General features: G+C 39.7%; 4 protein-coding genes across 7 annotated transcripts; 3 read left to right on the top strand and 1 right to left on the bottom strand.

The window, feature by feature from the left end:
* The first annotated feature begins 20,783 nt into the window (after positions 1-20,783).
* LOC133988301 (sodium-coupled neutral amino acid transporter 3-like) lies at positions 20,784-46,593 on the top strand. The gene is made up of 16 exons (XM_062427911.1): positions 20,784-20,970; positions 26,222-26,366; positions 26,471-26,540; positions 26,990-27,105; positions 28,089-28,162; positions 30,606-30,698; positions 30,858-30,939; positions 33,852-33,934; positions 34,168-34,226; positions 35,285-35,401; positions 35,624-35,703; positions 43,252-43,352; positions 43,456-43,580; positions 44,223-44,367; positions 45,532-45,635; positions 45,769-46,593. The coding sequence occupies exons 2-16, from the start codon at positions 26,302-26,304 to the stop codon at positions 45,871-45,873; spliced, it is 1,419 nt and encodes a 472-aa protein (XP_062283895.1). The 5' UTR covers positions 20,784-20,970; positions 26,222-26,301; the 3' UTR covers positions 45,874-46,593.
* Positions 46,594-50,862: 4,269 nt separating this feature from the next.
* LOC133987208 (uncharacterized) lies at positions 50,863-51,984 on the top strand. Its single transcript, XM_062426497.1, has one exon. The coding sequence runs from the start codon at positions 50,863-50,865 to the stop codon at positions 51,982-51,984; it is 1,122 nt and encodes a 373-aa protein (XP_062282481.1).
* A 15,620-nt stretch (positions 51,985-67,604) lies between these two features.
* On the bottom strand, positions 67,605-85,051 carry LOC133987829 (zinc finger protein PLAGL2-like). Its single transcript, XM_062427295.1, has 2 exons — positions 84,945-85,051; positions 67,605-69,335 (listed from the first exon to the last, which is right to left on the bottom strand). Exon 2 carries the CDS (start codon positions 68,901-68,903, stop codon positions 67,605-67,607), a length of 1,299 nt encoding a protein of 432 aa, XP_062283279.1. The 5' UTR covers positions 68,904-69,335; positions 84,945-85,051.
* A 1,132-nt stretch (positions 85,052-86,183) lies between these two features.
* Positions 86,184-127,952, top strand: asxl1 (ASXL transcriptional regulator 1). 4 transcript variants are annotated; one of them, XM_062427896.1, is made up of 11 exons: positions 86,184-86,515; positions 90,261-90,344; positions 99,005-99,124; positions 99,989-100,190; positions 105,248-105,417; positions 105,645-105,729; positions 107,255-107,421; positions 122,874-122,970; positions 123,357-123,462; positions 123,802-124,798; positions 124,936-127,952. In XM_062427896.1, exons 1-11 carry the CDS (start codon positions 86,459-86,461, stop codon positions 127,519-127,521), a joined length of 4,671 nt encoding a protein of 1,556 aa, XP_062283880.1. In that variant the 5' UTR covers positions 86,184-86,458; the 3' UTR covers positions 127,522-127,952. The 4 variants fall into 4 exon arrangements, with proteins under 4 accessions (XP_062283880.1, XP_062283883.1, XP_062283881.1 ...); XM_062427897.1 differs by lacking the exons at positions 86,184-86,515; positions 90,261-90,344 and adding an exon at positions 90,356-91,344 and having other exon boundaries at positions 99,007-99,124; XM_062427898.1 differs by lacking the exons at positions 86,184-86,515; positions 90,261-90,344; positions 99,005-99,124; positions 99,989-100,190; positions 105,248-105,417 and adding an exon at positions 105,432-105,540.
* The last annotated feature ends 14,082 nt before the right edge of the window (positions 127,953-142,034 follow it).

Here is a 142,034-nt window from a genome sequence, read left to right as displayed (position 1 = left end):
ATTCGTTATTGTTAATTAATTCTTGAGCTTGCTTACTTGTGTCTGAAAACGTGCTCATAAGGTGAGGGTGGAAAGAGGCATCCAATGTTTCCCCCTCTCTTCTTCTGCGTTGATATTAAGATGGCTCACCTTTTCTTCGACCTGAGCTAGAAAGGAGCCTTCGGGTTGCTGTTCACCTATTGCTTTAATTTTTCTTAATGTCTCCATGGTAACAGGAACCTAAATAGACCTTCTCATCACAGCCTTACCTCACCTCCAGTAATCATAATACCCTCTGCCTCTGATGTCATCAAATCAAACAACTTTCTGTAAAACCTCCAATCTGAGCATGGTGGAGCATAGATGTCACCACACCCTTTAGTTTCATCATATACCTTCGCTCTTTGTCCCCTGTCACAGATATTTTTTTAAATGAAATCTTCCCCGAAATTAAAATAGCCACCCCTCTCCGGTGTCCTGATTCGTAGGAGGCAGAAAATATTTGGTTGTAACCATTCCTCTTGTAAATATATGCTATAAATTGACAAATGCTAAAGTATCAGCTAATGGGATTAATTACTTTATTGTTTGTTTCATATGATAATGTGGTGCTATGTGTGACAATTTGAAAGCATTAAGTGTTTTGTGTAATATGAATGCACCCAAGATGACAGGGTAAAAGTACTGAAGACAGTTGACCTTTTGTAAGACATGGTTATCATGTTGCAGAAATAACCCTTAAAGACAGAACAGAACGTCTATCAATAATGAAGGTAAAGAAGATGTGAAACAAAAGGGGGGCTACCACTCTGTAGCCATAGATACAGGATGTCTTGTGATTCTGTAGTTTCAGAGATATGAACTATCACACTACACCGGACGTTGCTTAAGGGGGTCACATGGAAGTCACATATCCTGGAATGTGAGAAGGTGGAGGATGGAGTCAGATCAACAGCCAATAAGGAGAAGACAACACCTCTCACATTGCATAAACATTCTGTATTGTATATAAGACTGGGTCAGGGAAAGGATAGTCAGTCAGACTTCGTGAACTGACACACTCTGTTGTACGTCAGGGATAGGAAGATCTCGACTTCATTTACTGCTAAATAAAATAGCGCATTGAGACCGAATATCTTCTCCTATTGCTTTATTAAACAAACACGCAGACTCAATCACCCCAACCCCTTCTTTTTTCATCTTACTTATTATCTTGCTCCTTTTGGTTGGGATGAGTACAACGTTTATGTTATATGAGGCTACCTTAATGCAGTTTTTGATTGTCGTCATTTTTCTCCGTTCCTCCTGCCTTGTGTCTCTCTCCTATCCTCCCTTCCATATTTACCCCTTTTGCTACGGAAACAATAATGAACATTAAACAGCATGTAACAAAAGTTTAGCATAAATACCTTCCAACAAGATACTAAAGAACTTCCTTAGGTGAGGTCTGATTATTGACCTTCTCTGAGCTCTGATGTTCAGTCGGCTCTGGGGGATGTCCTCTGCTCCCGAGGGGCAGGGGGTCCTCGCTGCTAAAATCAGCATCATTCATAAGTCCACAACAGCTTTAAGTGCTTCCCCGACGTCCTTAACTTGTGAGGATATAAGCTTTTCAACCAAAACCCTTATAAATCGCTGCAGTCTTAACAAAAATAAAATCTCATGTTTCTCACCTCAGTTTTCCTAATAGGCTTAGGATATTTCCTGGAAACAGTCTAATCTTCACCTTAGAGTGCTGTGTTTCTCCCTCGTAAAACACCCAGAGTTTTGCTGGAAAAGGCGTCTGGAAGCATATCTTCTTATCTCTTAGTACCTTTTTCGCCTCCGTATATTCTTTGCGTTTTCTCCAGCGCATAATCATGGTCTAAAAACGCCTTTCTCCCTTTTTACAAGAAGCCCTTTTTCTGCCACGCTATCTTGAAAAGTTCTTCTTTACTCCGGAAACTTTGTAACTTCATCACAATGGATGTAGGCGTGGAATCCTTCGGACAAAAGTGATAATTGATTAAGCGTTTCCTTCCGCTCCTTCCTTCACCCCGTGGATCCGGACATTATCCCTTCTCGAGCGGCCCTCCAAGTCCGTCATTCTGGTCTGGACCTGCTTCTGCAGCTGCATGAGCTCCAACGTGGCTTCCTCCAGATTCTGGGTAGGCTCCTCTGTTTCCACGATCCGCTTTTCGGCGTCATCTATTCTGTTATTTGTCTTCCTGATATCGTCTTTGATTTCTTTCAGGTTTTCAAAGTTTTCCCGACGAAACTCTCGTATCTCTTGTAAGACTGTTTCCAGGTCTGCCATATTTTTAGCAGGTTGTTGTGTTTTTCTCCCTATTGGCTCGGTCGCGTTGCTAGCTTGGCTTTCACTCTATCACCTGTTGACTCTACTAGCTCTTCAGCTAGCTCCATAGACTCGCCTGCTAGCTTAGCTGGCTCGTTAACTTGTTCGAGGTTCAAACCCACGTTTTAGTCGATTTTTTCCTCTGGTCTTAATCATCGACCTTACTGCCACACTATCACATTTATCCTAGGGTGACCAGACGTCCCCGATTTCCGGGGACAGTCCCCGTTTTGAGTGACCTGTCCCCGGTCAAAGCTGTCCCCGAAAATGTCCCCGATTTTGACACTGAATGGGTGAAAAATGCGCGCAGACTCAAACATCAGTTATTACGGTAGCCATTTAACGCATCGCCAGAGAAGACGTCGTATGACGTACAGACGTTATCAGAACGTACGACCAGACGCAGCAGCGTCAACAACAACAATCTAGAGGCGGCAAAAAGGAAAGAAAAGAAGACCAGCGGTCATTAATGGTATGTTGTGTATGAACTTATTTATTTTGTGTGAATTGGCAGTAGATTTGGCTGTGTGTGTGTGTGTGTGTGTGTGCGTGAGTGAGAGAGAGAGAGAAGTGATGTAACGTTAAAATAAGTTGTTTATCTGAATTGAAGACCTAACGTAACTTTATAAAAGTCAGTGGACGTTAACATTATGACAATGTTTTCATATCTGTCATTAGTGACGCTGTAACGTTAACGTTAGCATGAGAATACCAGGTGATGACATTGTATGTGGCCCTGTTTTGGAAGAGGGGGAGGTGGAAGACTGCTTTGGTAACATATGATTTTCCTGTAGGCATAGGGACCTGAGGCTCTGTTAAAAATAATAAATGAATTAATAATAAATCATTGGTTGATAGTTGTGTGTGTTAGGCTAACTTCTGTATTTTGTGTCGGGCTGCGTGGGTAACGAATGACTGTAGTAGTTATACATGCAGACCATCTGAATAGCTGATGCCCTGAGTCATGTATAAAATTAATATACTCATATGATTTGACTTGGTAATTATTATTAATTACATCTTGATGATATTTACTAGCTACTGGTCTGGCAGCTGTCTTTGCACATGACACTTAACTTTGGAAGAGAGATGTTTTTTCTAAAGTATTCTACATTTGTGTTTTTGACACTGCTGCGCGCTACTGATACATGATATTTGTGGGTGCTGATATTTTGATTTATTAACCAGGTCCTTTTGTGTGAAAAAGTACTTGTCCCCATTTTTTATTTCATGATGATAATATTTAATGATTTTTCACCGCCGCATTGAAAATGTCCCCGATTTTCATTTCAGAAATCTGGTCACCTTAATTTATCCTCACTATCTCAAACTGATAGGTTCATAGGGCTGAGGTCAGGCCGGAAGGCTGAATGACTCTGATTCACAAACATATGCAAGGTAGTGAGAACAAAATGTCCTGTGCGCATGTCATGATTCCGGCGGTGATTTTGTGCACACACTTATTCTGTAACCTCAGAAAATAAGGTTAAATTGTTGAAATAGACTTATTACTTTTTTAGACAAATTTGAAGGGTGATTCAGCCCCTACAGTGATAGATGATTAAGTGTCTCATTTAAAGACTGTGTAAAGTGAATTCAGACATTGTCTAAACAATGTGTCTAAAAACATTAAAAAGGTCATAAATGTATTTCTAAAAAATGTGTAAAAAGCATTTCAACCATTTAGATTTGAATTGTGGAGCTAGGCTTCAAAAACTGTGTTTCAAAATTTCTGTGTTCAGAGTTTAATTGGCGGGACTGAAACACAGTAGTGATTGGCATAAACCCGCCCCTGCTGCTGTAGAGGTATAAATACATTCAGCGCACACTATTACTACTACGGTCTACAGTTAGCCGAGCTAGCCACCAAGCTTTTTTTTTTTCTTCCAAAACTTTATTTATACAAAGGTTTGTACAAGTTAAAGTTTCAACAATAAGAAGGAATGCTCGAGGTAACGTTACAGCAAACAACAAAAGGAAAAACAATAATAAATTCTAAATGCAAAAATGCTAAATAAATAAAAGGATAGAAAAAAAATTACAATCATTCACAAATGAAATTCATTACATAATGCTCTAGTTTTCAACGATTTACAGTTTGCGCAGTGTTTCAGTGTGTCCAGATATGATTTAAATAGGAAATGAACACAGATAGGTTGGGTTTCTGTTTTGAGAATTTGCTGGTATGTATATGGAATTTCACTAATAAAGAAATAAGATTGATAATAAACAATTTCTTTGTAGGCATGCCATTTTTAAAAAGACCAAATGAAATACATTCAATTGTCAGTTTGAAATTAATATTTAATTTTCTGTTTAAAAGAAGGTTGAGGTCACACCAAAAGGTTTGACTAGAGGAGCAATCCCAAAAAAGATGACTTAATGTTTCATCTGTATGGTGACAAAAGGAACAGAGAGGGTCAACATTTAACTTATACTTTACAATAACTGAACTAACTGGATAACATCTGTGTAATATTTTCAGAGACACTTCTCGCACCTTGCTAGCAGCTGAGATAGCGGCAGAAAGCTCTCAGACGTAGCGTCACTGTTTCGGGTAGAGTTGGTGACTTTGATTGACAGGTGACACTTGGCAGGGTTTCAGCGAACTCGGCGGGCACGCCCACAGCGTTTGGGAGCAGAGACAGAGGCTGATTTTTACACAACTTTGAAGCCTAATTTCATATATTTGGCAATTTTTAATCATTCAAATTTGGCAGGGTGGTTAACAACACACTTTTCTGTGGTATGTCAAACTCAGAACACATATTTATTCTTACTTTACACAGACTTTAAATGAAAGTATACCTCGTTTTTGAATTAATGCCTGTTGTCCTCCTGGGTCAAAACTGACCCGAGAACAATATCAATAACAATATCCAATAGCCACATATTCTCACTGTCTCACTGTTGACCTTTGATAGTCCATGACCTTTGCTGCTTGTAACAGTAATACAATAATTCTATAACTTGTATTCCACAAATGAATATAATGATAAATATGAATTCACAGAGCCATGATAACATTCCTGACATATCTCATTTTTTTATATAATTTTTTCACTGTAGTGCTACATTTACACACAGATGTTATTAGAGGCCTCTCCTCTGAGTCAGTCAAGTCTAAAATCCCTGACTCAATCTCTCTGTGTGTGTGTGTGTGTGTGTGTGACAGAGAGAGAGAGAGCAGTCCCTCGTGTTGATCCAGGTGAGAGGCTCTTGCTCTCTGTCACTAATCCTCTGAGTACTGCAGCTATTTATACATGCACTCAATGGATACTGTCTCACTGATGCCAACATGCTTGACATGTAAAGTGTTGTGGCCACTTGTATATTTTTCCCAAGTACAGTATATGCATAAAGCTGGAGTGCAGGAGCGAGAGTAGGAACTACACAACTACTGTTGTGGCTGTAAATTAAGTGAAGCTCATACAGTGTAGTTTCAGGAGCAGGACCACACCACAACTGCTCCGCCCCCGGCCATTCTTATAAATACCACCTAGACTTCTCCTCCCACTTCCACTCTTGCATTCTGCGCACCCCGCCATCCAACTCCAGCAATCACAACAGCCAAGCCTTAGCAGGGAAACCTGGCACCGGGATGCCAACGCCCCCTGCCACCCACTTCCAGCAACGACAACAGACAGCTTTAATTGCTGTATAGTGGCATCTGGCTCTAGCAGCCATGGCAGCCAGCATTAGACAGGGCTCCTGGCACTGGGATGCCAGGATCCCTTTTTTCACAGCTCCACTATTCCCTGTAGCTCATTTCACCCAGGGCATTGGCACCAGGATGCCAGGGTCCCCCAGTGCCACTCCCGCAACCACAGCAGACAGATGCAATGCCCACAGCTCCCTTCCATGGTGGGTGATCGTTCTCCACCAAATGGCCAGCCAAGATCATGCAGTTCTTGCTTGCAAACATTCTTGAAACATCTCAAACTGTTCATTAAGTGTTTACTCATCGAAGAACATTGCATCTCCGTAAATAAAAAGTATTGTATTTACCTGCTCTGTAGGAAAGTGTAATGAGATAACTTAAGTTGCGATTAGGTGATGTATAAATAAAATTGACACGTCTACTTAAAACAAACTACAACAAATCCATCCGTTTACTTCAAAGTTAAACTCCACTGAATTCTTTGGAGACCATCACAAACTATTTGCAGTTCCAGAAATCCCAGAGTTGATAATTGTCAGAACCTCTCTTCATCTCTGAATCTAGAGAAGTACCTAAAATCATTCCTGGCTCTACCAGCACTTTCACCACGTATCATCATCACATCATTTAGTTCTTAAATATCTTCAGATCTGCTCAGTCTTAATTGGAGATTTTTGGAGGTCCACACTGCCCAGGTGCTACAGCGGACTTCCTATAAGCCTCCCAAGCACATCTTGTTGTTGGTGTGGTCCTTGCTAGTGAAGTGAAGCTTTATACAGCATAGTTTCAGGTGCTGGACCACATCACGACTGCTCCGCCCCCGGCCATTCTTATAAATACGACCTAGACTTCTCCTCACCTTCCACTCGTCTATTCTATTCTATTATTATTTGAAGGTCAACAGCAACTGTAGTGTTTGACATTCTTTTAGACAAAGGATTTCATAGGTGTAAACCATTGCCCAATGGGGAAGCACCTCATCCTCATTTCCCAACATGACAATCACAGTATTTCCATTCCTACTTCCACATACAAATTGTGATATTTAAAATACGGTTTGTATAATTATACTTATAATAATTATACTACCCATCCTGTCGCAAAATAATGCTGAAAAACTAGTCTTCAGCACGTTTCTTTACTTCTAGACTGGACTATTGTAATTCATTACTATCAGGCTCTCCTAACAAGTCTCTAAAGACTCTCCAGCTGGTCCAGAATGCAGCTGCACTCTTTCTGACAAAAACTAGAAAGGGATTATTACTCCCATTTTGGCTTCACTGCATTCAATCAATCAATCAATCTTTATTTGTATAGCGCCAAATCACAACAAAGTCATCTCAAGGCACTTTACACATGGAGCAGGTCTAAACTGTACTCTTCAGGTTTAATTTGAAAGAGACCCAACATTCCCACATGAGCAGCACTTGGTGACAGTGGCAAGAAAAAACTCCCTTTAAACAGGAAGAAACCTCAGGCAGAACCAGGCTCAAAGTGGGCGACCATCTGCCTCGACCGGTTGGGGTAGAGAGGAGAGAGAGGAAGAATAGGAGAGAGAAGAAGAATAGGAGAGAGAGAAGAATAGGAGAGAGAAGCACATTGAAAATAAACATTGAAGCTAGAAGGTCCGGGACTGGAATCTGTCTTCCAGACGTCTACAGGCCCAGATTACCTGTGAAACGAGAAAGCACAGACAACTCCGGGGAAGAAGCTTAGGTTATTGAATGCATTAATAGTACATGAATGTTAATGGATATAGATGGATGGATAGAGAGAGAGAGAGAGAGAGAGGAGGAGAGAGGAGCTCAGTGCATCATGGGAGTGGGAGTCCCCCGGCAGTCTAAGCCTATAGCAGCATAAACTAGGAGCTGGTCCAGGACAAGCCTGGCCCTAGCCCTAACTATAAGCTTTATCAAAAAGGAAGGTTTTAGGCGGATGCAGCGGATGGGTGTGGACGTGTATTCGTGAGCTCTCGGTGGTCGGCCCCGATAGCTGCATTTATCCTGCTTAATACTCTCATAACTCAAGATTATATGCAAAAAACAGAAACTTTGAGCACTTGTGCATGGCAAGCTACAATCTTCGGCATAAAAAGCGTCATAAAGAGCGACAGGAAACTCCGACTTCAACTTCACTCCACCTGCACGCTGCACCCAAGATGGCAGACGGACAGGACGAAACTGAGAAACTCCTGAACAAACTTCTGGATGCTATTAAAGAAACCAAAGAGGACCTAACAGAACATATTGACAAGAAAACAAATGACATACAAGCTACATTAACGAAAATAGAGTCGTCACTCTCGACGTTGTCGGAAGAGGTCCAGGAAATGGAAACACGAGTGAGTGCTAACGAAGACGATATCAAAAATACCCGCGACAGTGTTAGCAAGATGGAGAAACTGATCGAGCATCTCAAAGGCAAAGCTGACGACCTAGAGAACCGCAGCAGAAGATCCAACATCAGGATCCTGAATGTACCTGAGCAGGCGGAAGGTCGCGATGCCGTAACATTTTTGGAAAGGTTAATACCGCAAGCCCTGGGCAGTGGCAACTTCTCCTCACCTGTTACCCTGGAAAGAGCGCAACGCGTCGGGAAGAAATCGGACAGACCGCGGCCTCTTATCGCCAAGTTTCTGAACTTCAGGGACAAAGAGAAGGTCCTCCGACTTGCCAGAAGCAAAGGAGAGGTGACATATGGGAATAGGAGGATATCATTCTATCCAGATTACAGCGCAGACCTGCAGCGCAGGAGAAACAAGTTCCTTGGTGTGAAAAAGATGCTGCGAGAGAAAGAAGTGGAGTACGCGCTGATATACCCAGCTCAGCTGCGCATTAAGCATCAGGAATCCATCAAGTTCTTCTCCACTCCATCCGAAGCATAACGTTTTCTGAAATAACTTCCGAGTGAGTAATACTAACTAATGTGACTGCTGTACACAGGCTAGCGTTATAGACATTTATGAGAAGGGTTATTATTAGAATAAGGACTCACGGTCAAGTTGAGAGAGTTGAGCGGCACAAAGAAAGACACTGCTATAAGATCATGCTGTGACATATTGCTCCTCTTCTCTTCAAATGTTCAAATAATTAGGACCAAGGTTGAGGATAAGCCTGCATTTGATCAATGATACATGGCCAATTGTTCTATTAACGGCCTATATGGTTACATTTATAACACTGTAACTTAAGAGACTTTGTCATGCAGGCTCAAAAACTTGATGTCATACATTGCACCCCAATGGTACAGACTGATTATATCTTATTTTAAAAACTTCTCTCAATCTTATCTTTAACATTTCTAAACGTATAATGTTATGAGTGGCCAGTTTTGATTTCAGCAGCTGCTGGGGCCACCACTGTGGTTTAAGAAAGTTACCTACCTAATGTGGTTCAGTTACAGGGGTTTTACTAGGCAGGTTTTTAGTTGAGAGTTTTGGGGTTATGTATGGTCTCTCACTAAAGTTAGAGCTTTTAATTACATAAATAATGTACATACTACTTTCTGGTCCAGGTTGAGTTTTATCATTTCATCCATGTTGATTGTCTATAACATTTATACTCAGAGTTTACACAATGGGTAAATTAACATGTATATCTTGGAATATTAAAGGGGTCAACTCACCAATTAAGAGAAAAAAAATGTTGACATACTTAAAGAGACAGAGGGTAGATATCGCCTTTATTCAAGAGAGCCAATTAACTGATGCCGAACATTTGAAATTGCGTAGGGACTGGGTGGGTAACGTTTTTTACTCCTCCTACTCCTCAAGAGCAAGAGGTGTTGCCCTGTTCATTAATAAAAGCCTTAACTTTAAATTAAATTCTGTTGAAAAAGACAAAAATGGGAGATTTTTACTTGTAGATTGCTTACTAAATAGGAACAGAATATTTTTGGTCAATATATATGGGCCTAACTACGATGACCCATTATTCTTCAACAATCTGATTATGAAACTGGCTACAATTGGGGGCCAGCTTATTCTGGGAGGAGACTTTAACTTGGTCTTAAATCCTTTACTGGACAGATCATTACCAAAAACAACCTACCTATCAAAATCAGCCACAACATTAAAACAAGGTATGAGAGACATAGGTTTAATTGATATATGGCGAAAACTTCCTCCAAAAGAGAGGGATTTTTCTTTTTTCTCAGAAGTTCATGAGACATACTCCAGAATTGACATGTTCCTGGTATCACAAGATATGATGTCCACAGTAATTGAATGCTCTTATTTAGCTGCGACCTTCTCGGATCATAATCCCATTATGCTCACCTGGATGATTAATACATCACAGCCCGCAACCCGTAGGTGGAGGTTCAAAAATTACATGTTAAAAGATCCCGAATTTATTTCATATATGACTACATATATAGAAATATTTCTTGAAGCCAATTCAAACTCCGCCTCGCATACTAATATTTGGGAAGCACTTAAAGCCTATATGAGAGGGCATATCCTATCATATAGTGCCCATAAGGTTAAAAAAATTAGAGAAACACTGACTAAGTTGGAAAATGATATTAAGAAATTGGAGCAGGAATACATCACCACCAAAAATGAAGAACATCTCAATGCCCTAACTAAAACAAGGATACTATATAATAATCTGTGCACCAACAAAGAGGAAGCCAATATGGCCAGGACCAGGTACTATTACTACGAATTTGGGAACAAAACAGGCAAACTCTTGGCCTGGTAAATTAAGAAGGAAGCATCTGATAAATGTATTGATTCAATATTATCAGAGGATGGTAGACACCTTGACGATTCAGCATCTATAAATGCAGAATTCAAACAATTTTATGAAGAATTATACAAAACTGAGCAGGACGGTGATAATAGTGGAGCGAGAAGGTTTATGGATGGTATAACTCTTCCCAAATTACAAGATGATGATAGAAAACTTCTTGATGCAGATATATCAGAGATGGAGGTACTCCAAGCTATTAACTCCTTACAAAATAACAAGACACCCGGGCCAGATGGCTTCACCATTGAGTATTTTAAGGCTTTTTCAAAAAAACCTATTAACCCCCCTCACGAACATGATTAAAGAAGCACTTGAAAATCAAAAATTGCCAGACTCATTGGAAACGGCGACGATCACACTGCTCCCAAAACCAGGCAAGGACAAACAGAAATGTGACTCATACCGACCCCTTAGCCTCTTAAACGCAGACTATAAGATATTATCCAAACTAATTGCTTGTAGACTGGAAGATGTTATACCAAAGATAATCCATGCTGACCAAACAGGGTTCGTAAAAAACAGGCATGGGGCAGATAATGTGCGGCGACTGCTCCACATACTGAGCACCACTCAAAAAGATGGAACTCCTATGCTAATAATATCTATGGATGCAAACAAAGCATTTGACAGGATCGAACCAAGCTTTCTATTTCGGACACTAGAGGCTATGGACTTTGGAGAGAAATTTAACCGGTATATTAAAACACTTTAATGCTCCCAAAGCCAACATTTTAACAAATGATGTCCTTTCTCACACTTTCTCCCTAACCAGAGGCTGCAGGCAAGGCTGTCCAAGCTCACCTCTGCTCTTTGCACTCGTGATAGAGCCATTAGCCGTCGCCATCCGAACCAATATGTCCATAACTGGAATTAAATTTGGCACAAGTGAACATAAACTTTCCTTATATGCGGATGATCTCATGTTATACATAACTGACCCACACACATCAGTACCCCCATTATTACAATGTCTAAAAGAATACAGTGCAGTTTCAGGGTATAAATTAAATTACACTAAAAGGAGATTCTACCACTAAATATACAGGATAGCAATATTAGAAGTCTCACTGACCCATTAAAATGGTGCAATAGTGGCTTTAAATATTTGGGTATACAAATTGGAAAATCCGACGGACATATATTTAAATATAACTATAAAAAACTGCTGGAGCAAACCAAACTTGACCTTCAGAGATGGAAGGATCTTCCACTGTCTCTCATAGGCAGGATTAATACCATCAAAATGAATATTCTGCCTAAGTTTATTTACATGTTTCAGTGTCTCCCTATAAAAATTCCCAAGAGTTTCTTTAAAGAACTTAACAGAATTATTACCCCTTTTTTGTGGCAAAAGAAGAACCCTAGGGTCAAACTCAGCTCTCTGCAGGCCCCATATTCAAGGGGAGGGCTTAACTTGCCAAATTTTAGGAGTTATTATCTCGCCTCTCAGTTCAGACCAATTTGGATTTGGCTGCACGCAGAGAAAAGTGAGGCCGGATGGGTATCAATAGAACAATATATGATGGGATCTGTACCTTTAAAATATGTCCCGTTTATAGGCAAAAAAAAATGTTTGGCCGCAGTCACAAGCAATCCTATAATACTGAACACATTTGCCGCTTGGCAAGAATCTCATACACTTCTGGATCTAAATATATCATTTCTAGGGAGGACCCCTTTGTGGGGTAACCCTAACCTCTCACCCCACATTGCTGACACAAGACTACTGAGATGGAAAGATAAAAAGATTCAAACGGTTGCTGATTTATACATTAATGATACATTTGCCAACTTCCAACAACTAAAAGAGAAATGTAACCCTCCTGAACATAGTTTTTTTTAATTCCTACAAGTTAGAGACTGGGTTAAAGGGAATACTAAAGAAATATTTCCGAATATTCCAAAAGAAACTTCTCTTGAAATCCACTTATGTGACTCAGGCAGAACGACTAAAGGACTAATATCCTCTATATATGCTATCATCAATGACAATTCGCCTGTTTATGATAAAATGTCTACAAGAGGGAAATGGGAAACGGACCTGGGCTGTATTTATGACCAAGAGGAATGGCGTCATCTATTGGAACAGGCACAGATTAGGTTGATCTCAACGAAACACAGACAAATTCAATTCAATATATTTCATAGGACATATTACACTCCTTACAGGCTACATAAGATTGCCAACAACATTTCGCCCAAGTGTCAAAGATGTAAAGTGACAGTGATCTCATACATATGCTCTGGAATTGCCCTGTGATAGAAGAATTTTGGAAACGTGTTATTGATTTAACCTCAAAGGTAATAGGAATTTAAATTGTGCAGGATCCTAAACTATGGATTCTGGGAGACACCAGCTTGATTAATGTGAACTACTATAAGAGGTACTTTATTTTACTGGCCAGTACTGCAGTGAAAAAATGTATTCTCATCAACTGGAAATCTGAAGACTCACCATCACTGAGACACTGGATAAATGAGCTTGTATCTTACTGCACACCTGAAAAGATATTGTATAATGTGAGAAAGAAACCTGCAACTTTTCGGGAAATTTGGGGCCCCTTTATCAACATTCTACCTTCTTTGGATTTAGTTGACCACGGTGATGTGACTTTTCCTGGACCGACTCCAACTTAACCCTCTGTAGTGCATGCAGTATCCTATCAGAATTCCCTCATTGATGTAATGTATGCAGAGGGGTGCGTGTACACAGATTGTGTAGGTATGTAAACGGAAGGAAACTGAGGACCATACAAGGGAGGAGGGTGGGGGGTGGGATGGGGAAAACTACTGTAAAATGTTTTGTTGTTTTGTTACTGTAATTGTTACAATACTTCCTATGCCTGGTATGTTTGTGGGTTTGTACAACTGGGTGAATGCCTGACTTACACCACTGTCATTGTTCTAGATACATGTATACCTGGTGATGTATCCTTGTTGTGTTTGGAACTATAGATCTTCTACTTACTGTCTGTTCTTTCTTTCATATTACTATTATTTATTTAATTTATCTTTTTTATTTTTTTATTTTTTTTAATTCTATTTATTCACTTGTTTTTATTTATTTATAGTCTTTTATTTATTTATGTGTGTATGTATATATATATATGAATATATTATTTGTTTTTGTTTTTATTTTAATGGAAGTTGATGGCATATATTCTTATAGATACGTGCTCTTTTTTTATTTATTTATTTATTATTTCTTTCTCCTTTTCCTTGGAAACGGACAGACTCGAAAAGCTGTTATTTTATTTTGTTTTGCACAAGCTGGAAGCGCTTGATGTTGTACACCACAAATATGCTGTAATAATGAATATCTGTTAATAAAACAAATCTTTAAAAAAAAAAAAAAAAAAGGAAGGTTTTAAGCCTACTCTTAAATGTAGAGAGGGTGTCTGCCCTCTGGACCGAATCTGGGAGATGGTTCCACAGGAGAGGAGCCTGATAACTGAAGGCTCTGCCTCCCATTCTACTTTTAGAGATACTAAGTACCACAAGTAGGCCTGCGTTCTGGGAGCGCAGTGTTCTGGTAGGTACATAAGGTACTATAAGCTCTTTAAGATATGATGGAGCCTGACCATTAAGAGCTTTAAAAGTGAAGGATTTTAAATTCTATTCTAGATTTTACAGGAAGCCAATGCAGTGAAGCTAAAATAGGAGTAATATGATCTCTCTTTCTAGTTTTTGTCAGAACGCGTGCAGCTGATAAAGCCTGATAATAATGAATTACAATAGTCCAGCCTAGAAGTAACAAATGCGTCGACTAGTTTTTCAGCATCATTTTGAGACAGAATGTGTCAGATTTTTGCAATATTACGCAGATGAAAAAGGCAATCCTTGAAATCCTGGTCAAATATAACTCCTAGGTTCCTTACAGTAGTGCTGGAGGCCAGAGTAATGCCATCCAGAGTAGTTATATCATTAGATAATGTGTTTCTAAGGTGTTTAGGGCCAAGCACAGTAACTTCGGGAATGTTGAGTCTCTTTAAAATTAAAACCTGAAGAGTACAGTTTAGAACCTGCTCTATGTGTAAAGTGCCTTGAGATGATTTTGTTGTGATTTGGTGCTTTACAAATAAAGATTGATTGATTGATAAAATGCTTTTATTGTATACTTTTCTCATATTTCCTCTAGCACAATTTTATTTTGAACACAATAAAATGATGTTACTTAATTCACTGTCAGTACATTTCAAGTATATTTGTTTTATTCTCAGAGTATATTGGTAAATTTGTAATTTTTTACAATACTGTATATTGGTAATTCACTATAAATTCAATGTCACTATACCTTTTTCACATTTACATAATTTTACTTTTGATGCTTTAAGTATATTTAAACAATATTGTATTATTTTGGTAGGTGAAAGTACAAAATTAATAATAATAATAAAAAATAACAATGATAATAGGTTACAGAAAAAATATGCTTTTCATGTATTTAAGCATGCTTGAGGTGCACTTTTCAATATATTGAGTACAACTTAAGTGATATTAATTAAACGCAACTTAAAGTACAGTAATTTTAAACATTTTAAAGGTACACTAAAGCATTTGAAGTATACTTTCAGAAAATATACTTAAGTATATTTTTTCAATTGTCAAAAAAACGGATAAACTTGTTGAAAATCTGATTGTGTTAGTTATTTAATTATAGAAATTTCAACTGTGAACCTAAATGAGAGGAAGCAGAATCACAGAGACAGTGAGTGCACTACCCACAATATTAGTCTGCTGGTGGGGTGGTGGGTGCAGTCAGTGCCTACTGATCTGCTCCTCAACATCTCCTTAAAATCCCCTTTATATAGAGCAATACAGTTGGTAACTCAAGATTCCACTTGTAGTGAAGTGAAGTCTTTCTTCAATGTAAGGTAACCAATAGTTGTTTCATGGTAATTACAAAATATCTGCACTGTAATTTGCAGACTGTAATCTAAAGTGTGGAGAAGATGAGTGAGTTGTATTATGGAAAAATGAAGATCCATTTTTGGATCTTGAACTACACCAGAGACTAAGGGCCCCATTTTAACGATCTATGGCGCATGGCGTGAAGCGCGTGGTGCAAGTGCCTTTGGGGCGTGTCCAAATCCACTTTTGCAAATTTAACCCAAAAAAAAAAGTTTTTTTTCTGGCATAGACGCCTTAATTTAGCAGTAGACAGACAGGAAACACAGGAGAGAGAGGGGGGTGCAACATGCAGCAAATGACCTTCCAACCGGGGTCGGCTGCCTACATGGCATGCGCTCTAACTGTTGAAAAGGCTGTCTAGGGCTGAGCAGAGAGTGGCTAACCATCAACCAGTAGAGGGCGCACTGTCGCTGTTCTGCCTGGCAACAAAGCCAGTCTGACCTTGTTTTGCTAGCAGTAAGAAAGAAGAGAGCTTTAGAGATTAGACTTGTTTTTAAGAGCTTTCAGTTGGGTTTTTTGATGTTTCAAGTCTAGTTTTTTTCAGTTCAAGAGGATTGTGTGCGTCCATTTGTACTGTAAGTAGGTTTCAGTTTGATATTGTGAAACATAATTAGTTTGAGTTAAAGTAGTACATAGAGAGTTAGTGTAGTAAATCTTTAAGCTAATATTTGTTAACTAATTACTCCTTTCGTTGTATTATGAGGATGTTTTACCTGATTATGGTCTTTTCTGTTATATATCGTTTTACATTCTAGAAACCACACACCTCCAAGTCTCTGTAAGAACCCCCACATCACAGCAGAAATAAAGAACTCTCTTTGCACTCCACAGTCTGGTTATTGAGACCCACCAGAGCCCTGACCGGACTCCCCACAGCGATCCATACTCTCTCACCACCCCGAAAATATTTTTCACTAACCACTCGACCACCTGCGCGCCGCCACTGTTGCTATTTTAACGGCAGAAAAACAGTCAATGCGCCAGGCGCGTGGTCTAAAAGGGTTGGACTTAAGTCCCCTCATTAATCAGGTGTTATTTGGGCGTAACACGCGGTAAACCAATCAGAGTGTTATCTCCCATTCCCTTTAAAAGCCAGGAGTGCTGTCACTTTGGCAGGTTGCTATAACGGCGCATTTGTGAAACAATGGGCCAGATGCAAGAATATGTTCGTATTTTTCTTCTTAAATCTGTCGTACTTTTTCCGTGAGGTGGAATTTACGAGTGAGCCACGTCGGATTCATCAAAGACTCGTATCACCAGGAAACAGTCGTAAATGAGCTTCGTAAACATGATGAATCCCAGCTGTTCTAAATGAACGAGCGTTCCCGAGAATAGTAAATTAACATGAATGACGCCCCCGAAATACCATATAAGGTCAGACGACCGGCAGGTTGTGGAGAAGCTCCATTCATGAAAATGGCACTAAAGACTAAGAATAAGAACTTTACGAGCTCTCAGACTGAGGTCCCGCTCTCAGAAATAGATCAACAGAAACACAGATTATTATTTAGTGTTAGTGGAATTAAAGGTCCTGAGAAAGACAAAGAATGAGGAAAAATGACCCGTGCTGTGAACACTGTCTCAGCTGTTGCACCGTCACAGAAATAAAAACAAAAATGACTGAACATGAATTATGTCATCAGCCAGGGAGTTAAACTATTACTTTGATAAGCAATATTTCAATTAAATGAATAAAAGTTATTAATAAATAGTCAGTTTATATTGTGGAAAAGTAACTGTGGACAAGTTGCTTTGTAGTTTCTGCCGCTAGTATTTATATTGTACGCTTGCATTATATCATAGTTTCAATTGTCAATTCAAATGACTGATATATCTACCTAACTTGTTAAATAGCCTACTTCTTTATACTAAATAGCCTAATAATTTTACAAACAGAGTAATGTCATCATGATTATGGATTCAGAAGTACAATTTAATGAACGGGATAGTATACACTTGCTCATTGCCTACATCCCCTGTAGTTCACACCCATTACTCAGGGGTCTCTAAAATACTGACAATATAATATACACTCAGCCTGCGGATCGACATTATTCATTTCTCTGTTAAGTGGTAGTCAGCATACAGTGATGTTAAAAAGAAAATCCAAGTCAGTTGATTCTGAAGCTCAACTGCTGATGTTACACCTGCTGCCGGACTGCTGTCAGCACAGACCTGCTAACACCCGGGATGACAACGCAGGGCAAGCCGGCAGAAGAAGTTGAAGATGAGGGTACCAGTTCAACAGCTTGACCTCTGTGTCTATGTGCTGATAAACTACAGTAGGTTAGTGATTATCATATCTTGCTTATAGTATATGATGTCAAACCCCTCCCCCGGAAAAATTGTAGTTCTCCCAAAAGACATGATATCGTTGGCACACTACCATTAGACAAGTAGACAGTAACAGTCGTTTTATTGCTTTGGAGGACTGCAGGTTGGTTGTGCGTGACAGGTACGACAGGTCTGCATCACTCGTAAATTTTGTTCGTACCTAAGAGAAAATCCAAAATACGAGGAAATTGGTGAATGTGTCAAATCCTCGTAAATCACTCGTACGCATGGTTTAAGAACGAATCTGTGCGTACGAGTGGTTCTTGCATCTGGCCCAATGTGTTTCAAGAATAAAACACGTTACTTTGGCTGAAAAGAAAGTTGTCTGACTAGCTGCTAACCTCACATTTAATTCATAAAAAGAAAATTATATAACCAGTCTGACGAGTGTAGAGGTGTGTGTGGTTATACTGCAGTAGCCTGGTGTCATCAGCTGATTTAATAAACAGTGAATGGCTGTGTGTAAGGCACTGTGCTCTGTGCAGCATCTCAGAGGCTGCAGACTTATCAACATATCAGTCCTACAGTATAAACAGCTGTGGATAACAGACACTGTAAGAATCACCCACGTTCATTAACAGATTGATACAGATTTCTTGATGTGACCAGGGCAGTTAAATACCCTGACAGCAAGTACAACAACGCCACCCTGGGACTTTCACCCAGAGAATACCCACTGTCACAGGTTCTTATAGTACAGAGAAAAGAGGAGCAGGGATGTGAATTTATAGTTTCAACCACTAAGTTTATTTATACAGATTTAATTTCAGACTCATGAATAATAAAATTTGGAACAGGTTAAAATCAAGGATTTATTACCAAAATATATTTATAATTCACTTAAATAGATGCCACACCAGGAAAACGATTACCAGTGCAAGAGGGAGGGGGGCTGTCAGGGAGGCCTACAGGAGTGAGAGGAAAGGGGGGGGGGGGGGGGTCACCACCAGTAGGTAAGGGAAGAAGAAGTCACACACTGCAAAACAAAAAGGCACAAGGTTAAAATACTCAGCAACTTAAGCACATAGAACCCAGACAGGGGAAAACCCTCCACCCAGTGACCCACCACCTATAAGCATATGACAGCCCACCTGCACTAACACTAAAAAGAGCCCTACTATCATTAACTCACAAGATTGGTTTATAAAAGAAAATAAATAAATCAGACCAGCTATCAAATGAACAATCTACACAGTAAAACCAGATTACCAAATACAATTAATACATTTGTAAATGGGCAAAAACAGCAGTAGCCAGAGGAACTAGGACATGGGAGCAGACATCATTGTCCAGTACCTGTTGTAAAGAAAACACATTATACAAAAGTATAGAGTGACATGTATACAATATATATTGATCCAAAAACACGTTTCAGTAATTACAATCTAAAGACCACTAAGAAGAATATTAAACTTAAAAAAAATTATTAAAAGTTTATCTCACTAGGATCTGGCACATACACACCACACTCCTCTAGTGGAGGGAGCAGCAACTACACCTGCACAGATGTGAGGGAGAACTTAATGCATGCGCCCACTAAATGACACACAAGCCAAAAACAATTCATACCTTAGTTTGACATCGGCATCCCTCAAACACACGTGGAGTCAGAACAGAGTGAGGCAATACCTACTACTGACTGCTCACAGCTACATTTAAGGACTGAGAAGTGATTAGCCTCACCTGCTGACAATCAATGATTGCAGGGTGTGGCTAAACTAGAGAAAGGAGGGAGCGCTACCCATCACAATCATAAAATCACTAATGGCGCTTTTCCACTATACAGTTCTAGTACCTACTCAACGTGGGCGGGGTCGTCATAGCACGGCTGTGCGAAACTGCCTGACTTCGTTTTATACGCGACACAAACACATAAACAATGGAGGACATGGAGGCAATGGTGTACTTGCTGCTTGATCTGTGCCTTTTTGTCACACACAAAGTAAGAGAAATGGGCTGAATCGCTTTAACATTGTTGCCAGTATTTAAAAATGTCAGGTTTGATTTGTGTGTGGGACGGCTCATGACTCTCCAGTGACGACACTCTCTGATCAATCAGTGGCCGGCAGTCTGTTGACATCACATTTAGTATCGTTTGTTCACTTGAATGTTCCTATTCAGCAGTGCCTTGCCTTGCATTCACATTCACACCAAAAAGAATCCAAAGTGCAATTATGAATTATTTTACATGTGGAAAATTGTTCCAAATGTTTTGTACACCATTAATCATACAATGATGGATTTCATGTCTTTAGGAACATTTTTAGACTGACCAAACCTCTACACACAGCAAATCAGCAGACACTCAGCTGAAACTGTGTTCCTGTCTGGAAACAGTACACCAAAATAGCTGTGGGAGTGTGTCCTGGACCATCTGTGGTTTCAAACAATGTGGTTCAGCTGCAGGACTCAGGTCACCTCAGACACTGAGGAGCGTTGGTTTATACATTTACCTTTCTGTGGAACTTGTCCACATTGATCTGATGCAGAGCTAGCTTTTTCCAGTTTGCTTCTAATCGAGGGCAGTCTCTTATGCAACCCTGTGCTGATCGCCATATTTCCACTGCTACCACAACTCACAAGGCAGAGAATGGGAAGAAAGTTGAAACATGGAAACAATTCAATTGGCCTAGTGTGTATGTGCAGACCCCATAGATGCGAAATGAACTCCTCATAGAGTAATCCATCATCAGAGCCCTGAGAGAAAGTCACAGTTAACTTGTTTTCTTTTTTTGGAAAGGAAGAGGAGTGCCTATAACCATGACATCACAAGAAATTTGAAACCATCATTTTCACAGCCCTCCCTGCTCACTGCCCATTCCCACATTTTCAACCCTCTCACCAAGCTCTCCCTGAGACGCCGTGTGCTTCTCTGCAGGGCTCCAAAAACAGGCCAATGTTGACATCTTCTAAGCCCAAACTACACATCTGATCCTAAGACTTCACCACACACGATCTCCTCTGCTTGAGAGAGTCAGCTGGGCCTGCTTCTGGAGGTAAGTCACTCCACTGGCTGAGTTGGAGCTACTGTAGTGCCACGTGGTTTTGCTACTTGAGGAGATCTGCTTGGGAAGAGTGAAGGGGCATGGAAGAAGAGCAGAGCTTTGTTGTGTTGAGTCAGTACTCTGAGGCTTTAATTTTGAAAGGTGTACTTGACTTATTAAACTAATTGTAGAACTGTGTTCAACAGTTCCTGTTCCTGTTCTTTTTATGCTTGGTAGTCCTTTTATTCTTTACTATAAACTTACTTGACAATAGTCCCTGATCAGATTATAAGATCTATAAGAAGGGCAATCTTCTAATATACTAACTTGTCAACGTTTGCTTGTTTTATTAATATGGGGGTGATTGTAACACAACAAGCATCTTTTTAAAATAAAGTACCTAGGGAAAGCCATATATTGGTGGAGGTCTGGTTTTCTTTCTAGTAGTGAAGCAAAGTGTATTCGCTTGTGCATAAAAGAAGTTTCAAAAAACTTGGCAGAATTGTACTTTTTTTTTGTGAATTGTGTAATTTTCACCCTTTTAATCCCAATTCACTCACAGGCATGCGCTATGTTTTTTATTGTGTCCACAAATTTTGAGGTCCCCCTCATATGTATTTTTCTCTATTATGTTTACTAATTTTACTATTTTATTTTTTTAATCTTTACTTTTGCATTTCAAGTGATAAATGGGGAGTCTAGTTGTGAAGGAAGGTTGCTAAATGTAACATTTTAAGATCTGATAAAAAAACATCACACCTCAAGCTCTGCTGACAGATTATGAGAGAATGTTTCATGTACTCATTTACTCATGACATGTTTGTGTATCTACGCCACTACACAGAAATCTACAGTAATACAATTCAGGAGAAATCCAAATAAGAAAAACAAAAGCAGACAGTTTTGCAGATGTAGAGGTAAATTTGAGCTGCCTACCACACTGTAGCCCTAAGAGGTTACTGAGCTGTACACAAAAACACTGAAACACATGAACAAGGGTGACAGTATTACATAAACTATAATGTACACATTCCATGCAAGAAAATAGGGCAGGGCCTCATTTAGGCACACATTGTACACTATATGTTCCCTCTTACCTAACTCTGTGGTTAGAATCAACTCATGTGTATACTGTCCATGTCAGGTGAAACCTGTATCTGTGATTTCTCTGCTGTGAAATAAGTCCCATAATAGGAAACAGGTCCAAGTTGTAGAAAAGGAGATTTTCATTTCTGTTTTGATTATAAAGCAGGTTTAAGTGCTATATAAATACTGTGAAAGTATCAAAATGCTCACTCCACAGAGAAATGCATACAGTCCATATTCAGAAACAATGCCTTTAAAATGAGTTGTTTAGACTTCCATCAAGTTGTGATGTCACAACTATACCCTCTTCACCTTATTCACCCAGAGCAGAGGAGAGACAGACAGTGGAGAAAACACTGCACAGTTGTTGGATGTCCTCAGCAGTGGCCAAAATAATTTATTTTTATAGATTTTACCCAGAGTCCTAGTTTACACACAGTAGTTACAGTAGGTTACAATTCATTACCTGTGGTTGGTCTGGGCATGCATCACTCATAAAACAGTCAGCTAAATCTGAAGAGAGGGGCACTGAGCCTGTTCCCAGTAGAGTTCTAATGAGAAATGAGATAAGATATTAAACTATATTGAGATTTTAAAAACATAAGGCATATCTTCTCATGGATATCAAGACTTCAAATAAAACACAGGAAAAGTGTAAAGTATGGGACCTTTAAAGACTTGCACTTAATTTCTGTACACCTGAAAGGTGTTTCAAAATTCTTTAGATAATGTAAAACAAAAAACAGTCTTTCAAATGAAACACATTTTTCTTAATTTCAGAAATGCAAAAGACACAAACCTGGCAAACAACACTGTGATAACAACACTTCAGGAAGCTGCACACAGTCACTGCAAAAAACATTTCTGTTTGTGTACAGATTAAACAAACATGATACAATGTGTTAATCAGTGAGCTTTAATCTTTGAATATTTCCAAATTGTTGAACTATTCTTTTAACCGGTATATCAGCTGACTCTACCCAATTCAGTTAATAAAATAACTTTAGTTTATGGGTCAATGACGTATAAGGATTTTCAACAACTCAATTTTAAATAATAAAAACCAGCATATCTAATGCAGTAGTTCAAACATTCAGAATGTTGTGTACCTGACAATTCATATTACAATTTGAAAGTGATTTTAGTGGGTTTTTCAAGATTAATTGGCACTGGCCTGAAAAAAAGTCATGTGGTGCGACCATGATTCATCTTGAAATATCTTATATAAATAAAAGATCATCATTTACAAAGATTTTTAAAAAAATGCAAATACTTTGTTTCCAAACACTTTATATTACTGAAAACTTGTAAAAAAAAATGTGAAGCGTGTTAAGTAAATTAATTTATTTCAAGATGAATCATGGTCGCACCACATGACTTTTTTTTAAGGCCAGTGCCAATTAATCTTGAAAAACCCATTAAAATCACTTCATTTCAAATGTATAATATGAATGTTCAGATACACAACATTCTGAATGTTTGAACTACTGCATTAGATATGCTTGTTTTTATTATTCTACAATTGAGTTGTTCTAAATCCTTATACGTCATTGACCCATATATGTCATCATCAGTAAGCTTTAAATGTAGATAAGGCAGTTCATGAAGTCTTCTTCAATCTTAAGAGCTGAACTCAGCTTAGTTGTGTTATATCAGCTGCAGAATTAAACCATGTATGGACATTTAAGATACATTACAAATTGTACAATTTCAAGTTTAAAAGATTTTCACAGACCATGTTGCACAAGTGATGTTTATAGATTTGACTCTCAATGACCCAGGCTACAACCAGAGTCTGTCATAAGTAGTTCTATTTACAATTGAAAATGTGTCTTTGGCCGGAAAACATTGGCAAGGAACTCTCGAGCCTGATTGGTGCACAGGATGGGTGGGTGTATCTGCATTATTGTAAGTCACATATTGTCAGGTGACAATACTACAGAAAACTGTCTGACTTTGACTTTAAATTCTCTCCCATTATTGTCTGTTTTCTGTTTAAAATTTCAATTTCATTTCAATTGAAAATGTAATATTGAATATTGTCCAACATATTTAAACACATTCAACTGATATGAGAAGGAGGTTCAAACAGATATTTGATCTTGTGGGTAATAGTCAAATGTGTAGTTTGACATACAATAAAAATGCATAATCTATTTAAGTTCAACCAAATCCAAACTGAAATGTAATCAGTTAAAAAAATTTAAGATTTAGATCTATGGTCGGGTTAAATAGTATTTTATATATTTAGTAATAACACAACCCCATGTTTTAAAATATTTTCCATGTGATGACTGTAACTACTACTGTACAAAATGTCAATGTCTGAGGAAACAGCTCAGTCATATTTTGAGCAGGGAGGTCATTCTCAGCTGTTATCATTCTGTCTGTCATTACTGAGGCCAACAGGGAGGAGATATCCACAACTGGAGCCGTCCAGACTTGGCTTCATTCCAGCCTCTTATCTGAAGAGCCACGTTGCCTTTCACAGGGCTTGTGAATATTTTGACCCACCAATACAGGACTCATTTCTTATATATTACACTAACAGATAAGGTTTGATTCTGTTATCCAATTCCATTGTTTTTATTAGCAAAGACCCATGTGCAAACTATTCAGGTGGTCATCAAAGTGACAACATTTTAATTCTGTGATTTTTTTTTGGGGGGGGGGCAACAACTTAACAGTTAACTTGCATGTTGTGAAAAATGAAAATATATACTTTTCTTTAATAAATATTGCATTTATCCCAAGTTCTTCTTCCTTCAAAGCCTTCAAAATGACTGACTGAGTTCCCCTATCCCCCCACCCCCATATTGTGTGATACATTTGTATTTTTAAAAAGCACAGAGAAAACAAGAAAACCGAAAACAATATGAAGTCATCAGGGACAAATTGATTGACAAAGGCATGAAACATTATGATAGAAAACAAAGCACATATAAAATATAACAATAAGCATGCTTCTGGGGTCTGCAGGTACTCCAGTCAGTAGGATTAATGTTTAAAAAAACAAAGTCAAAAGAATTAATCAATTACCAAAAAAGTTGGTGATTAATTTAATAGTGTGCAGCTTATCAATTAATTGTTGCAGGAACCCCAAGAGTAAAGCACCCTAGTGCTGCAGTAATCTTTGGGAACCACTTAATTATCATAAACACACAACAAACCTGGGGCTCCCTAAGACTCTGGTATTCCAGTTTGGTCTAATCCCAACCCTACTGCTGGCAGCACTGACACAGTAATACAAGCCAGTTATGCTTAAATGTTCAGGTCATTTTTAACAGTACAAACATAAGCAAGATGATACCAGTTCAAAGCTAACTTCAACTAAATATTGTCGTGTGTGACCTGAATTGTCTGTGGATAAATGCTGCAGTGTTTGTTGTGTTGCTTATGCTTCCGTTGATACATTCAGACTAAACAAACAGGCACATGGACGGAGGTGGGCCTCTGGTTCGGTGGACTTCGATGTGTACTTTGATACTGATGACATGGGACTTACCGTAGCTGCTGAACTCTCCTTGTGTAATTCACTTTTTCTCACTGTATGTAATAAATGAGCAGTTACAGGATAAGGAATCGATAGCTTGGCTTTTGAGATGGACCATGAAGCTGCTCAGATGCATCATTAAATTATCAATGTAACACTTAATCCAACTGTCTCTCCGTTTCTGCTTTTTGACAGATTGATAGTTTCTTCTTTCATTTGGCATTTGGCATAGCTCTGGCATTTTCTGTTAACCAGTAGCACCAATGTCAATATATTTTACAATCTGACATCTTCGTGATAGAGAAAATGGCCAACTTTAAGAAAACAACTCCCTCCTGAGTTGTTCTTTGTTTATTTTTGTTTGTTTGTTTATGTGGAGTTGTGGGGGATAAACTGTCATACAGATTGTTGGGATTTGTTATTTTGTGTTGTATAAATAAAGGACTTGACACTTTCCTGCTTAATAATTTAAGTATTGGTCAGTAGCATATTCATTAGGTGCAAAGATATCAATATTATAATATCTTTATTATTGTTGTTGTTGTTGTTTATTGTTGTTGTTATTATTATTATTATTATTATTATTATTATTATTATTATTATTATTATTATATGTGTACAGTCAACATAAAATTATTAAAATAAGCTATTTGAAATATTTGTGTTTTGTCTCCTCCTTTTCAGATCTGTCTCCATGCCTTTCTATTATTTTAAAATTGTTCATTTATCTGAGGATATAAGTCAGCCTGCTGCACCTATCAAGTATGGAACTGCAGAAGCTATCAAATGGTAATCACCAACATGAAGTTGATGCGCTGGTGGAGGGAGGGTATGTTTCTAATATATTTCCTAGTTTCTAAAATTGCTCTGAATTCATGCTTAATGAATTATGCTTATAAGTTCAATGTTTCTTTTGTTCTTGATGAATCATAGAATGCCACCAGAGGAAGAGAAGTTCCTGCCGCACAAGAGTGATGGGTCAAAGAGACCTGAGTTCACAGATGTGAGTATGAGAGAGGCAGAGGCCATGCAGCTTATTGTTCCAGTTTTTTTTTTTTTGGTCTTTCAGATAACGATTTCATGTGCTAGGGGACAATAGACATCTTAACAATCTACAACATCATCTGAACTAATTAATCAACCCTTTTATTATTTGGAATCCAGGGATGGTACACTCAAAGATCTGCTATATGTGTCTATCTCTCTAATTTGATGACTGTGAAATGCTTGCTTTTCGATGGAAAATAGAAATATAAGATTCACTCCCTTTCCCCACTCCAAAAAATGTCATACAGTCCCTAATGACTACCTAACATTAATTGAACTGAAAAATTATTTGTGAGACGAATGCCAAAAAGGTTAGGGTTAGTTATTACTGTTATTGTGTTCTTTAGATCATATATTATATATATTTATAAATTAGCTTATATCTTTTTTTCATGTCTCTTCCAGTTTGAGGGTAAAACCTCATTTGGGATGTCTGTCTTCAACCTGAGCAACGCTATAATGGGCAGCGGCATTCTGGGTCTGTCATATGCCATGTCAAACACAGGCGTTATCCTTTTCCTGTGAGTCCCAGAGCTTTACACACTTTGATACAGGGTGGACACACAAACACCCACACGCATGTTCTGTACCTCAGTGGTTCCCTGAAAGTGACAGACAGTACACAAACAGAAACATGAAGAGACAAGGTAAATATTACACAACACTTTGTTAGAAAAAAATAGTTGTGGCATACATAGTTATGACATATGAAGTTAACTAAATGATAAAAAGGAAATGTTATCAAATCTAAAAATACAATATCCAATGGTGGTGAAACCCAGCATCTGCAATCTTTAATACAAATGCTGAACACTAAAGCATTGCTTTTATTTAAAGTACTAGTAGTATGTTGTGCAAGCATAATAAGAAGATCATTATCCAATTATGATAGTTACACAGAGCACAATCTCAATTTGTTAGCCAGGTCAATATTTTCACATCATGATTTTGACCCCACAAACATTGTGATGTGATATATTTATCTCTGGATAAAACTAATTAATTCATTTGATATACAGTACTGTGCAGCTTTTAGGCTACACAAGCTTTAAAAAGAAATCAATTTTAAATAGTTTCAATTTGTATTTATTATTTAACTTCATACAAAGTTCTGTAACATTTGGGATTTTTTCCTTTTGCTTCAAAACAGCAATTTTTCACAGTACACAGTGTGATCTCATGTAGACTCAAGCCTAACATATCATGTGTGACAGCCAGCATCAGTTGAGTGCAATACAAAGACAGTTTATATGTATTGTTATTGAAGACATTGACAAAAGGAACTGCATTGCACAGACAGATAGTCCAACCTTTCTTTCACGATTACTGAATAGTGTTCTACTCTCATTCACAGGGTAGGTGTGAGGGGATGCTCCCTCCTTCTAATTATTTGAAAGAAAAGGCTAAATTATACTCAGAGTTTAGCAATACAGTACCGAAAATAATCAACATGTATAAGGTGATGTAAATGGTATTTCCTATCATTACTATTTGTGTTTTACAGGGTTCTGTTGACATGTATAGCCTGTCTGTCGTGTTACTCTGTCCATCTGCTGCTGCGCAGTGCTGGAGTTGTAGGTAAGGCTTCATTCAATTTTAAAAATATTGCTTTTTTTGTTTGTTTGTTAAAAAAGAGTTTTAGATAGAAGACTTTCACACTCATAGGAACATTTTCCCTGAAATACTATTAATTCAAGGAGAAGAAAGCCCTCATCCAGGAAGCCTCTCATGATAAATTGAAAACAACATTATTAAAGCAAAATGTAAATCCTTCATTTGTGTGTCTTGCCTATCAGTCACACGTACATTCTCTCCTATCATGTTCTTGAAAGCCATCAAAATGATTTTCTCTGTCAGTTAGCATTTTAGCATCAAACTCTCTGATGCCCCAATCCTTTTCTACAGTAGCCCTGCCCATTTCTTTCAACTCATTTTTATTTAGATTTAATGTGTCATTCCAATCACCGTTTTATCACTGGTGATATTTATGGTACCCATCATTGCATCCCATATTAGAAGGTTGGTCATCTTTCTCAGATAGACATGCTATACACTGGTACTTACTTATTCATGTACAAAGCACTTGTTGGTAAACTTCCTTTTTACAATTCATGACTTTTGATCAGATCAGGCAGTACTTACATTATACAATCATATGATTGGCTAACACTCCATGTACCCAAAGTCAACAATCATTTTGGAAAGACCCCTTTTTAATTCAATACTCCACATAAGTTGCCAACAATTGAGAAACAAGATTTTGAACCTTCCCATAACAAAGTGCAATTATTTTTTTAAGTGATGATGTGTATGTTCTCATTCTTTTTGGATGGATGATTTCTTTTATTTAGGCCTACTATTTTATTACAACTTTGTTTTTCTTTTCTTTTTTTATTGTTACTGCCATTTTAAACTGTATTGCAGTTTTCTTTTAGACTATCTGTTCATTAATGTTTTTATTTGTATTTTATTTCATGTAAATTAAGGTCTCTCTTAAAAATGAGATTCTATCTCAATTGGGTTACCTGATTAAATAAAGGTTAATCATTTATCATTAATTTTTCTCCCCACAGCAGAAAAATGTGTCACACTAGTCTTCAGAAACTCTTGCAGGTTAAACAGAGCAAACCAAACACTATAATTAGAATCTCTTGTGTGTTGTTCTGTTTGTGTATTTGTGTGCAGTGCCGGTCCTGGCCTCCCTGGGGCCCTAAGCAAAATTCTGTTAAGGGGCCCTGACCCATGAGCCAGCTGCCATGTAAACCATGTATTTAATTTGACACCCAATCACACCTGATACACCAGTGTTCCTGCTTTAACATTTAACATATTAAAATCAATATTTAACCAATAGTCATTGCTGCAATCCGTCGCTTGAAATATCCTCCTTTACCTAACTTAAGTTAACCTCGACTGAGAATAGATCATTGTCTTGTTTTAAAATGATGTGCAACTTATTTTTCTGCACTTCATATCAAATAAGCCTATTCTCTGGAGCACAGATGTTGCTTGATGCAGAAGATGAGTTTTACTTCTATTCAAGGTGCAAGCTTGCTGGTGGATGCACACAAATGCAACTTTCTTTCCAAGCTGCAATTCAGAAAAAAACACAGTTGCTTGTTCGCGTTCATCAAATAAATACAGTGTATCCCCAAGAAGTTTTGGCCATTTTTTGCTCTCCTCACATTTTTACTCACTGTGGGTTCATTTTTCACAGCAGTACAATCATGGTTACAACAAGTAGGAAGAACCCAAGATGTCTTATTGTGCAGTATAACACTGTGATAATGTAATAAATCATAAAACAAAGAAGTTGGTATTTTTGGATAAATTATTTTTTTTAAAACAACAACAGGAATCTCTACTTTGTTACAATGCAATACAAACTATTTACATTTTCCCTCTCTTCACCAATCATTTTTCAATTCTCTCTTTTTATTTTTTATACTATTACAGCAATTCTAGTGAAATTGTTCAGTTTCCAACATCAATGGGACATAAAAAGTGGGCATATGTGTATCTGTGGATGAATAATTGGCAACTCAGCTTACTTGGACAGGGATTGAGAACACAAATACCTGCTTGATGTTCCCGCAATTCACCCTTGTGACGTTTTCTTTTCCTTTTTTCGTGGCCTGAGGGATAGCTGTGCTTCATCTAGCTTACTGTTATCAGTAAATACGCTTTGTAACTGAGGTGCGTACTTGGCGGTGGGCGGGGCCTTTTCGTACGCAAGCGGCCCTACGCAGCCTGCGTAGTCTGCGTATAGGCAGGACCGGCTCTGTTTGCGTGATATAGGATTTGTCATGTATGACAAATAAAAGCATTAAATTACCATATCTGAGAAGCTACCTGCTCATTTTTGACATGTTATTTCCAAAAATATATCTTATATTTGAGCCAATACAGTAAGTTTAAGATTACTGTCTTAGCTCTATATAAGGCTCATTCAGCTATTATTCCTGTGCAGCTGTGTCATGGTCTTGAGTCAGTTTTCACACTTTGCTGTTGGTCTGTTCAGGTATTCGTGCCTATGAGCAGCTGGGCCTGAGAGCTTTTGGCCACACAGGGAAGATCCTTGCAGCTGTCATTATAACGCTACATAACATTGGAGGTAAGACAATATTGGTAACTATTTGAGATATTTGAACTGTTTATGTCAACCACCAAGTCTTGTGAGTAGGTGGTGGTGGTACATCTTCATGATGATGCCAAAGGAACCAAATATGTCAGAGCATCTCTATTTAGAGGGAACTGTTTTCATCCTCTGCAGCCATGTCCAGCTACCTGTTCATTGTGAAATCTGAGTTACCATTGGTCATCCAAGCCTTTCTTGGTCAGACATCCAGCTCTGAGTGAGTACTGTCAATAACTTTGAAATCAACAAAATGAAATCAACAAAATGTTAATGTAATGAAATTCAATCTGGGTTTCAGTTGTGTGTGTCTGTTACAGAAAGTGTGTTTAACCTTAGCACAACGTTTGGAAGTAGAGGAAAACTGCTAGTATTGCAACTTATTTTTTGTTGTAGAAAATGCTGACTTACTATTTTGTTATTGTCAAGAAATACCATGAAAGGACTTGTGTGACTTCTCTACTCTGTGACTCTCAGGTCCAAGCCACTTAGTTCTTACTGAGATGTAAACCATAAAAACAACTTTCAAATATGTAGTTTCTTTTTTTTACTTTGACATATGTATGAAATTTGGTAGACAGTACCATATCAATACTTGTTACAGTACAGACAGGGAGACCCAATTGCAGTTCCAGTTCAGAGTTTTTATTTTTCAAAGTCCACAACAAAAATCTTCACTCGTACGAGGAGTAATCCTCGTAAGCCAGGCCGTACACAAAGGAACAGAAAGTGACAGATATTGACAATACTTTTATATAAGCCTCTAGGAGATGCCCTAAGTCTAACATGAATCAACTTTGCATGTTTGCTCACAAAGTAAAGCCATTGACAAGTGTTGTACTTTAATGAACTCCTCCTAGAGAATTAACCTGACTTCAAATAGGTGGCATCTAAAGACCTTTGCAATGCTAAATCTATTATTATACCTGAAGTAAATTTTATTCGGTTATTATTAGGGCCTGAGCCCCAATTAGGGCTAAAGCACCTAGTAGTGGGAAGGCCCTATTTAAACTGAAGAAATTATTCTTCCAAAAGACATGTATTTTTGAAGGCCTGAATATGCTCGAAAATGAGTAAAACTTTGCACATGTGAAAAGTGGCTAAAAGTTTAATAGTTTATAAGCCGCAGGCATGCGTGTGGCAGAACTGGATACAGGAGACTTTGAGGCCAATTTGACATAGTGGCCCAAACGTGTAATTGCAAGGTCATGTGATGTTTTTGGGCCCAAAAAAACTTTTCCCATAGACTTATATTGTGAAAGAGATGTCTGTAAACCAGTAGATATATTTTTTGAGTGTCACAACCCCTGTGAAATGATTCGTCCCATCAGAATTTGATCTATTTGGTCCAATCACAGTTTGACAGTCTTAAAGAGTCACACAATTCCACTTAGCTGAAGAGGTAAACCGAAAGTTATTGGTCTTGGCCCACAGAAGTCTCTCGTTGTAATGCCCCATGGGTGCATAGAGTGTGTGTGTTTTTAGAAAGTGTTTTTTTTGGCTTCATACACCACTGAGCAAATTTCATAAGAATGAACGGGACCCCACCTCCGATGCTGTATTTGATTCTATTTTCCATGTGACGTCATCTTTTATGATGAACACAGATAAAGTTTCCTCCTTCAGCAGATGAATGAATAAAACAAACTCTGCACGTACATCATTAAGTACAGAGAACCTCACAATGAAGAAACAAAAAGAAAAACATGTGTTTGAATGTAGGTGGAGTTATATAGGCATGTATGGCAAGCCATTTTAGCATTTAATAGTAAGACTCGATATAGGCTATTGCTGATAGACTATATGGACAAAATTATTGGGACACCTGGCCATTACACCTACAGGAGATTTTATGACATCCAATTCTAAATCAATAGACATTAATATGTCCCCCCACAGCTATAACAGTTTCCACTCTTTTGGAAAGGCCCATTGCCCATTAATACAGATGAGCATTTGTGAGGTCAGGCATTGGACAAGAAGGCCTGGCTTGATATCGCCATGCTAGTTCATCCTGAAGGTGTTCAGTGGGGTTGAAATTAGGGCTCTGTGCAGACCAGTCAAGTTCTTCCACACCAAACTCACCTGACCATCCAACCCAACTGGGGTGCAGTCATGTTGGAACAGAAAAGGGCCCTCTTCAAACTGTTCCCACAAAGTTGGAAGCAAAGAATTGTCCAAAATGTCTTGGTATGGACACTGTAAGTAACCCCTGAAAAACAACCCCATACCATTATTCCCCCTCCATCAAACTTTATAGTTGGCACAAAGCAGTCAGGCAGGTAAAGTTCTCCTGCCACCTGCCAAACCCAGACTCATCCATCAGAGAAGCGTGATTCGTCACTCCACAGAACACATTTCCACAGCTCCAGAGTCCAGTGGCAGCGTGCTTTAAACCACTGTGTGGTGATGTAAGGCTTGTGTGCAACTGCTCAGCCATGGAAACCCAATTCCATGAAACTCCTGGCACACAGTTTTTGTGTTGATATTAATGTCAGAGGAAGTTTGGAACTTTGCAGTTATGCAGCCAACAGAGCATTGGCGACTTTTAAACACTATACGCCTTAGCACTCACTGACCCCACTCTGTGTCTTTACATGGTCTGCCACTTCATGTCTGAGTACTGTTAGATAGCTACAATTACAATTTTGTTATCTAGAATAAACATTCTGGATATCTGCAGTGTAGAATTCTCACTATGAAAAACCTTTCCACAATGCAATTTTGAAAATCCAGAATATATTGTGACAAGTAAAAATGTCATTATGGATATTCAACAATTGTATTATGACTGGTAAAAAATTAAATTTCAGATATCTACAATAAGGATTATGATTTAAAACAATCACTGGTGAACCATGTGACAGTAATAAAGTAAATAAACACAGTCAACATCCTCCAGCGTCACCATGTTTGGTTATGTTTACATTGTAGAAAATCTGAAGTTCTCAAGGCAGATATTCTGGTGACCTGCCTTCATCTTCCACCTTGCCAATATACTTTGGTCCTTCAGGGACACACTAAGTACACAGTCAAGTATATGAACAATGCCATTAGTGTCACAACTGCTTTTCTACATATATGTGTTGTTAAAAAAGTATATCTGTGCGATGTGTTATGTTCTGCATGCAGTGATTGGTTCATGAATGGAAACTACCTCATTATCATCGTCACTGCCTGCATCATCCTTCCACTGGCCCTGATGAAACACCTGGGTATGTCACTTAACCTCAATCTCATTTTACTCAACAACCTCTGTGGGTGTACAAGTCCTTTCATTATATTTTTTTGTTTTTGTTTAGTTTTGTTTAGAAAGAACACTGCTCCCTTGTTTCCTTAATGTTCCTTATTATAAGCTGTCTCTGATTTGAAAAAGATTGTCTCTGCTCTCCAATATATCTGCCTATTTTGAGGTGTGTCTGAAGTTTATTTTCTCACATTCTTTCAGGATATCTTGGTTACACCAGTGGCTTCTCTCTCTCCTGCATGGTCTTCTTCCTCACTTCGGTAAGTCACTATGAGTGACTTGTAAGCTTTTGTGTACTGCAAAAATGATTTGTTGTTACATTGAGGGGTATAGATTCCCAATAAACTACAGTATATAAATTATAACCAAAAGAACATAACATATACTGACAACTGATTGCTGACATGACATAATTGGATCACTGTTGCTTTTTGTAACACGTAAAGCCATAGGGAGTTATTGGAAACAAAAGGAAGGAAATAAATAAATAAATAAAATATAGCCACAAAGTAATTAGCTATAACCCCCTGGGGTTAGAAACCTAATAAAAAAATAAAATCACTGACCATGTACAGTGTCATGATTCACTGGTATTAAATGTCGAAATGTTATGAAACTTATATTAGATTGTAAAGTTTCAATTCAGTTAAGTGCCAGAACTGCAGTATTCGGGAAGACCCACAATACGTGCACACAATATTATATATGCTTGTGTGCATGTCAAAGATGTTGCTTGTAGTGACAAACCCACATATAATTATCACCAACTCTAAAGTTCCCCTCAGCTCTATAGAGCTTTCTAAACTTCTTTTTAACTCATTATTTTGGTTTGCAAAATTACTGCTTTATTTCACTCTCACCAACCTGGTGCCCAGCAGCAGCTGGCTGCTATGACTCTGATAAACCAGAAATGTAGTATGTATGTGTACGAGGTATACACTTCCTATACGGCACAGCTTTTATTTGCAGCTTGTTCCCAACGTCACTAAATGGCCAAACAAATGTATTAATGTTGCTTTAACTCAAGGATCTAATTAATCAATACATTAAACAATACATTTTAGTTTATAGGAAAATGAGACCACCCTACTGAAAACTAGTTTAGTCTCTATGCTGCTTTTTAGCTTATTTTTCTTGGCGTCTCTAGGTTGAATCTGTACTGCTTTAGCTGGATAGACAGGGAGTAACTGCCAAGTTCAAACAAATTACTTATATACAAAGGCATGGTTAAGATACCAACCAATAGAGCATGTTTTTTTCTGACAGCAAAGGTGGCATTTCTTCTACCTCCTCAAACACTCTTTCTCTGCCACACCAGGTCATCTACAAAAGGTTCAACATTGCTTGTCCTCTGGAAGTGTTTGGCAACCACACTGTGAGCCCAGTAGTCCCAGAGGACTCATGCACTGCCAAATTCTTCACCATCAACCAAGAGGTCAGAGATGAGCTTCCTGACACAAAATCATCTGCATTTCAACTGTTTATTTATGATGCACTCTGTTCAAAGGCTAATGTGTACTCTGAACACATTTATGGTCAGAAACTATTTTTGGATGCATCATGTTACATGCAACACATGGCTGAACACGTTCAGAGTTGATGTCCTTCCTGGTAAACAACCAAGTAAAATGACTCTGTTATGTTATTTGATTTGCAGACAGCTTATGCCATTCCCATCCTGGCATTTGCTTTTGTCTGTCACCCTGAAGTGCTTCCCATCTACACTGAACTGAGCAAGTAAGAGCCACACATAAGATTTTTACATTTCACATACACAGTACACATTTCCCAGTGGTGGAAGAAGTTTTCAGATCTTTTACTTAAGTAAAAATACCAATACAAAAAGTTAAATAAATTATAAAGTATATAAATCCTGCATGAAAAATCCTAATTTCAGTAAAAGTAAATAAGTGCAGCAAAATAACTGATAGATAACTATGACATATTATTATTATTATTATATTATTAATTAGATTGTTAATAGTGAAGCATCAGTGTTAGAGCAGAATGTTACTGTTGTAGCTGCTGGAGGTGGAGATAGTTTACACTACTTTATATACAGTTAGCTAGTTTAGTCCAGTGGTTGCCAATTTAGGGCTTATGTCCATCAAGGACATAGGGTCACCAGATAAATCTGAGGGGTTGTCAGGTGATTAATGGGAGAGGAAAGAAGAATAAGCTTCTGAAAAAGGTTCATTTAAAAGTAATTTACAAGAGCTCTTAGATCCCCCTGATCTAAAGTGTTAACAAGTAAGCTAGGCACAGAATAGTTGAAAAATAAAAGAAAATAAGTTCAATTAGTATCAATGCAATTCACATTTGAATAAACATGTTATCAAAAATTTAAAACATGTTAACATTCAACATTCTGTGGGTGGATTTCAGGCTGAATCTGCAGCAGGCTAACATGGTAATCTGGCTGTTCAGAGCATCTGAAACCATTGCCTGTTGGAGTGGTTCTCAGTGACACCCAGCTTGATGCTGGTTACAAACTCCTTCCAGAACTTATCGTTGTACTGTTCCTCTGCAATAGTCTTAATTATGTCCAAACTCTCATGCACCAGCTTTTTATGGATAACTTTGAGCAGTTTGTGCTGCTGCGGAATGTCTCTCAACACATTGAGGGGAAGGTGATCAGAGTCAACCATTCCCTTGATGAGGTTCAGGTACTTGGGCATCATGTTAGAATAGAATAGAATAGAATAGTCTTTATTGTCATTGTACATTTGCAATGACAGTGCAGTGTTATTGCAACTGTACACAAATCAGGTTTTCTGAGCATTTAGACCAGTTATGGCTCTGGCATCAAAACAATGTTTTTTAAACTGTTTCTCTGTTTAAAGGGCAGCAGTTGTGTCCGGAGTGGGATGGGTCCTTGATGATGGCTTTTTTGAGACAGCAGGGGCTGTAGAGATCTTCCAGGGAGGGTAAAGGGCAGCCAATGATCTTCTGGGTAGTGGTGATGACCCTCTGGAGACTTTTACTCTCTGCTACTGTGCAGCTGGCAAATCACACACAGATGCAGTAGGTCAGTGTGCTCTCTATGGAGCAGTGGTAGAAGGACACAAGCAATTTCTGAGTCAGGGGGTTCTTCCTGAGGATCCTCAGGAAGTACAGTTTCTGCTGTGCCTTCTTAACCAATGCCGTGGTGTCAGTGCTCCAGGCCTCTTCTATCTGGATGCCCAGAAAGCAGAAGTCTGAGACGTTCTCCACACAGATACCGCTGATGTGTAAGGGCTGAATGTCCGTGTTTTTCCTCCTGTAGTCGATGATCACCTCCTTGGTCTTGGTGGTGTTTAGGACCTGGTTGTTGTCCAAACACCACTCAGAAAGCCGCTACACCTCGTCCTAGTATGCAGACTCATTCCCCCCAGAGATGAGCCCTGCCACCGTTGTGTCACCGTTGTGACACCGTTGCTGGAGTGGGTGGGGGTGCAGCCGTGAGTGTAGAGGCTCTAGAGTAGGGGGCTCAGCACACAGCCCTGTTGGGAGCTGGTACTGAGGTTGTTGAAGTTGTTTGTGATGGAAACCCTCCTGATGAACAGCTTGATGAAGTCTTTCTTCTTGTCAAAGAGGCCCCACAGAGCTGCATTGGGAACACACAGAATGGACTTGAGGGTAACCTCATCCTCAGCAGTGAAGTGGATATGAGTCAGAGTATCATCCCTGTCCTTATAGAAGGTCTTGTAGAAAGCCCTGTATTCATCCTCTTTCACTCGTCTTGTCTGCCTGATGGGCTCTATCTTCTTCTATCGTCTTCTCAACCTTATTTGTCTTGGGCTTGTCTTTGGTCCTCCTCCTCTATCTCAATCTCAGCCTCATCTTCAGCACCCTCTTTCTGTAGTTCACCTGCTGCCTCAGCATCTTCCTCAATGGGCTCATCAACTATCAGTCATGCTAGCCCAAACGTAGATAGGGAGTTGATAAACGGATTGTACTTCTTGACAAGATTCTTAATGGTCTCCAGCTCCAGATAGTCTGAAGCCTCCTCTATCAGGACCAGTGTGATCATGGTTCCTCTGCCCTGTGTGTCATCACAAGGGTCTTCAGTGACAGCAAACTGAGTCAGACTCCCAGATGTGCTGGGTGTCATTTTTGTGCTTGGATGCCATGACCTTGTCGGTGACAACTAAAGTAGATTAGATAAATCCACACCAAACTGGCTCTCTGATGTAGACTGTGTCTCAACCTTGGAACTTGCTGGTGCCAGACTTGATGATGTTCTTCACCAGCTCCTTTTTGGTAATTCCAGTACCTGTGTCAGTGATGTGGAGAATGGTCTTCCCTTTATCAGACTTTATTTTGGTAGTCAGCTCTTCGTTGGGTGCCATTACATCTTCATTGGTGAGTGAAAACAAGTGGATGTCTGCTTTTACCCAGGTCCTCCTCTACTGTCCTATCCACATCAACAGAGGATGCTCTGCCTTTAGAGAAGCTGAGGCTAAAAGTGAGAAGACATCCAGAGTTGTTTCATGTTGAGATACTGCTTGAATGGTGATGAGTCTTGAGGTCTTAAGACAAAAGGTTTTCACCCAATCAAGTTATCATTTATCAAAAGTGTTATCTGGTACTAGTATCTAGGTCACATGACTTGGGTTAGGTTAATTGTAATTTTTTAGTCAGCCTGATCAGGGATGAACATTTAAAGATGTTTACGTATAACATATCAATCACAATATTGATTTGAATAGAAAAATTCAGATGTTGCAACTGACCCCAAACCTGGGGACAGTTGCAACACGGATCAGGGACGGTTGCAACATATTAAAAACACATTACATTTCACCAATTAATTATTATTTATTTAGTAATATTTATAATTGTGTCAATGTGCAGATGTTACTGAAGCTATTAAAACTCAATATTTCAGTGTGAGACAAGAAGAATAGAATAATTTGCTTGGTCCTCTGAGAATCCTTTTTTGCTGGTCTAGTACCCTGCAAGCGGTATCTTATTTGATGTCCCGCTTGCAAGTCTCTCTCTTTTTTTTGTGGAACCTGAATAATGTGGTGTGGCATATGTCGAAGGCCTTGGCTACTTCCCTGACTGATTTGCCCTCATCTCTTACAATATCTGAGGCTCGTTCCGAAATATTGAGGGGAACCCCTCTGTTAGTGACTCTCTTCCTCACTCTTGGCATACTGAAAACAAACAGAATAGAGTTTCTACTTTTAGATGATTTATTCACTATAAGACAACAAATAAATTGACTTTTTCTCCTGTTTTCACAGGAAAATGTATGTGGCTAGTTTGTCCCATAGCACAACAGATAGAACAATAATTTCAAATTTTTTCTCAACTAGATATTTGGGGAATTATTTTGTTTATCAATAGCATTAGTCTCTCATTGTCTCATAGTATAATTGCCAGTTCTGTTCATCATGAGCATAGGCACAATAAAATGCATGAATTCAGCCTATTTTGAACTTGAAATCTTCAAAAATACGGTTTTCTGGTCTGTTTTGATATGACTAGCCAACTTAGCATGGTATCAGTCATGACAAAACATCATGTGCTAGCTAGCCACACTGACATTGACACATGCTAACCATGTCACTGAATAGTCAACAAAACAATGATTCAAACTAGGTAAGTTTGGATTCACTCATACAAAAGGTCAGGACAGTATGACAAAAATACAGCTCATGAAAAAAGCTACTTTCATACCTCCAAAACAACTTTTCTTGATAAAAGCAGGACCAGATGCTCAATATGGACTCTCTCTTCTTAGTGGGCAGAGGTTCTAACTGAGCATGTGCAGTGAGAGTGTCATCACTCTAGCATGCTTCTGATTGGTGAAATAAGACTTGTTGCACCCGTCCCAAGTTGCAACTGTTCCCAGTCTCCCCTATGTACAGGTATATACTGTACATTATGACTAGGGCTGTGCGATTGCCTCTAAATTTCAAATTGTAGATCGGCATTGCTCTAGATTGCCAATACACGATTAAATCGGCAAGGGGGGGGGGGGGCATGTGTCCTTGGCACGTTTTTTGTTATAATGACGTTATTTTTAATGTTTTGCATCACATGCATGCAGAAGTGAGCGACACCGCTGCGCTGACAAGCCGGAGACGTGTTGCTCCTCCTCACTTGAAGTCGCTGTCATTAACTTTTAACCTGCAAAGGCCGCAGTGCCAACACTGTAGGAATTTATAAAAGCCCTTGTGTGAATATTTCAATAGTTACACATTAAAACAATATTTATTTGCAATCACTCTATTATACGACCCCGAAGCATGAGCAAACGGGCTGTGTTGGTTCGGATCAAAGAGATGCGCCCCATCACTGTCAGCACAGGGCTGGCTGACAGTTTACCCTGCGCTGAGAGAAGAGAAGAGAAGAGAAGAGAAGAGAAGAGAAGAGAAGAGAAGAGAAGAGAAGAGAAGAGAAGAGAAGAGAAGAGAAGAGAGAAAGTACATCTGTTTGTAAACGGGGCTTCTCTAACAGTCATGTATTTCCTCCAGGAGCATCTCTTAACACACAGTAGAGCGCCTTTTTTTGTTTTTTTTTCAAATCGCCTCGATAAACAGCAAATGGCAACCCTCCAATCACCAATATATGATTTGATCGCGGATCGTCCCAGCCCTAATTATGACAATACAACCTTTTTTCAATTTTTAACACCCATACATACACGCATACATACATTATAAACACACACATACACATATATACATATGTCACTCACTATATACATATATATATATGTATATATATACACACATATGTATGTAAGTATGTATGTATATATATATTAGGGGTCGATTCTCAATCCCTTTTTAAAAAAATCCTTTTAGCACAGATGCCATTTTTAGACTAGTCATGAGTGATATAATCTCCATCAGTTGTTTGCAATGTACCACACTAAGGCCCTACTGTCAAAATTAAATAATTTATTAGCAATATAATGTAACAATAACTTGTTTCAGCAGTCAATTGGAAACTTACTGTAAACAAAAGAATGATCTTGTGACCCTTTTAGATGATATTCAAGTTCACAATAAAACAAAAACTAAATGAAAACAGCCTAATGTCCATAAACATCCCTGAACAATGAAGTGTGTTAACTGTCTTAACAGTGTTAACAGTTGCATCTCTGGTGCTACAAATACCCCTATAGAGCTGGTTATTGCTTTAGTGCCGACATTCCAACTCTCCCGGAGTGTCCTGTATATTGATAGCGTCTCCCTGACGCCCGCAAATTATACACATCTCCCGGAATCTGCAGCGAGCGAGCAAGAGCCGCACTAGAGAATGTCAGTGCGCGTGTGTGTTTTTATGTGACTATCAATGCAGTGCGTGTGAGAGCAGCGGTTGCCATGGTGTCTTTTTACCGGCTGGAGGTTCAGGTTAGAGGACATAATGTTGACTCGCCACATTTCAACACGTGTTTTTTCCCCCTCTTGACTCGCCTGCAGGACGTGACATTGGGGGCGTGGCTACATCTTGATTCCTCCGAGGTCGAGATTGTGAGGTCATTTCGATCGATATTCGATTTACAATCGAGATCGTGACACCCCTAATACATATGTATATATATGTGTATATATGTGTATATATACATATATATAGGGACAAACATATATATACATATATATGTATATGTATATATATAGTGACATACATATATATATACATATATATACACACATGTCATTATATACATATATATGTATATATACACACATATGTCATTATATACATATATATGTATATATACATATACATACATACTGTATATATACACATATATACATACACACATATGTCTATATATGTATACATACACATATATACACATATACATACACACATATATGTCTATATATACACACATACACAAAATCAGTATATAAACTAGTATGTGTCATATTAATGAACAGGGAAAGCAAGAATGTATCACTTCTCTTCATAAAAAAAAACATTCAATCATTTACCATTGTGAGCATTTTTATACCTTAATAGGGCAATGTATCCTGGGAGATACACCTCATAAAATCCTAAATATACAAAAAAAAAAAGTTTTTAATTGTGGAAATGTTTTACATGGGTGCAAATGAGATAAGTAGTAACATCAAATTCTTTTTCACATCTCATTTTTTTACTCTTCCCTGTTTAAGGGTTAAATTTATTAGCTAACCTGACAATACTAACACACAATAATGTGGGGTACTGCCATATTGAGAGCTATGCTATTGACACTAACATGTAAACACTCTAAATGTGAGTAGCATCACATGTTCTACAAATTACATAAAACTGTTATAGTATTAAACATATTCAATATACTGTGGATTGCAACAAGTCTCATTCAGGTGATATAACTTTAATGGAGTTAGGAGAAAAAAAGTGGACTTAGCCAGAAAATTTGAACAAGAGTAACTTGCAGGTCCCTCCTTCTTTGTCTCTGCTGCGCTGCGGCCCTTCCTTCAAAGCCCCTCCCCACAGAGGAACCTGTCGTGAACGAGCAGGCTTGTAATCACAGTAACAGAGGAAGCCTTGTCATAACCCGATGTGAGACGCTACCCGATGTGAGTCGCACATGTGCAGCCGGTTTGACCTAGTTAGAGCACAGCAGGCACTGCGTGGGGGAGGGGCGCTGCCGTGTGAGAGTTCGTGCTGCATGGGGAAGGGGGGGCTCCCAGCAGCATATGCACAAGTGTGATTGACACTTCTCAGACACTCCTCTGTCGCTGATTGGTTGTTTTGATCCAGGAGCGGTGGATACTTGCAAATGTTATTAAGACCACTGGATGGACCCAGAGACACCGGATTTTTCACACAATTTGCAGGCTAGCATGCTAATGTTCCAACTGCGATTAGCACCACACTTTTTTAAAAACTGCATCGAATAGGTATAGTGTTAAAAACTTTCCATTACCCAAAGTTACTCTGCTGAATAGGTGTGTCTGCTTTACGTCCATGGTATAGATCATTTTTGCTCATGTTTAGCTATCCAGCTGCAACTTTTTGTTTACTCTGAGCATTCTCAATGTTGTTTTCAGAAGAAAAGTTCTAAAAACCCACTGTACACTACCTGCTTAGCACCAAATGACAACATAGTTAGCTGTAGACTAGCTAGTGAATACATGTGGAAATAAGCAACTGTTAATGAATTCAACATATCATCTTAAATGATGATGTCCGCATTGTGTTCACTATTCGCTTTTGATATTGTAGGTTTAAATATCTTTTGAAAAAAAACTATAGCAACAACCTTGTTTCTTTCTCTTGGCATCATGTACTGCATTGGTTAAAGTCTGCTATCTTGTTCCCCTAAAGCCCAACCAAAAGAAGAATGCAGAATATTGGCAATGTTTCCATCCTTGGCATGTTCATCATGTATTTCTTCACTGCCATATTCGGCTATCTGACCTTCTACGGTGAGAGCAACACCTCTTTCAGTCACCTGACAAGCATATCTCAGTCTGATGATAGTAAAGTGCACTGGTTCTATAGCTCTTTGTGTTTTGTGTGTGTGCACAGGGAACACTGAAGCAGAGCTCCTCCACACCTACAGTAAGGTGGATCCGCTGGACACTCTGATCCTCTGTGTGCGACTGGCTGTCCTAGTGGCTGTCACACTGACTGTACCTGTGGTCCTGTTCCCTGTAAGAGCATGTCTGGCCCTTGAGTTACACATACATCAGTCACTGACCTGAAATACACATGTGTTTTTGTAATAAATTCAATACAGAAGTAAAGTGGACATGGAAAGCCAGGTAACCAATCTAAAACCAGGTGGAAACACTGGTTCACATGATAAATTCAGCAAAATGTCAGTTTTCTTTAACATTTGGAAATCTACCAAATGGGGAGGAATCTCCTCTTTGTTGATTGGTCAGTATAATTGCCAACTTTATACTCGCCAGTACAAAAAGAGCCTGCTGAAAGATTTCTGAACATACAGAACTGTGATCATTGCAACTAGAGAGTTTTGCAGACAGACACATCCAATCACTGATCTTCAAATTCTGTTGCAATGTGACTAATAGTGGGGTGAAATTTGAGGTTGAGCTGTGCAGAATGTGTAAACTCACAATTTATAAAATTATTTAATTCACTTTAAGTTCACTTGCAGATTTTGGATATATTGTTGATCTGTTTTACTAAGAAAAATCATTAAGCTAACTGATAAAGTGACAACTGTGCATATTTGGAAAAGGGAAGAAAATAATACTGTGCTGGGCTTTCTGACTCTTGTTGTGATACCCAAGTAGTATTATACATGCTTATGTCTGTGTTTCTGTCAGATCCGCCGAGCTCTCTTGCAGCTGCTGTTCCCAGGGAAGCCCTTCCACTGGCTCCATCACATTGCCATCGCTGTGTGTCTGCTTATTGCTGTCAACCTGCTGGTCATTCTAGTCCCCAACATTCGAGACATCTTTGGCATTACTGGTAGGACATTATACTTCAAGTTGAAGACTTGCCAAGCTACTAAATAATGGCACTCCTTTCCACTATGCATAAATCAAATATAATTGTATAACTACAGAGAAACAGATACATTAGCAAATGATTTTATTTTTAATAATAATTATTATTTATTTTATGAATTATTTTCCTGATTTTATTTGTGTTTATTCTTATAACTATTTTTCATTTCAAAATGCTAATTTTTATTTCTTTTATTTTAAGTTTTTAAAAACAATCTTCATAATTTTTATGATAGTTGTGTTGTCACCCATCCCAGACTCCTTGTTCCTTAACAAATCACATGGTTACAGCCTGTCAGGTGCAGCAAAACCCCAATTTGTGACCACATTCTGTACATTACTCCATAACTCAGGCACATAGTGCTCTGAATTCAAACCTTAGGAGAGGACGAAAGTGTTTTAAACTGCTGATTAGTTTCACATTGAGAGGTATTTCTGTGCTCTCACAGATATCTACAGTCCATGTGTGATAATGAATTAGTTTCCCAGGTTAAAAGCATTATTTAAATCCGAAACGCTATTTCCACAGACACATACTTTCCATCTGGTGAAAGCTTGCAGCAACACAGTCAATGAAAATTTTCTCTGTGTGAAAATTAGATGTAACAAGTTAAACAGTTAATCTTTTCCTTAAAGTTTGAGATGGGACTGTGATTTGAACAAATTACAGAGTAATGTACAAAGTGCAAGGGTTACAAATGAGGCTAGTGTGAAGAGGAGCTAACGAGCTAGCAGTTACTCAGCCTGTAAGAGATGTGTTATGTGTTTGTGGCAGATAAGGTGAGAGACAGGAACATAAAAATTCATAAAAAAGTAACATAATAAAGAATAAAAGAAGCATTTGAAAATAAAAACTAACCAAAGCGTATAATACACATAAAATGGGAACACGTTCGTATTTTAAATCCTTATCACTATTCTCTGCCTTTGCTGGCACATCAATGAATATCATGGTGGATTACAGCCACCTGTAAATCAGTGGAATAGTGAATTACCTGCATACATGCACGTGTGTCCTTGTGCGCATGCACAAGACCAAAAGCTGGTTTTAGACGATATCTAGCTGAGATCTAACTACTACTATTTTAAAATGAAATGACTAATGCCATCTCCTCTCTGTGTCAAGGGGCAACCACTGCTCCCAGTTTGATCTTCATCCTTCCCGGACTCTTCTACATTCGCATCATCCCCACCAGCCTTGAGCCAATTAACTCCAGACCAAAGATCCAGGTAAAGTTATGAGCTTGGAGGTAGAGCTCACATTCAAACAGACTAAAAGGAAGTATAACTGAATATATATAAACAGAGAACCACAGATAGTAGTGATTTCATTTTGATATTTTCCTCTTTATTTGGTTTTCAGGCCGTGTGTTTCACAGCATTGGGTTTTATATTCATGACCATGAGCCTGACGTTCATTGTGCTTGATTGGACGAGCGGGGAAAAACGAAGTCTTGGTGGACATTAAAGTGCATCCTCCCAACCCCACAGCAGTAGCAGCCCCCCATGGTACCCCTGCTCCAGTCCTCCAGATGGAAAGCATGATTCAACTTACTGCTGGAAGGCTAGGCCACTGCTCAGACTGTTTATTAATCAAAAGAAGGACAATCTGTTCCTACAGACTGTTGAGAGGCCAGTTGTGTCTCGTCACTCAACCAGGTTGACATGTACCACTAGGTGGTGATTCTCTGTTCTACCAGAAGAGCTGATGAATATGTTGACCATGCAAGCAACTCAAATACTAAAACTACTGCCATCACAGTGGCTAAATGTGGTGTCTATTAGCAGCAATATTAGAAGCAAATTGGGCAAATGTCTAAATGCAAAAACATGTTTAATTATCAGCAAGGTTTGGTATTTGGTAGCAGCTTTGCTTTATAACAATGCCATTCAAGACAGATCCCATCATAGCATTTAACATTTTAGTCCAATTATGTCTGCTCATCAGAAGGACATACAGAATGAGAAAACCGAAAAAATGTTATCACATAATTCACTTCAAATGATGTGACTCTGCAAAGCAGTGTTGGACTGACTGAAACTGGAGGAAAAAAGGTGTCTTCCATCAGCCAAAATATGGCATTTAAGATTATACAACTGTGAACCAATTAATTTGACATCATTAATTTGTGAATTTGTTCTGGACAACATGTGGATATTGTTTAATAAAAATTCACAAAGGATGAAACCTGTTTGTTTTTATTATTAATAAATGTTTCACCTACATTAAACAATGTGGCTGATAGCTATCATTTGCCATAATTTGGCCAACTGTAAGTTGTAACATTTCTGTCAGTTTATTTTGTAGTTTTTCGGCCCCTTAGTGGTCAAAATAGCTTAATGCAGCTTTAAAATTATATAAATATCAAGATCAAGGTTAAAGCACAGAGGAGATTATGCCTTTGCAGTTGCAGCCCACGAACTCTGGAACAAGTTGCCTCTACATGTTAGTCTAGCTAGTACTGTATACTGCCTATGTTTAAATTCCATTTTGAATGGGGTTTCTAAATAAATGTTAGTTGAGTTGAGTATATATTGTTAAATTTGTAACAGAGTTAAACATCAAAGGAACAGCATAATAAGAGGTTGGAAGCCATTTGAACTGAACAACTTGGGAGTGGAAGTTTTCTCAGTTACCTGCTCTTGTGTTTCAACAGCAGCTCTGAGATCAGTGGCTTATAATAGGTCATTCTCATTTTTTTGTTTCCTATTATGATTTATCGTTCATTTAGTTGTTGTAATTTCTCTTTCCCGCAATAATTTCGTCATTATGAGTCTGCACACATATTTCACGTGGATTGCACTGATAAATTACTCTTCTTGGCTTTTTACTCACTAAACTCTTATTGTACTTACAGCAACATAACAAGTTTATTTTGTTGTCAATTCTCTGCTGCGCAGAGCTGCAGTCGTATACAGTGGTATGAAAAAGTTTAGGCACTCCTCTGAGGCTGCATAATAATTTACTCTGTCTTCACAGAAAATGATCAGAGTGGCATGCCATTCATTTTCTAATAAAAGCTGAGTACTGGGGTATTTTCCGGACAAATATTTTTAGTGTAGCAATATTAGGTCTTATAAAATAACATCAGACGTGAAAAATAGGTCATTTTGTTGATTTGAATACCTGTAACTATGTAAAACTGATTACTTGGAACACAAAATTGGTTTGGTGAGCTCATTTTGCCTTGAACATCATAGACAGGTGCATCCAATCATGAGAAAAGGTATTTAAGATGGCCAATTGTGGGTTGTTTTTCTTTTTGACTCTACAAAAAGCGGCTACAAAAAGCTATCTCAGAGATTTCAGCTGTCAGTTTCCACTGTGAGGAGCATAGTGAGGAAATGGAAGACCACAGGCACCCAATGGTTTATAAATGAAAATAATGAAAATTGTCAAGGGTGCCCAAACTTTTTCATATGACTGTATGCTTCTCTGCATTTCCATTAGAGCAGTTACCCACCCAATATAGAAACAGTGTTTGTCCCCTGACCACTTAAATTAATTAAAACAGCAGTAAACAGAAGATTTATACATAAAAATCAAATAAATAAATAAGTAAATGAATACCACTTCTGAAATAGTACAACAATGTGACGATTAAATGTGGACTTAAAGATTAAATCTCTGTTGTCTTAAGATGTTTAATAAATGATTGAATCTCAGATTATCATATTTTATATTTTGTCTAACTGAAACCTGACTGTTTCAGGAAAAATATATCAGTCTAAATGAATCCATTCTGCCCAGTCATATTAATACTCCCATTCCTCAAGACTGACTGAGGAGCTAGAGTTGCAGCCATTTTCAACTCATGGAGTTTTATAACAAAGTTCAGGAACAGAGACCACGCCTCATACCCTCTCAATTTCCTCTCAAGCAGTACTTAAGTCACACCCTATCAGCTCTATCCCCCTTCGTCTCACTTCGAATACCGTCTTACCTTAGCGTACTCAGTGACGCCGCAACGGGGCAGGCAACCCAGGCAATTGCCTAGGGCCCCGAGCTGAAGGGGGCCCCGAGGGACGGCTGACGTCAATGACAAAATAATGGAACTGCTTCAGACGCTGCAACGACAACGCATCGGAAATGCCCCGCACAGGGCCCTTTCCGAGTTGTCACTGGCTAGTTGCTAGTAGGGGGGCCCCGACAGACGGCTGATATCGCTCCATATCAGCGACACAACTGAATTCAGCCATTTTCTTCTAAACACATTAAATAGGTCATAAATGTATTTCTCAAGAATTGTGGAGCTAGGCTTCACAAACTGTTTTAACATTTCTGTGTTCAGGATTTAGCGGGCGGGTCCAACAATTAGCATAAACCCGACCCTGCTCCTTTGCCAGTTAGCCGAGCTAGCAGCCTAGCTAGGTGGTGACATTGATTGATAAGTGACACTTGGTAGAGCGCTTGGGATTTTTTACACATTTCATATATATATATGATTTATTTTATATATTCATTGTTTAATAAAAGATTTCTCTACTGATCCGTAGTCCTGGACTTCATTCATCATTATTCAGGGGGGCCCCATGGTCCTTCTTGCCTAGGGCCCCCAGGGGGTCTAGAAACGCCTCTGAGCGTACTATGGATTCAGAGATCAGCCTGCATGCCTCCGACGACGACGACCTATTCGCCGCCCAGACGGCTCTCCCGGTCCGGATCCCATCACCTGGAGTCCAGTCACTTCGGCGACCTCGGCAGCGCACAGCTGTCCCAGGTCCCCGGGGCTCAAACCGTCCCCGGGGCTCAAGTCCCTCTTCCACAACCACTGCTTCTGTTATATGGGATACACCTAGCAGCGACTCCAGGGGACGATCCCGCCGACGGTGTTCTAGGGACGCCGCTCCCCACCGCCGCCCTTCTCCAGCCACCACTCCACCGCCAGCTTCCCGACCGTCTCCCGGCTCCTACTGCTTCGGCCTGGACCGTCGTCCGCCTAAAGCAGGAGCTCAAGCGTCGGAACATCCGTTTCAGCAACTCGGACCGCAAGTCGGCACTTTTCAAACTTTTCACCGACTCGCAGCAGCACACCGGCCTCACTCACCGCAATCCCCAGCCACTTCCGGGATCCCGGCGTCACGCACGCGGTGACGTCAACGACTTCATGGCACGGCAGCCTGCCACAGCTGCTCCCCTTCTGAGCCTGGGCACTTCGCAACCCATGCCTGCTCTCACCGAACCAGAGCCGTTTCGTTCCTCCACTCACCAGCAATATTCACAGCCATCCCGTGCACATGCATCCCTTCATCCCCCTCTCTTTTCTCCTCAGGTTTCTACATTTTCTGTCCCTCCTCCAGCGGCCTCCGTGGCTCCACCCCCGACGGCTTCCACCTCAGCAGCCCCGACGGTGTTTCTGGTCAACCACCCGTATTTTCTTGCTCTTTCTTCCTTTCCCCACCCCTACCCCTACCCTTACCCCCCCCCCCCCCCCCCCCCCTTCCCCATATCCCACATGTACCTTATTTTTCTCAGGTTGCCACTAACCCACTTCTTCCCTCTACAGCAGGTTACGGTACAGTTCCCGGTTACATTCTTCCACCTCATAGCTATACTCTCGCCACCGCCTTGCGTCCAGCCCGCGCAGCCACACCCGCCCAACCTTCCCCCGTTCCCACCGCACTTAGGCAACAGATCCTGGCTGGTAATTATGTTGACCTTGCACTTCTCCTTCTCCCCTCCACGAGCACTTCCCACCTCCCCAGGGAGCTGCAAACTTCCATAGGCCCCGTAGAAATAAAGCAACCTCTTTCCCGCTCTAAAGAGCTCACTCCCACAGAATTCGTGTTCACTTTTTCACTATATCGTGACGTTCTCTGCACATCTTTCCCTGACCGCAGGTCAGAGCTGGACTAATGTTTGTCGTCCATCCTCGAGCTTTCACTGCGGTTCGGAGGTAACGGGTTTTACACCTACCATCTCCTCTTTGCATCCCAAGCAGCAGGCAGACTTAGTCAGTTTAATCAGGGGACGTACTGGGGTACACTGGATAGCGAGTTGTACTGCCGTGTCTTCGCGGCCCGCTCTTCCCTCAATTGTGAAATATGCGGCGCCCCATCCCACCCGGCCACGGCATGCACACTCGCCGCCCCTTTGCCTAGACCTCCGACAGTTCAGAGACCAAAGCCCGCCACCTTCAGCTTGCCTTCCGCAGCCCCTCCGCTTTCCATCCCTCCTAAACCAGCCGATAGCCGTTCGGCCGCCCTCGGCCCCTTTTCCAAAGGCCTGGACAGACGGGGGAGACCTACGCTGTTCCAGGGCGGTCAGATGGTGTGCAATAATTTAAATGACCTTGGCTGCAACGCATCGGCCTGTCGTTTCCTCCACACCTAGTACTTGGCCACTCCCATTAACATCCCTGCCCTAGCTAGTAGTTTATATAAACACCCAGACCGCCAGTTTGTGGATTACCTCATCCACGGTTTTACATATGGTTTCCATCCCGGCTTGAAGGTCATGCCCGTCTCTTCTTACCACTGCCATAATCTCCAGTCAGCCACGTCAGAACCGGACTCGGTCGACGCGCTTCTGACCGACGAAGTACATAACATGTTCATGATCGGCCCCTTCTCCAGCCCACCTTTCCCTTTAGTTAGGATCAATCCAATAGGTATAGCTACGAGAAAAGATTCCGGTAAAAAGAGACTCGTCATCGACTTCTCTTCCCCTCACGGCTCCACCGTCCCGAGCATTAATAGCCTCATCCCCAGCCCGGACTTTTCCATGTGGTACGCCACAATCGACCACGCAATTTCGCTGATCCGGCTCGCAGGTCAAGGTGCGTGGCTGTCCAAAGCAGACATTACTAGCGCATTCAAAGTCCTCCCCACCCACCCCAACTACTGGCATCTATTTGGCGTTTCCTGGAAGGGTGCTTATTATTTCGCAGTCCGCCTGACTTTCGGGTGTAAAAGCAGCCCAAAAATTTTCGACTCCTTGTCCGAGGCTCTGTGCTGGATCCTGATTAATAATTGTAAACTCCCGTACGTCGTTCATCTACTTGACGACTTCCTCACCGTCACACCTCCGTTCTCTCCGCCCGCCCACGGCCTCACTACCCTGACTGCAGCATTCTGCGACCTCGGGGTCCCTCTCTCTCCAGAGAAAACGCAGGGTCCCGGCACTTCCCTCGAATTCCTCGGCATAACCTTAGATACTGTTTTACTCCAAGCATCCCTACCCACAGACAAACTCCACAGGATTTGTCTCCTCATCTCCAACTTCCTCCTGGCTCCCCAGTGCACGAAACAGCAGCTGCTTTCCCTGCTGGGCCACCTTAACTACGCCATCAGTATCATTCCCCAAGGCCGGGCCTTCCTGTCGCATCTCCTTTCCGTATCCGCCACCATCCCATCCCTCCACGGCCATATCACCTTGGATGACAGTTGTCGGATGGAATTACAACTGTGGCATCATTTCCTGTCAGCTTGGAACTGTGTTTCTTTCTTTTATAAGGACTATGTCTCCAGGCCCGGAGATTTGGACAAATGCGAACTATTTCCACTATATCCTTGTAGAGATGTTGAGATAATGTCAATTCCTGTAAAAAGTGAGGTGAATTGGCCGATATTTACTTAAAAATGCAATATCAGGAAGTATCGGTATCGGGTTTTTATAACCGATGTTTGTTCTGTAGGCTTCAGCATTTCCGAGCCTGCCTGAACGCAGCATGGGACGTTTAAGGCGCGCGCTTGATGACGTATAACAATAACAACACGCTAGACCCGTGGGTCGCTAACCGTGGCTATAAAATTCATAGCGTCCACCGCCATGTACACGAACGCCAAACCAGAAATCAGGTTTTTACCTCCTCATTGTCATTTCCTTTGTTATGTTTTCGGCGAGTCGCCTCTGTACGTCACCGTCAGAGTCCGGTGGGTCCTATCTGGGTCCTAATCTGTTATGAGCCCCTTTCCACTGCAGGAGAGAGACACAGCAGCTGAGAAGACCGAGTGAGAGGACGTTCCTGTAAAGGTCCCGCCTCCAGAAACGGGGCTTATGTCTGTGGTTTGGAACTATTTCCAAGTGTGTCCTACGGATAGTAAATTTGTAATTTGCAATGACTGCAAAGCAGCATAATAAATATGGTAGTGCCATATTGGCACTTTTTTCCATAACTTAAGTTGAAGTTGTTCTCTTATTTTGAACAGACAGTGTTTACATTTGGAAAGCCATGTTGCATTTATGTATGCATCCAGTGGGGCATCGCAATAAAATTAGGCATAATGTGTTAATTCAACAATAGGAGATATGTTGTGTTGTTACCTAATAGTTTTGGTGTAAAAAGCCTGCAAATATCGGTATCGGAAATTAAGAATTGGACAATATCGGAATACTGGATATCGGCAGAAAAGTCAATATCGAGCATCCCTACTTATAAGAGATATATACATTTTTGGCCGAAACATTATCGAAAGCGGAGGGCATATCGAAATTGGTTTATCCATGCCAATCTTTGTATGTTACTTCTCAAAACATTAAGAAAACAAACTCCATAATATACAATTTTATATGGTGAAATAAAACACATTATATTAAAAAGTCATATTTGGTCAAAGATACTAATAAAGGAGGTTTAAAAACACTAGATATAGAATCAATGGTTGGGATGTTTAGAGTAAATTGGATAAAAGCCTTTCTGTCACAAACTGAATCTATCTGGTTTCACATCCCCAAAAAAATATTTAAAAAATTAGGAGGGTTTGAATTTGTGTTACAATGTGATTTTGAAGTCACAAAATTACCTTGAAACTGTCAAAATTTCATGAACAAGTGTTAACATACTGGAAAATTATATTTACCCACAATTTTAGTCCACATGGCTCCACATTGTGGACCAACAGAGCAATTACATCAAATAGAAAAACCTTATACAATCAAAAATGGTATGATAAGAAAATAATGTTTGTTGCTGACCTGTTGGATGAACATGGTTCAATCTTACAATTCAACTCTTTCAATAAAACATTTAATATGCAGTGCTCTTCCTCTCTCATTCCAGTGTACAGATAATCTTACCAGATATAAAAATTGAACAAATGCTAATTATTGATTAAAAAAAGCAATAATAAAATAATAAGAAAGATGTTCATGCAGAACCTTTTTTATGGTAATAAAGGGCAACAAACATTAGAATAAGAGAGAGTAATCTAAAAATTATAAACAAATTTACAAAATATCTGAAATGGCCAATCACCCCAAAAGCCAAAGAATTGCAATTAAAAATTAAAGCTGCAAGCAGCGATGAACGGGCCCTCACCCCCCCATGCACGTCCGGCTGTGACGCAGTCAGAGGGCGCGCAGGTAGACGTATTCATACGCAGGCTTTTATTTGACGTTGCATGATGTGGTGAAATATCACTGCCTGTGTCCACTATGTGGCGCTAGAGAGCACTCACCAATTATATGTCATGTTGTAGTGTATGATGTGGAGAAGACATCCTGTAAATTTCATATAAATCGGATAATGTTTGTCATATGAGGCTGACTTCCTGTGTCCAGTAGGTGGCGCTGTGTATGTGACACAGTATTGATGCATAGATGTGTTCAGGGTGGGACCCTCTACATGCGTGATCAATTTGGTGTAGATCGGACGATGTCTGTAGGAGTTATAAGGATTTCCTGCTTAATGGCGAAGGAAATTGTCAGCACCGCCACGCCCAAACTGAATCCCTAATCAGAAAGTTTTTGATAACTTTACATTTACAATGTGTCAAGATGATTCTGTGCGAATTTGAAATTTGTGTGATAAAATCCCTAGGACTAGTTTGCTCAAATATGATGTGTGGAAATGGAGAAAATCGCCAATTTCGATTCAAAATGGCCGACTTCCTGTTGGTGTTAGGGCATGGAACCCTGAAACTTTTTTGTGCGTCTTGAAATGATGTACATGTGTACCGAGTTTCGTTTGTCTACGTCAATCTGTGGCGAGGGGCTCAATTTTATTCATTTGTCAAGGGGGCGCTATAGAGCCATTTTGCCACGCCCATTAATGCAAACCATTAACCATTTATAAAATTTTTCGCTGGGTCTGGCTTGCATGCAAAATTTGGTGACTTTTGGTGCACGTTTAGGCTGTCAAAAAGGCGATCACTTTGTCAGAAAAAGAAGAAGAATAATCCTTACAATTACCATAGGGCCTCGCACTGGTCAGTGCTCGGGCCCTAATATTAGTCTTGACAATAATCACAAAGTTTTTGATTACTTTCATCTACAATGTCTCAAGATGATTCTGTGTGAATTTGAAGTTGGTGTGATAAAATCCCTAGGACTAGTTCGCTCAAATATGATGCCACGATCGGCAGCAAAATCAATAATTTGATTCAAAATGGCCGACTTCCTGTTGGTGTTAGGGTATGGGTCCAAGAGACTTTTTGGCGCGACTTCACATGATGTGCATGTCGTCCCAGTTTTGTTTGTCTACGTCAATCTTAGTTGAGGGGCTTGAATTTTTAAATGTTCTAGGGGGCGCTATTGAGCCATTTTGCGTCACCCATTTCCGTGATCCTTTAAATATCAAATTTTTCGCTGGAACGGACATGATTGCAAGTTTTGGTGAGTTTTGGGGCACGTTTAGGCTGTCAAAAAGGCGATCACTTTGTAAGAAAAAAAGTCAGAAAAATAATCCTTACAATTACCATAGGGCCTCGCACTGGTCAGTGCTCGGGCCCTAATTATTAATGGCTATTATCCAGCAGCAGAAACATTAAAGAAAAGGTTTGGATTTGAGGTTGAGCCATGTTGGATTGTGAAACTACTGAACATCTTTTTTATTCTTGTACAGTGACATCACATTGTTGGCAGGATGTTTTTTAATGGATAGGTAATAAAATATAAAATATCACCATTTGATAAACATCAGATTCTTTTATATAAAAATAATCTTACCAAAGAATTTTCAGAAGTGGTCAATATTATCATAGTTTTGGGTAAATATCACATCCATTCATGCAAATGGAAAATAACCCCCCCTCAATAGTTTGGTTTAAAAACTAACTAAATAAATATTTTTCTTTTTTGAAGTTCTTAAATGTATACAAGCCAGTTTGTAAATTGAGTGAAATTGCAACGAAATATTTGGTTTTTTGAAGTTTTTTTATGATATGAATGAAGTGCCTTGTATTTTCTTTTCCTTTTTGTTATATTTTATTAGTATATCTTTTTATGTCTATAGCCTTGTAGATTTGATTTATAATGGAGATATTTTTGTATTGTAAAAAGAATGCACGTTTCCTATCGAGAGTTTTTGTATATTATGGAAATGAAAATAAAGTCTATTGAAAAAACAGGCAGAGTGAGAGGACGTTCCTGTAAAGGTCCTGCAGGAAATGGGGCTATAGGCACCATAGACATAATAAAGAGTAGACGCTGCATCGACCGCTACTGCCTATTGGCGCTGACGAGACGTGGGGCCGCCATCTTGGACAGGTCACCCGCTCCACTCAGTGTAATCTGTTTGGCAGGTGCAATGAAGTGTCAGCACATTTAATCAATCATAACTCCCTGAATTCTTAACTGATTTTCACACTTTTTTTTTGCTGCAAACGTCATACATGTAGCTATGATACACATGGTTTGGCGTATATTAATATTCATAGTGGGCTTAACAGCATGGCCGTAGCTACCATTCAGGACACCGAGGTCATGTCCTCTGTATTTTTTTTGTTGAAGTTTCGTTTCATTGTGAAGTGAAAATAGCCGACGAGACAATTATCCTTCCATCAACGGACCGTCACGTGACACGTACTTGCAGAAACCGCTGCCATGTCAAAACAAAAGTAGTCAGCTATAGCCAGCGGCGGAGTGAGGCCTTGAAATCCACCGGGAATTTTTTCACCGGCCCCGGCGTTATGTGCCAACTTGTTTCCAATTTAACTGGTTACCTTACAGAACAGCTCCAGCTGTGTTGCGCTTCCGTCAGCAGATTCACAAATATACACAGCATATTACTGGAGATTTTTAAGACGCAGTTATATAGTGCTCACTTCCAGAAAAAATATCTGCTGCAGTAGATGTTGAACTTCGTCTTGAAAATCACCAGAAATATGTTGTCTATGTAACAGAGGTAGAAAATGCACTTTATTAATTTTTGCTTTCAAATTGTATTTGGGAATTTTATTTATCATTTATTCATTTTGTTGAATATTTGTGAATTTTATCTCAATTAGTTGTTTTATTTTATTGTTATTTTTATTTGCGTTTCCTGAGGAAACTACCTTTTTGGCTGTCACCTCTTTCTGTACCTCCTGGGTTTCCGTAGGTCATCAAGTCAGCTCCTAACAGTGCTGTGTTGCATTGATGAGGGTAAGTTGTGTTAGGTATTGCTGCTGTGATTTTTAACAGTTTTCTTTGAAAAACGATCTCTTTATGTTGACATTTTTGGCGCATATTATATAATGTAAATACCGCTAACATCAGGTAGCTGTTTTATGTTGTTTTAACCATTAATATACTTTTATGGATGTTTTTGTTTTCGCGCCTTTTGTACTACCAGGCTGCTGCGCAATGTAAACCCGACAGCGCTGCAGAGCCTTTTAGCATACATTTTCTCATTGTTATTTTACTTGTTCAGGAGCAGAAAATGCAGAAAGAGTCCAGAAGACTGGTACATGTGTTTTTATGTCTTCTGCAGGTATGTTTCCTTTGTTAAATGTAATTATTTTCGCTGTGTTTACCCACATATACAGTGTTTTGTTTTGTCCACTTGGTGTCACTGTTCGCATATTGGTTATTATGGTTTGAGATTTATTAGTTAAAAACCAAGTGTTTTCCTCTCTGTTTTAATAGCTTGTATTCAGTAAAGTGTAAGAGTACACTTATATGCATTGTAAAAGAAAATCAATTAAATCACACAGTGCTGTGTTGCATTGATGAGGGAGCAGACAATGCAGAAGACAGGTACATGTGTTTTTATGTCTTATGCAGGAGCAAATAAATGCAGGAAAACAACCCCTGACTCATCATTATTCACACCTGATCCAAACCTGTTATATCTACATTTGTGAATTGGACTTGACCCGATTTTGCAAACTGTTCATTCATTGGACGAGCCGTTTTCTTCCCTTTCCCAGCAGGCCGTGCTCCATTCCACATTTTAAGAACAAACTAAGAAAATAATATAATGCAGTTATAATTTTTAAATACGCAACCTTGGAAGTTGTAGAATACTGAAATAGGAGTTGATTTAAGTTGCAAAATTGGAAGTGACAAGAAAATGTATATAAATAAATATATATATTCATATATATATTTAAATATATAGACATAGTGATAGATATATATAGTGATATATATATATATAGTGATATATATAGATATGTATAGATATATAGACAGACATAGATCCATATTTCTTTTCTTATTCTTGTACATATTTATCATTTTTTATAGCACTATTATGACTCCATACCTTGTGGATGTCAACATATATTCTGTTAAAAAAAAATTTACAAAAATGTGTTTGTCTGAGAGTAGAATATAAGGTCATATATTGCCAATGCTGCCTAAATAATGATCATGTAAATATTGGTAATTGTATAGATAAACTTTGGTATATTTGAAGTATTGTTAATAGGTAAAAGAAGACAAGAGAAAATTGGTTTAAATATACAACATTATGGCTCAATGTTTTAAAATGAATTGTTTTGACTTGTGATAGAATCCCTTAGGGGCTGGTGTGTAATAAAACAATTTCAGTTTTATATATTTATATATTTATATATATATATATATATATATATATATATATATATATATATATATATATATATATATATATGTGGGCTATTTATATTTACACCTTCAACCATAGGGCAGTGCTACCTTGTATTACAGCTTATTTGAGCATTGCTGGAATGTTCAGTTTACAGCCAGGTCGTGTACCAGTTGTTGGCACAACTTTCATTTTGGAACTATAACAGGATGTCTTCTTGATACTTTCAAGTTCATTACCAAATCTTGAAAAACGGAAAATCAAACATCCTTTTTCAACTTTTGGCAAAACAAACAGATGATATACGGACCCTATAGAGGCAGGATCACTAATGACTAGGGGTGTGATGATATACTGACCCTATAGAGGCAGGATCACTAATGACTAGGGGTGTGATGATATACTGACCCTATAGAGTTAGGATCACTAATGACTAGGGGTGTGATGATATACGGACCCTATAGAGTTAGGATCACTAATGACTAGGGGTGTGATGATATACGGACCCTATAGAGGCAGGATCACTAATGACTAGGGGTGTGATGATATACAGACCCTATAGAGTTAGGATCACTAATGACTAGGGGTGTGATGATATACTGACCCTATAGAGGCAGGATCACTAATGACTAGGGGTGTGATGATATACTGACCCTATAGAGGCAGGATCACTAATGACTAGGGGTGTGATGATATACGGACCCTATAGAGTTAGGATCACTAATGACTAGGGGTGTGATGATATAGAGTTAGGATCACTAATGACTAGGGGTGTGATGATATACTGACCCTATAGAGTTAGGATCACTAATGACTAGGGGTGTGATGATATACGGACCCTATAGAGTTAGGATCACTAATGACTAGGGGTGTGATGATATACTGACCCTATAGAGTTAGGATCACTAATGACTAGGGGTGTGATGATATACGGACCCTATAGAGGCAGGATCACTAATGACTAGGGGTGTGATGATATACGGACCCTATAGAGGCAGGATCACTAATGACTAGGGGTGTGATGATATACGGACCCTATAGAGTTAGGATCACTAATGACTAGGGGTGTGATGATATACGGACCCTATAGAGTTAGGATCACTAATGACTAGGGGTGTGATGATATACTGACCCTATAGAGTTAGGATCACTAATGACTAGGGGTGTGATGATATACGGACCCTATAGAGTTAGGATCACTAATGACTAGGGGTGTGATGATATACGGACCCTATAGAGGCAGGATCACTAATGACTAGGGGTGTGATGATATACGGACCCTATAGAGGCAGGATCACTAATGACTAGGGGTGTGATGATATACGGACCCTATAGAGGCAGGATCACTAATGACTAGGGGTGTGATGATATACGGACCCTATAGAGTTAGGATCACTAATGACTAGGGGTGTGATGATATACGGACCCTATAGAGGCAGGATCACTAATGACTAGGGGTGTGATGATATACGGACCCTATAGAGGCAGGATCACTAATGACTAGGGGTGTGATGATATACTGACCCTATAGAGTTAGGATCACTAATGACTAGGGGTGTGATGATATACGGACCCTATAGAGTTAGGATCACTAATGACTAGGGGTGTGATGATATACGGACCCTATAGAGTTAGGATCACTAATGACTAGGGGTGTGATGATATACTGACCCTATAGAGTTAGGATCACTAATGACTAGGGGGTGTGATGATATACTGACCCTATAGAGTTAGGATCACTAATGACTAGGGGTGTGATGATATACGGACCCTATAGAGTTAGGATCACTAATGACTAGGGGTGTGATGATATACTGACCCTATAGAGTTAGGATCACTAATGACTAGGGGTGTGATGATATACGGACCCTATAGAGGCAGGATCACTAATGACTAGGGGTGTGATGATATACGGACCCTATAGAGGCAGGATCACTAATGACTAGGGGTGTGATGATATACGGACCCTATAGAGTTAGGATCACTAATGACTAGGGGTGTGATGATATACGGACCCTATAGAGGCAGGATCACTAATGACTAGGGGTGTGATGATATACGGACCCTATAGAGGCAGGATCACTAATGACTAGGGGTGTGATGATATACTGACCCTATAGAGTTAGGATCACTAATGACTAGGGGTGTGATGATATACTGACCCTATAGAGTTAGGATCACTAATGACTAGGGGTGTGATGATATACGGACCCTATAGAGGCAGGATCACTAATGACTAGGGGTGTGATGATATACGGACCCTATAGAGGCAGGATCACTAATGACTAGGGGTGTGATGATATACGGACCCTATAGAGTTAGGATCACTAATGACTAGGGGTGTGATGATATACGGACCCTATAGAGGCAGGATCACTAATGACTAGGGGTGTGATGATATACGGACCCTATAGAGGCAGGATCACTAATGACTAGGGGTGTGATGATATACTGACCCTATAGAGTTAGGATCACTAATGACTAGGGGTGTGATGATATACTGACCCTATAGAGTTAGGATCACTAATGACTAGGGGTGTGATGATATACGGACCCTATAGAGTTAGGATCACTAATGACTAGGGGTGTGATGATATACGGACCCTATAGAGTTAGGATCACTAATGACTAGGGGTGTGATGATATACGGACCCTATAGAGTTAGGATCACTAATGACTAGGGGTGTGATGATATACTGACCCTATAGAGGCAGGATCACTAATGACTAGGGGTGTGATGATATACTGACCCTATAGAGGCAGGATCACTAATGACTAGGGGTGTGATGATATACGGACCCTATAGAGGCAGGATCACTAATGACTAGGGGTGTGATGATATACTGACCCTATAGAGGCAGGATCACTAATGACTAGGGGTGTGATGATATACTGACCCTATAGAGGCAGGATCACTAATGACTAGGGGTGTGATGATATACGGACCCTATAGAGGCAGGATCACTAATGACTAGGGGTGTGATGATATACTCAGCTCACGAGACGATACACGATATTGGGTTCACAAGAAGGAGACGAGATTTTAATATTATTTTCAAGAAAATTTCAATGATGAAATATATGACTGGAAAAATAGTCTTTTATTTGACTGAAAGTCACAAAATGCAAAATAATGCAGATGCATTTTGAAATGTTTTAACTAATCATCTTGTAATGAATTTCACTTCCGTTCTACTTTCTAAGTATGAATTATTATATGCAGTATGCAGCACTGTAAAAGGCCCCCCCCCTCCACCCCATCATATAGATATTTTATAGATAGATAATTTTGGTATTTATGGAAATAACCATATTTACCAAAAATGATATACAATCACAAATACCAAAAATGAAGTATGAAGAATATAATTTTAGTATATAAATATAAATGAAATAAAGAATCAAATTATCACAAATTATAACATATTGCTAGTAAAAAAACACCAATACACAAGTGGAAAAACATACTTCTAAATAGTGTTATAATTTGGTGGTGTGACTAATTTTATTTTTTGCATCATTAGGCTTCCATAGCTGCACTGAGTCTCCCGCTCCTCCTACTCAGGCTTTCATTGAAGAGGTCAACCTACCGCTGCCCCTCTCCCCATCTCCTATTTCTGACTGAGATCTTCTCAGCAGGTAGAGGCTGTTAGTTCACAAACTAGAACGAGGGCTGCTACTTTAATAATATGAATTGATCCACATGGTGAAATTATAACGAGAAGACATGACGTGCAAATGGCGGATAGAAAATCGATCGTTTTTTTTTTGGTGTGTGCGCTCTATTACTCCCCGGCTTCGCAAGACAGCTCACCTCGACGAGAAATATCGTCACATTTTAATGTTGCACTACATCTCGTCACATCCCTACAAACGTCCACCTTCACACAGGTCACTTCCATTCTGGAAAAACACAAGAATACAGTGGCAATCTAAAGATTCATTTATTTTGTAGTACTTTATGTTCAGACAATTAGAAAATGGCAACTCCTTTTCTTTTCACTGTCCTCTAGTCTATTAAGTGATAATACTAAGACCTAATGCAAAATGTATTTTTTTATTAATGGTGCTGAATAATTGCAGCCTACATTGTAGTGGTTCTCAGAGCCAACCTAAATGCAGGTTACACAACAGTACTGAACACTCATTCTGTGAAACCAAGCCTGCTTTTCCCTGCGTGTTCTGCCCTGTACCTCTTCTCTACGTCTGTTCAGTCTGGAATGCATCGACTTGGAAGTGTTGATGTAGATACACACTATCCCATTTTTAAACATGTCATAAATTATGCAGCACCAGTTGACATAATAGTCTAATAAAGTGACACATTTATGACTCGAGGTCCTGGAGTTGTGGTTTCCTTGACAGCATATCTGATTGACCTTCTGAGGGGCACCTGATGAGCCACCACTGACCTTGTATTTGTAGCATGTGTATGGTGTATTTTCTTAGCCACAATGTATTTAATATACACTGTCAATTTGGCAAGACAGCGAATAAACTCCAAAATAAATTATGAAACAGCTGTCACTACCTTTGAACTAAGACAATTTCAGCCTCTTGGTGCATTCCAAACATTACATTAACTTTCCTGATTAGTTTTACACATTGACAGATCACTAAATGAACAAGTTTACAGATAAAACTACAACATATCAGTGTTGCTATTTTTCTGGGAAGGACAGTCTTCTCATAATTCAGATCCCACCTTGAGGCCCTTATCATTTGAGGTATTTTACTTAAGTGGTGAAAATTTCCAAATTTGTAACCATTAAAATTACTATGACCCAACTGCCATCAATAACTCCTTAAGATCAGTGTGGAGTTGTCACAATGTTAAATGTCAGAAAATAATGACCAATACCATCATCATTTCCAGAGCGCTCACTAACTTCTTCAAACTGTTTATTTTGTCTGATTAAAGAATAACAAGATAAAGTATTCAGTCTACCATGGGTATGTAACAGATTTGTAGCAGATAATCAGCTGGTCTAGACAAGCTGAATTCAGCAGATGTTTGGCTTTTTTCTTGACACATATGCATCAATTGGAGCAAAACACCATTTTGGAATAGTGTTGTTTTCAGATGCTCAATGAGCATCCACAGTACCCAAGTGTTGCCTGTACATTAATTCATCAAACAAAGTACACATTCCAGACTGAAGAGGCACAGACAACATTAGAACAGCACATATGCAGTATGAACTGACAGACAAAGTTGTACTTGTGTTAGACATCATTCTGCTGTGAGCTAACCTCAGTAAAAAACTATAGAGCTACAAAGTACTTGTGCTTGCTCTGACAAAAATAAAATTCTACACAGACATTTTCTCTGCAGTTAGATAGACAGTCTCCTGTCTTTTCTCTGAGGTAGTAAATAAGTAGACATATCATTAAAGACAAGTATAAAGTATAATACTTGACTCTGGAATACACCACCAGGACTTGAGTGTATACCCAGTCCTTCAAAGTTGAGTTTTTAACACATCCCCATCTTCAACAGTAGTAAAACTGCCTAACTTTTACAGGTTAAAAAAAATAATTCTAATGATTCTGCAGAAAGATATATGACAAAGTAGAGGTAGAAAGTTTGAATTATAATATCAATATCTGCCACTAGATTAAGAGTTTAAATTCATATAATCTACCTTTATAGTTTCAATCTAATGGCACAAGTAAGAACCAAAATAACTAGAAGCAAATACAAATAAGAACAGAAACCCAGTTCTTCTTTTTTGAGGTACAGATCAATTTCATCCTGTTTTTTTTTTCTTTAGAAATGTCATAAGTGCTTAAACCCAGTCAAGAGATTAGACACTCTTTGAGAGGCACAACAGTAGCATTTTAAGACATTGGTGCAACATTTGGAAGCTTGTGACAATGCTCATGAGTCCTTCAACATAGTCAATGGAATTAAGGCAGAAGAGAGAGCAGTCTCTCTACATAGCTTCTTTCCAAAATTACATCAATCATATGCAACATCCGGCTGAAGGGTTCCTGTCTCCACTGCACCTGACCAATGTCATGACTAAGGCATCCATTATTGGAAGGTTGAAAGTTAGGATCCGTGATTGTTGCCATGCTGCAGTGTGACTCTCTTAAAAGGAACCTGCAAAATCCAATTCCTCTTCCACTGCTCCCCTTCCCTGGCTTTCCAAGGCCTTGGCAGCAAATAGGAGGCACCTTTCATTCCTCATTACATTGCAAACTCTTGAGCTTCAACTTCTCAGCCTTGGAGAGATGGCTGTCAATACTAACAGTGACATTGTTAAAAGTAGAGAATAGGTGCAAGTGCTCTGGGAGAAAACTGTTACAATTGATGCTGCACTAAATCAAAACTTGTCAGAAATTCACAGCAAGCAGGTCACAGTTACAATCTTCTCAGATTCCGTTGTCCAGACTGAAAAGAATAAAACAGGTTTTGAGATTTCCTTTTGCCTTAAATCAAATTGTGTTCCAAGGTGCCTCACGTCTCGTCATGTGGTTAGGGCTGCCACCTTCTACTTAGGAAAATATTGAAATGGAGATAGCTGGATAAACTGTTTCACACACAAATGTAGATATAGATGGGTGAAAAATTAAGGAAAACTGGTACAGATCTGAGTACTTAACCCCTACAGTGACCAACTCTGTTTTGTGGTGGGCATTTTGCTGGCATGGTTTGGGTCTAACTTGTCCCCTTAGATGGATCGGTCACTGAAAGACTATTGTTCTGAGTGTTCACTTTTGTCATATGATGACACAATTCTATCCTGATGGGAGTAGTCTCTTCCAGGATAACAATGACCCCACCCATAAGGCATGAGGTCTCACTGAATGGTTTGGTGAGTATAGAAATAATGTGAATCATATGCTATGGCTTTTGTAGTCACTGCATCTCAACCCAATTGAACACCTAGGGGAGATTTTGGGCTAGAGCTGTGCGATATGACTACAATCTCATGTCCTGGTATCAGTCATGTCATAACCCACTAACAATAAATATCACGATGAAGCACATTTTCTGTGAATTGTAAGGTAAACATTATTGTAAATGTAATAAAAGTTTTGTGAGTAAAAAGCCAACAGGAGTAATTAATTAATGATGAAAAATATTGCTGTGAAAGAGTATGATGAGCAACACAATAAATGATACAGCATTATATGAAACGATAGCCGTTTCCTATCATCACATGGTATATATTGTCATATTGCACAGCCTTATTTAGGACTGACAGCACTCCCTACCACCATCATCAGAACACCAAATGAGGGAATATCTTTTGGAAGACTGGTGTTTTTCCCTTCAGAAGAGTTCTGGAGACTTGTAGATTCAATATCAAGACATGCTGAAACTGTTCTGACAGCACATGGTGGCCCAGCACCTTACTAACACACAATGCTGGTTTTTCCTTTAATTTGTAACTCATCTGTAAATATTGCAAAAACTTTTATGGTCCTTCCTATGACATGAGACATGAGTGTACAGGTGAAGTTGGATTTGAAAAGGACAACATTTTCTGTTTCCCACTGGGTGAGAAATGGTTTGTGGAAATGGTTTTTACTGCATGCAGTTGCGAGTAGCAATGCAGACGCCGACAAAAGCCAGGCACACATGAATCAGAGGACTCAGCTAAGCCAGGGCTGTCACAATTGGCTATCTTGTAATAAATGAGGAAAAGATCCACCCACATTTTCTGTGAGAAGTGGAAAATTCCAAGCAGCATTGATGGACACCTTTTCTCTGTCAACGTTTCTCTGTTCCATTTTTCTTCTTGCTCCTTCACTGTGTGGAGTGATGTATGTGAAGAGTCTTTTCACATTCTGCTGAACAAGGTCAGTTTCTCTGGACTCACCCTAAATCTCTGGTTAACTCATGTACCTATGAGCATCATTAGTGACATTACAACTGATTTGGAGCCATTGTAGTGTAGTTTGTAGCTTACATCAGAGTGATGGTGAAACTTGAACTCTCCAGCGCACATACACTGAGAATGGAGTTCACATTGAAGTAGGAGACACGTTGTGTCCAGCGGTTTAATTTAAGAATGAAATATACTAAGAAAGTCTGGATTTTTCAAAGAGTGGGAAGAAGGAAATACTTTAAGGAATTTCTAAATAGGTAATTGAACTTTTGGATGGAAAAAAACATTATTTTTCATATGAATATATATTTTACATTTCAAAGTTCTCAGTTTGATCTTTTAACAGCAGATTAAAGAGGTTGAAAGGGTTTTTACAACAAACAAAAACTTGATCTGCTCTCTGAAGCCCTGCCCTTTCAGAGACACAAGACACCCTGAGGATGCTGGGAGCATCACAGGAAGTGAGACATGGATGAGTAGAGACTGGAAGCAATTAAAAAGTAGGCAGGAATATCAGATTGGTTCACCATTAGTTGCCAGTTGAATCAGACAGATGATCGGTCTTCATTATTATAGCATATGGAGATCAAGAAAACGTATTCTAAGGAATATTTCTCTGTCTGTGCCTATTGTTTCAAACACTCTGGCCCACCATTTTAAAAACAGGTCTACCAAGATACCCATAGATAGCAGTTGAGCAGCAGCTTATGTGATTTGGCATCACTTTAACGTTTTAAGGCCTGCAATTCTGAAAATGGAACTTAAGTGCATTTTAATCTAGTGATGCTACATAACAGCAACAAAAAGGGGGAAAGACAGCTGTGTAGCATGGAGTTTGTGTCACAATGCTGATGTGACCTAGCATAACTGCATCGCTTCCAATTTGGAACTCTGACTGGAGGAGCTGGTCTTAAGTTCAGCCTATTCTGATTTACAAGTTGTTCACTATTAATGAATGACATGTATTTTTCCTAAACTTCAGAAAAGTGCAGTCCAGCTTGACCATTACTCTGAACTGTAGCTGTTAGACCAACTTCTTTTGAAGCTTGATTCTGAATTCTACAGATATTAACTGGATGGGTGGGTACTTACTGCATATTTTAGTGATTTAAGCAGGATAATGCAGACTGTGCTGCTGAGTTTGCAATTTCTATATTTTCCCCATGTACTCATTAATGTGTAATGTAATCTGTACATCTTAAACCAACTTTTCTGCTCTAAGGCTAACCCTAACCCTCAAATACTCTCAAATAAGAAAATCTAAAGTAACCTTCAGTAAGGCCAGTGATACTGTCTTACACACAATACATAACTGGATAAAAAATGTTTTTTTCCCAACACTGTATTTTCCATAATTTTCCTTGATGACCTAAAACTGGATGACTTGTGACAAATGTGTTAAGTGCATCCAGGGTTGGTAACAGGTAAAGAAATAGTAGACTACTCTTTTTTGGTGAGATCAACTACATTTCGTTAATTGTTCAAGCTTCCTTTTTAAATAATGAGGTAATACTGATGAGGTGATTTGTTGTGTTCAACAACAAAAAGAAAGTTTTATAATAAAAGATGCCTTTCAAATGTTTGACCATTTTCATCAAATACCCATGAGCATGTGAAGGCAACAAATTGTGTGGGGACAGAGCTGCTTACTGCTGAAAGGCCTGGTAATAGTGAGGTAGGGAGCTGGAAGTGCTCATAGCAGGACTGCTGTATGCCTGAGGTAGCTGGCTGTGGTTGTGGGCTCCAGGACCCTGGGGTACATGTGCCTGGGGGGGCTGGAAGAAGGTGAAAGGCCCTGGAGCCTGGGAGGACAGCCCAGTTGAAGAGGAGGATGGAGATGGGGTGGAGGTGGTGGTTGGTGGATAGCTCATCACTAACCCTCCCATCCCCATGTGAGGACTATAGGCCGGCAGGCTGAAAGGCAAGAAGCCCAGTAGGGGCCCGAGGTCCATGTTAGTGGTGCAGGACAGCTCGGTTGAGGAGACAGCGGGGCTCCTGGACAGAAGGTGGGGGTCACTGCTAGCACCCACCCCTTCACCCAGCACCTCCCTCTGAGGGGAGGCAGAAATAGAGGTAGAAGAGTTGACTGCACTGAGGTGAGGTGGGGGGGCACTCTGCAAGTCCAGCAGGAAACTGTCCACGTCTGCGCGAGGATATGAGGTAGATCCGTGCTGGTACCTGGACATGTTGCTGTAGGGCTGCTGCTGTGGGGCCGCTGGTGGTTGCAGGTGGTGGTGGTGTGGGTGAGAGGATGGAGGGGGCATGTGGCGACCAACACCCATGCTTGAGGACAAGGTGCCCTGCATGAGGCTGTGAGGATGACCCATCCCGGGAACAGGATTGGCCAACGAGTAGGAGTTGTACATGTCCCTGGAGAAAGTCTCCATGCCCTCTTTGGAAACAGAGCCCATGTCAGAGGTCACAGGGTTAGGCTCCTCCTTCACTGGGCACTGGTTGGGAGGGGTGGGTGTAGCCACAGGAGTGCTGGGTGTACCAGGAGGCATCAATCCTGTCTCCTGGGCGTGACTCTTCTTTAAGTGACGGGTCAGGTGATCTCTGCGACCAAAGCGCTGTGCACAGCGGGGGCAAAGGAAGTCACGTCGTCCAGTGTGCACCACAGCATGGCGGCGTACATCCTTACGAGTGTAAAAACGGCGGTCGCATCGCTCACATGAGTACTTCCTTTCTCTCACTGGCAGAGTAGCATTAGTGTTGCCCTCTGATGGTGGAGGTCTATCAATGTGGCCGCCCAAGTGCTCTAGCAAGGATGGGGCCCCTTCTGTGCAGGGCAGGCCTGCTGCAGCACTGTGTGCTGCCACCAGGTGGCGTCTGTATCCCAGCTGGGTGTTGTACTGCTTCCCACACTCCTGGCAGTGGAAGAGCTGCCTGTTAGTTGGGTGGCTTTCCTGCAGCTGGCTCTTCAGATGGTCCTGTTGGTGGAACATGGTCTATCAGAAGGAACAGTGCTGGCTCTGCTGCTGCACAGGGACTCTGGCCAAGAGCCTGAGCAGACACAGACAAGACTCATGAGGATTCTCCAGAGAGTTGACCATCAGCGTATTGATCTATGGCTATATAGTTAACTTTGAGTGCTAGAATTAATGCTAAGTGCTGTTTGTTGACTGTGTCTTGCCGTACTGTCTAGTGGTATGTCCTGCCTCACTCAGGCAAGCCTGTGTCCAGCATTTGGTTTCTGTGACAGCAGCTGCCATAGCAACCCCAAAAGGGCTGTGGTGATGAGGAGCTTTGGAACGTCTGACTGGGTCTGTGTGTTTCCTTAGGAGAGCTGTTGTGTTAGACCACAGTCTATTTTAGTATTCAGCAGAACACCACAGTCACAGCAGCTGAATCAGAGAGGCAGCAACATCTTTACAGACCTGTAAAACAAACAAACAAACAAACAAGATAAATCATATTGCCACTTTTAATCTGTGTACCTTCATATTTCATTTGGGAAAAGAACACACTGGGCTTTTAAAAGAAATTCCTATTATGATATGAAAATTAATTAATAATTTAAATTACCAATGTTTGTGAAACCATTTAAAAAACAGAAATAGAGCTGTTGTCCATTTAATTTTGTCGTGAAATTAGAATTGTGTGTTGCTTCCTTATTATGGATATTCATAAGATCAGTCAAACACGAAAAATCCAGCAGTCCAAGTATTTTTCTCTGCTCTGCTCAGTTTGGTTGTATGAACAGGCTAATGGGCCTAGAGCACTTTAAACGCCATCCAGAAGTTCAGATTTCCCAAATGATGATTATTTCAGTTTTCTTTTCATTCAGGTTCAGGAAGTTTAATTCCATCCATAATTTAACATCTTTTAAACAGTTAAGCAAGGCTTGCATGGAATCTTTATTTGTTTTTCTAAAAATGGATCCCAGGGGCAGCATATATAAAGAACAGAGAACAGGGCCTAAAATGGAGCCTTGAGGGACCCTACAACCTAGTTGGGTTTAGGGCTGCAGCTATCGATTATTTGTGTAATCGATTATTTCATCGATTAATCGAATAAATTATTTTGCCTTATTAAATAGCAAAAGTAAAGATGAGAAAAAGGACAAAAAAGATGAACAATCAATTGGGTTTTATTCTTAAACTAAACCCATTTATTACATTTAACTTCAATGCCCTCTGAAACAAATACATGAACTTACTTTTAGTGTGACTGATTTTAATTTTTGCATCATTAGGCTACCATACTATTAAATGCACTAGATTGCACCGCCCCTCCTACCTCAGGTTTTCAGTGTAGAGACCTGAGATCAACCTCCCTGCTCCTCTCCTCATCTCCTACTGCTGACTGGCTGACTGAGATCTTCTCAGCAGGTAGAAACTGATAGTTCACTAACTAGAACAACAAGCTTAATGATCCACACGGTGACGTTAGAAAAAGAAGACATGACGGGCAAATAAACGATATAAAACCGATCGGTTTGGGTGGGTGTGTGTGTGTGTGCGCGTATTTGTTTTGTTTTCACTCTCTAGTAAACTGCTCCGCGACATAGCGAGTGACGCGATGTGCGTCAGTAATAACCATCCGTGTAAAACACAAGCAGAGCAGGTCATTGGCCTATATCAAGGGTGTCAAACTCATTTTCATTCAAGGGCCAGATACAGCCCAATTTGATCTCATGTGGGCCCGATCATTAAAAGATGGAAGGAAGGAAAGATGGAAGGAAGAAAGAATGGCAGGAGGGACAAATGGAAGGATGGAAGGAAAAGAAGGAGGAGAAGACAGGAACAAAAGATGGAAGGAAGAAAGGGAAGGACAGATGAAAGGAAGGAAGGATGGATGGAAGGAAGGAATGAAAAGAAGATAGGAAGGAAGGAAGAAAGGAAGGAAGGAAAAGAAGATAGGAAGGAAAGATGGAAGGAAGGAAGGACAAATGGAAGGAAGAAAGGGAGGAAGCACAGATGGAAGGAAGGAAGGGACAGAGGGAGGAGAAAAGATGGAAGGGATGGAAGAAAAGAAGACAGGACGGAAAGATGGAAGGAAGGAAGGAAAGAATGAAGAAAGGAATGAACAAAGAAAGAAAAGGAGGAATGAAGATGGAAGAAAGGAAGGATGAAAGGAAGGAAGGAAAATAAGGATCACAATGGAACTATTCAGGAATACTATAAAAATCAATGTGTAATTGTAATTGCTTTAAAACTACTTTCTTTAAAACTTTGGACAAAAATGGAAGCTTAGATTGTGCTTTTTGAGAAGAGGCTGCACTATAGCATGTTTAAAAACAGTATGAACACAGCCTGAGGTAAGATAGATATTTATGCATGACCCAACAGTGCTAAAAACATCTTTTAGCAAACTGGGGGGAATGCTGTCTAGGGGGTATTGTGAAGGTCTTCATTTGTGAACTACCTTAATGGCGTTTTCACACCAACAGCATTTAGTGCGCTTTAATCGAACCGTAGTTAGTTTGACTCCTTATTTCGGTTTGTTTGCTGAAGTGACTGCAATGCGTTTTCGGCGACTCCAACATCATCCGATTATTTTCCAGTCACAGCTGCACCTTGTTTTCAAACTGTAATATTTGCAAAAAAATTAGCAAAAGGTGGGAAGTAACGAAGTATGTACTTGTACTTCGGTACTGTACAAAGGAGATTTTCCAGGTATCTGTACTTGAGTATTTAATTTTCTGACGACTGTTTACTTTTCCTCCCTACATTTCAACACAAAAATGTGTACTTTCTACTCTTCTACTTTCTCTAACATTGTCAAAACAGGCTTGTTACTTGTTTCAACCTCAGTGACTTTATAAAAAGAAGACATGACGTGCAAATAAGTGATAGAAAACCAATCTTTTTTTTTCTTTTGGTGTGTGTGACGCTCCGTACCTCCTTGGCTGACTGCTCATATCAAAATCCTCCGACAAAGAAAGTCCCAACAATATGAGCAGACATTACAGGAATATGACAGCAGCAGGAAGACTCCTACCATATGAACATGTGCTGTGCACTGTGCACAGTTTACAGAGGTCCATTATAACAGCAATCTGTGACAGTGAGTGAGTCAGTGAAGAGCGATTAATGCGATTGAAAAATACATAAAATAACAGGTTATGCTGGGCCCTTACATCGCGATTAACACGTTAATGATGAGGTATATATATATATATATATATATATATATATAGCTTTGCTGCAAGCCACATTTCAGACAGAAGATATATATATATCTTCTGTCTGAAATGTGGCTTGCAGCAAAGCTAGACTGTGTCCAGTAATTTCTTTTTCTGTGCAGGTTGAAAGAGGAAAATGAAGGACATAAACACCAAAGTGACCTATTTTGGTTCGTTTGGTTGCTTCTTTGAAACTGAACTGTACCAAAGGCTAAGGCTGTTTTCTAAGGCTGCTCAATTAATCGAACTTTGATTGTGATTACATTTTGGGGCCAAACGATCTCCAAACTAATAAAATCGGGGGGGGGGGGAAACGTTGTGCAACGTTGTATCGAAACAGTCTGCAAAAAGCCGTGCATGCCTTTTTCCGTCCCTACACAACATGCACTGTACACCATAGCTGCCAACACTCCCGTTTTCCCCGGGTTTCTCCCGTATTTTAGACCCATCTCCCGCCGCCTTCCCGTTTTAACTCCCGTAATTATAATAAATTACAAGCCCCAACTTTGTTTGTTAATAATAATAATGAGAAGCACACAATAACAACGGTTTTATTTTGAAAGCTTAGACCGAAAGCCAACTAAAGCCAACCCAAATAATCGTGATTATGATTTTTTCCATAATTGAGAAGCCCTAGTCAGTACGCTACATTGGAACAATTTATTGCCTGCTGCGGACCAAACAATCGAACTATATGTGTGAAAACAACCTTAGACAATTCAGACAGTGACACGGACTGGTAGTGCTCAAAGACAGCTTGGAAAACGGTAGACACAGCAGTATCTAATGGCGCTTTTCACTATACAGTTCTAGCACGACTCGGCTCAACTCGACTTGGTTTGGCACAAGGAACGACCTTTTCCATTACAAAAAAGTACCTACTCAACGTGGGTGGGGTCGTCATAGCACGGCTCCGCGAAACTGCCGTGACTTCGTTTCATACACGACACAAAACACATAAACAATGGAGGACATTGAGGCAGTGAATGGACTGTACTTATACAGCGCCTTTCTAGTCTTTTCGACCACTCAAATCGCTTTACACTACAACTCATTCACCCCATTCACACACATTCATACACTGATGGCAGGAGCTACCACGCATGGTGCCAACCTGCACACATCAGTAGAAGCTAACCATTCGTACACATTCATACACCGTTGGCACAGCAACGGGAGCAATTTGGGGTTAAGTGTCTTGCCCAAGGACACATCGACATATAGACTGGAGGAGCCGGGAATCGAACCGCCAATCTTCCAATTGGAGGACGACCGCTCTACCTCCTGAGCCATATTTAAAAATGCCGGGTTTGATTCTTGTGTGGGACAGCTCATGACTCTTCCAGCGACAACTCTTCTGACCAATCAGCGGCCAGCAGTGTGTCGACGTCACATTTTAGTACCGGCTTGGTTCGCTTGGAACCTCACCAGAGCAGGTACTAAAAAAGTACCAGGTACCAGGTACTATCCCTAGTGGAAACGCAAAAAGAACCGAGGCGAGTCGTGCTGGAACTGTGTAGTGGAAAAGCGCCATAAGGTAGAAGTAGAAGGTGCAGACCTAATGGAAGAAATCTTATCAATAAAAAATGCACAGAATCTTTTCACATAGAGTGGGTGATGGCACAACAGAAGGGGGATTACAGGGATTTATAAGCCGATTAAAAGTGTTAAAAAGGACCTGGGGCCTATGACTGTTACTGGACACAAGGTTAGAAATAAAGTGTGTTTTTGCAGATTTAATGGCTCTCTGGTATTCAGCAGTCTCTTAAAATCCCTAAAGAGACTTGGAGCTTGTCCTTTTTCCGCTTTCTCTCAGCGTGTCTACATGTACGTATGACAATGCGGGTAATGTCATTTAGCCACGGCTTTGTCGCAGGTTTAGGGCCTCTGGTCGTGAAGGGAGCAATCAAGTCCAGAATATCAGCGCAAGTGAAGTTAAAAAGGCTGGTAATCTCTTCAGCACTGCTGAACTACAAGATACTACAAGAGTCACATAGTGTGGGAAGCACAGTCATTAAAAGCTAAGGAGAACTGTGACTCTGTTAAAGGGTTGAATGTGCGCAGGTAGTGTGCACGATTCAACCTGAGAGCAATGCAGCGTCACAGTGAATAACATAAGTAAATGGTCCGATATACGTGTCACAAATTTCTTTGATAAATACATTTAAACCATGAGACAATACAAAGTCCAGTGTGTGTCCCTTTCCATGTGTCGGGGCAGTAACCAACTGTGTGACAATTTTGCACTTTTAAAGTTAGTGTATGGCCACTTGAGAAACACTTGGGGACATGTACACTTTTAAGTCAAATGCATCGTTCTGGTGCACTCTGAGAACAAAATTGAAAGGTTATATCTATAAAACAAACCTTGAAGTCCTTGGACTTATTAAACCAAACATATATTGTTCTACATTGTGTTTCTTCAAATAACTAAACTAACTGTCTTTACTCATCAATAAAAGACTCGACTTCCAGGTGACTTAATGGGCGTTCAGACCAAACGCGATGTCGCGTTTCAAGATTACATGTAAAGTTGATGCGAATTCGCGACGGGCGATGCCGTGAAAATCGCGTCCATCGCGTGAGTTGAAAATTTTGAACTTTGGCGGCGACATCACGTGACGCGACAGCCTATCAGCGTTGACATTCTCCTGACGTCACTTACGTATAGCCCCTGTTAGCATAGCTGGCTTTCCCTTATAATGTTTTGAAGAAGAAGAAGAAGAAAAAAACAAATAGCTGGCTTTACGTCTGTGTTTTTGTCAATTAATGTGTGTGGCAAGAAATGGAAGAGCCTCAGGGACACATATTAGAGAAAAGAGTAAGTGATCTCAGCCATGGTTGATGATTGAAGAAGCAATGTTGTTGTTATCTAGTGAAAATGGGCGGGCTCACTACTCGCGCGATGACGCAAATTTTACACTATGGTCACGCGTCAAAACTCGAGCGATAGCGCAACGGATTCTCGTTTGTCGCGCTTGGTGTGAAGTGGAACAGGATCACAGTTGATTTATTGTACAGATGGAAGTAAAGATGATCGCTCATTAAGCCTTTGCTTTTTTACATTGAAACTGAAGCTGCGCTGGTGTGCACACACATTCAGAGGTTTGAGGCGGAGCTGCAGGGTTGAGTGGAGGTATGAGGGGAAGTTTACTTGTGCTGTTGAACATAACCGCTGTGAAACAATCAGAAAATAACGCTTATTGATCTGATTCACCGGCTTTACGTCAGCGCTCCACTTCATTAACTCTGTACCTCGCTCGACAACAACGTCCTGTAGCCTATCTCTGTATATCTCCACATTTGATATCCATATCGTCGTTTTTTGCGATATTAATATATCGCACCTTCATATCTCGATATAGATACTACAACGATATATCTTTCAGCCCTACTGTGTGAGATTAAAAGAGTCAATGAGATTCAGAATGGGGTATGGATTCCAGGGGTATGGATTCACATCACACATAGATATTAAAATCACCAATAAATAATACACAATCAAAGTTTAAAATAAATGACCACTAGGTGCTGTCTACCTTTTCTTCTTCATACCACACATAGCATGGCTATTTCAGCAAGGCACAGTCCACTACCTGCAGACCGTTAAATAAATCAGTTCATCAGAATAATCTGGCGGGCCAGTTATTATTGCTGTTGGGCCAGTTTTGGCCTGCGGGCCGCAAGTTGCCGACCACTGCAAGTAGGGCTGTGCGATATGACAATACATACGCTGTAACACCAGTAAAACATCTATTGTTTCATATTATGCTCTATTAGGGGTGCAAAGGTACAGGTAGGGGTGGGCGATATGGCAAAAATATATCAAGATTGTTTTACAATAAAATCACGATCACAATTTTATCACGATTCTTTTTTACATTGATTTTTGAGACTAATTCGCAAGTTTCTGAACAGTGCAACCAAACCATTTCCCTATGTAAAACATAACCCTAAAAGAAAAAAGAAAACAGACAATTTAGGCCAAAGAATATTTCTGAACAGTTTTTAAATTAAATAGTTTGTGCAATTTTGCCAAATAAAAATGCAAACTTAAGTATCTCTTAAAGTGCAACAATTTAAAACAAAAATGATCAAACTGCAATGTCTGTAGCAGCTCTTCTGCACTTTATACGTAATACTGATTGAAGTACAGGGACTGGAGGTTTTCATTTAGTGAACATTTAATTATAATCCTTCATCAGCAGATGTTACAGGTGATGGTATAGATAATTGGAGGTGGATGGTGTGAGGATATGATGATATTTGGGTGTGTATGGTCTGGAAACAATATAACAAACAGTAAAGTTAATCACCATGGCAACAATGGTATACAATGTAACTGGAGGCGCGCACACACACACACACCCAAACCGATCGGTTTTATATCGTTTATTTGCCCGTCATATCTTCCTTTTCTAACGTCACCGTGTGGATCATTAAGCTTGTTGTTCTAGTTAGTGAACTATCAGTTTCTACCTGCTGAGAAGATCTCAGTCAGCCAGTCAGCTGTAGGAGATGAGGAGAGGAGCAGGGAGGTTGATCTCAGGTCTCTACACTGAAAACCTGAGGTAGGAGGGGCGGTGCAATCTAGTGCATTTAATAGTATGGTAGCCTAATGATGCAAAAATAAAAATCAAGTCACACTAAAAGTTAGTAGGTCCATGTATTTGTTTCAGAGGGCATTGAAGTTAAATGCAATAAATGGGTTTAGTTTTGATTAAAACAATTGAATATTCGGACCAAATAGCCTTTGTCTAAGTTATAAATCTTAAATATGTCTTGTTTCAAAGTCATTTGACTTTACTGGGTTATTATTTTCATTTATTTGTTTCAGAAAGTACTGAAGTTAAATGTAATAAGTGAGTTTAGTTTAAGAATAAAACCCAATTGATTGTTCATTTTCAGAGACATGTCTTTTTTGTCCTTTTTCTCATCTTTACTTTCGCTATTTAATAAGGCAAAATAATGTATTCGATTACTCGATTAATCGATGAAATAATCGATAGAATAATCGATTACACATATAATCGATAGCTGCAGCCCTACTATACAGTAGTATAAAATATGTATAAAAAATTAAAAAACTGGGTGTCGGGTGACATTTTGGCCGTTGATAATTTAAACTGCCAGCCAAAAACACGTGATACCAGCCAAACACCAGCATATACTGGCTAATGTAAACCCAACATCCAAAACCATGTTACCTTCCCCAGGAGTGGTTGAACAACAAAGATCACACCAAAATCAAGTTTTGAAATAGTCAGGGAAGCTACAAGGACCCAAGGGCAACATGTAGGAAACTAAAGACCTCTCTTGCAGTGGCTACAGTCAATGTTCATGTGTCCACAATCAGGAGAACCGTATATGTCAATGGTGTGCATGGCAGAGTTGCAAAGAGAAAGCCACTTCTCTCCAAAAAGATCACTGCTGCTGTCTAGTTTGCTCAAGACCATGTGGATAATCCAGAGGCCTTTTGGAAAAATGTTTTGAGGACGGATGAAACCAAAATCAAACTTTCTGGCTTGAATGAGAAGCGTTTTGTGCGGCAGCAAACACTGCATTCCAACATAAGAACCTCATTCCATCTGTGAAACATTATGATGACAGTATCATGTTTTAGTCTGCTTTGCAGCTTCTGGAACAGAACAGCTTGCAAACACTGATGGAGCTATGAGTTCTGAGTTGTACTGGCAAATTCTACAGGAAAACATCAAGGTATATGTTCCTGACCTGATGCTCAACAGAAAGTGAGTCATGCAGGGTTCCCACACATTTTTACCAATCAATTTTAGAAAACTTCACCCACACAATTCTTAACAGAGTAGATGTCATTTCCTGTATTCTGGTGCCTTTTAACAGGTGTTTTGACACTTTGATCTGACTATACTGTGAGAAACATTATGCTTACATTTCGTAATTACATCCAGAGGAGGTGTCGGGCCCCAGATCACATATTAGAAGATATTAAAAAGCTAAGTATAGAAATTGATGAATCCATATGTCACAGCTGTGACAATTAATAATTAGAGTAATATACAGGGGAGATAGTAATTTGCAAATTCCGATTTTATGGGTGGTCTACGCCTTTACAAATAAATGCTGCTTCTCCCACGTTGCCAACATCATAAGTTTTACACACATTATTAAAAACACACTTGCCTGGCATTTTTTCAGATAAACATCCTGCTGGCTAACTTGACTTGCTTTTGAGACGTGCCAACTATCGGCATACCTGTGTGGCATGTGACAAGTAATTGAAGTTCATGCAGCCTGTCTTATATCCGTTATCATTGATATCAGATTAGGCCATCCCTAATTCAAAACTTTTCCAAAACATTCACCTAATTCCAAACCATTTCCAGGCGTGGAAAACAGTTTTTCTGATTTCATACCTTTTCCAGGAATTTCATGACCGTGGAAACCCTGGTCACGCAGCAAGACAATGACCCTAAACAAACAAGTTGTTCTATCAAAAAATATAGCAGAAGAAAGTTAATGTTTTGGAATAGCCGAATCAAAGTCCTGGCCTGTATCCTATATAAATTCTGTGGAAGAACCTGAAGGGAGCAGTTAATCTTAAGAAGCCCACCAATCTCAGGGTTGAGACTGATCTGTAAGGAGGAATGGGCTAAAATTACTCTGAGTTTGATATGCAGGGCTGATAAATAGTCAGTGGAAATGTTTTTTGTTTGTTTTTGCGGGTCACCAGTTATTGAAAACAAGGGTTCACATACACACACATATGTAAGATTGGAAAAAATTCCCCAATAAATAAAGGAATAAGTTTGATGTTTTATCTCACTTGTTTAATTGGGTTCATTTTATATAGTTTTAGGACTTAAAAATCTGATCACGTTTCTGGTCATATTTATGAAGAAATAGAGAAAATTCGAAAGGGTTCACAAACTTTCGAGCAGCACTGTATATTATTTGATTTCAAAATCAAAGTGAAAATGAGTTATTGATAATTTGAAGGGTTAAATTCAGAGGCAAAAACGTTATATATAGTTTCAATGCAAAAAAATCCACTCAAGAAATTCAATGTAGGGCTGGGCGATATGACTAAAATCACATATCCCAATACAAGGTCTTTCATATAGCAATAATGTTACCTATCCCAATATAGCACATTGTAATTCATTGTTGGTTAGTGCCCCTAATGAAATTGTAAAATCTGGCGAGACAGATTTGCTTCCATACAAGACAGAAAGTTTAGGTCACGCTAACCAATCAGTATTAACCTGCTCCTTAACTGTAATTATTCAGAAAAGGCTTCAGCTGGACCAGAAGCAGAGTTAGGGGATTTAATCCCCAAGAAAAAAAAGTATGTCGGTCATATGGAAGTATTTCGGGTTTGAGGCTGCAGACGTGCACCAGAAACAGGTACTGTGTCGCGCTAAAGTTGGAACATCCAGCGGAAACACAACCAATTTATACCGGCACTTGAAAAATCACCACAGGCATTTGCATGACGAGTGCATGACCAAAAAGTCTGGTGAAAATGATACAGGCCCACTGTGGCAAACAGACTACAATTACAGCATCTTTTGCCAGTGTAAGTCTGTATGATAAGAGCAGCCGAAGACACCGGGAGATAACGACGGCCATAGCACACTACATTGCTAAGGACACACCAAAGACGGATTTAAAAACCTCCTCTGCACGCTGGACAGAAGATATATGATTCCCTCCTGCACCTACTTCAACCAGGTTGCCATCCCATAGCTGTACGCGGAGTGTAAAGAAAAAGTGGTAACAGAGTTGAAAAATGTGGAGCACTTCACCCTGACTTGTGGTGTCAGCCTTTGTTTAAAAAAGATATTTGCTATTTTTCAGGAAAATGCTCTATTGTTGAGAGAACAGAATAGACTATGTGGGTGCTGCTGAGCCATAAATGAATGACCCACCTGTTTTAATGTCTGACATATTTTTCAGAAGGGTCATTTTATTTTAAGAGTTTTATTTTATTACCATTACTTTTCAATTTCACTTAAAAAGATGAATAAAGTACTTTAACTGCTGCTATAGATGTTGATAAGCTAGATCTCTTGAGCCATAAAAGACTGACCTTGACCTACCTACTTGAGCAAGATTCTTTTTTCCTTTATTGGAATTGTTGAATTTTGTTTTTATTACTTATTTAACATTGGGGCTTTTTAAAAATTGTTCTGTATTTTATTAAACTTTTCTTTTTTTTAACTTAACACAATTAAGGAAATCGTGAATCAAATCGAAATCGCAATATCTGCCAGAAAAATCGCAGTTAGATCTTTTCCTAAAATCGTTCAGTCCTACTCCTGTCCCAATGTCATTTTATATTGTGTTATATCATTTTTTTCTGGAAAGCCAATGGAAAAAATTGTAAATTGACAAAAATATCAATTAGTAGTAGTAATATGAATCCAGAATCATTACCTCATATAGTATAAATATTATAACTCAAAGGTTCAGTATATGAAAAGGCAGAAGGTTTTTGAGTGTGAACCCAATTAATTTAACAACCGGTGCATGGTGTCATTTCAGATTTGTAATGTTGAGCATGGTTGACAAGGTAGCAAGCTAGACTAGTGGTCATTAGCTGTCTATTCGACAATTGGTTTTTCCTAAACCGATATTAAAATGATTTTTTAGCCTTTAAACAAGAACAGTTTTTTTTCTTTCTTTTTTTTTTAAAGCTAATGTGAATAAAAATTCCAAATAATCTGCTTTGGGGATTTTTCAATTATTGAAATGTAGAAATTCTTATTATTTTTCTTCCGCCAAAACAAACCCATTTTGAGGGCCTAAACATACTCGAAAACTCACCAAACTTCACACCACATCACATCTGGCGAAAAATGTTATGATTTAACGTGATAGGGACCGGGTGTGCCGAGGGGACTCCATAGCCTTTTTCCCATTTTGTATGTACTGACAAACTCTTACAACCGCCAAATTTCACACATCCATCAAGAGTCACGAATATTGACTTCTGATATAATCTGGGCCTTTTAAGTGAAAAGATGGCTCTACTGCGCCCACTGGACCATTAAAAGTTGAAGCCCCACCTCCTATATGCACCTACATGAATCACCTACAAAATTTGGTATGCATATGTATCATGACCGGACGCACAAAAAAACTCTTGGACCCATATCCTAAGTCCGACAGAAAGTCAGCCATTTTGATTCAAAGTTGCAAATTTGGCGCTGTTTTGCCCTTTTACCAGCCTTGTACTTTAACTATCTCCTCTTACAGATTTGACACCACAGACTTCAATTTCACTCAGTATCATCCTCAGACCTTGAAGATGAGAAGTTGTATAAATCTTTTTTCCTTTTTTTCGAAGTCACTATCTGGAATACTATCTGCAATACTATCAGCCATGCAGACTACATTTGAAAGGGGAGCCATGGCTTGAATAGGGGAGACATTTAGCAAGCTAAGTATTTTAAATGAAATGTTTACACTCTTTTGCAAATTCATATAACTTCAACTGTATTGCTTTAATAAAGCAATACAATAAAGTTTAGATTATTTCAAAGTCAGTCAGACACTCGGCAGAACTCAAATAGATTATTCAAAATCTTCAGTTCTAATTCAATTTTAAACATATGTATAAAAAAAATTCTTGAAAAATAAATGAAAACACAATAAATGTACTACTACATATTTCAGGGTTCCCACACATTTTTACCACAATTTTTCCGTAACTATTCCATAACATTTAACCCCATTTCCATGACTTCATTTAAGTAGTTTAACAAAGGTAAGCCCACATAGCGACTATAGGGAACAGTACCAGGTTTTTACCTGCCTCCATCCCAAATCTGTTTCAGTTGGAGATATTTGTTGAGGCTTTTGTTGAACATCATAACCAGAGCTGTCAACTTTTCAGAAAACCTTGGAGCGAGATTTGAGGAGGGGCTTTCAAGAAAGTTTGGCTTTCATGGTCACGACTAGGCATGGGCCGGTATGAGATTCTGACGGTATGATATCAAAAAATATCACGGTTTCACGGTATTATGATTACAGCTCTAAAATGTGTTATTTTGAAATGTCTGTATTTAAAAACAAAAAAAGAAAACTTTTCCATTGAAAAGTCTTTTATTTTTAAACAATATAAAGAACATGATGGAACATTAGTAAATATGTATAAAAAATAAATAATAAAAAAATAAGTGCAGTCCTTTAACTGAGGCTAAACCTGCAACTCAAGTCACGACATAAATGAATTATTTTTAGTGAATAAAACAACCTTCTTCCTCCAAGCCGTGGTCGTCTTATTACGGTAGCCGAAGTATTGTCATACAGCCGACTTAGTCCATTTAGACGGGGGGAAAAGTTCATGGGTCTCGCCTCTTTCAGCCATCATACAGCCTGCAGAGCTACCTGCTTGTAAACGCCACCAGAGGTGCGCGGGGGGAGAGGTACTTTACGCTGTAGCTGCACACGACCTGAGGGACCTCCACTTTCTCTCTGACGAGACGTCACATTAAAAAAAAACAAAAAAAACCTGTATTGTATGAACCCTGTATTATTATTAGTAGGGCTGTCAATCGATTAAAATATTTAATCACGATTAAACGAATGATTGTCATGAGTTAACTTGATTAATCGCACATTTAAACTTTTTTTTCTGAATGTACTAAAAATTTATATTTTTCAAGTTTTCAATACTCTTATTAACATTGGAGTGGATACATAGGCTTGCTTTCTGCAAATGTATGTTTAATACTTTTGAAACAATCCAGAACAATGAAATACTGCATGCTAAAAAAAACAACAACTGTCAGTTATGATGTCAGTTAGAAACTAGTTACATTCACTCACCTGTTCTCTCTCACACTCACTCACACAGAATGTAATAAAAACACACACACACACACATATATTACATATACACACACACACACACACACACACACACACACATATATATATATTCCCAATCAAGAATTGCCTTACATTGTTATTTGCAATATACATTTTAAAATGTATGCAAACGTTGCAGATTTATTTTTTAATGTGTATATGCTGCTGTTAGCCTGGGTTGTTGCATCAATGTCTGTATGAGATATTTGTTGATTTGTGCACTAGCATCAATATGGGGCAAACATGATAGTGCTGCGCTCAGAACATGCACACATTAATCGTGCGTCTAAAAAAATAGTGAAGTGAAATTCAAGCTCAATTTTTATTTATACAAAAAAAAGGAACATTAAGCCCATGTAATTACTAAAAAAGGCTTTTATTTTCAATCTCCCGAGAGAATAATTATTCAGTTACACCAGCCATAAGTAACATCCTTACATGTTAGCAAACCATACAGTATGTATTCCACACATCCCACTCAGTCTATTTACCATATATAGCACCATGTGTTTATTTAATGAACATCTAACAAAATGTTTGCACTTTATGTGATCAAAATTAATTTCTTTACATTCCTTGACTTTCTCTGTATGTGTAAGTGCATATAGTCAGTCCCAACCCCAGTGGTTCCCACTAAATATGGTAATCTTTAAGAACAATCTTTAAGGCCCAATAATTCCCTTTAGCGGCTGGTCACTACTTTTTTTTTTAAACAAACATTACTTAGGAGGTAAATTGTGCATTTTTCACCAGCAGATTCATCCACATATGGTGCTTGAGTTTGGAAAAGAATTTCGCTCTTTTGCCCAGAAGAATAAGAGTAAATCACAATAAAACACATGAACAAGAATTCATAGCTGAAAAAATTGGAAATTCGGCTTTGTCCCTTCAGATAGTTCAAAATACATTAGGCTTTGGATGCACACACAAAACTTAGTAGGATCAATACATTGTTGGGTTGACACTGCACATTTTGTTTATATTAAGAGAAACATAACCTCATCAGACTTGAACTACAACCTAACTACCATCGAGATGGGAGTATTGCACTCTTTACAACAGTATCTGACCACTGTACCAGTTCCCTTAGTATTATATATATATATATATATATATACATACATATATATTCCTGTTGTCACAAATATGTGATTTGGAGTTACAAATATTAAGAACCGGTATGACCTTAACCACTGCTTGCATTAATAATTTAACATTCTAAACTGGTCCATGCCTCACAGAATGAGAACATTTACTTTCAGAGGCGGCTGCATTTTTTTTCCCATTTGAATTCAGGACTTGTTCTGTGCAATGGCCCATTCCTCTATTGTAAATTAGACTTTAAACTATTTTCCACCACTCGATGTTCTCCATGTTATTACACAAAAGGGACAGCAGTGGATATGGTAATAAGAGGACTAAACAATGACTTTGCAACAAGAGTAAGGTGATGGGAGCTGGTAGTGCCATCTTGTGGGTCCTCGGCATGGAGCTACTGTGAAGCTTGAATTTCAACATTTTCTCAACTTTATTGCTGCTCCATTATTTAAAGGCGACGGCAACAATGTTTGTGTTGTTGGACGACTTTGAAGTGAGGAAAAACTTCCACCCAGGCTGATGAGAGTTTGACTGAAATGAAAAATAAGTCTGAACTGGTAGAGACTGGTGAGATGGACATTATGAGACCGCGGCTACATTTGACTGCTAGCCTTGCTGCGTCCATGAAAATCGGCAGCGGAGGTGAATTTAGGCTTAATGATTTAAGATCGGGGAGTTTATTACGCTGGAAATTATATCGACAAAACTCACCTACTGGCGATAGTATGGCTGCGGATTAAGTTAGGGGGTTAGCCGAGCCAGCATGCTGGTTAAAAAACAAAAGATGAGCGGTTCACGAAGTTGTACCGGAGTTTGTCTTGCGGGAGCTAACTCCTCTATATTTCACCGAGCAGGGATAAAAACTCCTGCTTCAGTGAAAAGACACGGACACAAGTCTACTTACCAAGGGTACCTCCGTCCAGTTCATGGTCCAGTCTCCATTCTGTCTCAATATCGGCATTTTGGGACAGTTTTAAAGATGTTTATGAGAGTCCGGGCCTGGACTGCTGGGCGCCGCGCTGGAAGCCATGCATTATGGGAGAGTGACGTCACACCCGGGCTCAGAGGAACCCCAGATTTCACTCATAAAATAAATATTTAAGATCAACATACATGCTTATTTTGTGTATAAATGAAACTTTACTTTGAACTATGGTATAACAATGACTTAGTACGTCAGTTAATAATTGTTAATACAGGGTTCCTTTATAATTGTTTATCCCACAAGTAATATATAATGTTAGTCCAAAAGAGTTTGCCACATGCTGCAAACCACTATTAAAACGTCAAAAAAATAATAATAAAAGGAACAGTGGAACTTAAGAGAAATAAACCACTTTTTAATGTTTTATGAGGTGAAGATGAAGCTCTACAACAACATCAGCAAGCAGCAGATGGATCATGCCAAATTAATCAATAATTACTTGAATTATCAAAATTGAATGATGATTTGTCAATCTACTAGCCATACATTTTCAGCTTTGTCCAACTAAAGCTTGTGTGTTTGTCACATGATCTATTGATTGTATAATGTTCATAAAATAAGAGTATTCTACATGTTGTGGTTCCTATTTTGCTGTGTTGTGTGTATGCTGTCTATGTCCATATCACATTTCTATTTTTTTTTTCTTGCACACCTGTTCTATTGTTGGATAATGCCTGGTTCTGTAATAAATAGAAAAGGGAAGACCTCAACATTATTTTTGTCTATAGGCCCAGTCATCATTCAATAGTACCATAAAAGTAGATATGTATATATATATATATATGTATATATATATATATATATATATATGTGCATAGGAAAAAAAAACCCTGTAGCCATTTGTTTAAATTTTCATATTATAATAATCTAGACTGGATTATTATTTAGACTATGATTTAGACTACATTGAAACTACATTATGAATCAAATATGTTGTTGTTCTAGCAGATAGACTCAGTTGTTACATGTTATATAGATAATATATAGTCTGGGAGGATGGGAAGCTCAATCAAAACAATACTATTATGATATCAAATAGCATTATTTGAATGCAACATCTGTTCAAATGTAATATTTGCATAAGGAGGGCTGGACATTGTTTTGTTGCATTCCTGCGGAGGGTTTGACCTTTGACCTGGTTGTTGCATTCCAGAGAGGCTTGTCCTGCAGCAGCACTACAACCAGCCTGGGTCTCACTGCTTTCCTGCTACAGCGAGACCATGTTGAGCTAGTTTAGGCACAATAGCGTCTGTTATCAGAGACTAGAGGACACCGTAGCATCGTTCCGAGCTAAAAATCAACACCATCTTTTGGGCTCTACACAGTCAACCTAGAACGTAGTTAGCCATTTTGCTCAGCAGCTAAACCGCCGCCGTATTGAGGTTGCTTCACAGACACACAGCAGGCTCGCCGCAGACACCAACGCAGAGGAAATGAAGGACAAACAAAAGAGAAAGAAGGAGCGGACCTGGGCTGAGGCGGCTCGCATGGTAAACCGTCTGTGTTGAAAATTTAACTCGTTGCATGTGATTTCTGTATGGATTAGTGTGAAGTGATGGCTGCAGATGTGTTGTTGTGTTCGGATATTATCCTTGCGACCACCACCGGTGCTCTGCTGTGGCACCAGCCAACTATTAACAGCACCACCGACCTTACTGACAGGCGGGTTATATTCGGTTTAAATGTAACCGAGAAAGCACACTTAACATTTGCTGTATGTTTCTCTGGCTGCTGACATAAAGAGCCTTGCAGCGCGACATGCTAACACTGGCTAGCATGCCAACATCCACCTCTCCTGTTTTGAGGTCTTTGTTTGCTAGGCAGCAAGCTAGCTAGCCTCACGCCAATTACCACCTTAGCAGCCCAAGTAACTTAAAGGATAAATCAGCGCTGCAACAACTTAATGGTTTACTTAACGGTTAGTTAAACGTCACGTTACTGTAATTACTTACTTGGTGTAACTTAATTGTAGTTAATTGATCGCAGTACACGCTTAGCTTTTCCAAAGCTAACAGCTAACTACTAACTCAGCTGTCTTGAACAGCCACATCGAGTAGTAGTGCAGGAAAATAAATAAAACCTGTCAACGGTTGTTTAAATCAACTTGCCTCTGTCGAAGATTGATGAAAGGCAACATCAATCGATATGTATCACACGAAACATTTAATCTAAGATAGGTAGGAATTATTTTCATTGCGAATCAACTTTACTTATTTAATTAAAATGCACACTGACAACAGAGCAGCCAAATGTCGGTTGTATAAGGTTAGTATAAGATTGTGTAGATTTGTAGTCAGATGTGTTTTTTCTATGTGAGTGCAGTGCGTTCACTAGCTGCTTCTGTTTGGAAAGATTGACCCCTGTTCTTCTGTATAGCTTCATGTAGCAGCTGTATAGCAAATACAAGTGCTGAGCCAGAGTCAAACAAGAATTTCTTCAGATTTTCATCAGGAAGAACAGTAAAAACATTTACTGTCTCTTAGTGGGGTACAGTTTCATACGTTTCTAAAGATGACTGTCTGTTTTGAGTAATAGGCTGCTATACACTCCTTTCGTCTAAACAGAGAAGTTTTGGTGAAATACAGGTTCACTCTAGCTGTTATTTGATATTTAATTATTATTGAATAAATGATTAAGGCCTATTGGTTTGCGCTACATTTAAAAGCTCCAATCTCAGTTTTTTCCAGAATGCTGTATTGTACTCTACAAAAATACAGATAGACTCTTTTGTCCAATGCTATGGGTCTAAGTAAGAAGTGAAGAGAGACACCTTCTGTGCTGTGTCAGAACTCTCAGGGGCCATACGCTCTTTCATTGACCACCTTCAGCGATTCGCCTTTTAATGATTTAAGTTACTTCATTAGCAGTGTTGTGGTGACTGGGTAAACCATGGAATTAGAGACTCTTTACCTGCCACCTAGTGCAGTTGTAGCCGCCTCAGTGTTTTTAAAACAGGCGCCAGCTCTTCCATGATTGACAGTTCTCATCCGTTAGCTCAAGTGTCCATGCATCTGCCAGTTTGGTGTATCTTCTTCCTGTACCTGTTGTAGCATCACTGGATTAGACAGTGCACAGGCAAGTTAAACTGTAAGAGGCCCTTGTTTCTTAATGCTTGACTTGCCTCTGTGCTATGATTTAAGTAGGATCCAATTCTGCTGGGGGCCACAATAACATGAGCTATTGTAGCAGGTTTGAAGCCATTGTTTATTGCTAGTTGCAATGTATGCACAAAGCATGGCCTTAACTCCCATTCCTTGGCAGCTGTTCCCAGTACTTCAGCTACATTTTCAGCTGTGTCTCTCTCGGGTTGTCATCATTTCTGTTACTATGAAGTTTTTGAGGATTATTGAACAACAAAATGTCTGCTCCCTATTTACAGTGTCTTGGTCACATCTATTTAGAAATCAAAAGTATTGGATTCATATCAAATTGTTTTTGTCATGTGAGCCTGTGAAAAACAAATGTTTAATCAGGTTCTTTTAAACCTTTCAATAAGAAGAAATCTAAGTAAAATCGTAAATCACTGCAGCTATCTCATTCATGAAACATAAGCATTGGCAAACTCTGCTGGAAAGATTTTATAGGCATTCAATTAATGCTGTTCATTCTAATGCCGCACCGATAACGAATTTTTGGGGCTGATACCAATATCAGGGAGTTAAAAAAATTCCAAATTCGATATATTAGCCGATAATATTATATGTACAGAGTGTAAAGATAAACACATTTTTTTGTTATGTAATTTAGGTATGATATTTTACAGTTTAACAATGAACTTACTGTATAAAATGATATAAGTGTACATAAACAGTAAACGTTTGTGGGAATTAAATAATTAGAACTAGCTATTAGTAAAAAACAAAAAACATACATATATTAAACTTGAATTAAGAAAAAGGATAAATATACAAAAAATGCAGCCTATATAACTTTAAAAAATAAAAATATCGGCACATAACAGACAACATAATCACATATACCAATATATCTGTGATAGGTCCATATCGGCCGATAATATTGGCTGGCCGATATGTCGGTTGGGATCTATTTCATTCCAATTTTTATGTTGTGTTTTTGGCAGTGGTTTTCTTCTTTTAATAGCTCATAGATTCTTTTTTCAGATAGGCGATTATGCTACATACATTCCAAGTCTCTTATTTAATATTTCCTTGTTTCTTGATCCTCTCTTCAACTGGAAGTGCTTGTTGTCAGCCTTTTTTAAGGCCATCTCAAGCTTCTTATTTCTGCTCCAAGAAGCAATGAGTGATCTCTGAGGAGCTATAAGCGAAGATACATGAGAGCAGACTTCACAGAAGTCTTTTACCATACAACATGCTCCCTTGGATATAAGTTATTTATTGGCCACTGCAATGCTTGGATTGATCTGATATATTGCAACAATATTGCAGTTTCAAACCGTGGAGTGTAGACAGATTACAGATTAAACTCAAGTGTATTACTTACAGGTTTTATATTTTGTTTTCTGATTCACCCTCTAGGAAAAAAAATTGTCCATCTTATCAACAAAAGAACCATAAACGATTTTCTCTATTTATTAGAATGATTTTGCTTCTCATGATCTGTAAGTTCCCCATTAACTGCTATTTGTCGTCATATCCATTAGTCACATGTGATGCTGAACATTCCAGAGCACTGGGTTTGATATGAGTTAAATAGCATTAATTTTCCCTTAAATATTTAGCCTAATAAACAATTTCCAGTGTTAAAAAGACACAAGTCATATTCTGGGTTATTAAATTATTAATTCACAGTCAGAATATCAATAAATACAGACACAAATAATTAATAAATAATAAAAACGCATTCTGCCAAAAGAAATGGTTCATATGCAGGATACAATACACAGTAGAAATACAAAATGCACGTTTTTATTCATGTACAGGTGTTTTTTAAACAGATAATGGGCTGCAGAGAGAAGACACTGTTGCTCTGGCATTGATAACAATGTATCTTTTTTTTTTTAAATTATCCACACAGTGCACATGTGTGCAAATACAAACTCCATCAGTAGTCATTAAAGCTGATTGACAGCTGATCCAGCTGTGAGGGAAGCATGGATGCAATTTAAGAGATTTTGGAAGCACCCTTTATTAGAAGACACTTGGTCTTGAGTGGGGATTGACAATTATTTTTCTTGTATTCAGGCTTTTATCTAAATTAGTATATAAGTGTTTTTTTGATTTGTGTGGTAAAAACAATGTGGATGTTTTACAGGTTTTGGAGAACTTCTCTGATGCTCCTATGACTCCCAAACAAATCCTCCATGTCATCCAGACCAAGGGGCTGAAGGAAATGCGGTCAGACACACACACACACACACACACACACACACACACACACACACGCACACACACACACACGGGATAGGCGATATGGCCGAAATATATCAAGATTTTTTTCAGGATAGGATCATGATCCACAATGTTATCACAATGCTTTTTCATGTTGGTTTTTTAATACTATTTTGCAAGTTAATGAACAGTACTCAATACTGAGACAGTATTACCATACTCAACGTTCAAATAAATTAATTGTCTTATCACATAATGATAGAAATGTGTCTTGGATTAGGGGCTCCTAAACAACATAAACACATAGACCCAAGAAAAAACATTAAAACACAAATAATTACATGAATAAATAAGAGTGGTTGTGCAAAGCTGCATTTAAAAAGTAGTGACAGTCTATTTGGCCTTATTTAAAAGGGATATTGCAGTGGGAAACCAAATTAACAGTACAATCGAACTAATTTCACAGCTGAAAAGCAAATAGTTGATTTTGTGTAGAAGTGTTAGTGTGTCGTTTAAGATAAATGGCAGGATGTGCACTGTTAAAAAAAGGGACCAACGCTGTACACCAGAGCTTGCAGCATGACAAGAAATAGTTAGCTTGCCTGCTAACTGGTAGCTCTGGTTTACCTCCAGCTGTCAGCTGTCTGTGCAGAGGTGAGATCCCTAGCAGGACATTAAAACTGCTGTAGATTTTACTAGCAGATTGGAGAGTGGAAAGAGGTGCACAATACTTACAACCTCTTTGTCCAGGCAGATCGTAGAGACATTTTAATCATTCACAATCCATTATCATCATACCGCACACCCTTAACACACACACAAACACAGGAAAATCAGATTATTCCAATGTCGCAATTGACTATCTAATGTACTTGTCTTGTATTTTTCTTCGAACTGATCACACAGCATACATATCAACTAAATATGTCGATTAATGTGGTTATAACTGATTGTTTTAAATTTCCTCCTACATGGACCACTTGAACTGCTGCTGTCCTAAACAGGAGGTAGGTTGGAATTGTTTTATAAAGGAAATGATTATGGCAACAGAATAACCAGAATTGTTTTGCAAAGTGACTGGACATAAAACGGGCATCACAATTTGGTACCAGAGTTCTAGAATTAGAAATGGCTGTCACCTTTTCAAAAGTAACAACAGAATCCCTGAAATTAATTAATAGAAACTTGTTTATTTTTCTACTGTACTCATCCTATGAGGCTGTAATAAAATCTTAAACAAATTGGATTTTAAAATGACTGGTGCAGTGCCTGTTCAAAATGTGCCTGTTTGGAGCAGGCTGATTGCTCAGCCTCTGGCCACTACTTCAATGCATAGAATAATTAATACAGTTGATGTGAGATGTGAATGAGTATATACACCAAAGCAACAACATTTTATTACACACAGATAATAAATAATAGCCTAAGAAATCTAACAGTAAATACATGTTATTTGCTCATTTCTAGTAAAACAAGGGCTGCAATTAAAAATAAAATAATGGGCACGTTCAAATAAAGTGGGTTACCGTAGTCATATTTGGTTCTTAGATTGATCCTGTTTTCTGTGCCTTCAGCTCAGATTTCAGTGGGTATTTTTGCTCCAAAGACTTGTGCTTTTTCTTTAGTGGTGCTTCGCAATCACCACAGTCATTGAGTATATGAGACAAACTAGTTTTGAACTGCTGTGGAATTGTTTCTTCCGTTTTACACATTTGACTACAGTCATTGTGTATTGAACTCTAAGTACTTCTAAAACACAAGTGACCTAAGCATAACTATTGAATGTCCTCAATTGCAGCAGCCAATCTGATAAATGTGCTGCTAATGCTACACTTTCTGTCTAGACACAGGGACAGTGTTCATTCTTGATTAAAAGCTTTCTTTTCGCTGTCTACTTTTCTCTTTTTAGAGCCCTTTTCTTTCATGTCACACTTGTCTCTGGTCTTTCCCTTGACATGCAGGAGTCAGTCGGCAGAGCCCTGAAGCTCTGCCCTGACCCCGCACAGAGCATAGCGGCTAACACAAAGTTTATTTTTATTTAACATATTGCATGTTCAAATTGTACCAAATTCGGTGGTAAATGTAGTTTAACATCATAATATCAATATACACTGTGTATTGTAATGTTTATGGAACACCTATTAAAAAGTAATGTATTGGAGCGTTTTAGTAGCTGAGTGGTAAGCCACATGATTGCACAACCCCGGTTTGACTCTGGCAAGGGACCTTTGCTGCATGTCATTCCCCTGTCCTTCAGCTTCTATACCAAGTACTTTTAAATAAATGCAAAAATGCCCAAAAATAAATCCTAAGTAATTTTTTGATAAAATACGTATTTAAGAAATGCTATTCACTGGATTAGCAATAAATATAAACCCAATATTGTATTATTCAGGTGTTAGTTATAAATTGCTTGATATTAATTATCAGTGTGTTATATGTATCAGTTTAATTTTGCTTTGTCAGTATATGCTGTACTAGTATGGATTAGTAATAGTATTAGTATATGCTATATTACTCCAAGTTACGATTGCCATGCTATTGATGTAACAAACAACCACAGTATAAATTGTAGAAAATCTTTGACAGTTGGTGACTAATGGCGCTTTTCCACTACACAGTTTCAGCACGACTCGCCTCGGCTCGGCTCGACTCGGCACGGTTCCTTTTTCATTACAATAAAGAACCTACTCAACGTGGGCGGGGTCGTCATAGCACGGCTCCGCGAAACTGCCGTGACTTCGTTTTATACGCGACACAAAACACATAAACAATGGAGGACATTGAGGCAGAGGTGTACTTGCTGCTGTATGAGGCTTTCTGTCACACACAAAGCAAGAAAATTGAGCCGTATGGATCTAACTATGGTTGTAACGCTGCTGCCGGTATTTAAAAATGCCGGGTTTGATTCTTGTGTGGGACGGCTCATGACGCTTTCAGCGACAACTACCAATCAGCGGCCAGCAGTGTGTCGACGTCACATTTTAGTACCGGCTTGGCTCGCTTGGAACCTCACCAGAGCAGGTACTAAAAAAGGACCAGGTACCAGGTACTTTCCCTAGTGGAAACGCAAAAAGAACCGAGGCGAGTCGAGGCGAGTCGTGCTGGAACGGTGTAGTGGAAAAGCGCCATTACAGCGCATCCGGAAAGTATTAACACCCCTTCACTTTCCCCACATTTTGTTATGTTACAGCCTTATTCCAAAATTGATTAAATTCCTTTTTTTCTCATCAATCAACACACAATACCCCATAATGACAAAGCGAAAAAGGTTTTTTAGAAATGTTTGCAAATGTATTAAAATAAACTTAAATATCGCAAGTACATAAGTATTCACACCCGTAACTCAGTACTTTGTTGAGGCACCCCTACCAGCGATTACAGCCTCAAGTCTTCTTGGGTATGAAGCTACAAGCTTGGCACACCTGTATTTGGGGTATTTATCCCATTCTTCTCTGCAGATCCTCTCCAGCTCCACCGGGTTCAAGTCTGGGCTCTGGCTGGGCCACTCAAGGACATTCACAGACTTGTCCCGAAGCCACTCTTTCGTTGTCTTGGCTGTGTGCTTAGGGTCGTTGTTCTGTTGGAAGGTAAACCGTTGCCCCAATCTGAAGTCCTGAACGCACTGGAGCAGGTTTTCATCAAGGATCTCTCTGTACTTGGCCCGGTCATCTTTCCCTCGATCCTGACTAGTCTCCCAGTTCCTGCCGCTGAAAAACATCACCACAGCATGATGCTGCCACTACCATGCTTCACCGTAGGGATGCTTTTAGCCAAGTGATGAGAGGTGCCTGGTTTCCTCCAGACGTGACGCTTGGCATTCAGGCCAAAGAGTTCAATCTTGGTTTCATCAGACCAGAGAATCTTGTTTCTCATGGTCTGAGAGTCCTTTAGGTGCCTTTTGGTTTTTGAGATAGTCGAGCAATCTGTCATGTCACCTCTTACGGACTAGAGGCTTCCGTCTGGCCACTTTACTATAAAGGCCTGATTGGTGGAGTTCTGCAGAGATGGTTGTCCTTCTGGAAGCTTCTCCCATCTCAACAGAGGAACGCTGGAGCAACCATCGGGTTCTTGGTCACCTCCATGACCAAGGTCCTTCTCCCCTGATTGATTGCTGATTGTTTATCTGGGCGGCCAGCTCTAGGAAGTCCTGGTGGTTCCAAACTTCTTCCATTTACGAATGATGGCGACTAAGGCTGCACGATATTAGGCAAACATGCGATATGCAATAATATTGTCGAGTATTGCGATGATGATATGACTTGCGCTAAATAACAAATACTGAAGTATATAGTGTTAATGCCTTTTTGCTTCGGATTCGCTGCTAGCATAGACCCCAGACAGTGAGTTGCCTATGCAGACACTGGAAGAAGAAAAAAAGATGCAATATTTCCATTCCAACAACATGTTTTGTTGGAATCGCCCAGATCTAACAGACATTTCTCTGGAGCCAAGAGAAGCGCAGCTTTCATTTCCTGTCATTTACTTAACTTTTAGTTGTTTTGAAGAAACAACTTTAGGATTACAGTTTTATCTGCAGTTCACTGTTGCACTGTAACTGTTTCAAAACTGTATTTAAAATAAATGGTGCATATTTTGCACTTATGTTTAAAAAAGTTATTCAGTGTCCTTGTTCATGCCCTTAAGTCAATGGTTAGGCTACTAATCAAATATTTTTTTACTTTGGAGTACTATTGCCACCTACTGACCTTTCTTTGTATCTGTAGTCAGAAAATGCTAAGAGCAATGTGACAATATGGCAGATAAGTGGCGAGATAGTTAAAAGGGTTATTTTAAAATTATGTTATTATGTTATGTGTTAAAATGGTGCCGCATACATAGCACCCTCCCCACTTCGCGGGGCACGGAAAAAAGTTCAGGCTCAGGATTTTTTTTTCACTTGTATTTGTGTGTCTGTGTGTGCACACTTGTGTGAGCATGCTTTATTATGATAATTCTTCGCTAAGAAAACCAGCATGTTTACTTTGCTAGGTTTTAAACATGTGCGTTGGCATGTTACAACATTTCCTGATGTGCTAAAAAGTCTCTATGAGGGTGAACTACTTGCAGGTATACATAGATACTTCCTGGCTAGTTAGCAGCTACTCAGCTGTGTGTAGCTGACCTGGTGGAGTCTTCACCAAGCCATAGGGTTTGCTTGACTGTCTATGGTGGGGGATAGCAAGTAGCTGTTGAGTTCAGCTTCCACAGCTTGTGCCAGTTACTCTGAAGATGAAGTAGGGACTGGGGCAGTCTTGAATAAACTGCCCAGTGATTTATTTGCCTTTTTCACAGTGGCACTGGGTTGATCCATGCTCTGGGCCTCTGGGTCAGTAGGGTTCCTCTCCTAGAACAGAGAGAAGAATACAGTGGGGGAAAAATACATTATTCATTCTTCACTAATATTCTGATATATGTCATGTTCCATTCGAGATCATGCAATATCTGATTTAGATATAATTTATCACCCTTGTGTCAAATAAACAATTTAACATTATTACCTTCAGTGCAATCACCCTGGTCATCACCCATGTCTGAGACGCTGCTGATGTTGCTGGCTTTGAATCTGGGATCCATGAAGCACGTCACGTCCAGAAGTTCCTGGGTTTCTGGGTTGTCATACTTCGTGTTCATGTAGTCCAGGATTTTCATTGTGGAGTATAATCTTTGAGGATAGTTATTAACAACCCTCAAAGATTTGATATAAGGGTATTTGTTGATTGACTATTAAGTGCTTATGATAATCAAAACCAGTGATGTTGTGTTAGATGGAGATGTGTGTGATTCTGCATTTACTGAGTGAATAAGTACCTTATGATTGAATAAGCATAAAAACCACAATATGTGATTATATATACCACACTTTTATTATCCTTATTATTATAGAAAAAGAATGCAGTAAGAAAAGTAATTGGGTAATATTAAAATTAAAACAACCTGCGGTAAACACTGCTGAGACAGATGAACAGCAGCTGTGGGGAATAGTGGGTAGCACTGAGTGAGGGAAAAAACAGAACTCAAGGCCGAGTGAACAGGCCCCTAGAGACCGGAAACACCTGCAAGCATAGAGTGAATGGGGAGAATGGAGCAGCCACAAAAAGTGGTTGGGGGCATCTTACGGACAGGTGCCAAGAAAATGAGATCATGTTGGTTTGGAAGAAAGCTGATTGGTTGAAACTCACTCCACAATGGGGAGGGGGGTTAAACTTTTTGCAGGGGTCAGCAATATGGACAGTATAAAAGGGACCCCAATTTTTAGTTCTTTGTTTCATTTATGCATAGATTCTATCTGTGTATGTTGGCTACAGGTTTTGCTGTCAACAATAAAACTCTAACTGCATTCAGCTGGACGACTCCTGGTGATTTTTGATTGAATCTTTTTGGAACGTCAACATTTTTTGAACAACGAAATACTTCGTAATTAGAGACTACATCATCTTAATGGACTTTGTTAAATCACTGTCCTCTTCCTTCTCTGCAAGAACCGATATCTTCATCAGATGAAGGACTGGTTTCACATAAGAAACACTTACTTAACTCTCACCCGAAAGAGCATCTGCAAATTCTTACAGAGGCTGTAGTGCCTGGTTTACAGACTCAAGTATATCCAGGTCCTGCCAGGTGGGAACCAAATGCTTTGATTTTCTGTCTGCGTCGTCAGATATGGCCCACTGCCGCTGCTGCCCCAGGAGTCTCGATCATCTTTTGCCTTGACACCCACCTTGTTGGGCATTCAGTGATGAGTGAGTGGTCCGGGAGGTTGTTCCCACGCTGTGCTTTTTTCAGTGCCACCTTCTCTTTCCAGCTATGGGAGAAGTGTCCCACCAATGTTTTGCAGAGCCCAGCAGTTTGTCTTGTAGCACTTTGAGTTTTCCTTTGGAATTGTAAAGTGCTTTATAAATAAAATGTATTAGTATTATTATTATTATTAGTTTTGTAACTACAATAATTAAAGAGTATTAATACCAATACTACAGTATTTGAGACTGGCAACAATCATCTACCATGCAGTAGCCTAACTTGTGTGTGCATGAGCTTTACAATCATCAATAGGTTACAAAGTAACATGCTATACAATATAAAGTCTGCTGTTTGTTTTTCATGTCTCACTTAGCTCTTTATGCTACACACTATAACTGATAAAATTCATCCCTTGCCCATATTCCTTATCATCTCCTATTAACAACTGAAAAAAATTCATGTGAACCGTATTCCGACAGCCAGGTGTCGTACATCTGTGGGATGGCAACTTGGGAAAAATAATTCTTTGATTGAATTTGGTATCTTTGGTCCAGTTTGTTTATCAGACTCACAAAGCCCTCTCTGCTCGCTGTATTCCTAGGCATCAGGTCCTTAGCCAAATAACATGCGATGGCCTCTGTTATTTCTTTGTGGTGCTTTGATGTTTTCTCATAAGGAGTTACACTTGTAAAACTCTGATAAATGGATGCCTGCTGGACTGTTTTGCTGCTACTTGACTTAATGTCAGTAGTTTTGCTTTTGCTAATGCTAGCTTCATGAAGCACTTCGTACATGTCTTTCTGGTTGTCTTGTAGATGGCTATGGAGATTAGTCGTGTTTCCTCTGCTGGTTGCTACAACTGTTTGGTATCATTTACAGAGTTCCTGTGTTTGTAACGTGTCATCTCTCTTGTAACCACAGTAAGTACTTCCAAATAACAGACGTGCTGTTTCTTTTAGCCACGAGTTCTTCTTCGCCCACATTTTCCTCGCTCGTCTCTGTCCCTTCAGCCATCACGACACTAACTAAGCTCTCTCTCCACGCACTTTGTGACCTCAGCCACTCCCTTCTACAGGGGCGGGTATCTAGGGCAGTAGGGCTCCATCTGATTTGCCAAATATATTGACATGCAGAGCATGAATACATAGTGCATGGAAACACACCATTTCTTGCAGTTCAGTCAGTCTTTTGCAATATGTATATCACGCATGTTGATATCGCGATGACGGTAAATTTGCGATATATTGTGCAGCCCTAATGAGACCACTGTGCTCTACAGGACCTTCAATGCTGCATAAATCTTTTTGTACCCTTCACTAGATCTGTGCATCGATACAATCCTGTCTCGGAGGTCTACAGACAATTCCTTTGACTTCATGGTTTGGTTTCTGCTCTGACATGCACTGTCAAGAGTTGGACTTTATATAGACCGGTGTTTGCCTTTCCAAATCATGTCCAATCAATGGAATTTACTACAGGTGGACTCCAATCAAGTTGTAGAAACATCTCAAGGATGATCAGTGGAAACAGGATGCACCTAAGCTCCATTTTTAATGGCATAGCAAAGGGAGTTAATACTTATGTACATGCGATATTTTAGTTTTTTATTTTTAATATATTTGCAAACATTTCTAAAAAACCTTTTTCGCTTTGTGATTATGGGGTATTGTGTGTAGATTGATGAGAAAAAAAGGAATTTAATCCATTTTGGAATAAGGCTGTAACAGAACAAAATGTTGGAAGTGAAGGGATGTGAATATTTTGTGGATGCACGGTATATTGTGTCAAGGTGTACAGTGTAATGCCATATTGGCCAACCCTAACCCTCATGAGTTTTGTCTTCAGCCTGACCGTGTGTGTGTGTGTCTGTGTGTGTGTGTGTGTGTATGTATGTGTGTGTGTGTGTGTGTACATATGCACGTATGCAGTGGCACAGCTCCTTTGGCCTGCCTAGTCACCATGCTGCACTCTCAGGTGAGGGGAGACAGAGTCAAGAATAGCATCTTCTTTAAGCTGCCTGGACGGATGAGCTTATTCACTCTCAAGGTAATCAAATTATCCTCTTCTGTGTCAGCGCTTTGCCACTCTGCTGTCATTTTAGTTCGATAGTACTACCATCATAATTGGTGTCAATAGAAAGTAGCCCAAATGGCAGGTCATATCGGCTGATGATAATTCTGTGAGTAACTTTATGTCACTCTGTCACATCACTGTACAGTTGCAAATGGATTGAGGGTTTCTTTAGTTTAAACAACTGCAACAGAGTAAAACATCTTCTCACTAGAGAATCGCATCAGGAGCATTCTCTAGTTAAACATACAATATGTAATTTTCATGACACAGGGATTTCCCAGTCAAACAATAACAAAACACAGTTTGATGATATTATAAAGTAATTTGGCATCATGAGAGCTGTTGTCTTCATTGTTCAACAACCATCATTGCTGTATAGATGGTGCTCTGCAGTCAGCTTCTCCCAGCTGGGATTCCTCCATTTTTACCAGGAGCTTAATTATCCACAGTGGCCCCATTCTTTCTAAAACTTGTGTCAGATTTATTGCATCCATGTACTTATATTTAATTAAGTAAATACAAGTATCTGACTGGGCTGTTGATAGCCAAAGTTGATTGATCCCTATTATGGTCACCAAAGGAAGCCAGTATTGATTGGTGGCAATGCTTGCTTTTAAGGATACTAAACCAAAGATCTTTTACCGTAATAGTTCAGGACAAATACAGGTACTGATACACCCCTAAGTGCTTCAATACACATATAATATGTATAGTTTATTGCAGAAGTGGATGTGATGCATGACCACAAAGTCAATTGATAAGAGAAAATGTTTTGATTTGAATGACGCATGCAGAAAACCTATGACCTGCTAACTCTGCACTGTTCCTGCCCTCTAGAAAAATGCCCTGCAGTGGACTAAGACAACATCAGGATCAGAAACACCTACAGAGCCGGCCAGCAGCACCGCCCTCCCAGGTTCCAGCAGCAACAACCCCACAGCAGGCTCGGCCATGTCTTCAGTTGGTGCCACTGAAGCCACTGAGCAAGAGAGCTGCGACTCCACTGAGACCACTGCTGGTGCCAGTGGAGACAATGATGGTAAAACTACACCACACACTAGTGACCTCTCATTATATACACCATGTCTCCTGAAATGTATGTTATCAGTGACCTACTTTTATATAAGAGCTACAAAGACCTATGTGGGAAGATTTAAAAAAGAAATACATTCACTTCCCAGGGAATAAAAGGTTGGATTAGATTGTTGTTGATAATATACTGGTATGAGGGCAGAGACGTACATTATGCAGGCCATGTCTTTCTTTGTGTGGATGCTTCTGTTGACTGAATCCTAACAACAGTGAAGTAGTCATCCTGGCAGTGAATAAGCAAGCCTTCATTATTACAGTATGCTCTCACTTGATGAAGACACTGATTATAGTCCCATTTGTGTCATTGTGTCTTCCGCTGCAGTGGACTCTCATCTTACCACCTTTTGCTTTATAATCATGCTGATATATATATATATATTTTTTTAAGTCTCTTTTTATTAACCAAGAACAACAAGGTTACATTGTGAAAGGTAAAGCAATTTGTTTTCTTTCTTTTACAAAATATAACCCCCCCCCCCCGACCACCCTCCCTACCCAACAGAACCCCTATGCGTCTTCAAATGTCACCAAACAGAATACATTAGTGAGTCATTAGTACACCTATAACCATCACATACCATAAAAGAAGAAAAATAAATAAAACCTACTCATGCGATCACACACCTACAGACATAGTAGAAATACAAAAAAAAAAATGAATAAATAAATAAATAAAATGTTTTAAAAAAGAGTATTTGCAGACCTCTTTAGGCCCATAACATCAGTGTCCTAGTGCATTGCATGTCATTAGGAAATGTCAGGAAGGGTCTTAAGTTTTTCAAAATATGTAATTACTGGGTTCCAGATACCATAGAAACGTTCATTGGACCCTCTAAGTGCATACTTTATCTTTTCCAATTTAAGATACATCATGAGATCAGTCAACCATACAGCCACTTTTGGTGGTTTTGGGGATTTCCAATGTAAAAGAATTTGCCGCCTAGCAATCAAAGTTGAAAAAGCTAATATATCTTTGTACCTGGAAAGACCTATCTGGTCACCCAGTACTGTTCCAAAAATTGAGGTATACACATTGGGCTCATATTCTATTTCTATCATTTCTGATAACGTTTTGTATACGCCTGACCAAAAGTCATCCAAGCATGGGCATGACCAGAACATATGGGTCAAAGTTGCTGGAGCGCTATGACACCTGCTAAAAGTTTCATCCATGCCTGCATATATTTTCGCTAATTTAGCTTTAGAAAAGTGCATCCTATGTAAAACTTTAAACTGGATTAAGCTTAACCAAGCACAGGACGTAGTCCCATTGACCCTACGCACAGCCTCCTCCCATATACCATCTGGTATTGCCTCTCCCAGTTCATCATCCCACTTTGCTCTAATTTTATCCAAAATATTATCACCATGGGAAGTAATAATGTTATAAATTCTGGAGATGAATCCCTTTAGATTAGAAGACAAATCCAAGATATCCTCCAAGGCAGATGGATCTGGTTCATTTGGAAAATCAGTCGTGTTACTACGAATAAATTGGCGAATTTGAAAATATCTAAAATGACTTGAGCGAGAGAGATTACATTTTTCACATATGTCACTGAAACTTGCAAATATACCTTCCTTATAAAGATCTTTAAATCTGACAAGACCTTGCCTGTTCCATACTAGGAAAGTAGCATCTAGTCTAGCTTGAATAAATAATGATTATTGCATATTGGGGCTTGAATGGAGAAATTAGTTAAACCCATATGTTTTCTAAATTGTTGCCAAATTCGCAAAGTGTTAATGACCGTTGGATTTGAAGTATGTGTTGAAATAGTTAAAGGATTTTAGAAGTTACTAAAGCTGGGAGTGATGTCGAAAGACAAGAGTTATTTTCAGATTCACACCAATTCATATCTGATGACTGACACCAATAAAGTATCTTCTGGCAGTTTGCCGCCCAATAGTACAATTGTAAATTTGGTAACCCCAGGCCTCCAGTGGCACGATGCCTTTGCCTGCCCAAATAAATGATGTGATATACCCATCCAAAGTCTGAAAAAATGTTTTGGCCAAAAAATGGGAAGACATTGAAAAAGATAAAGAAATCTAGGGAGGACATTCATTTTAATACAGTTAACCCTACCAACCAAAGACAAATTAAGGACATTCCATCTCTGGAAGTCAGCCTTTACTCTACTTACTAGTTGAGTGAAGTTTTTATGGTATAATTCAGGGAAGGTATGAGTCAAATTAATACCTAAGTATTTAAACCCATCTCTGGACATACAAAATGGTAACTCTGAGTCCTGAAGAGATCGGGCCAAGGCATTTATAGGAAAACATTCACTTTTAGTTAAATTCAATTTATACCCAGAAAATACACTAAATGTTTGCAAAATGTTCAGCACATGGGGAATACAATGTATAGGATCTGATACATACAATAATAAATCATCCGCATATAACGATACCTTATGTGTCAGTCCCCATCTCTGAATTCCACATATTTCCTGACACATAAAATTCAATTTTTCAAACTTTTTTTTATCCAGGGAAATTTCACTGACCGTAACACTGTCAAGACTAACCACAGTCTGATCTGTTGGTCACTGAGCAGCATACTCAAGGCCATCATTGGTGGTAATGATGGAGGGGAAAGTGCTGCTCTTTCACTTCCCCAACCAGATTTATCCTGTCAGCCCAGGGATCTATACGGCAGCATTCTGTTACAAGTCCCCTTTAGTTCTTGCAAGGGTGAGAAATGAAGTGATTCCTACGTCATTGGGCAGTATAGATAAAGGAAAGGCTTTTCTTTGAAGGCTTAATTTTCTTCTGTTAATATAGTGGACTATGGCTTGTCAACATGCATTTTGACTGTCCAGGCTGTTTTTTTTGTGTCTCCCTCTTAGAAGTGGGGTATTCTTGGGTCTTCTACCATGGAGCTCATTTTCATTCAGACAGTGATGAATGGTGCGACTTTGTACCTTCTGTAACTTCATTTTGTATTGAAGTTTTCTTTGGTTCTCTCTTGACCATTTGAGCAGTTCTTCTGTTAGGGTAACATCAAGAGATGTTGATTACAGCTCCATGGGCCATAAACTAATTCATAATATTGCCACAGTAGCATTAAGGTCTTTGGAGATGGTTTTGTAATCTTTACGTTGACCATGCTTGGCTATTACATATATATGTATAAATGTAATGTCTTCAGACCACTCTCTAGTTTTCATTCTGTTTTCCATGTTTAATGTGATGCACACACTGGCACAGAACAGCAGAGTGGGTAATTTTCTCCTTTTAAGCTGGGTGCATGAGTCATTATAAAATTGAAAGCACCTGCACACAATACTCTCCTTAAAGTATCACTACAAATCAATCATTTCTTACAACTTCTAAAGGGTACCAATAATTTTGTCCAGGCAATTTTTGAGAATGTCTTAGAATGTAGAACAAGCATTCAACACTGTTCAGGGCGAGTGGCCCATTATTTAAATAAAATGAAAGAGTATCAATAATTTCAGTTATATCTGTGAACTGCCCAGGTCTGGAGGCATCTTTATTTTATTTAATATAGTTTGTACTGTAGACCACAACCTAATCAGTAGTGGCATTAACTATGTGAAATTGCACATATGAGCTTCTTCCCGGGAGATTTCATTTCTCTGAAGTTTTAGCTATTTTGCTGAAAGATTTTTGTTCATGATAGAAGAGGCGGTCTTGTTTCAAATGAGGTGGCCTCTATTTTAAGATCTTGCTCTATCTGTTATTACCCAAAGGTTGTGACCATTGGTGAGAATTCAAACATAAAAGGACTGAGAACTTTGTGGTTTTATCAATTCAGTATGTCTTCAGTATTGTTATGCAAGTGAAGTTAGTCAGTCTGTACAAGCTTTTTTTTAAATGCATATAAGTAGCCTAAATGAATGTTCAAATATGGTTGGGGTCAAGATATTTGTATGCCTGGAAAATTCAGAGTAAAAACATTGTTTTTTTTTTTAAGACAGTTGAGCCAAAATAATGCATCGCTTGCAAGTCTATCATCATTACACTTAAATAACGGTGAACCCACATAGGTATTGACTGTCAGACAGCATTACTCACCGTGTGTTGAAGCCCCTTTTCGGTAACTTTCACGCTGCAACTAATTTTTATGTCCCAACTCGGACAATGACACCCACTGCAGTGACAGTTATTCCATTATTTTACATAATAACTAGAGAGGAAAAGTAGCTTTAATCTTGGTAGAAACTGCTTTTCTAGTTTTTATAAAGACAGAATTCATAAACAGTGCTTTGGATGAACCTGTATTAGGGCGTACTCACACTAGGCAATCGTACCGTGCCCAAGCACGTTTGCCCCCTAAAGTCCGGATTATTTGGCTAGTGGGAGTGCAAGTTTACCGTGCTTGAGTACGGTACACTTCCCTGGCCCAGTATGGTTGGAAGAGGTGTGCTTGAGCATGGTACACGTGGTCACGCATGTGCACACGGTTACGTACACAACGCGCGAAACGTGGTTAAGACGTATGAACCATGCGACCATCCCTCCACAACAACAAAAGCAACTGCAGCGTCGAAGGGCTGAGGTTGGTCAGATGAAGATGTGGAGTGTTTGATTGAGATTTGGGCAGAGGATGGCATCCAGCAACTGGACAAGACGTACAAAGTTTTTTTTTTACGAATCAACCCCCAGTCGATTTTTAGTCGAAATTTCAGGACTTCGGTCGACCAAGATTTTCTTTGGTTGATTACAGCCCTATTGAGTTCACTTGAGTTTGGGATAATGTGAGTGCGGGCCAGCGGAGGACAGGGGAGGGGGGACATTCGTGCTTCAGCACGACACGGAACAACTGGCCCTAGTGTGAGTGTGTCCTTAATCACACTTTATCATCAGCCAAGCTCAATGTTGCACATCACCTGTGGAAGGAACAGGGGTGCACAGCTCTACTGATACAAAGTACCAGTCTAATAAAGAAATCTTTGTTTCTTGTTGAGTAAATGAAAGAACACTTTAGTTTTAATGAATGCAGATTTAACTGTATTGTTTCCTGACCTGCAGCCTCAGTGGATGAGAGCTCCTCCAGTGCGTCCTGCTCCACAGAGCCACAGGCTCCCAGCAGCCAGCCTCAGACCCGCCTCAGCCGAGCAACAGGACAGCAGGGGCGCACTGACACGCAGCAGACCCAGCATGTTCAGCACACCCAGACCAGACTGAGCCGCTCCAGACAGGTCAGCAGTCTGCATGGAGACCCAGGGCTCAGGACAGATGACCTGGTTGTCCCCCTCTGTCGACGGGTCTGCAATCCATGCAATGTCTTTATTTAAGAGCTGATTCTGGATTTATCTCAACAAGTTAGCCATGTCTCTATATTGATCTATATAGGAACTGGAAAACAGTGCTGCTTAACATACCGACTGTAGAACTGAGACCATCTCACCATTTTGTGTTGCTACAGTCAGGGAGGCAAAGGAAGAAAGCAGTTATGATGCCTCGTGTTGTCCTCACCCCTCTTAAAGTGAATGGAGAGCATGTGCCCTCAGGTAAGAACTACTTGTTTGTTCTTAAGACAATAGCATATAAAACACACACCACAGTACTTAAAGTCAAAATACAGAATCCTAATCTGCTTGACAGGTCAGACCTTAACATTTCCTTAATTTATAAGCAAAACCACACACACTTTAGAAAATAAAAATGAGTTTATTTGAATCCATTCACCAACAAAACAGCAAAACATCCTGTAGCGATAAAATGGGCTGGGATAATGTCACTGTGTGAGTTTGTGCGTTTGGTCTTTGGTGTTCAGCTTTATAAACCAGGAGGGTATTCCAGGAGGCGGGTTATGTGGAAAACTCAGAGTAAGTTAACCCTGAGATGAGGAAAACTCTGTTATCCGTTCCAGAAAGAGAGGTAACTGAAACTCTGAGTCAGTCACCATGGTAACTGACTCTGTAAACATATCATTTCTATCAGAAACCCTGAGATTCTACCTGTCTTTTCCCACCTGAAGCAAGCTGACAGACATGGGTTGTCCGTTTCTTCACAATCCAATAGATATCGAAGCAGAATTAATTTGCAATGCCTTATGTCGGGAGATGTATTCAGGGCTCAATTGGATGTGCTTTCATTCCGAGATGAATATCTGTTAGAACGGTATCACTGTTCATTACAATCAATCATTTCTTAACATTGTCCGGCCATATCTGCCTTCTTGTTAATCTTATTTTTAGGGAGTATTTTATTTAATATTCATGTACACATCGTCACATGTTAGTCTTATAATCAATGACTCCAATATGTATAATAAGTAAAATTGTTTTAAAGTAGTGTAAGCAGGATATTAGATGAGAGGACATATGTGTTAAACAGCTTTCTGTTGGGGGTTTAAATTACTACATGTTGAAATAGCCACTGAATGAATATTAACTTAGTTTAATAGCCTATGTTAACTATGAATAAAATCAAAGCGAGGTACAATCATAGCCCAGCAAAATGTGCCTTACTTTTCTGAATTATGTTTTTGTTCATGTTCATTTTTAGGTGTTTCCAAATACGTTACACCACTTTTTCACCTGTATGCTACAATTTTAAGTGAGGTTAAATGTAAGTCAGTGGAGTAGTGCATTAAAACTTAAGCACTGACTCAGGCAGCAGTTTTCTCCCATGCTGCTTCTCTCTCCTTAGCGTCTGCAGCGGTGTTACTTTTTGTGAAATATATGATCATATTCACCACAGGCCTGCAGGGGGAGCTCCAGTTACAGTGAGGTGACGTAACTCAAGCTTTTTTTCTCAGTAGTTGCCATGGTGAATCAAGGTATCGGGCTCCATTGATGATGGCTTTTTATAGTGGTCGTGCACGCGCTAAACTCAAGGTTAACATACTCAGAGTTGATTTAACTAATTCAGATCAGCTGTTCTGGAACCGGATACTCAGTTTCCCATCTCAGAGTAAGTCAAGTCAGAGTTCAGGGTTAGACTCAGAGCTTGTTGAACATCCTACCTGGAATACCCCCCTGGAGACCGCTTTAGTATAAGGCATTAAAGTGGTGCTTTTAACTATGGCAGGACCCATGAAGAGAAGTCGAGGAGGGGTAGATGTGGACTTTGAAACACCAGGCTCCATCCTGGTCAACACCAACATCAGGGCCCTCATTAATGTGAGGACCTTCTCAGCCTTCCCTGCGCACTCCCAGCAACAGTTGCTGCAGCTGCTGCCAGAAGTGGACCGCCAGGTACATTATGTTACTCGTCATATTACATACCCTGATACAAATACCAAACATAATAATGAACCCCATAGACCATTGCTCTGCCTCTTATTCAACTGCAAATTATCTCAAAAATATATTTTTTTGTTTTGTTTTGTTTTCTAGCAGCCACACTCAGTATTCCAAATGGGTAATTTATTTGACTAATAGATAAAATGTGTAGAGAGAGTACTTTGCCCCGATTAAAAGTAAATTTTGTCCCAAATCTCAAAGCAAATCTTATCTTTTGTCTGCCTTTGCTGAATAACACCCATCTGATCTAAACTTATCTGGGGGTGGATTTTTTCAGTTCTTTTTTCCAAAATGTGGGTTAAGATCTTATAATCTTGAGAGGCCCCATTGTATTTAAAAAATATATTATTTTTGTCTGAAGAATCACATTTTTGAAGGCCTGAACATGCTTGAAAACTTACAAAACTTTGCACAGTTTCACAGGTGGTGAACATTTTTGTATTTTATGGGTCACAGGCATGGGCGTGGCGAAATGGCTCAATAGCAGGCCCTAGAACATTTCAAATTTGAAGCCCCTCCTTACAATTTGACAAAATTTAGACATATGTATAATGTGATTTCAAATCTGGTCATTGTTGTCTAAAGAGCTTTGCAATGAAAAGTTATCAAAATCTTGAGTTTCACTGAATACTGTTGCTGTGACAACGCAGTGAATTGCCATATCTTTGCTCTTCTTGAGAAGATTTCCCAGATCATTTACTCCTTGAATCCTTGCATACATCTTAAGTCCCCATAAGTCTGTGTATGAATCATATTCTATACCTTGGTGCTGCAAGAAACAGTAGCTCATCATGTATATTCACCAGTAACATGGTAACAAAATTATGAACCCAATCACAAATAACAGCATTGACTTCCAATTTTAAGCCTTGTTTATAAACTTATGAGTCTGTTCGAATGTGAGTATAGAGGGAAAGTCTCTTCTTCTTGGCAATGAAAGAGCGTCTCCAGCCTTTGAACTGATGCATGGGTTCATAATGTCCATTAAGAGGTATCCTGACCCTAAACCAGTCATCCATTTGCCTTTAACATTGTCCTCCTCATAAGTTTGGTCATTGGGACTATTGGTTTAATAGTCAGATCTACCTCATCACATTAAATTCAATATTGTTTAAGACTGCTAGAAAATATGTTGTAACTGTATGTATTTTTGTCATTACAAATGTACTTACCAAGTATCCTGACATCAGACTGTTTGGAGCTGTACCTTTTTTTAAGCTTCACCTAGAGCTTGTTTTCTCCTGGTGTCCCCAGTTTCCCTGCTTTCCGCTGAATTGCCAAGTCAGAGTCTTCCTTTTCTTCATCCAGGGGTGCAAACTCATCAGTGGAATCTTACTGCTACACAAGTAATGTAAGGGGGATATCAGTTCAGGGCATACAGTCTAAAGAGAGCAGAGCTGCATTCAAAATTGTACTAAAGAGCATTGCATCAGCTATACAATAAAGACTGTCAAATCAAATGGAAAACACAGCTTTTAGATAGAGAGAGGGATTAAAGCCATTTGTTTTTTCAATCCACAGCAAAGTCATTTTCCCCATCCACAATTTGTAAAACATGTTACAACAAATACAGTGCTTATAATATGTATTCACCCCTTTAGATGTTTTCCCCTTTTATTGCTTTTATAAATTGAGTCATGATCAATAAAATTTGGGTTTTTTTACAGAATAATTTACCAAAAAAACCCTCTTTAATGTCAAAGTGAAAACAGATTTCTACAAAGTGATGTCAATTAATTAAAAAATACTAGAACAATGCGCCCATTGGGCGCTGCAGCATGTTTACTTGCCAGAAGACACACACTCATGGATTAAAGCAGTGAGAAGAATGTATATTTGTATATGAAGGTCACAGTAAGTGAACCTGCTTGCAGGTTCCTAAGCAGCATGACTGGAGCGCCTAATTTCAGTTTAATTTTATGGTCAGGCATCCCAGAGGGTTTCAATGAGTTTAGAAACTCAATAGGCAGTGCATCCTTGTGATTGTCCTCTAGGACTGAATCAGCTGAAAAGTAGACTCTCTCTTCTGCAGGGAACACAGACAAACACATGTCATTGATGGCTCTGATATCCTTGTTCAGAGGAGGGTATACAGTGCCTTTAAAGAAGGTTGTCTTTGTCACCACATCCATTCTGGAGGTTAGGGAAGCTCTTGATTTGATTTGATTTGAAAATCTTTAATGTCCCTGAAGGGCAATTTGCATATCTCGCATGCCAACAACACAATAAATCTTAAAAATCTTAGAGAGTGTTGAGATATTGCACCAAGTACTGTGGCGGAATCTGTAGCTGAACTCGAGAGAAGTCAGGTAACAAAACCAACTTTTGCTAACTAACTTTGCTTCAAAAATGAAAATCAACAATAATTGTACTTCGAGCATCATCCAACAACCAAAGAAATGTTTTCAGGTGTCATCCTCGTGTGTGTGTGTGTGTGTGTGTGTGTGTGTGTGTGTGTGTGTGTGTGTGTGTGTGTGTGTGTGTGTGTGTGTGTGTGTGTGTGTGTGTGTGTGTGTGTGTGTGTGTGTGTGTGTGTGTGTGTGTGTGTGTGTGTGTGTGTGTGTGTGTGTGTGTGTGTGTGTGTGTGTGTGTGTGTGTGTGTGTGTGTGTGTGTGTAGCGCGTGTAAATGTGCTAACAACATAAACCAAAGTTTTTATTAGGCGAGTTTTTATTTAACTGTGGAACAAAAAGGATCTTAACCCTGAGACAAAAAGGGGCATAATGTGTTTCTTTCCTGACTTCTCTGGAGTTCGGCCACCTTGCGTTAATGTCATGCGGCATTGCGGTTATTTTCCAACAGTGATTTGTTCTTGTTAAGCATGTTGAAAATGTTAGTGACCTTGGATAAATGTCTCCTCTCCCTTCGTCTTCTCCTCCCTTCGTTCACGCCCCTACGTACGCCGTCTCTACGCCTTTACGTCACAGGCTGAAACAATAGTCCCAGTAGCTCCGGAGTCCCACATAAAAAGTATTACTGCAGACTATTAATTAACATTGAAATAGAAATTGAAGTTTACATGAAATGAAATGCGGGCCGGGCTTCCTGAAACATGGAGGGGGTTGGAGGAATGTGGATTGGTTGAAAAGTGAACGCACAGACGGACTGACGGACGGAACAACATCTTGCTCTCCAATTATAGTAGTAGGATATAATGTAAAATAGATGATTGCATACATATTCACCCCCTTTAAAGTGACTGACCTAATTCAATAGAGGTCCTAGTATTCTAGTATTCTCACAAATAGTGGATCACCTGAGTGCAGTGAATGTGTCTCAAGTGATTGTAGTATAAAAACACCTGTGTCTGGAAGGTTCAGTCACTGGTTATTCAGTATTCCTGCTAAAATAACACCATGAAGACAAAAGAACATGACAAGAAAACTCCAAGAAAAGGTTATTGAAAAGTATAAGTAAGGAGATGGATACAAAAACAGTTCTAAGACACTGAACATCCCCTTGAGTTCAGTTAAATCCTTCATTTAGAAATGAAGGAATATGCCATATGTGTAAATCTGCCTTGAGCAGGTCGTCCTCACAAAGGCCAAAGGGAAGCCACCGAGACACCTGTGACTACTCTGAAGGAGATTAAAGCTTCAGCAGCTGAGGAGGGACAGACTCTGCATACAACAGCAGTTGCTTTATGGGAGAGTGGCAAAGAGAAAGCCACTGTTGAAGAAAACTCTTCACCAGAGTTCACCATGATGTATGTGGGAAACTCCAAGGTCAACTGGAAAAAGGTTCTTTGGTCTGATGAGACCAAAATGGAGCTTTTTGGCATCCGACTAGACTCTATGTTTGGCGGTCACCAAACACTACACATCACCACAGACGCACCATCCCTACTGTGAAGCATGGTGGTGGCAGCATCATGCTGTGGGGATGCTTGAAGGCCCACAGGCCCTGGAAGGCTTGTAAAGGTAGAGGGTAAACTGGATATAGAGAAATCCTGGAGGACAATCTGATTCAGTCTGCAAGAGAACTATGAACTATGACTTGGGAGAAGATTTATTATCCAACAAGACAATGACCTGAAGCATACAGTGAAAGCTACACAGAAAGGGTTTGCAAGGTGAATGTCCTGGAGTGGCCGAGTCAAAGCCCAGACCTCAATCCAATAGACTATTTGTTGCTGGACATGAAAAGAGCAGTTAATGCCTGATCTTCAAGCAACCTGACTGAGCTTGAGCAGTTTTGCAAAGAAGAATGGAGTAAAATTGCAGTGTCCAGATTTGTGAGCCTGATTGAGACCTATCGACACAGGCTCAATTAGGCCTGCATGATTAATCGTTATAAAACCGCGATCTTGATTCACCCCTGTATGCAATTTCATTTTTAAAGACGTCGATTCTCATTTAATTTTACGAGCCAGCTGCATCACAAACGCTACTACTTTCCTCTGTGAGTTTTAAAGCACTCCCAAGAGCTGCAATGCTCTTCCTTCTCACAGAGTTCAGGGCTTTTCCCTAATCCTATGACAAAGCGGCTTTTAGTCACGTGTTTCACTATGATGATCATCTCTGTTTCACCTGGTGGAGCTGAGCCCCCAGTGTGTGTGCTGCTCACACAGACAGTGAACCAGGTGGAAACCAGGTGACAGCTACACTCCCTACGTTACTGAAAGTGCAATAAAATCTACCAGAGTAAAAAAAAAGAGTAATTTAATTTAATCCACCCAAAAACGAGTGGTTACTTGATTTTTGTTTTAAAATACAAAATCCATCCATCCATCCATCTTCTTTCCGCTTATCCGGGGTCGGGTCGCGGGGGCAGCAGCTTAAGCAGGGAAACCCAGACTTCCCTCTCCCCAGCCACTTCGTCCAGCTCTTCCCGGGGGATCCCGAGGCGTTCCCAGGCCAGCCGAGAGACATAGTCTCTCCAGCGTGTCCTGGGTCTTCCCCGGGGTCTCCTACCGGTGGGACGTGCCCTGAACACCTCACCCGGGAGGCGTCTGGGGGGCATCCTTACTAGATGCCCGAGCCACCTCATCTGGCTCCTCTCAATCTCTAAGGGAGAGCCCAGCCACATTACGGAGGAAAGCTCATTTCGGCCGCTTCTACCCGCGATCTCGTTCTTTCGGTCACTACCCAAAGCTCATGACCATACAATACAAAATGTTAAATTGAAATATTATTTTTCTTTTTCCTGGTCAAACAGTTAGTGTTGCTTTCGTCAACGAAAATTATGACTAAATATCGTCGTCAACGAACCTTTATCACGTGACAAAAACGAGACGAGACACAATGTAAATGCTGGTCATGTGACGATAACTATAATTAAATATATAATGCAATATTGTTGACGAATAAAAACGAGACTAAATGTGGTTTACAAAATAAAAACTGAAAATGTCTCTTCATTTTCGTTGACTAAAACGAGACGACACAAAATGTTATAACGTTATTTCGTCTCGTTTAGTAGCGTTGTTGCTATTATTTTGCAGTATTTCTGTTTCCTGTGTCTCACTTCGACGTCACTTCCTCAATCCCCACTCGCAGCATTATTTAGAAGATGCTGCGGTAGGTTAGTGTTAAAGACAGACAACTGACACAGAGAACGGGACCGATGGCCGGCCAGTATTCTTGAGTCTATTATACAATAATATAATAATAAGACAACCTTGTTTGAATTGTGAAACGGGTTTGGCTAAAAGAAAATGTTGGTTTCGTCTATACTACTAGGTACTTATACTATATTGACTGGGTTAAATAGAATTGCATTACTAAAAAGAGACTAAAATACAATTTTCATTGACTAAAACTAGACTAAAATGTCATCAGTTTTCGTCAACTAAAACTAGACTAAAATAGTTAATTTTGACTAAAATAAGACTAAAATGCTCAGACTTTTAGTCGACTGAAACTTGACTAGACTAAAAAGTGTGAACGTGACTAAAACTAATAAAAACTAAAATGACAGCTTGACACAAAGACTAGACTAAGACTAAAATTAAAACAGGCCGCCAAAAACAACACTACAAACAGTGATGAACAGAAGTCTAAAAATGGTTTGATTTTCTTTTCATATTTAGAATAATAAAAGATAAAATCACTGGCAAACCAACTAAAAAATGACCTCATATTATGAGACTGGATGTTGTCATCAAGGCAAGAGAGCAATAAACATAAATAAAAAATCCTCTCTTTGTCACTGAAACGGTTTGATGGACCGTTTGAGTTTTTATAATGTTAATAACTCATTTCTGAGGCCGATAAGGTGCTTAAATAAAATACAAACCATTTCTGAACATTTATACCTCCGACCCCCACTGTGGTTATACAGAGTATGGCTTATTATTGCCTGTAAGTTTTTCCATTTAATTTAGAAAAGAGCAGCAATGGTTAGTGGTTTTCTCAGCTGTTTCCACCTGTTTTTACCTTAAATCCTAGGAAGCGACTGTAAAAGGTAGATGGTGAACAGTTTATGACTTGGTCGGAAAAAACATTTCAGTCAGAAGATTTTTTTTTGCTTTAATCCCTGACTATACTTGAATGGCCAATTGAATGTTTATTTTCTAAAAGGCCAGCAATTAAAGAGTGTGCTATATGTCTTTAAGAAATCATTGTTTTTTGATACTGTACTTAAATGGACAATTGAAGATTGATTCATGATATCAATTCTAAGCTAAAAAATCATGATTCATATTTTTTCCCGAATCGTGCAGGCCTAGACTCAATGCAATGTGATTGTGGCCAAAGGTGCATCTATTAAATACTGACTTAAAGGGGGTGAATATTATTTTTATTTTTATTTTTTAATTTAACCTTTATTTCAATCTCGAGGGGGTTGATTATACAATCACTTATTTTGAATGATATATTTTTGATTAATTGACATTACTTTGTAGAAATCTGTTTTCACTTTGACATTAAAGAGGTTTACTTAAGTAAATGTAAAAGGTCCGAACCTCACAAAGTCCAACTTGTGTCTTAAAGCCTACACCTATGTCCACATTTTCATATGGTTTCAACAATGTTTATTGTCAATTTTCAACACAGGAAACTTTTAACAGAGTGCACTTGTATAGTAAACAACTAGCAATTTTACCATAAATAAAAGTAGTCCCAGACAAATAAATGTAAGGCCTTTATTTCAAGTTAAAGAAAACAGAAACCTCAGAATAAAATAAATAAAGTGCAAACAGAGCCTCGAATAATTAAATTAAAGAAGTCCCAGCCTAAAGAAAGTAATTTCAAGTACAAAAAGTCGGTATGCAAACAGAGCCTTGAACGCCACCCTTTCTCTTTTAATATATCTCTTTTCTTAATGAGAGAAATGGGCATGCAGTAATTTACTGCCCTGCCAGTAATTTAAATCTTGAAAATCCTTCTCTGATGAGGAAAGGATTCTGGATTAGCAGGAGGAGCTGCTGCCCAAGGCTGAAGCTGTCAAGCCTTTTACTGAAGTTTCCAATCAGCTTGTTTATGAAGTCAACATAGGGAGACACATCTCTCTCACCCTGAATCTGTTCCTGCAGTTTTGGGAAGTGTGTACACTCTCCTTCAAGATCTTCTTTGAAAATGTCCAGCTTCCTCTGGAAAGAGCGAACAACTGTCATCAAATCGGAAACTGAATAATTCTGGCCCTGCAGCTTTAAATTGAGCTCATTAAGGTGTGATGTAATGTCAACCAAAAAAGCAAACAAATCCATTTTGTGCTCATTTTTCAGAAAAAGTGAAAACTGTGTTGCTCTCTGACCCTTTAGCTGCTCTAAGAAAGCTGCTATTTCTTTTTTGAATAGACCAGAAACGTCCCAGTGCATTGCCTTTACTCAGCCACCTCACATTGTTGTGCAGTAGTAGGTCATTGGCATTTGCCTCAACATCTTCCAGGAATTCTTTCAGGAGGCGATGCTGAAGGGATGACGATGTCCTAAGGAAGTTGATGAATTTCATCATTGTGTTCATTACAGCAAAATCTTCTGAAAGAGTGGCACACAGAACAGTCTGATGGATGAGACAGTGGTAAGCTATGAGATCAGGGTTGTCCTCTTATCTGTGGCACAGCCCCCCCTCTCTCTTCCCACCATGACAGAGCACAATCTGTGGTGACTGAGACCACCTGTTTCAGATCTATACCTCTCTTTCTCAGCATCTCCTTTATTGCTGCATATATGTCCTCTCCTCTTGTCTGTGTCTCAAGTGTTACAGAGCTCTTTTTTATCTTTGTGAAAAAATCTCACATACACCAAAAGCTGGGCATTATCAGTAACATCTGTACTTGATCAAGCTGTGCCAGTACATCTTCTGCTAATATTTCAGATTTTCTGGTTGTGGTTGAAGCTGACATCGGGATTTGCAACTCGTCAACTCGTCTTTTTGTTTTCCCTAAAATAATGTCTCAGCAACGGCTTTCAAGCACTCCTTCACAACTGTCCCATCACTAAATGTTTTTTTATGTTGCTCCAAAATCCACGATACCTTTTAATGAACATTCGTTTGCACGTTGCTGGGCTATAAATTAATGCATGATGAGTCGGGTAGATCTAGTAATACTGGAATTGCAGTTCGGTTATTTTGCATGCCCTCACGCCGACTTGGATAACTTTGCTCAAAAGATCGCCGCGACTGTCGAAAAAAAATAATGCTCCATGAAAATGATCTATTCTCATGAATTTATCAGAGATTGGTCACGGGTCCAGACAGAACCATCACTCGGTCCGCCATTTGATGATGCATGATATAGATCATGAGTCAATGTATAAAAGCAATGAAATGGGAAAACATCCAAGGGGGTGAATACTTTTTATAGGCACTGTACATAACTTCATCCCTGCTAAATAATTAACACATTTAACACAGTATGTAAAATTATGAAATTTCAGCACCACTTCACCATGTTCTGTAATTCAGCCATCAAGTTTAAAACTTGACCAATAGTGTTTTTAGGGAAGACCATGCTTTTGAACAGCTTTTCTATTGCCAGTTTTCTTTTTTTTATCATTTTCAATTTATGACTTGAAACTTTTTTGTTTTCACAAAGCTTGTCTCAGTTAATCCTGTTTCAAATAATCAACCATCTACATAACTTTTTAGGGAAGACAACACAACTGACATTACCATGTGTTGAGACTTATTTAATGAGGTTGCCTAATTTACATAATTTCATGATTTAACAAAATAAAGGTTATAATACAGAAATATATTGTATGTGGGTCCATATTGATAATTTTCATACTGATAGAAGAACAAGATTTATTTTGTCCCCATTTAACTTCATTGTTGATGAACTCGGAAGTATAAAGTTTTGGACATTCCATGGATTAATTGTCTGGTGGCTGTCCAGCATGGATGTATTATAAGAGCTGGATAGGGTGATGCTGATAAGCCGATTTTCCCAGTGGTCACTTGTGGTATTGCATCAAAAAATACCCATGCAGCCCAAAAAGTTTTTTTCCCATAGACCACCATTCTAAAAAAAACGCCAGTAAAACTGTTGACAGGACAACTCAAACCAAAAAAGTGTGTGCACTTAATCAGTATTTCCCACAGAATTTTGAGAGAGTATGGTGGGTGGATTTCAGTTTGACCCTCTACGGGGCCCGGGGGATGGCTCATGTATCATTCTGGTGCGCTCTGAGAGCAAAATTAGAGGTTATATCTATCAAAAACATTTGCTCTAATAATTAAGCTACTACTTGTTTAGGTATTAAAGGTAATGACACAGCAAAAAGGTCGCACACGCAAAGCATGGGAAAGAATTTTTTAGCGATTCATGAATGTTCCAAACAAAACATCAAAAATACTAATGCCCTAATGAGTCTTGAGGCCAAGCTGCATGGTTGAGTTGAGGTGTGTGGGGGAGTTATTTTGTGCTGTTCAACGTAACTGCGTAACTGCTGTGAAACAATAAGAAAATAACTTTTTATTTAAATACACAAAATATTTAAAAAGAATATGGAAATGTTTTACTTCGGTGCAAATGAGATAACTAGTAACATCTAATTACTTTTCATATCTCATTTTCCATTCCTGCCTGTTTAGGGTTTAATGGGAAATACTGCTAATGTAGAACAAGATAAATTCATCATTCCTGAGTCCATCACTCAGGTACTGCAAACACTGACTGAAAACTGCAAGTGCAAGTCCATCTGAAAAAGTCAAGCAACTTGCCACCTCCTTTGACAGTGACTTGGGCTGTGTTCGAAACCGCATACTACATACTTCTATACTACATACTTCCATCCTACACACTACACACTAAACGACCAGATAGTAAGCAGACCGTTTACACTGTAGTAAACTACACGATAAACCACAATGCATTTCGTTCCTACCCGAGCTGAAATCAGCAGGCTGAAGCAGATTTCATTTTAGCTCTAACTCTGTAAATATACCACTTTATCCACATTTCTAACCTTTTTAGGCGAGAAAGTAGCTCTTTAAATCCACAATGTGACACTAATCTGTCCAAATAACACCTGTTTAAAGTTTTGTTCCTGCGAATTCGGGGTTAGCCGTAGCAAGTAACGCACTTCCAGTCATTTTCACAAAATAAAACACCTGTTACTTTTTATTATTAAGAAAACCATAACGATAGAATTGGTGCTTTTATTTTGAAAACAGGAAGCGAACATACCCTCGCTGTAGCTAACTTGAAACCACCGAGGTGGTGATCTGTGATGTTTGTATTTTGGTTTTTTTCAGAAGTTACGTTGCATCTTGGGTAATTTGAGTATGAGTAATCAGGTCTTGATGCATACTCTGCATTCTGGCGAATCTAATAAACCATCCGGGAACTTCTCGCATACTCTAAATCGCATACTACGCAGTTGAAACACACTACATACTTCAAATGAAGTCAGAGTTAGTACGAGTAGTAGGAAAGTATGCGGTTTCGAACACAGCCTTGGTCTTTGCAGTCACCTGTGGCTTAGTTAACCACCCACCCCCACCCCCAGCACCTCTACTCAGCACCTTGTATACAGTACAGTATTCAACACCTACCTCGGGTTACATAGGCATAAGTGCAATAGACTGTGTGTGTGTGTGTGTGTGTGTGTGTGTGTGTGTGTGTGTGTGTGTGTGTGTGTGTGTGTGTGTGTGTGTGTAAATAGCTTTTGAAGTATTTCATTGTTTTTATGTATAATATATACGTTTATTTTTATTTTGACTTTTATTGCACCACGGGAAGAGACCCCGTACCAATCTCATTGTGACACCTGTTGTACAATGACAATAAAAGATATTCTATTCTATTTAACCCTAGTCAAGCCACCAAACCACCTACTCCTGCCATTTGCTGTCAAGTCCTTGACAGGAAACACAGAACTGGAATGCATCTTTAATCAGCTCGGATATAGTGTGGCCTATTTACATGTTCGGAGAAACACGTCATCAGGAGGGATTCCCATCTGACCGGCCCTAACTGACGGAGGAAATTATCAATAATTTTAATTATCAATATAAAGACCTTTCACGTAGACCAGAATGCATGCATGCACCGTAATACATTCATTCGTTTGGTGAAGTTTACTAGAAATGTCCTGTGCTACTTTGTTTTTCTGCATCAGTTATTTTCTTTATATGCGCATTGATTGATTTACAGCCGCTGCACATCTCCTGATCAGATGGACCAATTTGACTCGCATTGCTAAAATACAACAAGCCAACTCTAAAATAAAACTTGTATAGCAAGTTTATAACATTATATAGCCTATTTCAATAAGCACATTGCAGGATAAAAGATGCTGCTCAGATCTGCCTGTGGCACGTGGAATGATGATGATAACAACAATAACAATAATAATAATAACTAGAAAGCTGCAAAGCAGCGTCAACGGGCCCAAGAACCCCCCAGTGGCACCCCCAACCGTAACAGCCATATGGGCATGTCGGTGCGTGTTGAAGTCATAGGGCTGTCACATCACGCATGTAAGATGTCTTTGCTCCTGCACCTTTAATTGAACATTGTTTGATGGTGTTAATTGTCACTGCCTGTGTTCACAATGTGAAGCTAGAAGACAGCCGCTTAGTGACATGCACAGCCACCACTCATAAGTCACGTGTACAATGTGCAAAACACACACCATGTGGAGCTCATGTAAATCTGATTGTTCCAAAGGTTGGAAATAGCAGAGTTCTTAAATGCAGAATTACAGCCACTACAGGCATGTGATCAAGGGTGACGGAGACAGTAGTTTGATTTACAGCCTTTAATCTCCATGTGTGGAGTGTGGTCTAAGAACATAGTAATAATACTGTCAATAAACTGGAACTAGAAACAGTAAGCTGAGGCACCTTTTTGCTGATCTGGTATCCTGGATCAATACACGTTGTCTCCACTAGATGGCACAGTAAGACCACAAATGAATCTGGATGACTGCTTGTCTTCATAAACTACTGCAATATTTAGAAACTAACATGTGAGAACCAAGTGTTCATCATGATGACACAGAAATAGGTATAGAAGTAAACTTTGTAAAAATTAGAAACACCTATATATTTGTATAGGTTACAAGTCGCCTGTCTGCGCTTGGGCCCTAATAATAATCCCTTCGAAAACAATTGGGCCTTCGCACCTGTTAGCGCTCGGACCCCAATAATCCTTACAGGGACAATAGGGCCTTCGCGCCTCTTAGTGCTCGGGCCCTAATAATTCCTTCAGTTACAATAGGGCCTTCGCGCTCGTCAGCACTCAGGCCCTAATAACAATCCTTATGGATACAATAGGGCTTCGCGCTGGTTAACGCTCGGGCCCTAATAAGAATCAGCTCAGAAACAATAGGGCCTTCGCACCAGTCAGTGCTTGGGCCCTAATAATCTCCTTAGGAGATCAAGGTCACACGTCAACATAAAATTGGATCATTCGTAACAGATCAACCACCATGTTTATAATAAAAGGCTATAGATATTTACTTTGTAGAAATATTTTCGTTCAGAGATGGGCCCACACGTTTGTGTACCCTAACATTTATGTTTTTTTGTAGTTTGGCAGTGCTTTGCAATAATAAATCTGTCTGGAGATGGTGAGCGCTCGCTTGGGCCAGTAGCTGCCAGTGTTTGTACTGTTGGAAAGCTTGGCACGGAGCAAAAGCCTCCATGCTCCATAGGTCCCACAGATAGTAATGTAATGCCCCCGCCTCGTGCCAAATGAAAAAAAACCCAAAAACTTCAATGGGTTACTGGCAAGGCTTACGTTGCACGTGTCATGAACCGAACAATACACAATTGCCCAGAACTCTGACATGTGTACCGAATGGGACAGATTTTTTTTTAATGAACCGTTTCACCTCTACTCCAAATCATAACAAAAGTTATGTCAAGGCATGGGGGTAAAGCAATTGACACAGTACTGTGTCTGCATAAGATGGAAACGTCAAGGGATGACATACCACTACCAGCAAAAATGTATCTAACTGTCTTCACCACCCTGGATTATGACAATAAAGACCAGCTAGTGGAGCAGGAACCTCTCACCAAGTAAATGGCATAGCTGTCCAAGCAAAGGCTTTGAATCTGTACCTCAAAGGAACATGCCTACAGTCACCAAGTCAAAGAATAGGAGTAACAGCCTCAAAGCACTAATGTTAGCCACCTACAATCTGGTCAGAGATTGGGACCACCAAAAACCCCAAGTGTAGATGCCAACACTACCATATGGGTCCAGGATGCAAAGGCAATGAACCTTGCCTGGTTGCTTGTTTGAATGTCTGCCTTAGAAGCTCAGACCATGAGCAACTGGACTTCAATATCCAGGCCCACAATTATGTCACAGTGGTCCAGGACACTGTTTGGAAGCATGATAAGTTCAGATACATTGTTATCAGGATGGGGCATTCAGCACCAACACGGGCTGAGGCTGTCTCCAACTACTACTACTTGACATCACACTACCGCAGTGCCTACCTGAGGCAGCTAAAGAAGATTTGTAGGATGAGGCAATTCTCCGCTCAATCACCCAGACTCACAGCTTCCCAGAATCAGAAGCGATGAATCTGATGTACAGTCCATTGTTGATATCCTGGAAATTTGCTGGGTGAATCCACTCAGCCTAGACCAGTTGGTTTGTAAGCTTGTCAACTCTAATTGTTGCAGTGGCCAATGACCTGCTGAATGCCCAGAAGATAGGATAGCAAGCATATCAAGCCTTCAAACATTAAAGTTTCGAGACAACCCCACCAACTACAAAGTTCCATGATAAGATGACAAAGAAGAAGCTGAAAACATTCTCAGAGATCCGAAAGAAGCTGTGTAGCAAGAGAAAGCCAAGGAAGTAGTTCTGAAGGCAGATGCAAACTGTTTTGCCACATGGTTCTGGTGGCCCAGAGGAGTGCTACACAAGTGATGTATTGGATTTTCCCCTCGGACCACTGCCATGGGCCCTACCTAATTGGGACATACCTCTCCGCAAGACAAACAAGGCAGTTCTTGCCAGAGAGTTGGAGAAAGTGACCAATCAATGACCATCCTCGATGGAAAGAGCTTGGTACAAAAAATTAAAGGAGATAATAAGACATTTATGTCGCTGACAGAATCTACCCTAGCCAAAGTCCTGCATCATGCACCCCCGAAACCAGCCATGCTTGGGATGCCTCTAATGAGCTCTTCAAGAACCAGCAGGAAATCACATGCTGAATGTATGTATGTATGTACCATCTACACACACTACAGATGTCAACCTTCTTCAGTACCAGCTTCTGCAGCAGACGTGGGGAGCTTTAGTCCAGCTAGCTTCCACTGTCTCCTCTTCATGCTTGCCATTCGTGCTAACTATCAGGCTGCAATCTGGAGATGGCCTCTTTAAACATTTGCACCACGCCCCAGGGACCATGGGTGGACCACAGATGATGAGGGGCAGCTGTAAATCGTGTGCGTGTGCGTGTGTGTGTCTCAACAATGGTCTTAAGTTCACAAACCTGTGCTAACTAATGCAGTGAGGAAGAGTCTGTCGTAGCTGACAGACTCATATGTGGATGATAATGTTGATGTTGACCTACTGTAGTCATGGGTGGCACAGTGTCTTTGAGGGAACAATTGCATTTTCCTAATATGTGCTCAAATTGACACATTTTAAATGCAGCTGTTCATGCACAATGATGTAAATAAAATGTTTTTAACTGAGAGTGCCAATTTAGTTAACATATACTTATATATAGTATATTATATCTAGACATGTTTGTTGAACTAATTTCTACATGTTATACCAATAGTCAGTAGTTCAGACACACCCCAGGGAGAGGATTTAATGAAAGAAAGATGATTTCCCAGTTTTTAGTGACAGCACTCCATATTTTAAGAGGGGATAACCACTAAAAGAACAGCTGGGCAGCAAGGTTATTACATCAAAATATAATCTAGGGATGTATAGGATTAAAAATCACAACTAGAATTTGTCCACCTAGAAGATATTGGTACATCTAGGTTTCTGGTTTATCTAACTATAGTATATCCTCTCTCCATGCAGATTGGACCTGATGGTATGGCCAGACTGAGTAGTTCTGCCCTCAACAATGAGTTCTTCACCCATGCCTCCCAGAGCTGGAAAGAAAGGCTGGCAGAAGGTAAGCGTTTCCTCATTCTTGGACAAGAGACTCCCACCAGGCTTAAAACATTCACATTAGATGAGACCTGATGGGCATGTAGGAAATGGTGGGAAAGGAGCTAGTCATAACAGCAGCAAAATGTAGTGAGAAGGTTGTGATGAATAAGGTCAGGAAATCATAAATAACAGTGAGATCTATGCTGAAAGTCAACAATGTGCTCTAGTATATTCTCTTAGTAGTGTGAATGAAACCAAGAGACACAACTTAAACTATGTGTGCATGGACTTGGTGAATCAGTCCATTCAGGGACCTTAGAATTTAACTAAAGTTACTGGTATACAATTTCAAAAAATTCAGTTGCAGAGCTTCCCTTTTAAACATTCATGTGTGTTTGACCTGTTTAGGTGAGTTCACCCATGAGATGCAGGTGCGTTTCCGGCAGGAAATGGAGAAAGAGAAGAAGGTAGAGGCATGGAAGGAAAAGTTTTTTGAAGAGTACCATGGGCAAAAGTAAGAACCAACTCATTTCTTCCAAATCTGAACTGATTTACAAAACAGCCACTTCAGGTGTTTTAAAAATAATCATATTAAGGTGATTCATTTCCAGTTAACACTTATTAGTTCACCATTCACCATCAACATTAGTGATGGCAAATATCAACAGCATTATTTAGTAAAACTTGTAAATAATGATTTTTGACTGGATGTCATTTATTTCCATCTTCTCTGCTGTCCTCTATGTAGTGTCAGACAACTGTAGTATCATTTGCATCAGTTATAGCCACTGTGTGAATATGATAAATGTCAGTGTTTCCACATTGTGCTGAAACATAGTTTGTGTACCTGTAGGTCTGGCCTAACACGAGAGGAGTCCCTAAAGCTCACCATGAGTGAAGCCAGTGATGTTGCAGCAAGTGTGATGGACAGTGATGTGGCTGTGGTGGCAACTGGTGCCCCCAAGAGACGGAGTGTGGGTCGGCGGAGGAGAGATGGCAGGATGAGGAGACGCACCCGAGCTGACCTGCGTCGTAGGGCCCGCCGGAACCTCTGCAAGGCCACTCCCCCAGCCCTGCAGTCTTCAGAAGCAGCCGAGGCAAGTGCTTCTCTGAACACCTCAGCAGTTTCTGTTGGCTCTCCCATTGCTGACAACACAGTGATTCAAGGTGAGGTGGTTCTGCAGGCAGAGTGTGGCATGGAGCTACCAGCAGAGAGTGCCTCCATTGAGCCAAAGTCCTCGCCTATTCCGGAACCAGTCACATTGCCAGACCCCACACCCACACCCACACCCACACCCACACCCACTCCCAGCCCCAGCCCCAGCCCCAGCCCCAGCCCCAGCCCAACCTCCACTAGCGCAAACGAAGAGCCCGAAGTTACGACCCGCCTTCTCCCTGAGGAGGTTACACCAGTGTTGGTCTCCACCTCATCCCCTTCATCCTCCTCCTCCTCTTCTTCTTCTGCCTCCTCACCTGCCTCCTCACCTTCTGAAGGACAGGGAACTTTTGCCGCAGTCCTGGATTCGTCTTCATCCTCCTCAGCGTCCTCCAGTGCTGCAGTAGCCGTTGATCCCCTGGATGACACCGCCTCTGTGGTCACTTCCATCACAGGGGGTACTGCCACAAGCAGCCGTGAGAGCAGCCCCTCAGCCAGCCCAGCCACTACTCCTGTTCCTAGCACCCAGGTCAAGGAGCAGAAGAGAAGGCCAGATGAGGCTCAGGCCTTCTCCAGCTTCCCCGAAAAGAGGCCACGGCTTGACAATCGTCAGTCCTTTCGTACCACAATTGACAGTGTCCGTTCAGAGAAGCCGCAGCCGACAACAGAAGAGCCCAAGGTGCCGCCAATCCGGGTAAGAGTTTCCATTCTTAATCTAAAAGGTTTGAGGCCCCTTTTTTCTGTAGATTTATGCACAAACTAATTTGCCTGTTATTAAAGTAGATGTTCCCATATAAAGCTTGAGTAAGTGTTCTTGTATCTCTACCCCAGATTCAACTGTCCAGAATCAAACCACCCTGGGTCAAAGGGCACCCTACCTACCAGATCTGTCCCCGGATCGTGCCCCCCGGAGAGGGCTCACGGCGGTCAGGGACGGGGGGCGCGCGCACCCTGGCGGACATCAAAGCCCGCGCCCAGCAAGCCAGGGCCCAGCGCGAGGCCGCTGCTGCTGTTGCAGCCTCTGGCGACGGGGCAGGGACGACAGGGATCGGGTTGCGGCCTCCTGCTGGGATACCGGATAGCAGCAATGGACGACGAGCGCGAGAGCATCCAGGACCTATCGAGCCCGGAGGAGGAGGAGGAGGAGGAGGAGGAGGAGGAGGAGGAGGAAGAAGGGGGGGGGTCGGGATGGCAGAGCAGGGATCGTCTTCAGGCACTAATTCGTCTGGAACACAATTACAGCTTCTCAATGTAGAGGCTACACCCCAGCCATCACCTTCCCTGTCCACTACCTCAACCTCCATTTCCTTGGAGCCCTCACAGACCCCAAGCCCTTCTCAGAATGAGGCAGGTAGCGGGGCAAAGGCTAAAGAAGAAATAGAAGCATCCTCAGCCAGTGCCCAGAACTCCTGTAATGGGCTTACAGACAAGGAAGCCAACTTATCCTCTCCACAACCTGACATTGTATCAGAGTCCATAGCCACCCAGCCAGCTAGGCGAAGCCAGGTGCCTGAGAGGGCAGAACAGGGATGTGAAAAACCACCACTGGCCTTAACCTCCATCCCAGATTCCTTTCCCAGGTTTGGGGCTCAAGGTGTGGATGTTATTCAGACACTGGTCAGCTCCTGTCAGCCCACAGAAAAGGAACAAGGGAAAGAGGCTGGACCAGGTGGTGTTATCCAGCATGGGTCCCACCATCTAGACCTCCAAGAGGTACTCTCTCACTCAGCTCCAGCAAGACAGCAAACAGATGCTTCCTCACCTCAACAAGTAGAATCCTCGAGTCAAGAGAAAGATGATGAGGCTGGGACACATAGTGACTCCACGGAAACAGCTTCAGACTGTGAAAATGAAAGCCAGGAGGATCAGCAGCAGCAGCCTGACCAGGACTGGTGCCCCCAACTGAGCACCCAAAGAAACGGCCAGCTGGTCATCTGCAGTCCTCCACCTCAAAACCAGCAGCCAGTCATCCAGGCCCACGTGTCCAGCCGCCACGGTCAGACTGTCATTCAGCCGTGCTTCCCCAACAGCATGCCTCAACCTCAGCATTCCAAGGACCACCAGTCTCTCTCCACAGCCCATGTACAGGCACTCAGGGACACCAATGTTGTGGTCAAACTGGAACCTGGAGATGATTGCAGAGCTTCCAGACAGAGCTCTGCTGAAGAGGATTGTCGTGGAGGTTTGAAGCCTTCTGTGACCTCCCCAACAGCTTCCTCCAAGAGACTGCCCATCTCAGCCAGACCAGTGTCCAGTGTGGAGGCCAATAACCCTTTGGTCACCCAGCTACTACAGGGCAGCCTGCCCCTGGAGAAAGTTCTACCTTCACACTCTGCAAATAGGCTTGAAATCAGCCGATTACCAGGACCCCAAATTAGACCAGCAGTGTCAAGGACCCCAGGGCCTCGCAACAGGCCTGAGGTTTTGGCCCAATCTCGAAGCCCAGAAATGACTGCAATGTCTCAGAGCCACAGCAAGTCTCCGACAAGCTGCCCAGTTTCCTGTTTGATGGAGGCCCCAGACGCAGCACAGTACCAGTCTCAGCAGCCTCCTGGGGCTGTCCCAGTCATCACCTCTCTGCCGCCATCCTCATCCTCCTCTAGTTCTGCATCCTCCAGAAGTAAATCAGACCTTACCTCTCAGACCGCTGTGGAGTCAGCAGTTATCAAAGAGTCTCCTGGTCCTCAGCCCTCACAAGGGGCTACTCCAGACAGGCCCCAGCCAACCCACAGGAGCATGCCTAATGGCCCCTCTCCTTCCCATACAGACCCCTGTGCCACAGAAGTGATGCCTACGATTAAGATCAACTGGCGGGCACCAAAGTCTCAGCTTGCCCACTGTCACCAACAGCAACCATCTCCTGCTTCCAGTGTCAAGAATGAAATCAGTGCAAGGCCCTCTTGCCAAGCTCTTGCCAAATTGTCCTCAACCGTACCCATGAGTGTTACTAAAAGGGAGCCTGGGAGCTCTGTTGACAGCTACCTTAGTGGAGGAGCAATGGAGGGACTCCTCAACATGGATATGAGTTTTGCCAGGATGGCAAAGAAGGAGCACAGCAAAGCTCCATACTCATCTGGCTCCCCTTCCTCTGCCTCCTCCCTTCCCTTCCAACTGTATGGAAAGCTTCCCAAGCAGGGTGTGGGAGGAGTAAGCTACACAGCTAATGTATCAGTTATGGACAACAGTGGTTTCTCCCGGAGCATGGCGGACAGCATGCTCCAGCTACGCCCCCGCTTGGCCTCTGGCCAGACCACCCTCAGCATCCAGGCATTTACTGACAGTACAGCTGAGGAGGTGGCGCTCAAGTGCTCATGCCGTCTCAAAGCCATGATCATGTGCCAAGGCTGTGGTGCGTTCTGCCATGATGATTGCATTGGGCCCTCCAAACTCTGTGTGTCATGTCTGGTGGTCAGATAGTATGTGGAAGTCCCTGTAAACTGCAGAACTACTATCTGTACAGTATCAACAGGTATCCAACCTGTACACAAGCGTGATTAGGGTAGAGCACACAGGAGAAGCCTAACAGGCAAGATTTGCCTTGTATTATATAATTGGTCTGTATTTTTTGTTGTTGCAAATTTTCAGATTTTTTTAGTTGTACTGATATATTATTATTATTATTATTATTAATAATATTATTGTTGTTGTTGTTGTTGTTGTTATTATAATTATTATTGTGAAATTGGGGCATGATTGATTGTAAATTGTGCCTTTTTTGTTTTCTTTCCTCAAAAACATTTACCTCATCTCATCTTGCTCCACCTGTCATCATTTGGTGGCCATCATTGTTTTCTTCCCTTGTTTGCTCAGCAAACAGGGACTTATTGTTGTCTCAGTGCAAAGAAGTATTTTTTTAACCATTAAAATGATTAAATTACATTGTTTCACAGCTTTGTGTTTTGAGTCATTTCATGATTTATTAAATTCTTATTTGTAATTACATTTAAGCAAGTACTATTAACAAAGTGAGAATTAGAAACTCCACCTGATGAGCAGGCACCTTTTATAGCAGTTAAGATAGCTTAAAGATGAGATCAAGGACAACAGGAATTAGCAGGAGCTTGTTCCTTGGAGAGATGAAACGGGAGGGAAATCAACAAACAGATACTCAAAGGGAAGTGACAGGGCCAGGAATAACTCATAAACCATTTGAACTACGGTAAAACAGTTACATTTGTAATCTTTAAGGGTAGCATTTTGATTAAAATTTTCGATTATGCCACATACTTTAAAAAACTCCTACAGATTTAATTGACTTCATTTTCACTCTGTGTCATCTTATGACCTTGTAGATGCGTCGCGGCGAGTTTCGGGGCAGGACGGGGGGGCAAGGGCCCTGTTCATCGCTGCCTGCAGCTTTAATTATTATTATTATTATTATTATTATTAGACCAATTCTATTCGTAATGTTTATTAGAGCCGAGAACTGACTCGGCGCGAAGGCCCTCTTGGACCCTCAGGAATTAGGAAAGGCCCTAATGAATGTGTAGCAGGGTTATTATAGTTTTGAAATGTATTAGTTTTTATTTTTATTTAGTTTTTCAGTTTGCTTTTTTATTTCAGTTTAGTTTTAGTTAGTTTAACACATGATTAAGTAGTTTTAGTTTAGTTTTTATTTAGTTTTAGTTTTACTATTAGTTTTTCATGTATTAGGAGGAAAGCCTTGATTAGTAGAAACTGAAAAGGATGAAATAATAACACTGAGGTAACATTTGCTGTGTTTGTGATCTCCCTACTGGTACCAGCCCGTTATTTCAAGAAGTCAAACTGAACAATACAGTAAAAATGGAGAAAATGAAAAGAAAACTAAAACTAAGCTGATTTTATCTGCAATTCAGTTTAGTTTTAGTTAGTTTTGCATTGTTCATTGTAGTTTTGATTTAGTTGTCGGTTTTTTTTTACACTTTTTTTCTATTTTTTTCAATTAACTAAATAATTTTTCACTGCTAGTTTCAGTTTTAGTCTTTATTTCAGTTAAAGGTTAATTATGTAATTTTGACAACAAGTGTTGAGAAAGGATACTGCAGCCCACATTCAAAACAATGGAGAGAGCTGTCTCAGTTCTACGCTTGTGGATTTGCTTTTTACACACGGAGTTTTGAAACAAACTTTCCGCCGGTCCGAACGAAAATCCACTCGTATTACTCTGCCATTTTCGGATAGCAACCGATGACGTAATTTCTGCATTTCAAAGTAAGAGCACGCAGTCTTTCTATGACCTTTTCTTTTTATTCTTTTTTAAATAATCAGCGTTAAGTGACGTGCATTCATGGTTTCATGCTAATGTCATACAGCAGGGGTAGGCAACCTTTTTGACATAGAGTGCCAGTTTTAATTTTCTTGTTAATGAGTGTGCCATAATCAACAATAAGTTAAAACCTTAAGTTAAATTATGATACAAAATACAAAAACATCCATATACTGTAGGCCACATGGAAGAACATTTTAAATATATTTTCCCATTATTTACAACAAGGGTTTAGGAATTATGTATGGATCCCATTTTCAAAACACTGCTTTCAGTAACTCATTTAAAACATATTGCATTGGGAGGAAATGTCAAAACGGAGACCACAGTGCATCAGTGCATCAAAATAAAAATGCATATTATATCAGAATGCTGCTATCAACGTTTTAATTTTGGAAGCTGACTTATGTATTTATTTTGTGGCTTTGCTCCTCTCTCACCACGGACTGATGCGCTGTAAACTGGAGCAGGATGACACCCAGAGGAGATTTATTTAGACAGGTCCTTATTATTACAAAGATGCTGGAACTTTGTTCTCTATTATAATGTAAAAAAAAACAACAAAGTTAGTAGATCTTTGTAAGCGGATCTGTGCTCACAACGTGTGTCACTGCTGCAGCGGTGCACTGTTTCACACCACGCTTCAACATGTGCTGCGGGTCAGTTTGGTCTGTAAATACTGAAACATCACAGCAACTAGTGTCTGAAATACATCTGTTCAACACACTGAATCACCACCTGCATGTGAACCTTTCTGCTTTTCTTTTTCTTTCTCTGTACATCGTACAGCAGTAACAGCTCATCAGTAATTAATTGCAAACAGCTGGAGCGCGCAGCTCGTGCTTGACACAGCTGTTTACGGGACGCTATAGTTCAAGTGCAGATGCTCACATCGTTACAGTCATTGTTACAGACATCCCAACTCTCCTTCATATTGATAGCGGCTCCCTGACGCCCGCAAATAAGATCCCATCTCCTGGAATCTGGAGTGAGCAAGCAAGAGCGTGCACTAGAGAGTGACTGCACGTGTGTGTTTGTGTGACTATAAATGCAGCGCGTGTGAGAGCACGCATTTCATACTCAAACAGAAATGTATACGAAAGTGTGTGCTAGATTAAATACATAGAACAAATAAACACACACTAATAATCACTGTATGACATTAACATGAAACCATGAATGCACGTCACTTATCGCTGATCATAAAAAAAAAAACCTTAACCCGAAAATGGCAGAGTGATACGAGTGGATTTTCGTTCGGACCGGCGGAAAGTTTGTTTCAAAACTCCGTGTGTGTAAAAAGCAAATCCACAAGCGTAGAACTGAGATCCACAAATGTTTTTTGGATTCAGAAAAACTGAGTTCACAAATGCCTGTTTGAATGTTGTAAATGTTAGGAAGATATTCACAAATTCTTTACATTTATTTGTAAATTCATTTAATGTATTCACAGATTTTTTTTTTATTTCTGGAATTTGTTTGTGTATTTGCAGATCCGTTTTATATTTGCAAAATATTTTTGTGAGTATACAAATCTTTTTTTTGTATTTGTGGAAGGTGTTTATATTTACAGATTACACATTTACACACAGATTGTCGATCTGCACACACACATCATTATGAAACAAATCTAACTCCATATCCTCCGATCTGGACGGATAACAGTGACACGAGTGCGCAGGGACCGTCTGCAAATTGCAATACCTGTTAGGAATCTGCATTCTCTCCCCTCCCCTTTGTGTTTGTCTCTCTGTGTGTGTGTAACCTCCCTGGTTCCTCCCTTGCTGGTTCTTCACACCTGGCCTCAATCACCTCATCATCTCAACAAGCTACTGCAGTATTTAAGACCGGTTCTTCATCCCATTCATCGCCAGATCGTCCGTTTACCCATGTGATCCACCTTACCTTCCTGGTCGCTCTCCTGCTACGCCCAGCCAGCCGTTGAATCCTGTTCCTGGTCCCAGGTCCCACTCTCCCACATCCACTCCATCTACGCTCTAACCCCAAATAAACTCTGTTTGCACTGAGTTGGCATCCGTGGCTGTGTCCTGCTTATTTGGTCCTAAGAGCGAAACCTAACAATACAGGAGGACGATGCTGCAAACAAAAATCAATAACTGCTCTGGTATACAATATAATGACACCAAAATCACTACACACATCAGCAGTCTCCTCATGGTCATACTACAACAGCTGTTTTGGAAATATATGCTTTTGTATTATTTTGGTGAATTCTTTTTGCAATTAATGATCAATAACTCCACTATTATACATTATAGAGTCTCCAAAATCACTACACACATCAGCAGTATCCCCATGGTCATACTACAATAGCTGTTTTGGAAATATATTCTTTTTTTATTATTTTGGTGAATTTTTATTGCAATTAATGATCAATAACTCCACTCCAAAATCACTACACACATCAGCAGTCTCGTCTTGGTCATACTAAAACAGCTGTTTGGGAAAAATATGCTTTTGTATTATTTTGGTAAATTTTTATTGATATTAATCATTAATAACTTCAATATTAATCAATAACTCCACTGTTATACAGTATAGACCCTCGAAAGTCACTACACACATCAGCAGTGTCATCATGGTCATACTACAACAGCTGGTCTTTCAAAATGATAAGTTTATAAAATAAAAATGAAAGGGCTCAGACTGAGGTTTGTATTTTCAACGATCTAGGCAATGAATATAACGAACTAAAACATGCAAAATGTAAAACTACATGCTTTACTATGTTGACTGCTGTTATGTAAAATAAAGTTGAATTGTTCATGAAAAATACTGTTGTAATATGTTTTGTAAAAACACCACATCAATCAGTAAAGGTATCAAATTAGAGTGGATGAAAGAAAGACAACATTATAAGTCATTAAAAGTTGTATTGTACATTTCTATAATTTACTAACTGAGGAAACAGTAGTTATATCCACACTGGGACCAAAAGGGACTGAAAAGATGGTATTTTAATCAAATTGAGTTACTGAAAAAGCCCTAACCCAAAGTTAGAGTAGTGATGAGTGAACTATTTCTTAGAACTAATAGCTGTACGTGGTACATGACTAAAATAAAAGCAATAAGAAGAATGATAATACAAAGACAATAACAATGGAAATAATATAAAGATTGAAGTAATTACTAGTTAGTACTAGTATCAAGCCTGCAGTAATTCTCACTTTAATAATAATGCAAAGCTGAGACTAATGTTAACATTACAGATATGAATGAATACTTCTAATTTTACATTAGTTCTTACTCCTATGTGCTGTGACTAAGACAGATGTGACAAGCATTGCAAAAATGCTCACATGCTTGCCACAAACGTGTCTTTCTTATTTCAAAAAGTGGAGGGGCCTCATTTATAAAATGTTATGTAAATATAATCACACATTGTACGCACAATTAAATCCACTCCAACGCTGAGTGGCATTGCTGCTCCTCAGTCTTTCTGGAAAGCTGGTGCTGAGGAAAAAAATTGCAATTATTTAAAACGTGTTTAGTTCTGTGGACTCGTTCTTCAGCACAGAATGATGTAGACAAAGTCTGTGTGTTAATTGATGTCAGGTCTTGTTTCATTAAGCCCAAGAAAAAAGAAAGGTGTTACCTATAAAGACCTTTCCTGACTTTGGTTGGTGCTGGTACAGTGAGAAGCAGGCCAAGCCTTCTGGGGTCATCAGTGTCCTTCATGTGGGTGTTCCTCTGCCAGTCACTTTCTTGTGGAGAATGCAAGCCTGAAGATCTGAATGTGGCCAGATGAAATATTTTCTCAGTCTTCAGAGTGAGCATATAAACTATATCTTCTGGTATTTGTCTTGTATAGTCTCATGAATGGATTGTGTACATAGTTAGGAAAACTGTAAGCTGTGACTTTTGAGTCTTCTCATTGTATATAATAACACTGTGTAAATTTGTAGCAAATGTCACAAGTAATACAGAACGTATCAAAGTTGCATTACAGCTTAGTTTCAGTTACATAATTCTATATTCATATTGGGACATACATTTCACAATGTGGGCTGAAACCTAATTTTAATTCAGATCCTGAATACTGACCGGTCTGACCGTGTTCCACTTGATGGACATCCAGTATTGTGCAGGGGCCGTCAAGTGATGCTTCTTCCTCTGCCTCTCACTAGAGGTGGAGGGGTGTGGACCCTCATGGCTAAAAAGAAGAAGCAATAATCAGTCTATGCACATATGGATTACACAGGTCGAGCCACACAAACCTCAGTCTGCATCCTCACTAAATAATCAACACTACAGTGGAAGCTTTCCCAATGTCGGCTCTGCAATAATGCTGTTAAACAACAGAAAAACACGGCTTGATATAAACCTAATAACACAGGCTGTGTGCTAACTTATCGGGCTGATTACTTACAAAACTTACCATTTCACCAATACGATCGGTACATTTACAATAATAAATTGCTGTGAGACCGACTGCAGTAACAGCAGAGTACCGGAGAACCGGTGTTACGGTTTAACTGGTGACTTTCTCATAAAAAGCCTTTGATTGTAGTTTAATCCTTTTAAAATACACAATACTCCAAAAGTATTAACTCATGCATCCAATCGTTCCAATCACTTCCATGGCCATAGGTGTATAAAATCAAGCACCAAGGCACGCAGACTGTTTCTACAAACATTTGTGAAAGAATGTTTCGCTCTCAGGAGCTCAGTGAATTCCATCGTGGTACTGTGATAGGATGCCACCTGTGCAACAAGTCCAGTTGTGAAATTTCCTTGCTCCTAAATATTCCACAGTCAACTGTCAGTGGTATTATAACAAAGTGGAAGCGATTAGGAATGACAGCAACTCAGCCACGAAGTGGTAGGCCACGTAAAATGACAGAACGGGGTCAGTGGATGCTGAGGCGCATAGTGCGCAGAGGTCGCCAACTTTCTGCAGAGTCAATCGCTACAGACCTCCAAACTTCACGTGGCCTTCAGATTAGCCCAAGAACAGTGCATAGAGAGCTTCATGGAATGGGTTTCCATGGCAGCTGCATCCAAGCCATACATCACCAAGTGCAATGCAAAGCGTCTGATGCAGTGGTGTAAAGCACGCCGCCACTGGACTCTAGACCAGTGGAGACACGTTCTCTGGAGTGACGAATCGTGCTTCACCATCTGGCGATCTGATGGACGAGTCTGGGTTTGGCAGTTGCCAGGAGACCGGTACTGACTGCATTGTGCCAAGTGTAAAGTTTGGTGGAGGGGGGATTATGGTGAGGGGTTGTTTTTCAGGAGCTGGGCTTGGCCCTTTAGTTTCAGTGAAAGGAACTCTGAATGCTTCAGCATACCAAGAGATTTTAGACAATTCCATGCTCCCAACCTTGTGTGAACAGTTTGGGGATGGCCCCTTCCTGTTCAGAGGACTCATTCACCTCTCCTAATGTAATGTAATGTGAGAAAGTCACCAGTTAACTGCAACACCGGAGTCTGTCCTAAACACACAGAGCTTTTAACGACCCGCTGCCGTTGTCGTACCAAAAAGTGACCGCCTGCCAAAAAGTGATTTCCATCTGCGGGAGCGCGCGCAGCCTGTTAAAAGCTGAAAGGCAGAGTTTATGCCTCTGCAGCTTCTTACATCTGGATCATACAGCCATTACAAATGTGGTATCTAACCTGTCTTTGTCCTTTGTTATGTGAAATCTGGGCCTTCTCTTGGTGTCCTGGTAGATTTGAAACAGATGTTGTGCTTAGGTTAAAGGTGAAAAGTCAGGTCAGGGTCTTTATCTGACTGATCAGTTGTTTAGAAGATGTTTGTTTTAGAGATAAGAAACTATATAAGGGGCAACTACAGCTGAAGAAGACAGACTCAGATTGGCACAAGGGGACTCTTTCAAAATTGGATGTCTTGACACTGTTCTCTTTTGTAATAAAACCTTTAAAATATACAAGTGAGACGTGTCAGCGGTGGTTTCCTTCTTCATCAACACATCAAGAATCTACCAATTAATATATACTTCACGAACAAATACACTAACTGTATGTCCGAGCTAATAGTGATGGTATGAATGTGTAAGACGATAACAGAATTTGCATCCATAAACATGTTTGCTGTTAATCAGGCATTATATTAACGTGATTATAGTCAATAATGTTATTTTTATGTTTGTGTGTTTGTTATGTCTGATATCCTTTTTAAATAGACTATAATTACCATGATTTATGTCTGGCTTATGTATGCAATAAAGACATTTGGGACTGAATGGTTTTCTCCCTCAAAATGACTTCAATTCACTCACCACAATTATGATTTGAATATTATACCATAACCAGTACTCTTTACCTGTTGAAAACTGTGTAAAGGGCCAATGCAACGCATAAAATGCAGTTTTTTACTTGCCAAAAATTGATTCCAGCTCTTAATTTGTTAATGAAAGGGGTTTTCTGCCTCAAAATGACTTCATATCACTCATCAGAGTTATAATTTGAAGATTATACCTTAACCAGTACTCTTTACCTGTTGATTTGACACATTTTTCATGGGTGCAACCGACATAGTCAGCTCTGCCGCTCATCCCACAAATGCATGTTCCTTACAAATGAGGCACCATTTAAAAGGGAAATAAACAGGCTTTCCAACGGTATAAAAATTTATTGCCAAGAAGCATTGTTACAACAAATAAATACTCTACCAAACACACATTTCCCTACTGTTTGTGCCACGTTTATACCCTTTAATTCTAACATTAGGGGCAGCTGTGGCTCAGGAGGTAGAGCGGTCGTCCACCAATTGGAAGATTGGCGGTTCGATTCCCGGCTCCTCCAGTCCACATGTCATGTGTTCTTGGGCAAGACACTTAACCCCTAATTGCTCCTGTTGCTGTGCCAACGGTGTATGAATGTGTATGAATGATTAGCTTCCCCTGATGTGCAGGTTGGCACCCTGTGTGGTAGCTCCTGCCATCAGTGTATGAATGTGTGTGAATGGGGTGAATGAAATGTATTGTAAAGCGCTTTGAGTGGTCGAAAAGACTAGAAAGGCGCTATATAAGTACAGGCCATTTTTTACCATTAGGAGCAGGAATCAATTTTTGACAAGAAAAAACTGGATTTTATGTGTTGCATTGGCCCTTTACTCTGTTTTCAACAGGTAAAGAGTACTGGTTATGGTATAATCTTCAAATTATAACTGATGAGTGATATGAAGTCATTTTGTGGCAGAAAAACCCTTACAGTCCAACATTTGGAGCTGGAATCAATTTTTGGCAAGTAAAAAACAGCACTTTATGAATTGCACTTTGAACTAGTGAAAAGTACTGGTTATGGTATAATCTTCTAAATATATACAATCTATTATTATAATACAATCTGATGAGTGATATGAAGTCATTTTGAGGCAGAAACAACCATTCAATCACAAGATAGGAGCTAGAATCATTTTTTGGCAAATGGAAAACTGCATTATATGGCATGTATATGCCCTTTAATTGTATTAAAACTGGTAAAAAAAAAAAAAAAAAAGACTATTGGTTGGAATCGCTGACACAGAACAAGTAAAACATAATTCCAAGTCATAAGGATAATTGCAAAAGAGATCATTTCTTTATTTTATCCACAAATCGTGTTAATTACAGTCTAGCTTCCAAACATAGACACCAAACAAATATAAACATAGTAAAACTAATATAGTGTTGCCTATAATCACGTAATGTCATGCCTGATTACGCTTTAAACTGCAACCACTTTTTTGGCCACAGTTGTAAATATTCGGTCACAAGATAAACGTTAAAGTTTCAAAGGTTCAAACCAATGAGTCCTTTAATTTGATACCACTACTGCCCCTGGGTGTGGCACAACAGCTCAGTAGCGCCCCTAATGCCTTTTCCCATTTGGTACGTATTGACAAACTCCAAATTTAGTGCATTCATCAAGAATCACGAATATTGACTTCTGATATGGATCTGGGACTTTTAGGTGACAAAATGGCTCCGCAGCGCCCCCTGGAAGATTTCAAAATTGAAGCCCCCGCCTCCTACATGCACATACATAAACAACGGTATACATGTGTATCATTACCAGATGCACAAAAAAAGCCTCTTGGACCCATACCCTAAGTCCAACAGGAAGTCGGCCATTTTGATTCAAAGTTGTGATTCTCCATCGTTTTCCCCATTTCCACGCCTCGCACTTTAACAAACTCCTCCTACAGATTTGACTCCACAGACTTCAAATTCAGTCAGTATCATCCTCAGACCTTGTTGATCAAACGTTAACAAAATCTTTCGCCTCCGTTATACCTGGTGGGCGTGGCAGTGCAGACAATGTCAGTGCTTCGCCATGAAGCAGGAAGTCCTCATAACTCCTATATACATTGTCCGATCTACACCAAATTGGTCACGCATGTAGAAGGTCCCGCCCTGAAAACATCTATGCATTAATACTGTGTCATATCCATAGTGCCACATACTGGACACAGGAAGTCAGCCTGAATGAAAAAACATCATACGATTTACATGAGGGACGGCTGTGGCTCAGGAGGTACAGCGGTCGTCCGCCAATCTTCCTCCAATTGGAAGATTGGCGGTTCGATTCCCGGCTCCTCCAGTCCACATGTCATGTGTCCTTGGGCAAGACACTTAACCCCAAATTGCTCCCGTTGCTGTGCCAACGGTGTATGAATTCTCCCTTGTAAGTCGCTTTGGATAAAAGCGTCTGCTAAATGACTAAAGAAAACATGACATTTACAGGGTGTGGTCTCCACATCATACACTACAACATGACATATACTTGATGGGATTTCTCTATTGCCACATAGTGTACACACGATGTGTTGTTTAACCCCATCACACAATGTTCAATGAAGGCCCGGTTGCAAGACATCGACAAAGACACCCACCGACTGCGGCGCGGGTGCGAGGGCCTGAATCTTTAATTATTATTATTATTATTATTACTATTGTATCTGTAGGAATTTTTCTTCTTCTCGGTCCCCGAAAATGGTGGTTTAAACATGCCCAAAAACTCATGTCAATTAACACACGCATCAGACCCAGTTAAAAAATTGATATTTTATGGGTCCTGGACATGGCCGTTGCAAAATGGCTCTACGATGCCACCTATGCCATCTTCAAATGTGATTGTTTTAGTGCATTTCTTGCATTGAGGGATGAAAGTTGATGATTTCGGTCAGATGTTTATAATTCAAATGATTAGAACTGTTGAACTGGCAAAGTATATACAGTATAAAGTACATGCTATTTTAGATATTAGATATACCATATCCAAGAAATTTTGAATGGAAAATGCTGTGGACATTAGTATTCTTAATTCTGATTCTTATAATTAAATTAAAGATGAGGCACAACCACAAGGCTCCAGACCAGACAGTGAGGGAGTGGATGGTGAACAACAGGAGACACATCAGACAGGTACATATAAGGGTGGTAATGTCTGAGTATTAGCGATGATGATTAAAATTTGGTTTAAATTTAAAATACATTTGTGGTTAGTTTAATGATCATATTTTACAACATTCAGATACATGCTGACAGGTGATACCTAAAATCAGGGTGGGCAGTGCCCTTTTTTGCAGTTAGAGCAACAGCCCCTCTAACGCACGTGCAGGTTCCCTGGCTGAATTCTGGTTCTGGTTATTAACCTGAACCAGAACACTTCTTGGCACTTCAATTAGAGCAGTTATCCACCCAATTAGACCAAGGTACGTTTTATCAGTTTGTTTTCTGGGAATAATTGACACAAGAAGAAACCAGAAACAAGTCATTTTTTCGTTTTTGGGGGAAAAAATTAAAATCGGAAATTAAGCTCAATTTCTTGTTTTCTGTTCCTATCACCAAAAACTAATTTACTACTCCATGTTTCGTTTCATTGGTGGGCGGGTCCTCTGATTGGCTAGTGTGCTTTTTTCCCCGGTACTCTTCAAAATAAAAGTTCTTCCGTTTGACAATGTCGACAAAAATATTACTGTATTACAGACACTTTAGCTTTCAATAGTTGATCATTACTGAAAAGATTCTTTATGCAACAACGTTTTATTGTAGGCTATTGTCTGTTCATGTGCAGCTGAGTGACCATAACTCATCATGTCTATTTTGAAGATGAAAACCTTCGGCAGGGTGTACTTTGACAGTCTGTCAACGGGCACTGCACTAGTTATTGGAAAAATAAAAGTCATATATAACGTTATTATCTCACAGCAAAGACGCCAAAAGTAGTTACCAAAAATGACCTGCAGATGTCATACTGTGTGACATTTTCCCATGTACGGGTCCAAGAAAGACAGTGCCAGATTCTTTTGTAGTGACGCTCACGCATGCAAACATTCGCCTATAAATTTGATGAGTTCAACTTCCTGTAGTTATCCATTGTTTTCCATTTTTAAAGCATATCGACATTGCATTAGCAGTAAGCAAGTGAACAGATGTGATTTGATTGTCCGAGGCTTACTGACAGCATCTGTGGCGCAGCTGGGTCTGACAGCTGTCGGCCTGTGCCCGTCGCTGTCTGTGTTGCTGAGCTTTCAGCACCATGTCTTTGTTACTGCATAAACATAAAATGGACACTGCCGGTCTACAGTTAACAAGAAGACACAATGGCCTATAACCCCTACCTCCCGACCTGGACCTATTATACTTTTATTTATTTATTTTTATTGCAAATTACATACAAACAAAGCACAAGAAGTCACAGAAATCCAATACATTCTGTCTTGGGTTGAGCAAATGCATTATGAAATGTACAGCATATCAAATTGAAATGAAACAAAGGAAGGAAAAAAAGGGAGTACAGGGTGTATTGGAACTGTTTATTTACTGCTAGAACTTCCAGGCCACTAGGGGTCATCGTTCTTTCATTTATCGTTGGTATTGCCATAGACATGTCTATGGCTGTGTCTCAATTCAGGGGCTGCATCCTTGTAAGGACGCGGCCTCGCGGTCTTCGAAGACCGCGTGCTACTGAGGAACCTCAGAAGGATGCATCAACCGTTGTGAAATGGGACGGTCTAGCCTTCGAAGCATTTCCTGGTTGCGTCACCAGCTGCGTAACCAGCTGTTCCCACCCATAAGACGCGAAAGGCACACACAGAAGAAAAAACACAGAAGAAAAAAAACAAAGAAGTATAAGACAAACAGAAGAAAGAAGACAAAACGAAGAAAAACTCAACGGAAGAAAGAAGAAATACACATAAGAATAAGACAAACAGAATAAAGAAGAGGTGGTGGTGGTAGATGTTACATATTTTATTATTTTTTAGTCATTATAGTATCATATCATTTAATTATTATAACAAATATTTCAAATACAACTCATGTTATTTAAAAAAAAAAAAGAATCGTCCATCGTCCATAGGACCAACCCCACTGGACAGTGGAGACCAGACCCCCAAACACCCTGAATACCAGCCCAGATGATGTCCCACTGACCACAGAAGACACCAGGGTCTTTATTGTGGCATCCCATCCAGCCCAGCAGCACTGCCAGGGACTCCTGCTCAGCCTATTACATTATTTTTTCATTTTTTATTTTATTAATTTGTTATTATTTATTAATTTATTTTTTATTATTGTAAATCATTTGGAATTTTAGTAGTGTTGTATTTAATAATACATATTTTGTTAATAGTTTGTTCATAATTGTACATCATTTTCTAATAACAATCTGTAAATAGTTATTTCTGATGTATTTTTTGTAAATAGTTAAATGTTAAGACTGCCCCCTTGTAGAGTTAAGTTTCATCCTTTGCTAATAAAAGAAAATATTAGAGAAAATATTAAATCCCTTGTTGTTCCTGAACAGTAGCACTTTATGCCGTTTGCTAATCCTGTTATAAATTGTACTTAAATTGTAAATACTAAATGGAAAAGACAACGTGTAACAATTAACAATATTTTTTATTTTATAACAATAACATATAAAAACATAAACATTTATTAACAATAACAACCATTGTTCTTTTCGCGGGACTGCACATAGATATATATGGAACGTCATGTTCTATATATATCTATGGGACTGAACAGCGGCCCGCAAAGGATCTTGGGATATATAAGGCCGCGAAGGATAGTAGCGATGCATCCTCAAAAACAGGGAAAACAAGGACGCATTTTGAGGCTGCGTTTGAGCATGCGTTTGAGGAGTCTTGGAATTGGGACAGGCCTTGGCGCGGCGCTGTGACGTAACCGTCCTTAAAATGCGTCCTTACAAGGATGCAGCCCCTGAATTGAGACACAGCCTATGGGTATTGCAGCCTCAGCCAATAGCAAGCAACAGGAAGTGATGTAACAGGAAGTTGCTTTGTTTACCTACGCCACAATAAGAGTTTTGGTAGAGTCATGGCAACGGAAAAATGCTTGTCTTTATATGAAAATGTTAAGTTAGTTATATTTGTTTCTAGCCCTTTGAGTGGAAATATAAGTGAACATGTTATAGATAATTATTAGAATGTATACTGTTTATTATTGTGAAAAATTTGCAACGTTTAAGAGTAACTTTGTTGGCACGTTGAGGCAGTATAACTGTATATTTAACCATTTCAGTTTTAAGACGAAACCCATATTGTACTTGCTTAGATGTGTGGTTTACAGTAACATATGCTACAGGCACTGGAAAGTTTTAGGCCTAAACCAAACTAACTCTTAGTAATACATGGGAGGTCCATATCATTTTATATATTTTCTAAATAGAAACATTTTATTATAAC

Source organism: Scomber scombrus, chromosome 10, assembly GCF_963691925.1.
Source record: "Scomber scombrus chromosome 10, fScoSco1.1, whole genome shotgun sequence".
Classification (NCBI taxonomy): domain Eukaryota; kingdom Metazoa; phylum Chordata; class Actinopteri; order Scombriformes; family Scombridae; genus Scomber; species Scomber scombrus.
The sequence above is the reverse complement of the archived record's forward strand: the minus strand, read 5'-3'. Positions and strand labels throughout refer to the sequence as shown.

Coding starts and splice junctions, on each gene's coding strand:
- LOC133988301 (XM_062427911.1), top strand. CDS start 26,302: ATGGAACTGCAGAAGCTATCAAATGGTAATCACCAACATGAAGTTGAT. Junction 26,367..26,470: donor GATGCGCTGGTGGAGGGAGG/GTATGTTTCTAA, acceptor GATGAATCATAG/AATGCCACCAGAGGAAGAGA. Junction 30,940..33,851: donor GGTCAGACATCCAGCTCTGA/GTGAGTACTGTC, acceptor TTCTGCATGCAG/TGATTGGTTCATGAATGGAA.
- asxl1 (XM_062427896.1), top strand. CDS start 86,459: ATGAAGGACAAACAAAAGAGAAAGAAGGAGCGGACCTGGGCTGAGGCG. Junction 123,463..123,801: donor GAAGAGTACCATGGGCAAAA/GTAAGAACCAAC, acceptor GTGTACCTGTAG/GTCTGGCCTAACACGAGAGG. Junction 124,799..124,935: donor CCAAGGTGCCGCCAATCCGG/GTAAGAGTTTCC, acceptor TCTCTACCCCAG/ATTCAACTGTCCAGAATCAA.
- LOC133987829 (XM_062427295.1), bottom strand. CDS start 68,903: ATGTTCCACCAACAGGACCATCTGAAGAGCCAGCTGCAGGAAAGCCAC.
- LOC133987208 (XM_062426497.1), top strand. CDS start 50,863: ATGCCCGTCTCTTCTTACCACTGCCATAATCTCCAGTCAGCCACGTCA.